The 144,179-nt window shown below is 36.8% G+C and overlaps 3 protein-coding genes across 8 annotated transcripts; 2 read left to right on the top strand and 1 right to left on the bottom strand.

The window, feature by feature from the left end:
* Positions 1–24,826: 24,826 nt before the first annotated feature.
* Positions 24,827–47,637, top strand: GNPDA2 (glucosamine-6-phosphate deaminase 2). 5 transcript variants are annotated; one of them, XM_037151665.2, is made up of 8 exons: positions 24,827–24,960; positions 27,547–27,688; positions 31,511–31,612; positions 32,660–32,842; positions 38,253–38,437; positions 39,794–39,968; positions 46,741–46,842; positions 47,002–47,637. In XM_037151665.2, exons 2-7 carry the CDS (start codon positions 27,565–27,567, stop codon positions 46,815–46,817), a joined length of 846 nt encoding a protein of 281 aa, XP_037007560.1. In that variant the 5' UTR covers positions 24,827–24,960; positions 27,547–27,564; the 3' UTR covers positions 46,818–46,842; positions 47,002–47,637. The 5 variants fall into 5 exon arrangements, with proteins under 5 accessions (XP_037007560.1, XP_037007558.1, XP_037007559.1 ...); XM_037151663.2 differs by having other exon boundaries at positions 27,550–27,688; XM_053672432.1 differs by lacking the exon at positions 24,827–24,960 and adding an exon at positions 25,351–25,448.
* Positions 47,638–49,558: 1,921 nt separating this feature from the next.
* Positions 49,559–70,064, bottom strand: GUF1 (GTP binding elongation factor GUF1). 2 transcript variants are annotated; one of them, XM_037151667.2, is made up of 17 exons: positions 69,848–70,064; positions 67,942–68,053; positions 67,426–67,574; positions 66,587–66,667; positions 65,355–65,432; positions 63,834–63,917; positions 60,418–60,482; positions 59,727–59,930; positions 58,299–58,438; positions 57,106–57,229; positions 56,637–56,769; positions 55,726–55,869; positions 54,654–54,787; positions 53,538–53,639; positions 52,561–52,680; positions 50,727–50,763; positions 49,559–49,737 (listed from the first exon to the last, which is right to left on the bottom strand). In XM_037151667.2, exons 1-17 carry the CDS (start codon positions 69,893–69,895, stop codon positions 49,600–49,602), a joined length of 1,893 nt encoding a protein of 630 aa, XP_037007562.2. In that variant the 5' UTR covers positions 69,896–70,064; the 3' UTR covers positions 49,559–49,599. The 2 variants fall into 2 exon arrangements, with proteins under 2 accessions (XP_037007562.2, XP_037007561.2); XM_037151666.2 differs by having other exon boundaries at positions 69,731–70,064.
* An 8,370-nt stretch (positions 70,065–78,434) lies between these two features.
* YIPF7 (Yip1 domain family member 7) lies at positions 78,435–103,608 on the top strand. Its single transcript, XM_037151669.2, has 6 exons — positions 78,435–78,494; positions 80,479–80,595; positions 88,493–88,651; positions 94,440–94,587; positions 99,662–99,843; positions 103,142–103,608. The coding sequence occupies exons 2-6, from the start codon at positions 80,480–80,482 to the stop codon at positions 103,302–103,304; spliced, it is 768 nt and encodes a 255-aa protein (XP_037007564.2). The 5' UTR covers positions 78,435–78,494; position 80,479; the 3' UTR covers positions 103,305–103,608.
* Positions 103,609–144,179: the final 40,571 nt, after the last annotated feature.

Raw genomic sequence — 144,179 nt, forward strand, 5'->3', positions numbered from 1 at the left:
AAAATCACACTGTTTACGTGGGCAATAAGTATTATATAAAATCTCAATTAGGGTACCTGAGGTACCAAAATACTCTGGAATGGAAATCTTGGTAATATAAACATAAACTAATTTAGACAAAAGCAAAAGGCAAGCAAGCTACAGCATCAACTGAACCTGAATATTCACAATTTTACTGTGATGTGGTTAAGATACAGGAAAACTAATTCTGACTTGGACAGTAATTTGTTTGCTCCGCTTAGTTCGTAAGGACTGTCAGCCGCCCAAATCATTTTGCTGCATGTGCAGTACACAGGTCATTTGCAGGGAAGGACCTACTTACCAATTCATAACAGTCCATTTTGTAAAACCTGACAATCTGCTACTGGGGTTTCTTTGTAGTTTTTGGACTCCTATTTCCAATTATTCATTGAACTAATAATCATTAAGGTGACTTAGTTTCCCTAAGTCTTTTGTTTTAGTATAACAAAAGAATGAATAAGATACATTAACAGTTGATTTAACTCTAAAGAATATGTTCAGAATAAATTATCCCACTTTGGCTGCTCTAATTTCCCTTATAAGACCAATACCCAATAAACAAGTCCTTGAGTTTCATAAGTAGCAAATAGAACCAGAATATACAAATATATTACCCTTTCATTTAATCGGAGGTCATATACTATTATAATCTATTAGTATGCCACTACATATTATTGAAGTATATATATTAAATGCCTGTTAGGGTGACATTGTATTGACTATAACTTTTATTTAGGATCCATTTATAAGATTTGTAATAACTAGAATCCATATTAATGAACTGGAGCCCATGAAACATTAATATGCAATGTAGAATAATTTTCATGTTTATATAGTTTTGGTTAAGTAGGTAAAAAAAGTATGGATAACATGAATAACAGTGATGGTAACAGTACCAACAGTAGCTTACATTTATTGAGCATGATGTGCTAGCCATTGGTCTAATGTCTATATTAATCATCCTGGCTAATATAATCCTATGAGATAAATAAGAGGAAAATATACTTAACAAGGTTATGTGACCGAGGTCACATAGGTGCTAACTGGTAGAGATTGTAAATTGAAGGTCACAAATATGTTATGTGGTAGAGGTCATGAGTCTAAGCCACATAGATGGTAAGCAGTGGAAGTTATGTGTCCAAAGTCAGGTAGGTAATAAATGATAAGGGTTAGTTACTCAAGGTCAGATGAGTGGTAAGTAGTAGAAATTATGTGTTCAGGGTTACATCAACGGTCAGTGGTAAAGGTGAGGTATTCAGGGTCCAATAGGTGGTACGTGTGGTAGAAGCTGTATGTCCAAGATCACAAGGGTGATAAGTGATTGTGTTTCTCTAACTTCCATTCTCTCATTAGTAACCTCAGGGCTCTGCCTGGGTGACTGTGGAGGACCCTGCTCATTGCCCAAAATCAATTTCTCCTTTTTACGGCACAGTAAGAGAGTTATTACTGACACGACAAGCTAACAAAGGATTTCATCTCCCAGAGCCCCTTGAGGGCAGCTCTGGCTCAGGGGCTGACTTCTCACCAAAGGAATGGCATCAGAAGTGACACTCCGCACTTCCAGTCCCGGGCCATGAAACTTCACTAAGCTCCTGTATTTGTGCTTTTTTCACAAACCGGATAAGGAAGTGCCTGGACCTAACTTCCCTCAAGCTGGTGAAGACGATGCCCTAGGGGCTCGTCCAGAATCAAGGTGGGAGGAAGCTGCTCCTGCAAAGGGTTGCACAGAGGAGAGCTGTGTGCTTACCCCCAATGCTCATCTCAGACTGTAACATAAGAAAAAAGTCAACTTCATTTTCTTTAAACAATTAAAGAACTTTAAGTTCTCTTCGTTATAGCAGTCAATCCTTACCTTAACTATAATAAAACAGTAAACTTTCAGTTGCCTTAAATACTGAAATTCTAAATTTTAATTGAAAAGATGGTAATTTTACGCCCAGAAATTTAAAAGCAAAGAGAAATTATGGTTTGGTCAAATTAGAATTCCTAGAACTGGACTTCTTTCACAAAGGTGGATTACAGTGGACATCAGTTCCGATGTTTACCTCCCCGAATTCTAACAACTTTGTCTTTCTTTGTATCATGGCACGACTAAGTATAAACTTAACATCCCCTATTATATTTCCATAGACTTTTAATACATACCATGTTAAGTAAAAACTGTAATAAAGAGATAATGCTATTTTGTTATGGATAAGAAATTGTGCCAGATCAATTTTCTAGCACTTGAAAAACTTTATGCTTAAAAGCCATGACTGAACTGCAAGAGATTTTCTTTCTCTAATGCCAATCACCTGGATTTTAATGAATATAAAAAGGGCAATGCATTGTGAGAATAAATTGATTCATTCTTCATCCAAATAACAGCTTCCAGTTAGTAGTATAAGAAATCATTTATGTTATAAAAAATTGATATTTTCCTGTTGAAATAGTTTCTTGTGGAAATTACTTAGTTTTGGCGAAATGGGAGCAAATCTCCCAGCATGCTCCACATTATATAATAGTAGCAGATTAAACCATTAAATTTACAAAAGTAGCATCATTAAATTACAAAGCTTGTCAAGTGTTCCTGTGGGTCAGGGTGTCACAAAAGGTGTAAGACACAAAGAAAAGGGCTGCAGGACTCACCCTTCCTGTTTACAAAACTTAACACAAACCAAAACAGTATGGCATTTGGTACGAGGAGGGCTCAGGCTCTCATCCAATGCTCAACCCCTGCTGTGGACCAGGGGGTGGGGCTGAGACAGGAGGGGGAGCTCCGGTGTGCTTGGCTCAGATCAAACTTTAAAGGCCAGGGACTGTGCCTGTCCTTGGCCCCGGGGTTGGGAACCCCTGACTATAGCAGATATGATCATAAGCATTTCATTCCTCCTTCAAGCATTAAAGACATTGAGTTTATAAGAAAAGAAATATTAACAAAAATATATAATAAGCATGAAGTCAAAACACGGTATGTGTGACTTAAAATTCACTGTACTGTCAAAATCCCGATTTTTAAATTGTTCTCATTGTCATTCAGAGGTCACCTATTCTGGCAGAACCAGGCAGTCTCTCCATGTTTTTTAAAATGTCCTGCTCTGAACTTCTACTTCTTCCTAGGGTTTTAGTTATGATACAGGGTGCAGCGGGGGGGGGGGCAAAAAAGATTTGGAATGGTGTCCAGAATTCAAAGTGTATAGGAATGTTGGAGAGACATATAAGATGTCCTCACCACCCCCCCAGGGGGAAGAGACAAATAGAATTAGGGCCATTAAGAGCTGTTTTGCATAGCAATAGTTTTGCAACTAACCTCTGGAATGGTTATTTAACATACCTATAATCTTTAACTGGTTTCATAGATATGTTAAGTAGCTGTGGCCAAGTTTGGAGCCAGGGAGAAGGGAGTAGCTGAGGAACCCAGGATGTAATGAGGGGCTGCACTCCTGAGTGAGTGGCGTGTGTGAGAGCTTGGAAAAGACTGGCTCCGGGACATGAGTGGATAACTGCCCAGGTGAAAGGAAAAAAACCCACGCAGCTTTGCCAGAATGGAGATCCCTGCAGCCAGGTGAAGAAGAAAGCCACATGGTTTTGGTGGAGTGCGAACTCCTGCAGCTTTGGTAGAAGAGGCCCACACGGCTTTGGGATGCTCTCTTTGGCTGAGTGGCCTGGAAAGTAAGAGAGACTTTGACTGGAACTGGGTACAAAGAACTCTTGCCAGTGGACCACGAGAGGGTACCACAGTACTTTGGATCAACTTGAGATCCTGCACAGTGACACAGCTGACGGTGCCAGCGGCCTGAAACACAGACGTGTGCTCTTTTCCTGATTTACGGTACCTGGAGTTGGGACAGTGGGAGAAGGGAGGTGTGTGGGTGTAGGTATATACCCTAAAGGACTTTGATATTTTAGTAGAGGCATTAGGCCTGAATAGCATTAAATAAACATTTTGTTTCCTTTTCACAAATCTCTGGCATTGAGAGATGTCTTTCCAATTGTCGGCAGACAGAAGAGCCCAGTAGATATTAGTATTTTGTTTTTGGGAGGGGCCCCTGTTGTATAGCAAGCAGTTTTCGGCATCCCTAGGTGGGCCGAATACTGTATTACCCCTCCCTTGGACCTCTTGTTTGGTAACAGTTATGCGATCACCTTCCAAGATTTTCAAGATCCACACTGGCCCGTAGTGTGACCCACAGGTGCCTGTCCCCACACTCTGGCCCTTATTCAGCCCCATCCCAACAAACTCCCTGCCTGCACTTATCCGCCATCACTTTAAAAGAGCCTGCGGCTTTAGCATTTGGGATACAGAAAAGTAGGGCCTCCTACTTTTCTTCTCAATGATTTCCTCTGCGTCTTTAGAATGTCATGATCAACATTTACGATGCGATGTACAGTACGGTCAGGATAGTTAACAATACTGTATTGTCTATTGGAAAGTTGTTAAGAGAGCAGATTTTAAAGCTTCTCACCACACGCAAAAAAAGTAACTACATGAGGTGTTGCATATATTAACCAGCTTTCTTGTGGTGACCATTTTGCAATATATACATATACCAAATTATTATATTCTATACCTTAAACTTGCACAATGTTATATATCAATTTACCTCAATAAAGCTGGGGAGATTTTTTAAGTAGAAAATAAAAGTTTTAGTTTTATTCCCCATTCACCGGTATGCTTCCCAAGGACACACGAATTCCTAGTTTTTCAAAATTGAGTTGCCAAGGACAGGAAGTGAGAAGGGAGGTTAGAGCTCACCTTCTGCTTCATGCAACGGGCTTTCGACTTCCACAAAATGTATCATGTGAAGGAAAAGTACTGTGAATTTTAACAGGTTGAAAGCTACTGTTTACTTATTTTTGCATCCCCTCCTGTTCCAACCATATTCCTTTTTCCTGTTGGTAGGTAGCAACGTGTATAAGCTGAAATTAGTGTAAACACGTGTAAAATTGCCTTCTACCTGCCAGAAGGTAATAATAAAGGGTTAGTGAGAATGAAGAAACATATTCAGTCATCGGCATATATTATTGATAATAGCAAAATCATTGGATAAAAATAATAGAAGTGGCAAGCCAGCAAAAAAGTATTGTTATTAGAGGTATTTGGCAGTGATGGGTTCAACATGGATAAAATAGCCATAAAAAACATGCTCAGAACTTTCTAAAAGAATCAGAATGCCCTAAAATAAGTAGCAAACAGAGATGAGATCAAATGTTGCATCGTAGTGCATAGCCACCCTGCACTGGGGACCTGAACAAATACCCATGCCTATTCCATCGTAGGCCTCTACGCTGGCTTTACCACTACAGTAGGTAAAGTCTCCTCAAAATGTCCCTAAGCAAATCCCTGGGACCTTTGAAATGTCACATTACATGACAAGAGCTACAGTTAAGGGTGCCAATGAGCTGCAGTTAGCACAAGGAAATTACCCTGGATTATTTAGGTGGGCCAAAGTAAACATAAGGGCCCCTCGCATACAGAAGAGGGAAGCAGCAGAGTCAGAACCAGGGAGAAGCACAGCGGGCCTTGAAGACTGAACGAAGCCGTGAGCCAAGGAAGCCAGAAAAGCCCTAGAACCTACACAAGGCGAGACAATGGCTTCCCCTGAAACCTCCAGGAAGGCCCGCAGCCCTGCCCACACCTGGATTTTCACCCCGGGCACCCTGTTTCAGACTTCTGACTCCAGCCGGAAAATAAGGAATCGGTGTTCTTTTGTTTGTGGAAACTTTTTACAGCAGCGGTAGGGTAACAGTCCATCCCCCAAACAGTTCCAATCCCCTCAGATGCTCAGAAACTGCTCCTTCCTTAACAGGTACAGTTCATATTTCAATCACCTGTCATTACTACCAAACTCTCTTTAATTGTTAGATGATAATTATAGTTTGATACAATAGTGATGTTTTCTATAAATTGCTTTGTCAAAACAATTACTGGGAAAGATATTGCCAAAGACTTAATAAATATTTAAGTCATCATTATACAGCTATTTTAATTAATGTCACTCAGACACCAATTTAGAAGCAAAATATATTTTAAACCTCAAATAGCACACAATTATTTTTGTGAGGTTTTTCAGAAGACAGACTTGTTGTTTGTGCCCTGAGTGATCTCTTCTTTGAAAACAGACTATTTAAGAAAATTAGGCATCGTTTGTTTGATCTTTCAAGGGTGAGGATGCTACACGAAACACAGAAGAATGTGGAGAGTAAAGGTGATATCTCACTTCTAACACGATTTTACCGAGATATTTAAAATGCGTTTAAATGTCTGCAAAGGTCAAACACAAATGGGACTTGGAGAAATCAAATTAATGTTCACGGGTAGTTTCTATTTCAAAAATGCTTTCATTTCAGTCCCTTATACAAAAATGTGAGACCGTTTTTATCTAAACAACAAAAGCAACCAAACAAAATAACTCATCACCAGATAAGATTTGCCAGTGTGTTGTGAATCCGTCTAAACCTCAGGGGGCTTTTTTGTTTGTTTTGGGAGGGGTTTTTTTATATGATTTTACTAGCCTACACCCCGCATGGGTTAGTTCTGAAGATATAATGAGATAAGGCATTTAAAGCAACTTTAAGCCGTGGTCAAACCACTTTGTCTCTCAGTTTCTATAGGTCAAACAGCAAGCTAGGCACACAGGAAAGAATAGAAAACAATTCACAACTAATGTACAATATCAGACAGAGAATTCCATGAGGATCCACAGCTGACTCTTGAGAGCCATCCTGCCTGGTTTCAGGGACTGCAGCCTCATTAACAGACAAAAGGGTCCCACAGTTAGGGCTGAGTGAAGAGGCCCTGGGGCCATGAGCCACTAAAAAGGCAGATCTATCCCCCTGGCAGGAAAAGCAGCCCCTGCCTCCCTCGCTTCAACCTACTTGGCCTGGAAAGATGACTGGTTAGTCAAAGACGGGTAAGATCCCTCAAAGGAGGGACCTTGAACCAGGAACAGCTGCAAAAAGAGCGACGGGGGAAGAACAGACCCTCACCCCCCAACTTTGTCATAGACTGAGTCCTCATTCAATCTGTGAGAAGTCTCCTAATCTCTTGGCTGCTTTGCTTCCCCTGCCTGACTCAGCCTGAAAGCAACTCCAGAGGCAGCTGCAACCTTGTACTGGAGCAGATCGGCTCCTGGGGGCCAATCAGGCCAGAGAAAAAATCTACATTGTTTCCTTTGAGGTTTGCTCTGCCCTTCTGGTATGAACCAGACATTTGAGTTCAAAACAAGGGAGTGAAACTCCCTACTTCATGATAATGTCTCAATAACTGTCAGCTTATCTCACAGACCCTGACCAGAGACAATCCCTGTTTTTCTTCAATTATTATCTGCAGATGATGTTACTTTTTCATAACTGGAGCTTTTTGGACATTGATTGATGAGCTTTTCCTGCATACTACGTATCTCTGTCAGCTGAACTCAACCACTACCCAGGGAAAGAGGTGCTGGAGGATCTTCTCCCCTGAGAGTAGCCAGCATTTTCTCCCCCAGAAGATCTTGGAAGTCTTGTTTCATCTGTGACCGCCAGGAAGACTCCACCTGAGAGAAACGCCCACAGCTGACACAAACTGGAAAATGGGTAGCAAGGTATCCCCTTCTGTAGGGAACCAGAATGCCTACTGTGTGCGGGCACTATGCATATCACGTCATTTAACCCTCACAATCATCTGAAGAAGATTGGAGGTACTGATGAAAAAGACAAGAAATCAGTTAATTAACTTCTCTAAGGCTTGTGAAAAATTAAGCCATAAAGCCAAAATGTATTCACTTTTCATTCATTTAACAAATAATTATTCAGCACCAACAATACATGAGTCATGGTTACAGATTCTGGGGCTATAGTAGCGAACACAATAGATTAAAATACCTAAATAAAAATGCCTACACGCTGAGAAACACAGAGTCTGCCCAGAAAGTAACCAGCCATGTACTATGAAAAATAGACATTTATTGAAGAAGATACAAGAAACATTGTACATAAGACAATACTGCCGCAGTTCCCTTCAAAGGAGACACCTTGGGACCTCACACAGTTCTCTCAGAATCTCTTCCACTGTTCAAAACACTCTGCAAAATCCTTTGTTGGAATTGCCATCAGCTTCTTCATCATATTTTCCTGATATCTAATTGATAGTCTGAAATGTCTTCCCTTTCAAAGTTGATTTTAGTTTGGAGAAAAGCCAGAAGTCACAGGGCAACAAATGTAGGCTACTGGGGGGCTGAATCACCTGGGTGATTTGATGTTTCACCAGAAACTCTGCACTAGATGAGAGTGATGTATGAGTAGGTGAGTTGTCCTGATGAAGCTGCCAATCACCAGCTGCCTGCAGCTGTGGCTGATTTTGGTTGAACTGTGTCTCTCAAACAATGAAGAACAGTGAGGTAGCATTCCTTATTAATTGTTTGGCCAGTACCCATGATGGACAACACCTTTCCAATCAAAAACCAATTAATATGTTTTTGATCCTGCTTTGACTTTGCCACATCTGCTTTGGTCACAGAGAACCAGTCGACTTGCATTGGGAAGACTGGAACTTTGTTTTCAGCTCACAGCCATTGACCAACGATGCATCTCCCATTGTGACCTTGAGGAAGCCTGGTTCATTGGTAGTGATTGGAATCATGTCATTAACAACTGCACTACAGAACTATGTTCTTTCTGCTCTGGTAGCAGAAGCTGTGGAATAAAATTTGCCATGAAACTTTCACGCCAAGATCCTGCATCTAAATCTCGGACACAGTAGTTTTTTGGAATCCCCAATCAGCTTCCAGTTCTCACACTGTCAGTCGCCAGTCTTTGTTGATTGCAGCCCGTACGCATTCAACGTTCTCAGGTGTTCTGCTTGGTGCAGGCCTTCCAGAGCGTGGGTCACTTTCGACAGATTCTCTACCATCTTTGAAGCATTTGTGCCACACTTTTATTTGTGCTACAGTCATTCCATTGTCCCCGAAAACCTTCTGAATCATCTGAATAGTTTCTGTGGTGGAATGTTCAAGCTTCACACAAAATTTGATGCAAATTCGTTGCTCTACTCACTCAGTCATTTTGAATGTGATGGCCACACAGTAAACATGCTCACACAACAGCATCTACCACCCCAACTGACTAGTACAGTGAAGTCATCCTTGTTCACACATTCACATTCCAGTCCACTCTCCTTGGCTGTTAGGTGACATCGATGCTGCACAAACCATTCTTATAATATTAACAATGGCCGGAGTTATTCTGGACAGACCTCTGTATGTAATGGTAGATAGTGATAAATGCCCACAAAACTAAATAAAACATGGAAGGCAAATACAAAGGGGATGAAGACTGAATTTTTAAATATGATGGTCAGGTGGAATATGTTAAGCTTGACATGTTTGTTAGACATTCAAGTATGTTTATCAAGTAGGCAGTGGCTATGAGAGAAGGTGACATATGAGATATTGCTTAATGGTGAGGGAGCTGGATGTGCAGGCATTAATGAAGAAAGCATTTAAGGGCAAATCAACAGTGAATGGGAAGTTCCAGAGATGGGGGGTGTGGAATCGCTGAAGCGAAGTGAAAGAAAAGTACAGCCGACGATGAAATCTGTATAGTGATGGTTAAGAGGGAAGTTCTTATGGGACCTTATAAATCATAATTGGGTCTTAGGTATTTGCTTCTGAAAACAATGGGGTTTTGGCCTGAGGGGAACGTATTTCAACAGCATCACTTTGGCTGCCATGCTGAAAACCACCTGAGGAGGCAGCAGGGAGCATGGTTAGAGTACATCTTCGATAAGCTAGACAGACAGCATCACCTGGTACCCATCAGGTAACAGCAGAGGGGAGGCCAGGGGTCAGATTCTCAGTACATTTACACCTAGAGCCACAGGATTTGCAGATGCAGTGAATGCGTGGAACCAGAAAGACAGTAATCAAAAATGGCAGCGAGTTTGGAAGCCTGAGCAACCAGAAAGGTAAAATGACCATTCATCTTTGGGCAGAAGAGATTTAGACATGATAAGTTAGATATCCTCATTAGACATGCAAGTGTACTTGTCATTTAGAAAGGTGGAGATATTAGGCTGGCATTTCAGAGAAAGTGTCCGGACTAGAGAAGCGGATTGAGCTAGCATTACCATACAAATTCATTTCCAGATCTGTTTGATTTCCGAAGCCAGCTTCTGACTGTTAGGAGCAATTCTCCATTGGATTTGTACATGTCTTATATTAACTTTTCAGATGTGCAAACATCCTGGGAAACCACAATGAGTGTTTCCATCCAGGTGGAAGGACAGATTTGTTTCCTGATCAAGATAATAAAGGTAATGACTCCCTTGGCTTGCAGCTTGCAAACGCCTCTTTATTAAGATTGTTTTTTTTTTTCTGTTCAGTGTCCTGAGCTGTGATGCAAACTCCGGTGTGTGCACGTTTGCCAGGACTCCTCCTGCAGTACCCCCCTGGGAAGAGGGGGAGCAAGGGGAGCCAGTGCAATCAGGAAGCTGATGCTGCCAGATGCCCCGCGAGCAATAAACGATCTAAATCCATTTAAGCTCCTGGTTACATTCCTGACAGAATTTATGGAAATGAGGGAATCCATCTAGCAGCTGAAGTAGCGGCTGCTGCTTAGAGACTGTTTATCTACTTAACCATAACAACTATTTTAGAGAAGCCACTAAAGATATTGTAACACTGGCAGACGCATGACCTAACTTGAAGTTTGAAATTAAAATTCCTCTATTACCAGACGGAGAGTTGGACTGAAGAAGAAATGGGAGTAGAAGCAGGTAAACCAGTTAGGCTGTTGTTGAAGCAAAAAAATTGATGAAGGCCCAAAGGTAGCAACAAAAGGAACTGCAAGAAAGAGGCATATTCAAGAGATACTTCGCGAAAATCATTTGCCTTCAAGTATCTTTAGCAGTTTATGTCAGAATAAATTCAACTGTAAGTAAGATAATCGTTTGAGGCCATGTTGTCATGTAGAAGAGCGGATATGGGCACAGCTGCCCCACCCCTGGCAGACTCTCCGTTGACTCCGCCAGGCAGTCGTTCTCTTTTTCTTGGTCTCCAGCAGCAGCCCTCAGCATCGCATCTGCAAACAGCAACGCCTGAACTGGAAGGGAAGGAAGAAGCCCACTGCACAGGAATCTCTTTGTTTTTAATAAGAAAGATATTTCTCAGAAGCCCTTAAGTAGTTCCACTCAGGTCCCATCAACAAAAACTGGACCAAACGTCCATGCCTCAAGTGCAAGGAAAGCTGAGAAATGAAATGTGGACCCTTCAGCCTCTATAATGGGAAATAGGTTCCAAAAGTAGCAAAGAAGTGCTGGAATTGGGCTGTTGGGAGAGACTATTAAGTGCTGATTACATGCAGATGCTGAAAAATAAGGCAATGTCAAAATAAGTGCTTAGACACCTGACTTGGACCATTGTCCACACAGCACTGCTGTTCACTGAGCTGAAGGAGAGGAACAAATTTGGGTGCAAAAAGATTGAATCTTTTTAAGCCCTGGCTGGTGTGGCTCAATGGATTGAGTGCTGGCCTGTGAACCAAAGGATCACCTGTTTGATTCCTAGTCAGGGCACATGCCTGGGTTGCAGGCCAGGTCCCCATTAGGGGGCGCTCAAGAAGCAACCACACATTGATGTTTCTCTCCCATTCTTTCCCTTTCCCGTCCTCTCTCTGTAAAAATAAACAAATACAATATTCTTTAAAAGATTAAATCTTTTAAAACACATTTGAATCTCTTAGTTGGAAAGCCCAGAGCTCAGTTTGATAAGTTTGAAAGCTAAACTAGAGTTTTAAGTTTAGGACAATACAACTGAAGCTAAACAGGAAAAGGGTTTGTCCAGAGACAATGTGTAAAGTTATTACAAAAAAAAAAGCCAAAGAAGAAATCTTGGAAAAAGAAGCCCATCTGAGGAAATATAAAGGAAAGTTCATGAACGTAATAAAGCAGATTAGAGCAACCTTTTAAGGTGGAGGAGAGGTCAGTGGTACTAAGTGCTTCCCAGAGCCCAATTAACAAGTAGATTAAGAAGAGAAATGCCTATTGTTTTTAGCAACACTCTGTGTCCTGGTGACCACTGCTGAAGGAGAAACACACCGGGGTGGGCAAAAGTGGGTTTATAGTCACTATGGGACAATAATTGAATACATGAGAATACAACAAATAAACTTCGTGTTTCATGTACTCACAACTGTACCCTTCCTCTTCCATAATTCTGTATATAAGGAAGTAGTTAAAAAAATGATTTTTTGTTTATTTGTTATGCTATTTACTTTTTTTAGAGAGCAAGGTGAGCCCCTGGGGAGAGAGTTGGAAGACAGCGGAATGAGAGTGATCGGCGGGAGCTGCACAACTGTAGCTGCTGTAATATACAATTACTGTAAATATAATCGTCAGGAAATGTCTGCGTCTTGGGCCTTCGGAGAATCTGCGCAGCCACCTACCCGGAGTCTGGGGTGGTCGACAGAGCTGCCTGCCTCGCCTCGAGTGTAACATATGGGGTCACTTCTCCGATCCCATTCGTTCCTTTCATTGCTACTTTGTAGTCTGAAGGATGCATTTTCTTTATCAAGGATAAAGGATTTTCTCACGCTAAGTCTGCTACAAGTTCCTCACCCACCAAATGAAGGAAAATGAAATTTAAGGAAATGCTACCCAAGTAAAAGCACTGTTCCCCCGGCAGCGACCTGAGACAGAGCCCCACTCTCTATGGAAGATTTTCTATTAAAAAATAAAATTCTAAAATTTTATATTACTCTTTTCATGTTTTACTTTCTCAGTTTTCTGGTAAATCTTTTAAGTGGTATAAATGAAAGTACATACTAAGGTTTATGTGGAGGCATAGTTCAGTTTAACGTTTTTATAGTTTTTACTGTGTATTACTGCTCTACTCTCGAGAGTCAGCCAGAATAACCTGCCATGCAATAGAGCGCAAGGGCGAAGAAACAAAACCCAGTTTAGGAGAAAAAGCAGTACTGTCGACACAGCCTGTCCTAATTCAGGTTCAACCACGCCCTCTTGTGTGCAAGTGTGGTATAGCAGCTTCCATTTTCACGCAGAAACAAATTGAACACTAAATGAGTGCCCAGAATGTGCCAGGTTCTATGGGAGGTGCTGAGGATACAGCTGTGGAGAACACCTTAAAAGTCCCCACATTTATGGAGATTATTTAGAACTTGCTTTAATTACTATTTATAGAAATTTAAAATCCATTTTAAAACCTCTCAGGCTAAGAATACCTAAATTTATGGAATGCAGCAAAAACTTTCTCCAAGAAGGGAGTTTATAGTGATAAATACCGACATTAGCACAGAAAAATGGTCTTCCAGTCAAAATGCTGGCGCGGGTGGATGTGGCACTCAGAAACTCCCACAAGCACATCAGGACTACAACCAAACCACAGAACCATGGCATCAAGACCATAGGAGGGGTGGAGAGGCAGAACAGGCTGGCCCCGCACCCGTGTGTGGTGGCAAATATCTGGAGGGATATTTAGGTTTGGGGGTTCCCTCTAAGGAGCCAGAGGTCTCAGCCCCACATTGGCCTCCCAGCCCAGGCTTTCAGTGGCATGAAGAGAAGGCCTCATAACTTCTGGCTGTAAAACCAGTGCTGATTGTGGCCATCTAAGATGAGGACTCCTGGAGTCCCAGTGGTGCCTCTTAAAGGGCCAGCACATGAACTTGCTCAGCCTCGGGTGCCCTGAGCTGCAGTGTTGAGGCAGCAGCCCTAAAGGCACCAGGGACATAAGGGGAGGAACTGAACTGTGTGAAATCAGGCAAGAGCTTGAGCGGCAGCTCTCTCCCACACAAAATGCCGGTAAGGCCATTGTTCCTTTTCTGTGACAGCCGGCCAGTGCCATATCTGAGTCTCTAACAACATAGCTGACACAGTTAGCCCTCCCCCAAACCAATTTTTGGGCCCGCACAACTTTTGGGCCCACCCAATCTCTTTCTGATGGCTTTTCCATACAAATGCTCTGTCATGGTTCATGCTGCCAACCTTCCTCAAATCTCTTAAAGAAGTAGCATCTGCTCTCAACATTCACCCTGCTTCTTGCTAAGTGACTCCAGGTCTTGTCTTGGTTCTCAGCTTAGCCTCTCCTGTACACTTCTGAGCTCAGCACAAGTAGTAACCATTGGCAGATCACTTTGTAGCTCATGCCATCTGGCCCCGGACAGGGCATAGGTAGCGGTTGACCTTGGCCTACACCTCCCAAGAGGCCACTGAACCAGCACATCTGGTGGACAGCTTCAGACCACCCTGAAGCACCAACCAACCACAACCAAATCAACACCCAACCACCTCCATAAGCAACAAAATCAAAGGGTGGATTTAACAGGTCCCTGAGCCAGACTGAAGTGAGCTCTGCTCCTTGTATGTAGTCAGTCCCTGCACAGCAGATCCTCCATGGTGGTTGTGACAAATCCTTACAGGGGATCAACCTGGGACTAAATTTCTCCCATTGACATGCCATCAGCAATCCAGCTTCAACTACAGCAGGACACCTAAGGACACCTACTACATTAAAGCCACTCTACCAAGATCAGGGAACATAGCAGCTCTACCTAAAACACAGAAGCAAAAAAGGAAGGTGGCTAAAATGGGGAAACAAAGGAACATGCCCCAAAGGAAAGAGAAGAATAAAACTCCAAAAAATGAACTAAACAAAATAAGAAACAAGCAAGCTACCAGTTGCAGAGTTCAAAGTAGTGATTGTAAGGATATTCTTAGGGGAAGAGTGTGAACTTAAGGGAAGAGTAGAGGAACTTAGTGAGAACTTCAACAAACAAACAGGAAACATAAAAATGGAGATAGAAAATGTAGAGAAGAACCTGTCAGAAATAAAGAATGCACTAACTAAAATGAAGAATAATTTATAGGGAATCAACAACATTGGAGTAGATGAAGCAGAGAATCAAATAAGCAATTTGGAAAATAAGGAAGCAAAACACACAATCAGAACAGCAAAAAGAAAAAAATAATCCCAAAACATGAGGATAGGGTAAGGAGCCTCTGGGACAATTTTAAGTTTGCCAACTTTCGCATCATGGGGGTGCTCCAAAGAGAAGAGAGAGAGCAAGGAACTGAAAATTTGTGTAAAAAATAATGGCAGAACAGAACATCCCTAACTTGGTGAAGGACACATACACTTCCTGGACACATATGAGTCCAGGAACTGCAGAGTACCAAACAAGTTGGACTCAAAGAGGACCACACAGACACATCATCATTAAAATGCCAAAGGTTAAAGACAAAGAGAGAATCTGAAAAGCAGCAAAACAAAAGAAGTTAGCCACTTATAAGGAAGCTCCCATACACCTCCAGCTGATATCACAGCAGAAATTTTGAGGAACAGAAGATATTGACATCAAATATTAATAGTAATGAAAAGCAAGGACCTACAACCAAGATTACTCTACCCAGCAAAGCTATCAAGATGAATAATAAAATGGAAATAAATAAATATCTTTCAGCAATTTCTTCAAATGCAAATGGGTTAAATACTCCAATCAAAAGATATGTAGTAGCAGAATGGATAACAAAGCAAGATCCTTATTATTCTGTCAACAGGAGACTCACATCAGGTCAAAAGACACACACAGATTGAAGGTACAGTGATGGAAAAGATATTTCATGAAAACAAAACCAAACAAAGAAACAAACAAAAGATATTGTAGTAAAACTTACACGGGACAAAATAAACTTTAAAAAATTTTATAATAAGAGACAAAGAATGACCCAGAAATTACATTTCTGGGTATTTATCTGAATAAATCTAAATCACTAAATCCAAAAGACATAAGCATCCATATGTTTATTGCAGCTTTTTTTTTTACAATAACCAAGACTTGGAAGCAATCTTATTGTCCATTAATAGATGAATGTATAAAAAAGAAGTGGTTTACATATATAATAGAATATGATTCAGCCATAAAAAAGAATGAAATCTTGCTGTCTGAAACAACATGATTGGACCCAGAGTATGCTGAGTGAAATAAGTCAGACAGAGAAAGACAAATGCCAGATGATTTATGTTATATGTGGAATCTAAAAAATAAATAAGTAAATAAATAAGTAAAAGTGAAAGAGGAACAGAGTCATACGCAGAACATTTTGACAGCTACCAGATGGGCGAGGTTGGGAAAATGGGTTTAAGAAGCACAAACTGATAACTGCAGAATAAACATGGAGATACAAAATACAACACGGGGAATGGAGTCAATAATATGGTAATAACTATACATGGTAACAGACACTTAGTAGTTTTATTGAGGTGATTGCTTTCTAAGTTATACAAATGCCTAATCATGGGGTTGTACACTTGAAACTAATATAATATTGTACAACAACTATAATTTAAAAAGTTAAAACAATTTTTTAAAAGAGATCAAATAGTACTCAAGGAACTAGCACAAGAAGACTACACCAATTCCCAGTTTAGCAGATGGAAGGAATTAATAAACATTAGAGCATAAGTTAAAAAACAAAGAACAAAAAACTATTCAGAAACCCTCAACAAAATACTATTCAGAAACCCTCAACAAAATACAAATAGCGAACCAAATTCAACACTCCATTAAAAAAATCATACACCTCGACCAACTGGGATCTATCCTTGAGATACAAGCATAGTGCCAATGAATTAATACAATAGATCACACTCGTAGAACAAAGGATAAAAATCACATGATTATCTCAATAGATATAGAAATAGCATTTGACAAAATTTAAGCATATTTCATGATAAGAACTCTCAATAAACCAGGTAGAGAATGAATTTACCTCAACATAATAAGCACAATATGTGATAGACTCAAAGCAAACATCATATTTCATGGTGAAAAACTGAAAGCTTCTAAGGTAAAAAATAAGACAAGGGTGCCTATGCTCACCACTTCTATTGACAACATAATACTGGAAGTCTTAGCGAGATCAATTAGGTAGAAAGAGAAATAAAAGGCATTCAAATTGTAAGGAAAGAAGGAAATTATCTCTGTTTGCAGAAAACCTTAAAGACTCCACAAACTGTTAGAACTAATGAATAAATTTAGTAAAGTTTCAAGATATACAATCAACTTCAAAAAATTAGTTTCACTTCTCTACACTAGTACAAATATACATACAAATACAGAAATAAAGGAAACAATCTTAGTCACAATGGTATCAAAATAATAAATTACTTCAGAATAAATTTAACCAAGCAAGTAAATTACTTATACATTGGAAACTATAAAACACCGATAAAAGAAACTAAAGCAAACACAAATAAATACAAAGACATTATGTTAATGGATTGGAAGACCTACTATTGTTCAAAAGTCCATACTAACCAAAGTAATCTACAGATTCAATGCTAACATCATCAAAATCTCAATGGCATTTTTTAGAAAAAATAGGAAAAAAAACTATCCTAAAATTCATATAAAACCACCAAAGACCCTACAAAGACAAAACAATCTTGAGAAAGAACACAAAACTGGAAGCATCACACTTCTTAATTGTGAAATACAATACAAGACTACAGTGTAACTGGCTGGAAGAAAGACATAAGGGTAATGGAAGAGAATTGAGAGACTAGAAATGTGTCCATACCTACACTGTCAACTGATCTTTTACATGATAGCCAAGAATACACAGTGGTAAAAGGCCAGTTTTTCAAAAAATTTTGTTGGGAAAGTTGGATAACCACATGCAAAATAATAAAACTGCACATAAAAATAAACTCAACATATACTGAAGACTTAAATAAAAAACCTGAAATTCTAAAACTCCTAGAAGAAAAAAATAGAAGATCCTTGACAATGGTTTGGCAATGATCTCTTGGATATGACCCCAAAAGAAGAGTCAGCTAAGAAAAATAAACAAGCAGGACTACAGCAAACCAAAAATCTCCTGTGCACCAAAGGGAATGACCCACAGAATGAAAAAGGCAATGTACAGAATGGGAGAAAATATTTGCACACTATATATCTGAATAGATGCTAGTATCCCAAATATATGAGGAACTCCTACAACTCAATAGGAAATTAACAAATAGCTCATTTAAATAACAGTTCAATGACTCGAATAGACACTTCTTCAAAGAACACGTAGAAATGGCCACCATGACAAGGTGCTCGATATCACAAATCATGAGGGAAGTGCAAATCGAAACTGCAGTGAGATACCGCCTTACACCAGTTGGTGTGGCTACTATCTTAAAAAGAAGATAACCAATATTAATGAGGATGTGAGGAAATGGGAACCCTTGGACACTGTTGGTATGACTTCCAAATGGTGTAACCACTATGGAAAAACAGTATAAAGACTTCTCTAAAAATTAAAACATAACATAAGATCCAGCAACCTCACTTTTGGGCATCTGCAAAAGAACTATCCAAATCAAGATCTCAAAGACATAAACACACTCCTATATTCATAATACCCCAAACAGGAAAACAGTCTAAATGTCCATCAACAGATGAGTGGGTAAAAAATGCTATATATACACACAATGGAATATCATTGATCCATAAAATAAAGGGCATTCTGCTGCATGTGATAACATGGATGGACCTGGAGCACGTTATGCTAAGTAAGATAAGCCAGTCACAGGAGGACAACCTGCACGATTCCACTGCTATGAGGTATCTAAAACGACCAAATTCATAGAAGTAGAAGATAGATTACTGGCTGCTGGAAGCTGGGAGCAAGGGAAAAAAGTATTCATTGTTCAATGTTTACAAAGTTTCAGTTATACAAAGAGAATAGGATCTCAAGATCTGTGGTATAACTTCGCACCTATTACGTCTACAATACTGCATGGTGCATTAAACATTTTGTGGAGAGGGTAGTTCCGTTAACTGTGCTGATGACACACAAGAGGGGGTGGGAGCATAAGAAAACTTTGCAGGCAATGGGAATGTTTGTTTCCGCGACTGTGATGGGGGCTTCATGAGTGTAATCAAGGGTCCATACTCATCAAATTGTAAACATTAAATATGTGCAGGTTTATGCATCAATCATATCTCAGTAAATGTTTTTAAAAAATAACTTTAAGCATAAATATATAAATAGGCTAAAACAAAAGACTAAAAATATATTTTATTTGAACACTAATTAAAATAAAGTTGGAGTTATGATAATAATATAAGATAAAGAAGATCTCAGAGAAAAATATTACTGTGGATAAACAAGAGCCCTTCATAATGATAAAGTGATTAGTTCCTCAAGAGCATATAACAAACCTAAATATTTATGTACCTAATAACAGAGCATCAGAACACACAAACCAAACACTGACAAAATTCAACCAAAGGCAGACAAATTCACAGTTACTGTAATTTCAGTACTACTCTCTCATAAACTGATAAACTAAATGGACATAAAATCAGTACAGATACAGAAGTTTGAACACTGTCAGCCACTTTACTTAATTAATATTTATAAAACAACCTACCCCAAAACAGCAGAATTCACATTTGTTTTCAGGTGCACAGGAGAATATACCATATTCTGGGCCACAAACAAGACTTGATTTATTTTAGAAGAATTATGTCATTACAGAGAATGAAGTAAAATAGAAATCAAAAACAGAAAGATAGCTGAAAAATAGCCAAATACCTGGTAATTAAGAACACATATCTAGCCCTGGCTGGTGTAGCTCAGTGGACTGAGCACAGGCCTGCGAACCAGACACTCGCAGTTCAATTCCCAGTCAGGGCATATGCCTGGGTTGCAGGCCAGTTCCCGGAAGGGGACGCATGAGAGGCAACCATACATTGATATTTCTCTCCCTCTCTCCTTCTCTTCCCCTCTAAAAATAAATAAATAAAATCCTTTTTAAAAAAGAACACATATCTAAATAACCTACGGGTCAAGAAGGAATCAAAAAAGAAATTAAATTTTCTGCTAAATGAAAATGAAAAGGTGAGTTATCAAAGCTTATGAGATATCAATAGAAATCAATGAAATAGAAAACAAAAGACAATGCGAAACTGGATTAATCCAAAATTAGTTCCTTGAGAAGATTAAATTAATAAACATCCGCACACAGTGATTAGGAAGAAAAAAATGAAGGTACAATTGATCAACATGAGAAATGAGTGTGGGGAAATTCACTATGGGTTGCACAGCTAAGAAAGAAATATGATCAAACAGTGTTATGCCAATAATTTTGGCAAGAGAAATTTCAAAGTTCCTTGAAAAACACACCATCACGTATCACTCAAAAAAGAATCAATTGAGGAGACCAGCTAAAATGTAAGGGTAAGGATACCCCAAAATTTGCTTCTCCATAAAAGCAAAGAAAAAACTGGTGAACTATCAAAATCAACATCTTAAGAATTCTAGAGATTGACTGAAGACTTTCAGCAACCTAGAGGAAGAGGGGTTATTCATGAAAGTTGTCTGAATATCATTAACAATGGTTAAAAGTGTGTGTTTTACCTAGCTAGTCTGTTGTCTATTCCCAGATCAGTGCTAGCCTTGTTGGGGGTAGGGGGAACAAAACCTGTCTGGAGCACACTCAAATGCTCCTTTCCAAATAATAGCCGTTACTTAATCCTTCTATTTAAGGTAAAAGAAAGAGCCTCCCAAGAAGCTGCTGAAAGGCTTGTCATTACTGTGTCCAACTCAGAACTCTGGTGTAGTGCTAAAGCCACACCCAGGGAGAAAGTGGCATTTGTTCACAACTTCACAGGCAAATGTTTCGTTGCTTCTGGCTGAAAGACCATGACCATGGCCCCACCCCCCAAAATCATAGCCAAATCAAGTTTATCTCAGCAATGCAAGTGTTGATGGAAAAAACTCCCAAAACTGTAAGAATTTTTATGAGCTTATTTGAGCCAAACTCATGACAGATCTCAATGGATTGAGAAAATGCTCTGGAAGATGGCAGTTTTATCCTTTTTATATACATCAGGATCAAAGGAGAAGTAAGAGGGTTACATGAAATCCTCCGGTGATAGATTAGGGAGACAGGAGAAAGCAAAGGGGGGAAATCTCTGGGACTGGATAAAAAGTAAAACACACAGTACTTTTAGAGTGGTAGGTATAAGGAGAGTTAACAATCAGCGTTCACAGCACACAGAGATGCTTTGCGCTGAACAAAATAACAATGCCCAGTTCTGTGGTCCCCTGTTCTGGTGCAGTAGGTGTGCCCTACGCGGTCTGGAAAAGGAGATGACTCTGGCACTTCACAGGTATGTAATCTTAGATACAAAAAGACAACAGACAGGCTCAGTTGAGGTAAAGACTGACCTTTGTCAAGGAAGATATTGGCCTACGCCATGACTACTGTCTGACACCTGCTTTTAGTCAGAACGTTTTAATTTCAGATCACCCTTTAAGGTTACATTCTGTCTTCGAGTTTGTAAGGCAACCGTGAAGGCCTCCCCTGAGCTTGTCAGGTTTAGTATGCAGACCCCTTTTTGGTCCTCACAAGATATATTTTGTATTTGAAAATCAATCGCTGTATTCGCCAACAGACTAAAATGGAAAACCATACCATCATTTCCATAGATGCAGAGTGTTTGATAAATAGAACCCATTTTTTATTTTAAAAATAACAAAACTATCAGTCATTAGTGAATGCTTAATGCTAGGGCTGGGCTGGGAAAAATGCAAAACGAGGCTGCCCCACTCCCCTCCTACTCTCAAACACAATCTGCTGGTCTTTCGTGGCATTCGTAAAGCTTAAGTGTCTACCCATCATCCACAATATAAAGTTTAACTTCTACACAGAGTCTGTAAGAATACAAAGTGTAACTCCTACATGTAGTCTACAAGATATTTCAGTTCTTGACCTTTCTTTCCAGATTCAATTCCTGCTTGAATCTGCTTGAAACATACCCAGCTCTTAGCTACATGAGAGTAATTCAAAATTCCACATGCGCGCATTTTACTTTCTTGCCTGCATCCCTTTGGCAAGCTGTTTCCTGGACTTCAAGGGCTCCCCTCTGTATTTTCTTAGTGGCAAAATCCAGCTTACCCTGATCTATTCTGATCTCACTTCAGTCTGTTCTTTGCAGGCATACAGGGTGATACTTGTTTTGCGTACACATCTGGTCATGGTATACCCTGCTAAAATATTTTGTAACATACAAAAATTTCATATGCCATACATTCCCATAAGCCATTTCTTATTTTAATATATCTATATAACAGTTTAATATATCTATCTAATTAATATTAATATAACTTTTATTTAAATCTTTTTCTCAAGACTCACATGAGCAAGAAACTTAAACCAGCTGTTTTCAGGTTCACTTAATTGTTTAATGCTTTCTTAGTCATTTTAAGTTCTGTCATTCGTCGATATTGAAACTGGAAAAGCCAGCATCTGTGCTACCTGTCACCTACCTAACCCAATAATCAGAGACAGGGATTAGATCTCTATGGACGCTTTATTCAAATGCCTGGCAAGATTAAAATATGGTGGGTTTGTACACTAACAGACCATCTTAAATTTCATTTTAAATTGACCCTTTTTACAAGGAGAAGAAAAGTATAGGTAAGGGGTTTGGAATTCAGGGGAAAAGTTAATCAGATATAAAACTGCAGCATTCTTTAATTTTTGTCTTGAGTGGTGGTCTTTAATCTGTGCCCTGGGCAGTGGTCATCTCACCCTGGATTACAATGGCTCTGATACCATCTTGATGGCTTGCAGTCCTCCTGAGGACAAAGGTGGAACTGCTTATAGTCTCTTGAAGTCAAAGTGGGTCATACCTTCAGTTCCTGAAACAATTTCTTTCCTATACATTGATTACTAAGCTCATTAGTTCTTACCTGAAACTAAAAAGTTTCCAGCATTTGAGTCCCCCATCTGTATCACTCTTCCCAACCTTCAAGTCAGGATGGCATCTAGTGTGAGGAGGCTACTGGTGTCTACATCAATACATTTCTTCTGGGATCATTTTCTCTTCTCTGCAATGGATAAGTATCTCTCCCTGTGGTTTGTGGTTTTAAGCATATATCCCAACTGGTATCTGCTGAAACTTCCTTCATCCATTGGCTTCCTTTGTATAATCCACATTGACTGAAACACCATTTCAGGTTCTGTGTCAGTTAACTGAAGCTCTATATCAGCTACTCTGGATCACAGCATGTGACTGCTGTCTGATGTTCCTCTCTGTGACCTGTAGTAGACCAGGGTTTTTATCAGGCATATGATCCTGTCACCTATGTAGCCACCTCTACTCTACTGCTTCTATGCCACTCAAAGTCTGTCCTTGAGTGAAAGTTTATTAAAACCCTTCATCTAAAACCTTTGTTAAGGACCTTTCTATTAGTCTTGCCATTCATTTCTTGGGGTTTTATCTGGAGGACATTCGGGTAACCCCAAACATAAAGGCATATCCCAATTAGAATCTCATGATTGAGACCACTTTGCCTTATTAGGATTAACTGGGTGATGTCTGTACCCCACAAAACTATTAGTTCACTGAAAGCAAGGGCTGTGTGTCTGTCTTACTCATACTGATGTCTGGTACATAATAGGGTCTTGAATGGACAAATGAATGACTCAGCTTACATATCCTGGCCTTTCTCAACCATAATTTTTCTATTTAGCATTAAATATTTTGTTCTTGATAGAAGTAACTACTTGCTTTAATCTTGGTACAAAGATCATGGCATTTGGGTTCCAAGAGGTAAGCAACACCAACTTAGAGAAAAGGCAGACAGAACATGATATAGTGTAATCACAGCAGAGTTAACAATAGTCAGTACTTATAGCAGGAAGGAGCAGAACTTGCTTTTCTAGTGTCAGGAACCCATGAAGAAGCAAATCTCCTGGGAAAGAATGCATTCTTAAACATCCCATTATGCTCCAATAATATTCCATGTAAAGCTCTTCTTATTACTTGCACGTCTTTTGACCACAGTAAATACACAATAGATTTTTGTTAAATGGTACATTGTAGTCCTGGAAAGGTGTTAAAAACTGTTTTTTGTTTGTTTGTTTTTGTTAATCTAATTAAATGCTATAGTGCTAAGAAACTTTTCTAATACCAGTTTATAAGAAAATTTGCTCTTCGAAGTTATATCATTGAGAATGGAGCATCCTATTCTTGGCTAAAGAGTGCAAGCAAGGGGTGTCATTTGACCCAGTGAAGCTGGATTTACAACCCAGGTACAGAACGTCAGATGAAGAATTTGGAGACGCTACATTACACATTCTCCTTCACTTTCTAGTGTCCAAGGAAACAGGACCTCGAGATCGTCTGTCACTCTATGCTAATGACAGACTGTATGGTTCCTAACGGGGCATAGGGAAGCCACACAACCCTCTTTCGGAGTGATTGCTGCTTCCGCCGCTTCCCTAGCCCTGCTTCCTTTTTCCCCCCTCCTGAATAAAGATCTGATTCTATTTCCTCTACTACATTTTCAGACTCATTCAGCATAAGGCCTTAAAAATCTCATTAAAATCTCTTTCTGGGTTTACTTTTACTGAGCCACTCCAAGGTTTCCCATTGTAAATATGTTTGCCTTCAGCAGCACTTAATAAACTTAGCTTTAATGAGCTTGTTAATGAAAAGCTCTTAGCCATAGTTGTGCTTGCAAAGTAGAGGACACCCAATTGCTTCGGTCTAAGACAGACGAATCCCTATTGAGCAATAACCAAAGAATGGTTTTGAATGAGCACTGTCAGTAAGCTCGACGTTCTAAATCTCACAAACCCAAACAATCTATCGCAATTCAACCTCTGAGAGAGAAAAAGAAAGGAGGGGCAGGGGAATAGAGGCCAGGGGGAGACTCCCACGCTGAAAGTGATTGCCCCCTGCGCAGAACCCTAAAGGTCTCTACACCATCCATCCCAAGCGAGCGGGAGCTTGCGCATGCGCACCGCGCGCAGGCCTCGGCACCTTCCCTTCCTCTCGTTTTGCATCCGGGTCTTAGGGTTCGCGCTCCAGTTGCGGTCCCGGGCCGATCGGGGGCTGCTAAGTGCTGGCCATTCTGGTTGTTCGAGCGTCAGAAGAGCGGGTGGGACAGAAGAGCGGGTGAGTCCAGGGATATTGGCCAAGAAGGAGAGTCGGGCGGTAAGACCCGGCTGGTCCCTGTCCCCACGGCTGCGCTTGGTACCGAGAGAGGGAGGCGGACCCCGGGGTCGTTGGGGAGTCCGGGGACCCGCGAGGCGCGCGGGGACGGGGCGGAGGAGGAAGGACGACCAGCATCAAACTTGGCTGGTCCTCCAGGTCACACTTTGGGCTCAGGGAAGGGGCTTCCGTCTGGCGCCTACTCTTTGGCGGCTTTCCTCTGACACTTGTCAAAAATTCTTAAATCATCTTCACTTGGTTGTCTCTGGAGTTTCTGGAGTGTCTGGGCCCGGCAACCGCGCAGTGTAAGTGGGTCTGCAGCCCCAGACTCTTCTCTTTTTTTCTTTTTGGCAGAAACCACACCCTTCTCTGCTGCCCAGGGCACCTCCTTGGGAGCGGGCACCCCGCCCCGCTGGTGCTCTGCTTGGTCCGGGCTTCTGGGACCTTTTCAGGTTAGCTATTGTGTGATGTAGGGAAGAAGCCCGCAGCAGCGACCCTGGAAGTCTAGATTCTAGCATAGATCCTACGCTGCCCGTGAAACCCAAGTCGTGTAGAAGTTCCCACCCAGCTCTAAAGTTCTGAGATTTGTGTTCAGCAGCCCTTTCTTCAAAAATGAATCAGCACCTGGGGAAGATGAAGGAAGGTGTGGTGCTGTGTCACTTTTTCAGAGCTCTCTGGTTGTGATGCCAGAAAATGGCCCAGGGCTATAGAAGTTTGGATCTCTGAGGACTGGCAGAAACACATTTCCTAATTTGCATGCACAACTCTGGCAAAACCTTTCTGCTTTTCTCTGGGTGAATTGATTCATTTTGGACTCCAGACAGTTTAAAAAATAGACAAAACTTGCCTGTACCTGATCTGACTTACTTGAACCTCTTTCCAATGCAGCCATCTAGTGCGGTGTGGGGTTCTTTTCCAAATTTAACCCGTTAGAAAGAATCAGATATGCTATTTGTAAAAATGGGGATTCCTGGAACCCCATTTCAGAAATGGGGTTCAGTGAGAGTGACCTGGGAATCTATGTTTTAAATAAGCAAACGCTATTTACCTCTTGTTACTGTGCCAGAGTTCCAGATGTTAGTGATCATAATTTTTGTTGTTATGCCAGAAGCCTAAATTGTTATGTTCCCAAGGACCTTGTTTAGGTTCTGTATATTCATTGTAATGTGACCTGCCCCTGTGGATTTAAAGAAGTTGACTTCTTATTCCATGTAAAGCGTGTGGGTACAGAATTCAGGACTTCTGCTGCTAAAGCAGTTTCTGAAAGGATTGGTTGGGTGACAAATCCATGTAAATATAAAACCAAATTAAATCTGGGATTATAGAAATAGAAAACTTGAGAATTAAAATGTGGAAATTATGGTTACAGTGTAAATGTTACAAATCTTGGCAATACAAAAATGATACATCTTACAGAAATCAGGATGTAAGAAAGTGTAACAATGCAATTTTTCCTTTCATTATACTAGGTCAATCCACATTGTCTAAAATGGAAGCATATAGTTTTTAAATGACTCTGCTCTTTTAATATTTGTATAATTTCTGTTAACTGTACAGTACTCTTTTAGGAACTGAAATTGCTTTTTGTGAAGAAATTTTTCCCAAAGATCAGCAGTTTCTTAGTTCACTTTGTTTTTCTTTTATTGAATGCAGGGAAAATTTAGTGCTATGATATCTATTAAAAATAGTATGTCAAAAATCAATATAATTTTATTAAGCAATGTCATCTCAATAAATCTAATTAAAAAATTTTTAATCATCTCAAATAAAAGTATTTTTAAACACTCAAAAATAGCATGTATAGTATGATCCCATTATTAAAAATTATTTCTATACATTCTGTTTACTTGTGTGCATCAGATATCTGCAAGATGTAAGCCTAATAATAATAGAATTACTTATGAGTCATAGGATTTGGGTTGATTTTTTGAACTTTTTTCTACCTTTCTACATTGATTGAAAAAGTTTTAAAGTCCAAATATCATTTTTATAAAAACATTATTTAATAAAGGGAAGTTTGATTTTTATATTATTTATAGGGAGAATTCTGGATGTTAGTAAATAACCAAAAAGTTGCTGAGTAATCATTACACCATTAACTTGCAATCAAGAAATGAGTACTGCCTTGTTTGCCTTTAGGTTTGTTTTATGTTGATTCATACAGTATCCTTGTAGAGACAATGTAGTGTCTTTATTTATCTAAATTTTCCTTGATAAGAATTCTGGCTTCATCACTTAGTAACTGTGTAAATTGTGTGAGTCTCTGTCCTCATCCAAAACTGGGCATTATATTTACTTTTGCAGATTGTTGTTAGGATTATTATATGTACTAAAATGACCCAGAAACCAAGGTCTGTTTAAAAGAGAACAGCTATTACTACTGTTATCAAAGCACATGAATACAAATACATGTATTTGTATTCGTGTGTGTCTTTCTTAAGTAATGTCTGTTTTTAATTCATCAGGCTGTTACACTTCTATTTAAGTGTCTGTAAGTTATTTCAAGGGTTCTGCAGTGGAATTTTCTCAGGTTTGAACTTCTTGTTCTAGAAGCTGTGCATCACCGTAATGAGGCTTGTAATTCTCGATAACTATGACTTGGCTAGTGAATGGGCAGCCAAATACATCTGTAATCGCATCATCCAGTTCAAACCTGGACAGGACAGATACTTCACCCTGGGTTTACCAACAGGTAATGCACCTTTCCCCCCATTTTAGATATTTGAAGTTATGGGATTGAAGGATTTCCATTAATAAAATGTTTCTCATTTATTTCTTATCATATCACTGATTGAATGTATTAGTATATAAAGCCAGAAATCTATCTACCTACCTATCTATTTATCTATCATCTGTCTATCTAGCATCTATATTTTGTAACTATATTTTGTTTAAATTCTGTCTCACCTCCCACTCCAAAATACAGAAGGAAATCCCCTAACTTAAGTGATGGTCATAGTATTTTTGTACCTTTTGCTTGTAGTTTTTGTTTGTTTTAGGGATGTCACTTTCACTGTTCATAAAATTTCTATTAGATTATCCTTCCTATTAACCACAAAGAGGTACCTAGAGTATGTGCCGTTGCCTGTTACTTTCACCTTAGCTGCTTCATATTGTCGTATTAGCCCTTTGCTGTTTCTGTTTATTTTCTTTATTTTATAGAAGTAGTCTAAGTGAAAATTACAGATTGGTATGTTTTCATGACAATAAATATAAGCATTCATTACATATTTCATTGAATTTAGTTCTCTGTCAAGTTTTTTCTTAGAAAAATAACCAAGTAGCGTCATTGACACTGTGGCACTTTATTTGATATTGTAGACTCCCACAGGAACAGTAGTGGACCTGGAATCAGAGCTGCTACTTGCTTTCTGCAAGGCATTTGTTCTACATTCCTGGTCCTCAATTTCTTTACCTCCTGGAAAGATAAGGACAACAACAGCTTACAGTCTGTTCTGAGCATAGATAAGAGTGCATGTGCAAGTCCCTTGTATACTACAAATACTATATAAATTTAAAGTTCCCATAAATGTGTTTTATTTAAACAGTACTTTCTCCTCCTGTTCTCCCCATTCCCAACACATGCCAACCACGTAAAATGTACAATCATAATATTTTTTGCACTTGCATAATTTTTATGAAAGCTAATCTTTAGTTTATGAAGTTGACTTTTTTTGTCTGTTTGTTGTTTTACTTTTGTTTTTTGGTCCAGTGCAGTAGATCTTGATGAGAATGGCAAATGGCAGAGGGGCACTTTATACAACCGTACACCCCATTGCTGGGCCTTCCCAGCAACCACAGTTCTGATATGTGAGCTCCGGTGGTTGAACCATGGCTTTCTTATCAGTTTGCATACTGTAGACCTGTGCTACATTCAGGCCACCTAACTTAGTCACTCTGGCTTAAGTATGATGTAGAAATAAACCGTAATTTGAGTGTGAGGGCAGACAGGCTTCAGAGTCATAACTGCCAACAGTGCTAAACATTTTTTGTGTATTTAGATATACAACTTTTGCTTTGTTTTGGCTAGTATTGCTGCCTAGTAATGTGCCTGACAAAAATGTATCTCTGGAAAACCATCGGTGGTGTTTTCCTGCTTTTCTCCTTCATGGACCATTGGCCATTGACAGTGTTAATCATACCTCCTATTCTCCGTGCTTTCGAAATGTGAGCACACGTTTCTGTAATTGCAAGTATCACGCTCTATTGTAATTACCCTCCAACCAAGCACGATTTCCGAGATATATCTGCTCAGTGTATTTATTGAAGTGATTTTAACAAGCTTGACATTAAAGGGCCTGAGTGCTATAGGCCTGGCCTACTTCCCTGACTTATTCCCACTGTTCCCCTGAACTGAATCATGACAGGAAAATTAGCCTGCTTTTAGTTTAAAGAATAGGCCTGAATTTGCTGGCTTTACTTTAACTCATGTTGCTAGTGTGTTATATAATGAAAACTATATGAGCTCTGGAACCAAACAAACTATTGGATCTCTGGCTTCACCGCCATGTGATATTTAGCAGATTCTTGAATCTTTTTTGACCCAATTCTTTTATCTTCATAATGGGAAAGATAATGCCAACTTCCCAAGGTTTTGGGGTGTACATGAGCTAATAATGTATGAAAACATTAGTATTGTATCTAGCACATGGAAGGCATACAAAGGCTGTCTTTGAACCTCCTCCCCCATTTCTTTCTGTTCTCCACTGCACCTTACCTTCTCTTGGACTATTGGAACTCCGCTCCTTCAAGACTTAGTTGAAATGTCATCTTCTTTGATCCTTCCACCAACAAGCAAGACCAAGTTTTCTTGGATTCGTTACAAGTTCTCTGGACTTCTTATAGGTTATTTTTAATAGTTTTCCTGTGTTAAAGTTACTCTGTGCTTGCCGCCCCATCTTTTGAGTTCTCCTAGGATAGAAACAGTCTTAATCTTTATTTTATCAGAATTATAGTAAGCTCTTGCTAAATATTAATTTTTACTGAGTATTGCAAAGTAAATATTTAAATGAATTTTTAAAATTGGTACACCCTGTGCCATATCTTCTGGTTTTTTTTCTTTAGCCACTTTGATTTAAAAGTGGGAAAATGCATGTTTTTTTTTTTGTTTTCACTACTGTGAAAATTTCTCACTTTTTAATTTATATATCCTTAAATTAAGAGGGATTTCCATAGACATAGTTATAGAAAGATAGACCCAGCATACTTACGCTTTTAGAGGAAAGAGGGAAAAGCATATTTATCCATTTTTTAGCCATTTTTCATGTTAGTGGGCTGAGGTTCTTTGAGAAGGAATCATAAAATTTGACAACATAAATTTTAAATTATTAATTGCATTTTAAAGCAATGTGTATGCCTAACTTTAAGAAAATCTATTAGTCTTTTGTTCTCTGAATCTGTCCATATGATATTTATTATTTACAGCCACATCTATTATTCTCAAATGAGAGGCTGTCCTTTTACTATAGAATTTGTTTCTATGTGTATATATGTACATATATACATATACACACATGTGTGTATATATATATATATATTTATATGTATAAACATATACACTTTATTTTTTGCCAGAGACTGTTTAGTTCTGCCTACCACTTAAGTAGACATTTTGTGCACAGGTACTTTGTTTTGCAATGATGGGTGGACGAGGAATCGACACTCTAACCCAGAATTGAAAGACCAGGGCACTTGCTGTTAGAATGCAGCCAATCCCACCTTCCAGTTTGTAACTAGATGAAAAAGTATAGTGTATTCAGAAAATAAAGGGAGGCCATTCTCAAGTGGCTAAATTGACTTAAGTTTATTGTACCATATCATGAAGGATTTAAACAAATTCTTTTAATTTTATAGACCATATAAAGAATTATATTTATAAAACAATAAAATTAGGGACTCAGATGAAGTACCCAAAGTCAAGATCCCGTTTCCTGGAAGTCATTTTACATATGCATTCTGCTGATACATGCTGAAGATAACACATAACAAATGAGGAACGGGAAGTCCAGTTAAAAACTTGAAGGCTGTTTCCTTACTCAATCCTTGCCAGTTTCAGAGTCAATTTTGAAAGTAGGTAGGGACAGTATTTAATTTTGGCTTTGATTATCCTTTTGATTTGGATACATAGTCAACACTTGATCCATTCATATATCCTTTAGACTACAAATCCTCTAAATTTTTTTCTCAAGAGGTAGATTTTTTTTAAATGCAAATGTTTTAAAAGTCTCTAATCTTGGAATATATATACTAATTCCAAATACCTGACAACTCAAGAATAATTTTCTGAACTATAATTTCTATTGACAGATTTCCAACTTTATCAGCACATTCTAGTTTAATAAAATATCTGAAGAGATACCTTCAAAAGAGACTAATTAATTATATATGTGTTAATTGAGTACATATTTAGATACTAAGAATTGTTTGCCTATTATAGTAGAGATATAGGATTAAAATGTAAACTTTTAAGTTAAATTTATGTTATGTTAGAAAATATAACTTTTATCTGTTTTAGGTAGTACACCATTAGGATGTTATAAAAAACTAATAGAATATCACAAAAATGGAGACCTTTCTTTTAAATATGTGAAGACCTTTAACATGGATGAGTATGTAGGTAAGCTATGTTTTTAAATATATTATTTGGATATATTATATATATTATTTTTAAGTAAAGTGAATATATTTTGAGAATATTTCATGTAATTTGCAGTTATGTTTTCAATATAATATGAATATACTTCTAGAGTATAATATATAGTTTATGATGAGGTTGGGGATTTACTATAAAAAGTCTGTATTTTTGCAATAATAGCACAACATAATAGAATGATATAGGACTAAGAATCAGAAGGTCTGTATCCATCTTGATCTCTGAAATTTACTAATCTCATAACTTTTACCTAATCTGTTCACATTTCTTATTCTTTTAAAATATTTTCCTGAAGGCAAAGTTAAGAACAGTCTTCTTGTGAGGAATAAAGTAATATATCAATATAAAAGTAATTAGCAAAATAAAGATTTTTGTAAGTTTAAGGCTATTATATTTGTAGCTTTAAATTTTTTATAATTTATTGATTGTTAACTTGCTTAACTTGAAAGATCTGTGATGCACATAAACAGTGCTAACATTTACATATAATAAAACATGTTTATTGGTAGCCTAAGTGATAGCCAAGAACTCTTGTGATTCAATATATTTTGTAGGCACATAGGAAGAATATAGGAGGAACATGGACCATCATTTTAGTTGTGTGGTTAATTTACATTAAGTTTAACACATCAGTTCCATTGGTTAAAATTTTGCATGTTTGACAAATGGAATCTAGTGACTAAATGCACATGAATTAGACTTTGGTGTTTGAGTTCCAGCCCCTCTATGAGTTATGTAACTGTAAGAAAGCTGTTTACCTTTTCTGTGCTTCTATTGTAAACCTGTAAAATAGGAATGACGATATTTTTATAGACGTACAAGTTGAGTTAGCATACATGTACAGTGCTTAAAATTATGCCTGGCATATATTCCACATAAAAATGCTTTTATGTTGAATGTGGTGTAGAAAGATTATATATTTTAAATAGCATTGAAAGCTTAATCAGAAAAGTACATTTTAGATTTATTTCTGAAAATAATTACACTTATATTTACTAACTTTATATTTAGGACTTCCCAGAAATCATCCGGAAAGCTACCATTCTTATATGTGGAATAACTTTTTTAAGCATGTTGATATAGATCCTAATAATGCTCATATCCTTGATGGAAATGCTGCAGACTTACAAGCAGAATGTGATGCATTTGAGAAGAAAATAAAAGAAGCTGGGGGAATTGATCTCTTTGTTGGAGGTATGTATGACATTTTGTCGTTAGTCTTATTAATACTTGCTTAAGGTGCTGTGAATAAAAAAAAATCTCACCATTGCTTAGTGTGAAGAACACCTGTGTCTTCTATAACACACATTTGCTCAGCTTCTGATTTCTATTTTACCTTATTTTCATCAAAAAATAATCTTATGTTTGAGAAACAGATCCCGATTCCTGAGTTTCTCTTCCTAAACGATAGTCTTATTCTGTTCTTTTTTAACACCAACCCAGCCTCTTGTCCTGTAAGGGGGTTAAATTTCTAAAAGTCACATGTGGAACAAGTGGATTTTAGCATTTCTCTACTAGTCACTTAATTTGCTCTATCTCACTAAGAAATTAGGTAAGAAAGATGTAAGATTTTATTATCAGCAGCCTTTGGTTAATATTAAGCAGTGTGATTATCTTCATAATCTACCAAAGTTATCAAATGCTGAACTGCCTAATTCCACTAGAAACTTATGTGTGGAGATGTCTGAGTGTGTATAACTACCACCGAAAATAGGTGAAGAGTTTCTTCCTTCGTGATAACAACCTAGTTTTCTGTCATCAGTTTGAAGCATTTGAGACAGCTGATTTGTTACCAACAAAATAGTGTCTTAACATCAGAATAACATCAACTACACGGAAACTAAAATAGTTTTTTGGCAGATTCTTTAGTATTCAACTAAACATACTGAAGCTCAAAATTAACATTAAGTTCTTTGGATGTATCTTATAATTAACTTATTAGAAGACTGCTGAAAATTACATGAATTAGCTCTTCACTGGAACTGTATGAGGTTAATTTATGGTTGAGGTGGCCAACTATGGTTGAGTCAGTTGGTTGCCCTTGGGAAAAATTGGGTTTTCCAGTCAAACATAAATTTTCATCCTGTTTTGGCCACTTGTTATTTGTATAACTTTGGGAAGTTAATTGAGGTTCAGTGTAATGAAGTCATTTGTAAAGCAGGATTAATGTTAACCATTCCAAAATGTGTGAGCACTAACTGTGTTAAAATGTATAAAATGCCTTGCGCAGTGGTTGGTATGTAGTGGGTATTCTATTCAGTGTTCCTTCAGTCTTTTCTCTCTGAACTGTAGATGCTGAAATAATTGTTCCTTAATTCACTACGTTTCTTGCTTTTAAACTGAATAACCCACCTATAAAGGTATCTGGCAAGATTAAAGTTCTCTCTTTAAGGGAAGTTTTATCTCTGCCCAGCAGAACCACTATCAGTTACTTTCTCGTGTAGATAGAATGATTTTTATTTGAGCAAGAGTCCAACTTACACTATTTTGCTTTTCAAAATAGAAAAGTTATTTGCATTTTAAATAAAATTTGCTCATATTACCTCAGGATTCCTGGAAAACATTTGCACTTCACTTTTGTCCATCTGGCTCAATTCTGAGATAATTACTATTTGCACTTGCAAATATCAAGGCTAAGGAAGTAGATACTTGAAAATGTTTAAGGAGTGCACTTCCCCTGTGTTCTTTAGATTTTTTAAATTCTGTACCAAAATCTAGTAAAATTACTGCTATACAGTATACCTAAACTGTTTACTTTAGTTATATCATGAAGTATTTTCTCTTAACTGTTATACAAAAAAAGATTGTAGTTATTTTTTCATTATAAAAAATGGCTACATGAAAAAATTTTTTTACTTCATTGAACACTTTTTTCCTATTATTTTATTGACTTTACAGAAGGATCCATATGTCAAATCCTTTAGGGACTCCATGTCAGGAAGCAGAACTTACTGGGGAAAAAACTGATAACTCTAACTCTACTTTATCCTTTCGCCTGCTTGCCAGAAAGCATCCATAGATTAACATAATATTTAAGGCTGAATCTAATCTCCCTTGTCAGAGATTTCCAGTAGAGCTTTCTTCTCTCCTCAGAGCTTTAAGTCACTTCTCATTTCCTTTTCGCTAACCTTTTCTGGTTCATTTTCTCACTATAAGTCACCTTACTTCTCCCGTGAGTAAGTAGTGTATAGATTATAATTATCATTCACTTTTACTACAAAAAAGAACTATACCTTCTTTTTTTAACCAATTTTTATCTTAAGCGTTCTGTAGTTTTTGTCCCCCCCTCCCCCGCCAAAAAAAGAAAAAAAACCCTTAACAACAGGATTTCCTTGCCTCTGCTATTAGCATCTTCACTGCAGTCATGTGATGGTCTAGGGTCCCACAGTTTGCATTTACCATTCGAAGGACACAGTTGCTCTGTGTATACAGAACGAATGGTTAGTTTATTTCATTTTCTTTAAACTTTGACCTGTTTGGTACCCTATTATTGGATGTGTACTCATGAAAGAATCTCATTTGATTCTTTGCCTTTGTTGATCTAGGTTTCTCATCATTGGAATTTTAAGATGAGGCTTGGTATCTGGGTCTTACCACTTACCCTTCTTTTGTTCCAGGATTTGGTTAATAAAAACACTAAGAACTGAGCCAAATGGGATCAAAATCTCAGCTTTATTAAAGGTAAAGTTGGATTAGAGATTGCAGGTTGTGCTCCAGGCCAAAGTGGGGAGTTTAAGATGTTTAAGCCACAGTGCTCACTGTGGGAGAACACAGCAGCAGCCCCCTTCCTTCAGGAGGAAGGGGAAGGGGAAGGGCACTCCCAAAGGGTCTCACTCTTCCTCTGATGAGGGAGGTGCTGAGATGGAAGTGTATCACGCTCTCCCTGACCCCGTGCGGCAATAAAGTACATAGACATGGAATTTTATAAGTAGCACTCTAAAGGCATTGTTAACTTTATTATAAGACAATTTGTTTTTAAAAAGAGAAAATAAAAGAAGACAGTAAGGAAAACTTTAACACATTCCTTTGGATACATGATTAGAATGTATTACTTCCCTTGGTTTGCAAGTAGCCTTAAAGGACTAATGGGGTCAAAGTTGAGTTAATCGGAATGATTGTTGGGTGAGAAGAGTTGAATGAAACCAAGTCTTTGGGAGAACAAGAACCGGGGAGCCTCAGATCTCTGAAGCAGGGACGACTCATCCTCCCTTTCCCGCATTGCTGTCATCAGCTGCCTCAGCTCCGGATGCCTGTCTTCCTTCAGTAACCCTCACTAAGTTTCAGAATCCCCAGAAAGAAATTCTGATTATTTCAGGTGGGGACAACTACTTACCCTAGACCACAGTCATTCTGCCTGAGAGACACGCAGGTATTAGGACTGCTCTAGCCCCTGTTCTGAGGGGAGCAGAGCAGGGCAGAAGCAGCAGGGAGAAACTATGAGCATATTCAAGGACAGCAGCCATCCATTCATTTATTCAGCCATTATTTAGGGAGGACCTCCTGTGTGTCATGTGTTGAGCTAAATGGTAAGGATACAGTGATGAAGAAGATCAAGTTTTACTCTTGTGAAGTTCACAGTGTACCCCACAAACTATAAGGGACACAAGAAAAACATACAGGGTATGGCAAAAGTAGGTTTACAGTTGTGGGAATGTGAAACAGATTGCTCTTGTATTATTATTTATTGTTGTATTATTTGCCATGCAAACATCTGCAAATCTACTTTTGTCCCACCCTGCATAATCCAGACCTGAGGTTTTAGAGGTGTTTCATAAAGGTTCTGATATCCTAGTTTTGACGTAGACCGAATAAGAATTAGTCTTGCTTTTAGATTTCATGATTATTTTTTTTAAAGTTTTATAAAGCCTTGTAAACCACTATGAACATTTGAAAACTGTCATTTTATACCAGAAAGCTCAACTTTTGATCGTTATTAAAGGAATACATGGACCCTTCTCCACTAAGAACTAGTGCTGTTCACTCGGATGTGACCCAAATCACCAGGGAGACCGCTAGTGTTGGTCTGGACGACTTCCTGTTTCCCCCAGAATTTCCAGTTTCCTGGCTCCATCCTTTCCTCTTTATACACGCATGGAGAAATATAAATATTTGGGCAGAAGTATATTTAAGAGGTGAAACAAGATAGTTTTACAAATCTAGAAAGATACATATTTATTATTTAAAACATGTTTTCACAAGCAGATATATACTTAATAATGGAAACAGCCCATATGTATTAGCCACTCGTAGGTCTGGCTTTATCTCTCCACATTAAAAACTCCTAGGTTGTTGTGCTTTGGTAGTAGTATATCTGCTTCCTAAGGTTTTCATTTCTTCTTTCTTCCTTTAAAACCAGGTTACTCTTTGTCATGTTTTACCTTGTCACCTGGGAATAATTTGTCAGAACTGTGTATTAAAGAGTCAGTAAAATACAGTATCATTAAAGTAAATATGCAAATTATAAATGTAACTGAATTTTTGACTCAGAGATCTGGCGGGTGTATTTTTTATTGAGATCGCCAGAAATCCAACTAGTTAATAGGGTACATGTAAATGGAACTTGATTTATTGTGTTGTAGACAGAGTGTTGATTTTATAAAAAGGTATACCTGCATTATCCTTCAGATAAAGAATGTCTCCTAGAACATTAGAGCTGACAGATCTCCTTGAAGCAGTATTTTCAAACTGTATGTCACCCACTATTAAGTCATGAAATCAATATAGTCAGTCACATGCAGTATTTCCTTCTTGTATGTTTTGAATGTAAGCCAAGCTACATTCAAATGAATGTAATCCAGAGTAGCTTGTATGGCTCCTAGCAAGGCTGTTGTTCCATGTAGTTCTTGTTTTAATGATATTTATGTGTGTATGGGTGTGTACATGTACTCGATTGAAGCCTCAGATGTGTTTCTTATAAGAGCTTACAGTAACCAAAAGTTTGAAGAAAACTGCTGCCCTAGGAAATATCTTGTCCAGTCTAGACACTTTTATAAGTGAGGAAACTGTACTACAGGGAGGAGGAGGAGGAGGAGGAGGAGGAGTTAATTGTCCTGTCTAGACTAGAACCAAGCAAGTTAAAGTGTGAGAAAAAAAAAAGAGACCACTGGGTCGGCATCAGAAAATTTAGATTTCAGTTGTTTCAGTAGTTACTGCATTGCTAACTTTATCCTTGTCATACATTATCTCTATCCAAGTCATACATTATCCTTGAGCAGCAGTCTTTCCTTTTGAGTTTAAAAAGGTTGGGGGCAGTAAGAGAAATAGATAAGCCTAACCTGTCTCACAAGATTGTTAAATATATCTGCTGTTGAGGTGATACATGTGAAGATGCTTTATAAATGTAAAGTATTCTAACATAAGGACATACTTAATTTTACTGCTAATGGAATCATGCCAGCTCAATGCTAAGCATATAAAAAACATTGAAGTACTTGTTGAAGCAAATACATATAGGAACAGATATGTTAATACAGCATTGGAAATTCAGCTATCGAATAAACAAGGTAAGCATGATTATAACTGTTCCTTTGTTTTTAAAGACATGTTGAACTTCAAAAGCCTTATTTACTTATCTACATGTGTATGTGTGTATTTCTTTTGCAAGGAATTGGTCCAGATGGTCATATTGCTTTCAATGAACCAGGATCCAGTTTAGTATCAAGAACAAGATTAAAGACTCTAGCGATGGACACCATTTTGGCAAATGCTAAATATTTTGATGGAGATTTATCGAAGGTGCCAACTATGGCTCTAACAGTTGGTGTGGGGACAGTGATGGATGCTAGAGAAGTAAGAATTAACATTTTTTCCTTTGATATTAATAGCTGTTGGAGGAATTGTGGTGCCTAATAAGTTATATTTTGGTTGCATCCTCTTCACATTTTAAATTGTCTAGCTTTCAGTAACTTCTTTTTTTTATTGCCATGTTTAGAATTCAGCTAAGTTAAGTCTTTTGAGCTATAAACTAAGAGTTAGGCACTACCTCTTTTGGGGTACTCCTCCCCTTGCCTACTCCTGCTTTACAATTTGAGGCCCTAAAATCACCCTGATTATATTTATCTGTTTTTAAGTGAATATTCTTGTAAAGAACTGTGCGTTGCAGTGATGCAGTGGTAGATGATACTCAGCTACTTTTGGAGGCTCAGGATAAGTTAGTGTTGTGCGCTCCTGACTGTATGGGGACATTGGTTTCCAGCAGGAAAAGAACTCCTCTAGGACTGGATCTGTTCTAAATTTAGTACATTTTTAAAAAGGCAAGATCTCTGAACAGTATACCCTAATTTTTAAATTTTTAAGTGGGCTATCATTTTCTTCCCTGAAAATAGCAGGACAGTCAACTCATGGGTATAAGTGGTTAAATTATAGGGAAACCCTAAACTCCTTTGTTTCTGGCAGCCAGATGGGCAGTTTCAGAGGACAATTACAGACAAGAGAATGATTAACATGTAACTCATCATGACGCAAATATGTCTAGATTTGAACTTACCAATGGAACTGTCACTCACAATGTAGTTTTTCATGTAAAGTTCATTAATATATGAAAAACCTTTAAAGACCGAAATTTATTTTGTAAATGAGTTGAAAAACAGATTTAGAACAATCTAATTTCTCAAATATGAAACTGAAAGTTTTACAAATATTTCTTTAAATTTAACAATATTTAAATTATAATGTAGCTCTTATGCTGATTCTTAAAATGAACAGAGAATAACTCAAATGTTGTTTTTTTTTTCATGGGTTAGTTTTTTCCAACAAAATTACATGAGGCCATTTATGTCACAGTGTTCACTCCCAGCATGATTATAAAGAAAACCATTTTGGCAGAGCTGTTCACGGGCTTTGTCATTTTCCCAAGGGCTCAGTGCATTGATATTTTTGTAGCATTCTTTTGAAACAAGTAGGTCATCATATTTAAGGATTTTCTTATCTTCAATTGTAGGGCTTAATGTGCACAGGTTTTTATTTGCCTATTACCTTAAAGAACAGAAGTAAATAAATACCTTGCACTTTGAAGAAATATGGAGCTATTTATTGTTATTTTACCCTTACAAGAATATTGGTGCTAAAGTCGTTTTAAAGCAGACAGAGGATCTCCATCATTTAGAATGTTTTAAGAATTAACAAGTGACGTTGATGATTTTTCAGGTAATGATCCTCATAACAGGCGCACACAAGGCGTTTGCCCTCTACAAAGCAATAGAAGAAGGAGTCAGCCACATGTGGACTGTGTCAGCTTTCCAGCAGCATCCACGAACTATTTTTGTGTGTGATGAGGATGCTACCTTAGAATTAAGAGTTAAAACTGTGAAATACTTTAAAGGTGAGCATTGAAATTTCAAAAGCAGAATGTGAGAATGTTCCCTTATAGATGACAGTTAAAACTGAACACGCTTCTGGAGTTATATCCTACACTGTGGCCTATTAAAAACTGGCAGTGTGCTGACATACTGGCCAGTTATTTCAAGGATAGAAATGGTATTCAAGGAATACCTGACGTCATATAAGAGCTTTCAGATAATTTCCTGTTTGCTTGCATTAAGAGAACCTCTTGATCTGTATTTTCAGTAGATAAAATTTGTCCTGAAATCCAAAATTTAGTAAGATTTTATATCTGTCCCACCTCTCTTCTGGGCTATATTTAGAGTGTAATCAGTGGATAAGATGGGTTGCCCTGTATCTCATTTAGTCTTCACAATTTCCAACAAATTAGTCCCACATATTAAAGTTACAACCGTTAAGTGTCAGACTGTGTGGTGTCATCTCGACAAGCAAGCGGGAGTTTGCATAGACTTCCGTGCGCGTATTTTCTTCTTGCTTCTTCCTGCAGTCAGTCAGTCTGTTTCGGTAATTCTTAAACCTCACCATACCGGGCTATATATACAAAAGCACCTACGCGTGATATAATGGGTAATTTAGGATATTTTTAAGGAGGATTTTGAGTATGACACTCAAGTTAGAAACCATTTCCTGCTTGAGTCAATTCCTTATATACACACACCTAAACAAGCTGTATAAATAGGTACTCTCTATAAAGCACCTGTATTTATATAGCTGATATAAAAATATTATGTAATTGCCATATATGTAGGTAAGTAATCCATAAAGTATGTTGCATGTGAATATAAATTTTTAATTTTTACTCCAGTAACTAGGTATTTACTTAATGTGTATTAATAAAATTATACTGAACCAGTCAAACCTGTATTTCTTGGATATCAGGGTTAAAGAAGTTACCATATTTCATTCTCTTAGACATATTTTCTTGCACTTTTTCACAGTTTTTGTTGTCAAATACAGTTGTCTCCATTTTCCCCCACCATCATTTTCTTTTACTTTTATCTTGTTTAAAGTTGGGATGTTTTTAAAATTGGTGGCCTATCCTAGTTTATCTGGTAGCACTTTTTTCTTAGTGGTACATAAAATAAAATAATGGCATGTCTAAAACTTTCAGTACTTCATGAAATATAGTACAAACCTTAAAATTATAAGTCAATTTAAAGGATACCAGTAACTCGTAGTTCATCCGAATGTGTGAGTAGGGCGCAACTCCAAACGCGGACACAGATGCAAGTTTGGCGAACGGTTAAAGTAGTCTAGTTTGTAAAACAGAATTGTGATCATCTGTACGTAGTTTTGTATTTGCACTTATGTGTTGTGTTTTCCTGTGTTACACAATATTCGTCAAAAGTATTTTTTACGAAACGAGTGTGCATTAAATTGTGTACCCAAAGCCACACAGCTTATGTGTGGGTGAGCCGAGCGAGATCAGTCTTGCCTCAAGTCTGGGATTTGTCCGCTGTTACAGCGCCTTGTAGACGAGTGAACTCTGGATACGGCACGATCCAAATTATACTGCTTCCAGAAAGGCATAGGCATATGTTAAAGAAAATGTGAAACAGAAGGGCGGTAGATGATTATATGTATTTAGTTCTTCCAGTTCACCTGCCCAGATTCTAGCTTCTCTGAAACATTTTGAAGCGTACAGCCAGCTGGTCGTGAGGGGAGTGCCGCATTGCTTTTTTGGCGGCGCTGGATTCTCCCTTGGAGCCGCATGTGTTTTTGAAGAGGTGCAGGGCATCAGGTTCTGTCGGGACGCCTCTCTTAACATGGGGAAAAACGGAACTGAGATATTGTTTGGGGGCTCATATAGATCTCATCTTACAATAAAGTATTTTCATATAGGTAGAATAACTTGCTATAAAGTGCATTTATAATATTATAAATCTATATAAAAATCTGTTATTAATATAGTTTTTATATTTGCCGTACCTTATTTGGGTTAATATATCACCTCACTATGTACACCTCCTAGAGTTACCATCTATAATCCAAATTCCATTCCCATCACTACCATTTCTTCTGCCATCACTAAAAAGTACAACAGGAATTTAAAGGGTTTTGCTTATTTTGTAGGTTAAACTCCATTTAAAACAAAATCATCAGTAAATGGAAGTTTATTTTAACATACACCTTTTGAAAGATAAAGGTATCACAGGAAAACAGTTTAATACTTGTTTTTGCTTTTTTAAATAAAACTTATATTTTATGTGCTTTATATATTTTTAAGATGAACACTTTTTGTTGTTGTTATTGCTGTTGCACCCTTTTTAGGCCCTGCTCCAACTTCCTGACAATGGTTAAATGTGTTTACAATAAGCCCAAACCATAAAATTGACATTTAAAGTCTATGATATTTAACTTTTCTTCTTCTGGCAACATGTCAGGAAGTCTGTACATTTTTTAATACTCGTTAGGAGAATTTTACTTATTTACTACTTAAGTAGCAGTTATTTATTTAATCAAATTCTTGTGTAGAAAGTTACCAATTTTTACCTTAAGTCATAGTAAATTCTTGACTTATTATCCAAATATCAAGTAATAACATTTTTTAAATTTCTAGTTGGGAAGCAGCCTTATCTTATGTATAAAAGATATCCGCAGTGTATAGTTTTAAAAAAAAGAAAATTTCATAAAGGAGTTGAATTTTTAATGTTTATACTGATGTTTTAAGTTGTGTTTTAAGGCATTAATATATTCTTTTCCATGATCAAAGCTGTAAGAAATGGTAGATGAATTGTATCAAGAATGATCCTTAAAAGATGATCCGCTAGGAAAAAAGACATTTTCTGCACCACATGGTTGAAATTACCACTGTCTTTGTTGTGCCCTCTGTTCTTGGTTCTCTCCAGTCTCCTTTCTCCTGCTCTTTATATACTGGTTGTGGAAATGGATTAAACATCTCAATTAAATACTGTTTTATCTGGAGATATCATCTGGTAAATCTTTCTCACTAGCAGGTATTTCCTTTGCACTATAAAACATTACCTTTTGATGTGTATTTTTGGAAAATGTAAATAATGTTTTCCAGTTAGTTACATCAGCCAAGAAACATGGGTGAAAGTATTTTCAAGTACATTGTCTAACACAGGGTTAATCAAATGTATAAGAATTATCCTTGCCTGAAAGTGGTTGATATTCTTCTTAAAAAGTTGACTCATTCATTAAGTGATTTGAGAAAATACAATGTAGTATATTGCATTAAGATGAAAGTTTCGCAAAGGTAAGGACTTTGTTTACTACATTGTTTCAGCATCTGGAAGTGTACCTGGTACACTGGAGGTGCTTGATTGATGTGTGGGTGGTGGGATTAGACCACAGCACTAGGAGACCCTACCAGTGTAAGTGCTTTATTATGTAAGTCACACAATGAAGTCCAAAGGATACTGAATGAAGGAGGGAATTACCGCCAGGCATGGAAGAAAACTCTAGTTGACCTGCTGGTATTGAGAGCCCTGGAAGAAGGGTATGTGATGTAAGGATATGAGCTAATATAGTAGCAGAAAAAGTGACTGTTAATAGAACAGAGAACATTAATTTGTGTTAATAAAATGGACTAGATTAAAAGGGAATGTATAGATTAAGAGCAACAAGACAAACCGGGGTTGACTTGTTAGTGATTCTTCACCTTTCTTAGGACATGGACCACTTTGAAAATCTGGTGAAGAGACTGTCCTCAGAAAAAGCACATATAGGAGTGCTCACGCATGCACATACATCATGCAGATAAGTTTATAGATGAATGTGGGAGAACTGAGGACTGCTTGAACCTTTTCTAGGATTCCAGGTTGACTGATGCTGTGCTTGATTTTCGTCAGATGGATGGCTTTTGTCACCAGAGGTGGTTCAGTACTGGCTACTTTTTCCTGCATTCTAAGTTTAACTTGTTATTTTTAAATATGGAGTGTTTAACGTTTTTTTTAACAATGATGATACCATAGGTTTTGTCTTTTTTTAACCTTGAAAATTCCAATATTAGAATGTAGGCCATGGGAAAAATGGCTCGTTTAGTTTAAAACTAGCCTCCATGAAGAACACAAAGAACGTTCACTTAGAGTGCTTGTGGATTCGTTCTGTTCTGGCTTCCCTCAGAACTCTTACCTTTGAACATCCAAGAGCTGATTTCATCCCTATAAGGGTATAAAATTAACTGTAGCAGCCTTTATAGCACCAAAAGGATATGGGAAGGAGGTTTTATCAACCCTGAGAAAAAGTTTTACATACTGAGAAGTCAGTGATTTTAAATCCAGCCTCAGGGATACCTTTGCATAAAACAGTCTAATGAATGAAACAGTCATAGGTTTGTCTACATATTCATGGATTCTTATCACAGGCTTTTTGTCTTCAAAGCACTAGTAAGCATTTGGGGTCAGAGTTGTATTACATTATAGGAACTGTCACTATGGAAACATTCAAGTATTAGATACTATGCTATTTAAGACATGTATAAACCAAACATGTTTTGAATTTTTGAGCTGAGATTGGTCATTTTATAAATAAGTCCAGATAGGTAAATGGCTGCCATGTATCTGAGGCAGAGGCTGAACCAATGAAATGCCTTTTATGCTTAGTTTAGAATTTGTACAAAATCCTTTTATTTCCTGGGTTAGTTGTTGCTCCAGGTTTTGCAGTTTTTAAACTTTTCCCATTACTCACTTTAACCTTTTGACCCTTCTTCGTTCCTTCCAGCTTCATGGAAGGCTTAACATGTGCCCCTCCAAAGCTCTGCGTCCAAGACTGTACATTTACCTTGATGCTTAGCCATCCTTTCCTTAAGGTCTAGCCATTCTGTCAGCAGTGCCCTTGACCTTTCCTGTCCTGCCTCTAGGACCATGAACTACAGAATCTCTATCTCCTGTCTGTTTCTACTGCTGTCTTTTTAGCACTGTATGTTTTAGATTGATTTTAAATTTAAAAAAGCTACCAGATACTACCATCTCACTAAATCTTCACAGATTTTTTAAAATAAATGTTCATTGAGCTACTGTGTGCAGTGACCTTTATAAACCCTGGACTTAGAGCAGTGAATATAAGGCCCTGGACCTTCGTTTCTAGTTGGAATGTGGTAGAAAATATTATCTAAGAATGAAAGTTGCTTTTAAGAGCATAAAGTGGCACTAATATTTTCAGGTGACGTGTGGGCTAAGACCTAATATATAAAGAGGAGAGAGTTGTGCTTTGCTTAGGGAGAAGAGCATCCCATGCTGAGTCAAACAGCAACTGTAAAGATCCTGCACTGGAGCCAAGCTTAGCTTTCCTGGGGTAACAGCAGCAAACCTGGGGTGCAGTTCAGCCTAAAGGTGGGTAAGTGAGAGGACATGAGATTATTTTTTAAACCTAAATGATTTCCTAAGTAACCAGAACAATTGGAGAATTTTAATCAGGGAAATGGTGCAACCCAGTGTCTGTTTTAGTAGGACTAGGTGCCTGCGGTGGTGGGGAGGGGTGGGGGTTACATCTGTAGTGCCCAGCGGGTCTCGCTGCTGAATTATAAAAGAGAAGAGAGAAAATAAACAGTGGATTGTAGTTGGCTGACTGACTCATTGAAGGGTAACAGGATTTTCAAAGATAGGTTTGGAAGGGAACAGATGGGTCTGGACCTTGTTGAATTTAAGGTGCTGATTAGTTAAGACAGTGGAGTAGGCTGTTGAGCGATTAGCACTCTCACTTTCAGATCTAATGAGTTTTCTTTTCTCTCCTTTTAAGACTCTTAGCTTCTGGTTTTTCTCCTACTACATGAACACTTAAGTGTTCTTTGCATGTTCCTGTCTTTGCTTATTTCTCATAGGTGCTCCTCACAGTTTAGATTTTAGGGTACTTCTACAGCTTTCCTGACAAGGACTACTTCTAATACAACACTTATTAACTAAGTGTGCTGTCTTCCCAATCCAGTCATCCCATTTCCTGAGAAAATTACTTGAGTCCATTTCCCCAGCCTCTGTTCTGGACATTCTGACACATTTAACTCATTTCTTTGACTCTCAAAATAGAAAATCTTTAGTTCATTAATTGGGACAGTCTTTTTGTTTCCTTCAAAGAAATACAGTATATATGTATTAAGACATTAGTAACTGGAAGATATTTCCCCAGAAGCTTTAATAAGAACAATTTAAAGCATACCAGTTATAAGAAATTCAAATCTACATGGAAATCAGCAGTTAGTGTAGGTTCTCTTCTGTTTTGTTTAGTAGACCTCCCTCCATGTGGTTTGTAATCAATCTCTATTGTATATACAGGCCCAAACAGTGGGAAAGCACTTGCCAGATGGATGGGTGCAATGACTTTTGGAGAACTAAAGCTATCCCAATGTTAGTGGGCATTTGATCCTGCCCAAGAAGTCCATGGAGACGTTTGCTGTACACCAAAAGGCCCTTAATTTTTGGTTCTGAGACATCCATGAAGACACTTGGACCATGCCAAAAAACGGTCCTTCAGAGTATTTTTTATGTATCAGTTCTGTAAACCAAAAGTGTAAACCTTTGGGCTACTTAAACCCAGGGATGTTTTCTAAGCATGGACATTTTTGATAGGGCCAAATTTCAAGGAGCATTTGGTGTGGCCCAAGTGTCTCCGTGGATGTGTTCGATGAGACTAAATGTGCTGCAAGCCCATCCTAGTGGAAGGAGAGTTCTAAGTGTTTCATTGGAGTCTGTCTGGTAGAGGAAGTGACTGGGGATCCAACTCAACCCTTACACATGTAATTAAAGTGTATTAACCGAGTCCATGTTAAACTGTGTTATTTTGTCTTACCAAAGCCCTGAAGACAAGAACTGCTCCTACTCCTACTTATTCCCAAAGGACCTGTACACACTCTGGAACTACAGATTCATAAATAATTGAAAATTGGTATTTACTAGGTATTTAAAACTAAACATTCTGAAATATTTCTATTTACATTAAAAAAACAATTTTGCATCATGTGGGAACCTACATTCTTACACATCTTTTGTTTTCTAAAGTATATGAGATACAGTTCAAAATCTCCAATACAACAGAACTGTGCTTTTCTCTTCAAGGTCTAATGCATGTGCACAATAAACTTGTGGATCCACTGCACAGTATGAAAGGAGGAGACTGAAAGCAACTGGAGCCAAATTCCACTTGAATGAACAGAACACTTTTATAATAGATGGATTTGCAGCTATGCAATATGATAAAACATGGGGAATTTTTGAAGACTCATTTTTGAAGCCCAATATATATATATTAAACATTCCATATTTAGAATGTGTCCATTTTATAGTATGATTTAGGAGTAGCTGGCTCTCATAATTAATCAGCTGTTAATCTTAAGGTACAGACACCACATACTCACTGTAAACAGCAAAGAAATGAAATGTCTACCTGTTTAAAAATCTCAAAAGTCTTTTTAAAGGTGAAGAGCCTGTTACATTCATACTTCTCCAGTGGTATTGTTAGATTAGTTCTTTTAATCACATGAAGATACACTGTCATTGCAAACCTTTACCAGTACTTTTGAAACGCTCTGTATTTTCCTGTGCATCACACAAGCTTTCTGCACGTGGTTGCCTTAAGTCATTTTCCGGCAGTAGTATCTGGACATCAAAAGTCCTGCTACGTGTTGTAGGTACAGTTTGAGGAGATGACAGTGCCTAAAAATACGTATGTGACCTGACAAGTATGAATGAGGGCATGGTTTTTGTGCGCCTGTTTTTACACCTGTGCTCTTGTTTTTATTTAATGACTTGGGTTCTTGCTTTTAATATAAGTATTTTGGCCACTATGAGCTTTATACCTAGCAACACACTTAAAGAAATTCTTTTGAAGAAAATTTTCTGATTATTGTTAAACTTCATAAATGATTACCTTTATTCCTTACATACATCTCTAAAAGGATAATATAATGAAGTATATATAAAAGTAATTATTGTAAACTATTTCACTTTGTCATAAGAACTTGAATCATTAAAAATAAAGGATATTGTTTTCTATCTTTAATTCCAATAAAGCTTATAATAAACAAATATATCTAAACTTTATTTCCAGACATGAAACTGAATATATGCATCTGAGGTATTCTGACAATTAGTAGTGGCTGTTGAGCCTGCATTTAATAACTTTAATTGTTGCCATCATGCAAACAGGAGATTTAAATTTAGACAATGATTCTGCCTAAAATTCCTTAGTCTTGCTCCTTGAGAGTAAAAACAACACTCCCCTTTTCTCTGAATGTTTTGCATGTTATAAAGCCTATTTAGTAGGAAGCAGCATTACTTATGTACCTCCTTAATTAACTGCATTTGTGACTGAAATGTATTTATAGTTAAGTTCCTTAAAATACTTAAATAGCAAATAAATTAAAAGTTAAATAAAAATAAGTAAAACTATTAGGGTAAAACAATATATACCAGTTTAATTCCAGATAATGAAGGTGTAACAGCCTTAAGTGTTATAAATGGTTTTTAAATGACTAGTCAGTCAGAATCATCCTCAAGTCACACTTGGCAATAAAGTACTGGTTACTGAAAACTACCCTAACTATCTTAGAAGGTTAAGCAACAACAGTGAAAAAGCTGAAGACACCGGTTTGGGTGCATGGCTCACCAGTTACTACTGTGCTTTAAATGTGTTCGCTGAGACACAGTCTTCCTGCTTCACGGCCCCTGATGGGAGGAGAGCAGTTTCGGTCCCTGTACTCCTTACTCCAGCTCCTCAGTAAATGGCTTTCTGGCCACTCTCACTCCCCAAGTTAGGAGCTAAGCTGCTGTGAAGGAAAGACTGAGAAACCATTGGAGGCGTTTTCGCAAGAGGCAGTAAAATAGGGTAGCTAGGAACCGGAGTTTGGAGAAGGAAGCCAGTTTGAACCCCAGCTCCGTGAGAAACTGGTGTCGGACAGTACAAAGTCCCAGTTTCTTCCCCACGAAGTGGGTCTGTGACGGCACCCGCACCTTGACCGTGGCGTAGTTTAAGGGAGGGAGGGCGCTCAGAGCTCAACACAGTTGCTATCACCATAAACGGGGGCCACTCTAACATTCACATCCTAGTTTATAGTTTTAATGTTTGCAAGTTTCTTAGAAACATAAAGTCCTCTGGGGAATGCACTTAGAAGGCATACAACCTTAAATCATGAAAATCATCTGAGAGCATGGCCAAGGAAGAGAACTTAAGCTTATGCTAAAAAATTGAAAAATACTTTTTGTATCATTATTACTACCTTTCATAGAGGTTAAAGAGCATGTGTCCAAATTGAAAGCAATGCATGCATACAAAATATTTAAGGTTCACTGAGCATTTACTATATGTCATGCACTCATCTGAGTATTTTACCCATATTATCTCATTCAACAACCTATGGAGGTAAGTCAATAGGAAAATCTGACTTTACTAAGGGATAAACAGCCTGAGAGATAATTTACCCTGCTAATAAGTGGTGGAACAGAAATCTGAAGCCCAGCAATAGGGCTTCAGAGTACAAACTCTTACCCACTCACTACTGCCTTTCAAAGAAAAGCCAATAGGTTATTTAAATCTGAAAATGCTGAAAGTAACAAGCACATTTTATAATGTTCATTCCGTGTCAACATAGACTTATAAGAAAAACTAAAAGATAAGTAATTTTTAATTCATAAAAAATCCTTTTATTTTCACACCCACTATTTATCAGAGTGTGCCTTCAGAACTTTTATAAAAGCATCTTTTGGAACTTCAACATTGCCAACTTTCCTCAGTTTTTTCTTCCCTTCTGCTTGTCTCTTCAAAAGCTTCATTTTTCGGGTAATATCACCACCATACTGAAAAATATTTTAAAAATTGGAAGTGCAAATCAATCCATAGAAAAATCTTACAATTACATAATGACATCATTATAACCATGTTACAATTGCTACCCATGAATCATGAGGAAGACATCTGCAAATATACCTCTCTGTCCCTCTTCCTGGCAGATGCTATTTTTACTGCCTTCAAGAATAATAAAGGCTTTAGTTTTGGATGGAGACGAAGATCGACAAGGAAACACAGTACTACATTATGCATGTCAAGGAAGAACTGTCAACCTCCTTACTGACTCAAGACTCCAAACTGTGGATTACACAGCTGTAGTCTCATACATAAACTTGTACAGGTGTAATTGTGTCATTCCCTACGCAAAGGATTTAGAAATAGCATCATTTGATTCTCATAAAAACTGAGCTAGGGACATTTTTTAAACAGATGAGACAACAAATTTGGCAAACCAACACAAGAGAGGTGAGTTCCAATCCCATGTTCTTTGTTTAGCCATTGTCTTCAAAATCTTTCCTTATAAATTAGATCAACAAATGTGCTACCTATTCATAACTGTTATAAACTACAAGGTCTGGCACAAATAACGCCTTTTTATTACAAAATCACAAAATCATAAGCATGTAATTCTGTAGCATAATGATATCACACTCAAACGCACATGATGACATTTTATGTGAAATGTTCATATTAAAACTATAAATTATTACACCCGTATTGTTACCCTACCAACCACATCCAAGCAGGCCTTACTTCTGCCAGACCCTGTGCTTAGTATTCCATATAAGAACATTTTTAGAATAAGATGAAAAATATTTAAGATCATTATCAAAATGAATATGCTATTATAGTCAAGCTGAAATTTACTGATTTAAAAAGAAAACTTGGAGATGAAATAAAGAATATTATAAAAATGAACAACGAAAACCAATATATTTATACATCTTTAATTCTAAACTCATAAAATAGATTTATTATTTATCAGGTAAATACGTACACATTTTGCCAAAACATTTTTCCTATAGGCTTTCACACTGTAAAAGAGAAAAATGTGTTATCAGTGCACAACTTCATTATACTGTTTCAAATTTTATTTTCAAAGTCTCACCTTTGTTAAAGATTTAAATGATAGTGTCAGACCTATGTAAAACTGCCATAAGCAAATCATTAGGTAGCTCGAATACTCTTATATTTTATGTATTTGGAATAAAATAGGAAAAGATTCAGCATGAGTAACAACATAGATTTTACTAAGAATAAAAAAGGTCAAGCTTGTGGGTAGAGCTGAGGCCAAATTCGAGCACGGTATGACCTCGATTACAAGAACTGTATCGGGTCAATGCTGGCTCCACCTGAAAGTATAACCACTTCTACTTCCAAAACTCCACTGAACATGGGGCAAGAGTGATAAGGGATATAAAATATATTAGTTTCATAAACCCACTTTAGAGTAAATTTTCATATGTCCATCCAAGTACTTATAAACTAATCTAGTTTTACTCCTATAATGTTTCTGAGAATTTTGGAGGATTAGAAATTTGAAAATAGCTCCATTTTTATGTATTCCAAAAGAGACAAAAATCTACTTTTTCTTTACTGTCTACCCCAGCACACTTCATGTTCGCCGACTATTCTAAATTGCACTTTCCAGGAGGCTCCCAGTTTATCAGCTTCCCTCGGCCTCATGTCCGGGTGCTCGGGAACATAAAACCACTGCCTCTCCGGCAAAATGGTGTTAGAAAATTAAATTCATTGCAAATGTTGGCATAAAATTTATACCAAGATTATATAAAAATGATAGACCATCCAGGAAAAAAGAGGAACTGCTCCAGGACACCTCCTGCACTTTCCGTGACCAGCAGAGCAGCTCCCCCAGTGCCCTGAGCTGCACATCCTGTGCACCACGTGAGAGGCAGCTTCTGACACACGTTCCCCTGCCCCCCACTTCTCCTGTGTCACATGTGCAAAAGCTTAACACGAAATTAGCATTTCTCTCTTACCTTTCTGATTTACAACCTGACTAGCACTGAGGAATGTTTCAAGTAAAAATCATATTTTAGTTTTTGTCTCTTGGAAGAATGTCTCCAAAACCTTTTCAGTTTCGGTTCCTATTAGCTTATCATTTACTTGAAGGGATAAAACCATAAAAACTTTACAGAAATTTACCTAGGAAATTCAACAGTCATTCAATAAAATGAGTAGAAATAAAGCAATTTCTCAAACTCATATACATTCTATTAATAAATGTAAGTAATGTTACACAAAAGTGTTATATAAAGCCGTGTTTTTCAGGCCATAAAACACACCTGGGTTTTAAAGGAAAATAGGAAAAAAGAATTCGAAGGAAAAAACGTGGTAAAATATTTAATAACATAAATAACACAGTATTTCACAATGTAAACGTAAACAGAACTCAACAGCAGCATTAACAACCATTATTCCTCCCAAATTGATACTGGGGTGGGGGAGAGGAGGAGTGCATCCTATAGTCCAAAAAATACATAATTAAAAGTAACAGTCATCACGTAAATTTGTGTAATTAAGACACGGATTAATGTTTCTACAAGTATTAATAAAGCTTACACTAGCAATTTTCAATCTTTTTCATCTCATGGAACACATACATTAATTACTAAAATTCTGCAGCACACCCAAAAATACATTTTTTGCTGATCTGACCAGAAAAATAGGTATAATTTTGATTCATTCACACCAGATGGCACACTGAATGAAAAATCACTGGCTTTAGCCAATGTTAAATTTTTCAGTATTTCATTTTTTAGGTATATCACTTCTAAGATCAACCAGAAAAAGAAGAAATTTCAACTCACGTTTCTCTTGCAATGACTTTACTTCCAATAGCAGCTTGAATTGCTATCTCAAACAGCTGCCTAGGAAGAGAATCCTTCAGACGTTCACATATGGTTTTGCCAACAGTATGGGCTTTGTCTCTGAATTGGAGAAAATTCAAGTATTTACTGATACTAAATAAGAATGTTAAGTAACTTTCTAGTCCATATGCATAATCAATGGAAAGGTGGTTCCTTAAGGATGTTCAAACAGATCTCATTTATCATAAACATCACTTGCTGAATAAAGAACTTTTCTGGCTGCAAAAATAACATGATCTAGTACAAAAAAACAGGGAAAAATATACATAAGAGAATACACAGCATTCTTGATGCCTTTCCCTCACCCATACAAAACCACTGATAAACATTTTAGAATGGTCATGTTAAACATATCATTCTAGTTATTTTTCTACATACAGATGCTTTTTTGTACAGTTTAGACTAGTTTATTGTGCCATTTTATTTAATAAACACTTTTATGTCACTAAATAATAATCCACAATATAGTTTTAATGGCTTAAAACAAATTATATGAGTGCCCCATAAGTTATTTTAACCACTCTACTATCTGTTATTTCTTGAACATCTAGGGTATATTTCACTTTTCATTATTACAAATTATTATGAAGATAAAAAACTTTTTATTCTCAATTCTAAACTGATCATTAAGTTAAAAATTTTTTTCTTTTATTTCATCATACCTGGTAAGGGAAATATTTCTTCCTGTGCCACTAATTGTTTCAACTATCATAAGTATTCTTCTTTTATGTTTTAATAATTTTTAAAAAGAATCATGGATAAAAAATGGAAGAAAAAACTAGTGCTAGTAAAATTTAATTACCTTTAAGTTTTCAAAATATAGCTGGCAAAATAGAGCAACTAATAACTGAATAAAAATAACTGAATTGTCAAAAGTGGTTACTTTCACAATTCATGATTAGTTTCTATTCACTTACTTGTGTACAATAGTTATTAGCTCCTCTACAATATTTCCATTCAGCAGAATATCCATTTTCACAAGTTCTGCAGTTTGGTAGCCTGCATCTTCATAATCAAAACTAACAAGGAAAAATGTCCAACAAATAGATAAACATTATACTTCCCAAAACATTATACATTTTTTTCTTTTCAAAATACTTTCTTTTTTTGTACACTGCCATCCTCCCCCAGAAGATTTAACTTTCCTTGAAAATGTTACGTATACATTTCAGATGAATGGATCTAAATGACTGAATTAAGAAATAAACCTCACCATCTTTACATTTATGAGACAAGGGGCAAAGGCAGGGGAACAGGCTCTAAAGGGGAAGGAAAGATATTGGAAAGCCAGTCTAGGAAAATGGATAACTGAAGGCAAATGTCACTTTCTTCCTAATGTTCTTTCCCCATAGCTGGCTGGCTATAAATATTATTATATACTAATAGGTCATTCTCAAATTCATAAAGCTGGGTTCTGTCTAGTTTCTATTTTCAGTTAAATAAATGCTATGGCATTGACCAACAGCCATTAATGAATGAGACTTAGGGATTTCAGATATGGTTCCTCAGCCTGACCCTTTACAGGACTTTCTGAGGATGAACTAAGTTAATGCATGTAAAGCACTTAGACAGGACCCCGTGCATAGCAGTGTTTAGGACAGAGCCTAACCTAGTGAATACAAGTTTTTAGTGTCATCCATTAATAAAATCGTTAAAGCTTACAACACTAATCAAAATACAGGTTTAACTTATAAAACAAAGTCTAATAAAATTACAATTATGCATACATGTCTTTCCAATTAGAAATAAGAACATATGTATTCTTACTGTCATAATTTTAAAAGAGGCTGGTACCCAGAGCTACAAATATGTTTTATTTCTAAACCATGAAAGTTGAAAGGTGACAGTAATACTCTCTAAAACCAGATTACTGCCTAAAATGTTGCTAAAAATTCTATCTCTCTTTAATGAACATCATTAATATAACATATTAAGTACTACACAAAATACAAAGAAGAGAACAGATACTCTTGCTGGTCAATATTTCAAAAAAAAAACTGTTCAAGTATCTGAACTGCTCATTAAATATTTACCTAGCATATCCAGAAGACAGAGACTTCAAAGAATCATAAAAATCCACCACAATTTCATTCAAAGGTAAGAGATATTTAAGCATAACTCTATTTTGATCAATAAACATCATATTTTTCTGAACTGCTCTTCGAGCCTAAAAGTGGCAGAATAAAATGTGTTTAATAATTACCTATTCAAATAATGACTTCAAATTAATATAGTCAGATGCCAATTACCAACTTAAGTATTATCTTACAAATGTTAATAAAGAGTGGACAAAATAAGGAAATATTTCCTTAATTGTATAGTAAAAACTTGCAAGCAATATTTCTATCACAGGGAGAATGATTTTTGTATTTCAGTTACAGTATACACCAATGTTTTAATCCTTCATATTTAACAATTTTATTGTTTTAAATTATGAAGTATTTCATTTAATAATGAGTCAAATGTAAATATAGATAAAGTAAAAGTTCTTAGTTTCATGTTTTACAAATAAACAAACAGGTTCAGCAAAATTAAGTGACTAAATAAAGTTATAATCTGGTTTATGATAACAGAATTAAAACCCAAGTCCATTAGTCATCATTTAAGAGTTCTTCCTAATATATGTCAGAGTATTTCAAATAGGTATTTCTGAGGACTATCATTATATCTAGTATTTGGAATAAATGATGTATTACAATATGGTGAGAACTAAAGCAAAATGGAAAACACCTTTTAATTAAGGGTATATCAAGTATTACTATTATATTTCAAACTATATTCTATATCACATACTGAAAAAGTTTAAAAGAAATTGCAATTTTATCTACTCAGGATAAATAAGTATAAAATTTCTTTCCTTTGGGGTAAAATATTCAGTGAATTTACAAAGGTGATCAAAACTCTGGCTCTATTTTTTCTTATATGAAATCAAAATAATTTTAGAGTATGTGTATCTATATTTATATATAGATAGATATTTCCATATATGTATATACGTATGAAGATACAGACCTTTAAGAAAATTTGTTACAAATTTAAGAAATCTTTCAAAACTGCTTGAGAAGATGAAAATTTAACTCTTACATAAACTTACATTACATTTACCTGGCAAAGCATCATTATTTTTCCAGTATACTCATCTGGTGTTATAATGGTGCCCAAAACAACCGGCTCCAAATATTCTGATACTTTTGATTTATCAGGGAACTGTGCAGGATTGATGATTGTAACTTCCTTTTCTCTGTATTCCTAAGAATAAGAAATATCACCAACAGTTAAAAAGAAGTCTTAATAAATAATTACCTTGTTTAAAGTATATGTTAAAATTTATTTTGTTATTGAAGCTGTTAGAATAAAAACAGAATCCCTAAAAGTAAGATTATCTTGACATGCTTTAGATTTAAAAACCCTCCAACTGTATTGTTTAATAAGCAATATATTCTGGTGATACATGTTCACTAAACATATTTCATGTATCATATAGAAAAATACGATGTTAATACCATATTTTAATCTCTCCTTTACAAGGCCTTATAATCAATTTCCTAAGTTAATTTGTTGGAATACTTACAGAGGCCAAAGTTATTATTTCTTTAAAATAAATGTATTGCTACTGAGCTGTAATACAGTGTTGTCCCTATCATAAGTTAAAATCTAAGGTTTCCTGCAGCCAAGGAGGAATGAATGCTTCATTCTTTTAATAAGATAAATTACTTATGACCGAAATGTATAACCATTATTTTTGCACTGGATTTAGAACAGTATTTTTATTATTAATTCAGTAACGGACTAGTATTTATAAAATGGATATTTTATCAAGTAAAATGCTGTGTAAATTATTTTTCACAGTTTCTCCATCACTAATCATAAGGTAATTCGATTTTTATTGCTATGCATCAGGACATGTGTAGTTTTAATAGGCAGTCAGCTAATGATGTATGTAGCAAGTGGCTCTGGCATTCTGCACACACAGGCACACATTTGGTTCTTCCCTGTATGCTGACTCACAACAGTACCTTTATCAATTTGGCTGATGAAAGAACAGCTTTATATGGAACAGTAGGGGTTGTCAAAATGACCGAGGCATTATATTCCTGCTCTAGTCGCTGGTTGAAAACTTCCATATGCAAAAGTCCAAGAAATCCCAATCTAGGGAGAAAAAGCCAAATTCCAAAATGTTTACCCATGGGCTCTGTATCATTACTCTGTGGGGAAGGGGTGGAATCAAAAGTCATTCAAGCAATTCATATCATAATTAAATGCTTAGCATAATTTCATTAAGATTCCAATGTTGCATTGGATTCTATTTAAAATTGCTATAAAACTTGCCTAGAGAATATGAATCCACAGTGTGAAATAGGAAGATACTTATTTTATTTCATTTTACAACAATAGGAAATTTATCTTCAGAAATGTTCAGGAGTAATACACCATTTAAACCCCTCTTCAATAAACAAAGAGCTGTACAACGTAACTGAATCTTACCTCCAGCCGGCACCCAGAGCCAGGCTGCTATCCCGATGGACTGTCACACTGGAATCGTTCAGAGTCAATTTTTCTATAGCGCTCTTCAGGTTATTATATTCAGACTGATCCACAGGGTACATTCCTAAGGATATAATAATTTCTAATTTTCTCATGTGAAAAGTTTTTTTTATATTTCATTCATTAAAATACTAGGTTGTCAAAAACTATGAATATTAATTTACAATGACTTTAAAGTATCTTGCAAGTCTCATAGCCTTAATGAATTTACAACTGGATTCATACTGCAAGTGGTCTTTTTATGGTTTTGCAAAAATATAAAGAAAACTAAAAAAACCCATGGGAATTAGAGCTAGGAAAATACATTGTGTTTATTTCAAGAAAGAAAATGGGACCATTCCGCAACCAAAAAATGTGACTCCACTGACAGTTAACAAAAGGAGTAAAAATGGGAAGTACACTTAATTCTTAATTCTCTATATTATCTATAAAAATCAAAGATAAATTTTGCCTTTTTAAACTCACTGACAAAAACTACGGAGAACTGATTCATCGGATTCTCTTTCATCTGATACCTCAAGCCCTCACCTCCCAAACCCTCAAAATCCAAATGCTGACTTTGCCTAACTGTGGGGATAGACAAAGCTCACAATTCCAAATGAGAGACACTAGGGGAGAAAAACAAAGTCTGAATGGACGCCCAGCACCGAGTAACTTGATGCCCTTCAATCGGGTCTTCCTTTCCCAAATGTCTGTAATTCCACACAGTAGTAAAAGCTTGTGAAGTCACACATATGTGAGGTGACACTATTCTCTGCTATGTCTACACTAGTACAGGAGCAAAGAAAGTCCAGCTCAGGGGAGGGTATGCAGTAATAAATCAGAGAAGTATTTTAAATATACCAACCTACTCTCTAAGGAAATAAGTAGGAAATCCATAGTACTATGCTTTCCCATGTACCAGAGAGCTCATTTCCTAAAAGAAACTAGGAAGTTATTCCCCATATTAAGTTTTACTCTACATATGAAATTAGCTAATATGTAAATAGTACACACACACACACACACACACACACACACACAAAGAGAGCATCCTGAAATTAACTGTTATTTAAGATGAGTATTTCTGGTAATTTTTATTTCAAATGACGAAAAAAATTGACCCTCATCCTTTGAATACATGAGCTCCTCACCTGCAAATACCATTGGTTTCGCTGATTTAAACCCAGGCAAGGGCTCCACTGGTTGTTTATGTAAATATAATGTATCTCCTATTTGTGCTTCAGTGACATCTTTCATCCCAGCAATCAGATAGCCCACCTGTCCTGCATAACTAAATAAAATTATTATATGGAAATATTTACTGCTTTAATGTTTCAGGTGCAGACTCACAATAAGCTCTATCTTTCCTGGAAATGATCACCTTCCAAATAAAAACTTCATGAAACTCAAACTAAGTTCTGCTTATCAATTCTCAACTCTAAGGATAACCAGCAAAAGCACATACTGTGCCTTAAAATCCATCACCGACAATAAGCCTAAGGCCTTCTTCAGGACTCTGCCCGCCTTTGCATGTTAAATATCAAGTAAATACAATGTAAATACAGTGAGAGTAGTAAATGTAGAAACATAAAACACTTTTTGTAGTGTAAAGCTCTATTTATAAATTGTGTTACAAATATTCTTTTAAAAAACAAGCAGAAATGAATTCTCAACAAATTGGACACCTATTTGATGTTCCTTTTGTAGAAAAAGAGCAAACCATAAGATTCCAGAGTTTTAGCTCAGTTTTTATTTTTTAAGCAAAGTTCCCACATAATAAAACACTAAAGTAATGGTCAGTATGTTATATATGGCAGAATATGGACAGACTTTAGAAATGTTTGAGTATAATTAAGGTAAAACTACTTTACAACTCTCAAATAAAAGGTGTAATGAGCAAAATGTGCTAGGTTAAGACATACACATTAAACTGTCAAGCGTGACCCATATGGTTACTTTGTTCAGTATCTTAATTCTTACACATAAAAAGACAATGACCACAGAAAGCTCCAACTATGCATCCAGGGTAGTTTACCTCACCAGTATCCAGGGTACTGGTGGAGTGGCATTCAAATATTTAGAACTGAGCTCCGAATTCAGTTTTTCCAGTGCATACTACCTTGCTAACCCCGCATGAAGAAATTCTAGTTAACCAAAGTTCTCCCATGAACTCCACACCAATGGAAGGAATTATGACATTTTCTTTACTACTTGTATATTGTAGTAAAAAATCTAATTATAAAAAATTAAATGTCAAAATAATACTCAATATGAATATGGATATGGACAAGGGAACTATTTTTCCCTGTCTCATCAAATACATCAATATAGAATCCTATCCGCACTGGATCACAAAACTAGTTATGACTAGACAAAAGGCATAAAAATGTATCAAATATCTACTATCCTTCACACATTACACTCCTTTCAAAAGATTATTCACTAGGGAGTTGCATTAAAAAATCAAGTTTTTGTTTTTTTACTTCTGAGTCTCCGTATTAGGATCATTCTAAGTATACCAAGCTGAGAAAGGACAGGAACATACAAGTGTATCTTCATCACTCCTGTAGAATACTTACAGTTTATGAGTTGGCTGCTCATTAGGATTCAGAACTCCTACTTCATTAACTTCATATGCCTTTTGAGTATGTGCAGATACAATTTTATCTCCTTTGGAAACCACTCCATCAAATAAGGCTACACTGGCTACCACACCCCTGTACTGGTCAAAGGTGGAGTCGAATACCAGGGCTCTCAGGGGATCTTTGCGACATGCGTTAGGACTATCAAAAACAAGTAAATACACACACATTAAATTATAACCTTAATAATAAAATGCCTATTTTAACTCAAATACTATGCTTAATTTATTCTAGTCCTTCAGAAAGGTTAAAAACTGACAGCTAAAATAAAAAGATCTTTCCATAAGATAAGGTATAATGTCTATTTTCATACGTTTTAATTCAATCTCTAGCTTTAAGTAAACGACTGTATTAAAGTCACTTATAAAACTGATAAAATATATTTGTTCAGCATTAAAGCAAATAACTGTCACTGTATTCAAGTCTCCTCCTGCATTGTTACAAATTTCCTATCATTTTTCTTTTATTTTTCTGTATTGTATTTGCTTTCTATAGTACTATAAATTTAAAAAATGTATTTTCTTTGATCATGAGAATATTTTCCATATTTACTAAACTAAACAATAGGTCATATTGAGGGTCTTTGTACTCTTAAAGATAAACAGTAGAAAAACAGCACAAAACTTACGGGGGTATTCTTTCAATGACCGCCTGAAGAACGCTTTCAACATTTGTTCCAATTTTAGCAGAAATCTAAAAATATATATGTAAAAAGACAAACATTTAAACTTAAAATTCTGCCTTTCTTCTATCCTGGTAATGGAGCTTTGTGAGACGAATAAATAAAGAATTCTAACAGTTACCAATTTGTTTAAAGAACATCGTAAAGGTAATAAGCACACAGCATATTGACAAACGTTGCCCCAGTACAGCTAGGGGACTCCACGGTTCTTGTGTGAAGTAACAAGAGCGTTCTGATCACGGAGCTGTAAGAGCAGTGGACTAAGAGCTCAGAAACCCAAGGCAGTAATCATGACTCTGCATGGAATGTAGGATTTTGACCCATATGTGTTTCTTGGAGCTTCAAGTTCTCCATCTGATAGAGTATTCAAATTTTGCCTAGATCTCAAGGTGGCTGTGTGAACAGAATAAACAGCATGTGTGGATGGCATACAGGTGATACAGAAACCCTATTATCACTGGTGTTCTTACACTGAAAAAGTCAAGACTCCAAACACATGTGCATGCTGACCTTTGCCATCACCAGTGACTGCACTGTCTCTGAAACTTTGATTTCAAAACCCAATCCCAGAACCCCACCTCTCACCTTTCAAACTCCCTCTTGATCAGTTTTCCAACTCAGAAGCAAAGGCATTTTGGGTTGAATAATTCTGTTTGGGGGCATATTCTGTGTAGGACATTTAACAGCATCTGTAGAATCTCACCTATCCACAGACTGCCAGTCACACCCACCCCTCACTATGACAACAAAAAAATGTCTCCAGACATTGCCACAGGTTTGCTGGCGCGCAAAACTAATCCCTAATGAAAACCACTGCTCTAGTTTCTAGTACCTTGTTTGAACAATCCTTTAAGATCACAACCTCTAATCCGAATGGATGGCTTTTTAAAATTACCCGTTAGTCGTCCACTCCCTCTTTTCCAGCTGAGAGTCCAAAGTCCAATATTTATAATCACTGTCCAACCACTTTCTATTCTCTATGATAAGCAGACAGTAAACCCTCAACCGTGACTGTGTCCAACTACATGCCTGTTCTATGCTTATAGCAAGAATGGCTTAACACAACTGGAGAAAAATCAAGTAACTGGTCTGGCTAGTTTCTGTGAATTCATGACCACAGATCTCACCAAGAAGTTAACACTTCCTGGCAGTCCAAGGATGCGTCCCCTAGTAAATTCACATTAGCACACCCAGTTAAGTAATGCACCCCATCTTCCTTTATTCTACACACTTTTTCCTCTCTCTTTTGAAAACTTTTTCTTTCATTTAAAAAAACATCAAAAACTTATTCAAATACACAAATCTATTTGCATCCGCTGCCTCTTCTCTTGTTAACAATCTAAGAAGTATTCCCACTTTCTTGAAAACTCAATCCTTCCACACTTCTATTCTGAATCATACTTTCTCTAATCCTTCTCAAGTTCTTACAACACTGTAAAAATTGACAATAATGTAGTTGGACTCCTAGGGCTTCTTTTCTAAAATGCATCCACTTCCACGGCCTCAACAGCACATGCGTGCTAATGACTCCTAAACAGCTACCTCTGACCAGACCTCTCTGAGTGCCTGAATTGTAGATTTATACAATTATCTCTACTTGGATGTGTAACAGACATTTCGAACCTATGTCCAATAGACAGCTTTTTATTTTCCTCTATATCTATTTCTCCATAGGTCTTCTCCATTTTAATATGAATATTAGATTAAGTGCTCAAACCCAAAGCCCCCTGATTTGTCCTCTTATTTCACTGCCTTACATATAACCCACAAGCAAGTCTATTATATCTACAAAGTACTACAAAATATACATCAAATTTGCCCACTTCTCTAACGTCACCATCAATCACATACTTAGCCACCACCATTTTATACTTGGGCTATTACTGCAAGCTGATTGCCGTTATCTCTCCTCACTCTTCCAATCCATTCTCTGTAAGGCAACCTGAATGATCAGTTTATTTCCTCTCTTGCTTTAAAATCCTTTCACTATCTCAGAACGATTTTAAAACGCTGTAGTGCAGCCAGAGTCCCAGCATGATTTGATTCCCATCTACTGCTATGAAGCCATCTCATCTAAACTGCCTCCTTGTTGTTCCATAAATATGTCAACCCTTGCCAAACATGTCAAGCCTTTCCACTTACTCTTTCCTCCTCTGACAATGCAACTGCCACAAGTCTTAACTTCTCCAGGTCTTAGTTTACCAGAGAGGACTTCCCTAAGTTACTCTGTAATTTCTTTGTTCTGTTGTTAACTATGGTGTTCCACTTGAAACAATATAAGCTGTTGAATGAATTTCCTTGACAACATCTATCTCATTCAATAATTAGTATCTTTACTACTTTCTTTACTTATTTAATGACTACCTTGCAAGTAGAATATAAACACATTGAGATGGGATCTTGTCTGTCCTATTTAGTGCTGTGCCCCTGGCTGGCACATACCAAGTTCATATCTGAATGAATTTTGTAAAGATGTATTAAAATTAGAATAGTTCATTAAACTTTAACAATCCAAGTTATGAAGCCAAAAATTTCAGAACTGCTTTATAATAGGTTGACTTCATATTAAAAAAAACATTGAATTCTGCAGGTATGTGTGTATATTCGAGAAAAAAAAAGACTGCTTTTTCAGTCATTACCAAGTGGTATGTAATCATCCACTGTGTTAAGCAAACAAAAAAAATGCATCACCTGAAATTTGCTTTTGGAAAATTTAAACAAGATCGAAAGTGAGAACTAAACATTCTAATGTTGCACTAAGCATTGACATACTTACTACATACCCATGTAGCAAAGCACAATTTGACTGTGGCTACTTAACACCCAAACCAGTGCTAGAAAGGTCAATTTAACAATTCAAATTCAAAATAGTATTAACTTTGACATAAATAAAATCTATTGTTTTCTAAGATTTTTACTCTAGCAAGCTCTTTTATTAAATTTTTTTAAAGTTGTTCGTCAATTCCAAGAATACACACAAATGCTTGTAGCTAGTTTGAACCAGCTCTTCAAAGAAAGTATTTCCACAGAGTCAAAATGGCATACAGCAAATAACATTGCAGTGCGTTGCACAAGACCTACATTTTAGTCCGGGCACACTAGCACACTAGATCTGTAATCTTAAAAAATGATAAAATCTTTGAGCTCGTTCTTTCAACTGTATAACAAGAATAATTTCTATCTGTCCTAACCACATAATAAGAATTCTTGGTGAGGATCAAATGAAATACTAATAAAAACAATTTTGTAAAATTGTGAAAACACTATGTAATGATGAGTTATCAAATAGAATACTGTGGAATTTCACTCAGGCCAATTACTTGAGATTTTCAAGAAGTTTTTTGGGAAAAAAGGTATTTTACCTTAATACATTCATCGCTTGGAATATCAAACACCTTTTCAATTTGTTTTTCAACCCTTTCAGGATCAGCATTCTTCAGATCTATCTTTAAAAGAAAAAGGAATTCGTTGTCTTAATTTAATAAAAATAAAGTGTATTACTCATTAAATCATAGTACTTGGAGGCAGTTGAAAGCATAACCAGCCCCTCTAAAATTTTTCTTTCAAAAGTATTAAAATAATGTAGGAATAAGGAATAAAATTTTAATATACATGGCACCTGACAAACAGAGGGCAGACTGCAGAGTATGCAAACAATTCAGGCAGTCAGCTTCTCAGAACAGAGCAGAGTTCCAAGGCAGGGTGAGGCAGAGTACCAACTGTCTCACGTACAGGTCAACCTTGCTTCTTTTAAAGTTAACTCCAATCTCAAAATATATACTAAATGCAGTACAGATTTTTAAATTAAGTTTCTTATTTATTATTTAAAAAATAAAAGTTAAGCCCTTTCACAGTGCTTAGCCTTGCACTTTAACTGTTATATGATATTTGTCCAGAATAAGTCCAGCCATTATTAATATAACGAGAATGGTTTGGGCAACATCGATGTAACCTGGCAGCCAAGGAAAGTGGAATGAATGCACACAGGCGAACAATGACAACTTCAGTGTACTAGTCAGTGGGAGTGGTAAACACAATGAACAGCATGTGAACTGTGTGGCTACCACATTCAAAATGACTGAGCGAGTACAGCAATGGATCTGCATCACATTTTGTGTTAAGCTTGAACATCCTCCACAGAAAATATTCAGATGGCTCAGAAGGCCACAGCTATGGGCAACTGTGATTGGCAGCTTCATCACAGCAATATGCCTGCTCATGCATCATGTCTTGTGCAGAGTTTTTTGGCGAAACATCAAGTTACCCAGGTGACTCAGCCCCACTGCAGCCCAGGTGTGGTGCCCTGCACCTTGTGCCTTTTCCCAAAATTCAAATCACCTCTGAAGAACAAGAGATTTCAGATCATCAATGAGATTCAAGAAAACACAACAGGGCAGCTGATGGTGACTGGGAGGACTGTGTGAGGTTCCAAGGTGCCTACTTTGAAGGGGACTGAGGTGTCACTGTCCTATGTACACTGTTTCTTGTATCTTGCATCTTCAATAAGTTGCTTTATTTTTCATATTATATGACTGGATGCCTTCTGGACAGACTCCATATTTCATGTATAACATGTAGATCACAAGCTGCTTTCCTGTTCCCACACACACAGGTTAGTGTAACAGATATATTTTAGCTGTCCTGTATGCATCCTTGCCTATAGAACAGCCCTCCATCACTCCATGTAATTTAGGGTAACTATTTTCTCAACTACATGCAAGCTTGTAGGAGTATGAGTTACAATTCCATCACTTACAATTCAAAGAAATAATGTATTTAATAAATATATTAGTCCCTCATGTAAAGAAATAGCACTCTTGACATTCAAACACTAATTTTAGAAAGTTCAATAATAAATAACATTGTTGTCTCACTATAATTACCTTGTTTATAACTGGAATTACTGAGAGTTGTGCTTCAAAAGCAAGAAAGAAGTTGGCCACAGTTTGGGCTTGAATACCCTGGAAAATCAAGACATGGGATATTGACATGCTCATTCTACCATCTAGCACAAAATTTATAATTCAAGACCATTCCACACATCAACAAAAGCAGAGGAGTAAGGCAAACCACGGTAGCTACGCTTCCACCCACCAACCATTCTCCGTGAAATTCCTTTCACGTCAGGGAGCATTCACTGGAGGGAACCGTGTTAGGCACTGGAGGCACAAAGGTGACACGGACCCTCAAGGTCATCAATGCCCCCCACAGGGCACAGCCATGTCATGCAGTTTATAAAGCCCAGTTCTGTGTATATAAAGTGGAGGCTGACTTTCCCGACAGAATCGGGGAAGGTTTAACACATCAACAACCAAAAAAACTCTGGATTTTGAATGAAGAATTTGTGAGAAACTGAATATATCAAAAGCTTATTTTAAATAGTACGCCATAGCTCTTATATGGTTATCTCCTGAATAGGTTTCTATGCATTGTTTGTAACACTAAAGAAGACAGCAATATTACTGGCCTGTTTCTTTAAATCTAACACTTCCCTATTATTACCTTAAAATTATCCAAAATGGCCTCAAAAATAGTTATTTTCCAGCTTTGCTAAAAATTGATATGGAAAACTCAGATTAAAAACTGTTAAAAATTGAGAGTATTTTTGGTAGGATATACGTGTGACATGCTTCAACAAAAAATTCAATTGAACAGCCCTAGCCGGATGGCTCAGTTGGGTAAAGCATCGTCCCATACACCAAAATGCTGTGGGTTCAACTCCCAGTTGGGGCACATAACTAGGTTGTGGGTTCAATTCCCAGTCAGGGTACATATGGGAGGCAACCAATAAATGCTTCTCTCTCTCTCTCTCCGTTCCTCTCTCTCTAAAATCAATAAACATATCCTTGGGTAAGGATTAAAAAAATACATATAATTAAACAATTCCTCTGATCAGCTTAAAAATTTTAAAAGACGAATTACTCTGCTTCACAAAAAGTTTTTTAGTGTACTAAAACTTTATATTAATAGGACCAAAACTTATGGTTTTGGTTAAGTAATGCAATAAATCTTATTTTTTAAACTAAAAAAATTCTATCTCTAAAACATATTTTAAGGAAAACATCTTGAAACAACCAAACAGTATGTCACATGATGTCAAATTAAAAGTACCTACCTCATTTGCATCAACCACAAGCAAAACACCCTGGCAAGCAGAGAGAGACCTGGATACTTCATAACTAAAATCCACGTGGCCCTATGAAACAAGAAACATTGACACCTCTAAGTGTGAGCTCTAATTTTTTTTAGGAGGGAGCAGCACTATGGCAAATCTACTGATTCCACTTGGTGGAAGACAAACACCATATGACACAGGTGGCGAACCCAAGGCCCAGCACCTTGTTTCTACCCCGTGGCAGGACTGGCTCTCACTTAACTGTTAAGGAGCAGTTCCGTTAATACTGTCCTCAAATTACATTCGGCCCTTTGAAGGCAACTACCAGGCTGATGTGGCCCCTGGTGAGAATGAGTTTGACATTCCTCCCATATGATCTCACCTACAGTGGAACCTAATCAACAAAACAAACAAGCAAGCAAAATATAACCAGAGACATTAAAATAAAGAACAAACTGACAGTAACCAGGGGGCAGGGGAGAAGTAGATAACGGGAAAGAAGGGAAGGGTCGTCAAGGAACATGTGTAAAGGACCCATGGACAAAGCCAAAGATGGGGGACAGCATCAAAGGTGGGAGGTGGGTGTGGGTGGGGTGGGGGAGAGTGGTGGCAGGGACTGTACATGAACGACCATAAGAATAACCATAATTTTTAAAAACGTTAATAGGTTTCTTCTGTTTAGCCCATGCTTGTAAAATAATTTACATTAACCAAAGAACAATCAGAAAACAAAATGCAAAGTCAGGTGTTTAACGTTCATTTCAAAAACTAGGATCTGTTTACATTATTAGTACAAGGTTGTCTTCTAACAATGGAGACAAAATTAATATTAAACTTACCGGTGTATCAATGAGATTTAAAAGGTACTGCTTTCCTTCATGATTATAAAAGAGAGATGCTGTCTGTGCTTTAACAGTGATTCCTCTTTCTCGTTCCACTTGTAATTTGTCAAGAACTTGCTTATTATTCTTTGTTTTATCAATTGCCCCTATAAACAGAAACACATTTTTACATGGGCTTTTAAAAAGAAATGCCCTGGCTGTCGTGTCTCAGAGGATTGAGTGCCAGCCTGCAAACCACAGGGTCTCCAGTTCAATTCCCAGTCAGGGCACATGTCTGGGTTGTGGGCCAGGTTCCCCAGGAGGGGACACATGTGAGGCAACCACACATTGATGGGTTTTCCCCCCTCTTTCTTCCTCCCTCCCCCTCTGTCTAAAAAGAAAATTTTTTAAATCTAAAAAAGAAAAAATAAAAAGAAACAGTACTGTATATAAAATTAAAACCAAATTTAAAAAGCACAGTAAAAGTAATTATGCACTGCCATCAATCAAGTGTATAACATAAAATGAAGATACCTGTTAATTCCAGAAGCCTGTCAGCTAATGTACTTTTTCCATGATCCACATGTGCAATGATACTGAAATTTCTAATATTTTCAACAGGGAATCTAGACATGTCAATTTTTTCCTAGAAAGCAGAAATATTATACTTATGATTATAAATTTCACACAATATGAAATAAGTATACTAATTCAAAGACTGCTGTTTTAGCCTTCTTTGAAAAACTTCATTTATAGCATCTATATCACTTATATTATTACTCTGACAATAAAGTCACATATGGCTAAACTCATAAGCAATGAATTATAATATGCCTTACTGAATGTTAGTTGCACTGTCAATGGTCACTACACAGTTAAACAAAAGTTTTTTTATAAAATTTCTACCACTAAAAGGGTCAATGAGGAACAGAATTTTCTTGAAAGGAGAACACAATACCTAGAACTCCTGAACTGTCTTAGAATACAGAGTCTAACAAAGCCCCTACAGCCAGAAAAAGTTACAGAAAAGCTGGGAAAAAATGGAAATCCTGTGCCGGTATCACAAATTTAGTCACCAGTTAAGTCTATTCAAAACTCTGTGCTCCTAACTGAGTCTTCAAAGTTTAATTTAGATATTACTTTTTTACTCAGCGACTTCTCTGAAGAGGGAAAACAATCACATTTGCAAAAACAAAAAGCTCTTATTTAATAACAAAATTCAAAAATATTTTAAAATATAACTGAATTTTTAGTTGCATACATCTTTAACTTTTACTGGGATTCACTATAAACTGTAGGAAATTGGTATTCAAGTAAAATATGTCAGGTTTTGTTGGTACTCTACACATTGTATTTTTCCAATAAAATCGTTATTTTATGATCAGCAAAAAAATCTCATAAAATTATAATGAAAAACATTCTCATAAGCTTGAAGTTTCTTGTTTAATAAATGCAGACAATAACGGTGCAACTACATCTGAAGGAAATTCTACAACTAAAACTAATTTGTTTGCCCTGTAAGTTTCCTTTTTTCCCCACCATACAACTCAAAAGCTATAAAGGATTGGACCGCATTTAAGATGTTTCAATTGTGATAGTTTCAAATTCCACATTTTAGAAATGGTCAAAACTAATTTTATGTAGTCTTATTTTTTTCAAGTAACTCAGAACTTGCAATCAATTACGTCACTTTTCTTCCAAATTATTCTCTCTTCATCGTATCTGATTGAGTCGCTGAACCCCCACCTTCTCCAAAAGGGAAGAGTCAGAATTACACCGGTTTGTTTTGGAAACACGTGGATATCCAGCACTCTGTGAATTACTAACAAATTCTATGCCTTCCATCGTGCAATCCTCAAAAAACGGCTTTCGATGTTTTATTAGTGTATCATTTAACAAGTTTAGAAACAGTTACATAAAGGTCAAGTAGCTTGCCCAGGTCACATGGCTAATAAATTTCAAGAAAATGACGGGTATACTAGCAGCTTCCTCAGTAGGATTTTAGGAGTATTAATACATGCAATCCGTTCAGCCTAGTAGTACCTCGCATAAACAATGAAATTAGTTACTGACATCACCCACGAAACCACACAGAAGAGTGACTAGTCCAAGGTCACACTTATGAGCGGTGGAGAATTCAGAAACTCTAACGGCGCGCGTGCTCTCGGCTTCGCCTCCTTCACAGAATCGCTACCTGCGTTCACTGGTAGTCTTAGGGAGCCCTTCAAATCTCCAAATTCGTGAATAGACCATTTTTTCCAATTCTCAATACGGGGCTTCCAATTTTTAAGACGTGGCTAATAAAAAATTAAGGGTCGGTCACCTTGCGCTCTGCAGAACTGTAGAGCCTGCTCAAACCCCAGGACTCGCCAGCAGCCCCCGGGGTTGGCGCGCGGGGAGGCCTCGGCAGCCCCAGACGGGCAACCCGAGTAACTCGTACCGCGAGCGCGTGTCCGCGCCACCAGCCCGGACCCGCTGGAGGCCACATCCCCCTGCGCGACAAGAGTCAGGAAGGGGTCCCGAGACGCGGAGGCGCCATCCCTCGCTTGGGCCGGTTTTCTCCAAGATACCGCGTCTAAGGCCCTGCGAACAGATTTCTACTAAATTTTCGGAAACCCGGAGAATACGGGGACTGTGCTCGGCCTGCCGACGTCTGCACGTAAAACGACGTCACTACGCCAGCGTGCTACGTGCACGGGTTTAGGAAAGTCTCGGGAGAGGCTGCTCTTCCGAACGGTTTTCGTTGTGCTCTTAGCTTGAGGTTGGGGTTTAGACTCCTATCACCTAGCAGAATAATATAGAATTATTTTAAAATACGGAAGCCTGAAGGTATTCTTCGTGTTGGCATGGTTATAGCTAATCTTTTAATGCATTTGAAAGGAAACTGGTGGTAAAATTATTACAATATATCCTAGAAAAGTTTTAGTCGAAAGTGAAGGTGGGAAAAATTTGCACTCTGAATGCCCTAATGTCCCCATCATCTTCAAGTTTATTTCCATACTAACAACATCTTTGAAAGTCTAGATTTCTTTGCTCTGCACCTTCTGCAATAGCAGGAGTCCTTTACTTTTCAAATTCATCATTATCACTTATAGGTTTGGCAAACATTATAACTTGAAATGTCTCTCTTCCACCAAGTTCTCTGCTATCCACTTGGACACAAGATACACACGTGTGTCCAAGAGGCACAAGGAGGGGGTCCGTCTTCAGGTTCAGTATTGCTTCTATTACCTCCGCCAGGCTTCTCTGGAGCTCCTGTTTCTCAATAAGACATACCACTTCAACACCAAGAACTGTGGTGTTAGAGTCATTCAAGAACAGGAATCTTTTTTTTTTTTTTAATGTCCACAATGCTTAGGAGCTTAACTTTAGTTCCAGGTTGTGTGTTCAGGTGTTTTTTTTTTTTTTTGACATAATTATATTTTGCTGTGCAACTTGTATGACCATCAGTTATTTGCAAACACAGCATTCTTGGAGCACCCTGAGATTCTCTGTTATCCTTTGACACAGCAACATGGTAAATTGAACTTGCAAAACACATGGACCCTCAAGCCTTTGCACCTTTCTTGGCCCTGTCACTCGCCGGGGAGGAATTTCTTGCTAATTGTTCTAAAGTCTGTATTGAGAGCAATCAGGATAATGTCATTTATACTGACTTTGTCAGGGGAACTTACTCAAGGTTCAGTGACTTTATCTGAAAAATACCAACCCACCTAGGACAATGTCATGCCAGGAACCTTGGCCAGTCTTCCCATGTCAATCTCCCTCAATTTTAATAACATTTTATGCATTTTATTTATTTTTATTTTCTATTGTTTTTCAAGTACGATTGTCTCCATTTGCACACCACCAGGACCATCCCTCTGCCCCACCCATCTCCACCTCCCACCTTCTAACCTACTCCCTTCGGCTTTGTTCACGTGTCCTTTACACATGTTACTTGATATCCCCATTATCCCCCTCCTCCCCTCTGATACCTTTTTTTGTATTTTAAACTTTAATACTGAATACATAAAGACTGTGCATTTGTAAGTTATAAAAATACAATAACAAAGCAGAAACACTAGAAACTCCAAGGCAGCTTAAGAAATAAAATATTATTACTAATACCTCTGTTAACCAAGAGTGAGCCTTCTTTCTCAATCCCATTTTCCCCCTCTCCTTCATAGGAAAAATTTTATAGTACCTAGTGTTCCTTTTTTTCTATGTACTACTACCACATTTACAAATATATCATGAAACAATGTACTGTTTTTTGTTGTATGCTTTTCAACTTTATGTAAATGAAATAATACTGTATGCATATCTCTGACTTTTCCTTCCTCCACGATATTTTCAATTGATTTATGTTGACACGTAGCCTTAATTCATTTCTTTCTATTATTGAACACTGTATAGTATTTCTCTGTATCAATAGACATATATAAATCTATATCTATCCTCCTGTGATGCTCTTCTGTAGTTTAAATTATTGCTATCCATTTTATTTTCCCAGAGTCATAAATCATTACTATTTTATTCATCCTATACCTAATTTAAGAGTACATGCAGGAAATTTCTGTATGTAACTATTTATTAAATAGAGCAAACTTTGTGTCGAAAATGTAAAATATCGGAAGACTTGTTGGGCACATGGCTGGTGCTCAGTAAATATATCCTAGCTGAATGAACTTATAGGGTTCAATATCCATATTGCAGAACCTGTGGAAAAATTGCTGGACTCCGAGGAGGTAAACTAAAGGATTCAGAAAAGACTCATCATGTACCAAATTACAAATACTCTCTCTATATGATATATGTATGCATAACATAAGTAATTGCTCGAGATAATTTTTTACTTGTATTTGAGATGTTCGTAAGAGTGTAGATGTAAACTACAAATACCTTATATTATTCATCTCGATAGTGTTTTTACTAACATACCCAGTGTCAACTGAGTACGATGGCAGAAATGGCATCATATTCAAGCTCAGAGGGAACGTAGTCTCTGGGAGCCACTTTTCCCCCTGATTCCATGCTCCATGAAATACGTGTTGAGTTACAGAAAATGGTGAGAAGGAGGAAGAGCGCCTGAAGCCTCGCCCTCACTTCAGTTGGGTCACCTGATCTTTGATCTGTTTTAACCACTGGGATTTTGCAGAAAACATCCTTCACTTTCATTTAGCTTATGTAACACCATAAACTATTATCAGAAACTTTCAGAGTTAAGAAATGGGCCTTAGAGATTCCCTATCCCACTTCATTTGTTTATAAATATATAAACATCCAGCTCCCCTCTAGCAGAAACAGCAATCAAGGTCCTCTGAGCAATAAACTAAATATACAAAAAGATAGAGCCCAGACCCTAAAATACTATATGACTTTCCTAATTTTTTAAGACTAGCTAATTGCTATGTTTGGCTAGAAAATTTCTAGCCTTATACTACAGGTACACTGGTGCCTTTTCTATAATTGGGCTACTAGAACAAGTTTCCTAATTCAAGGTTTTTGCCAAGAGGAGAGAGGCACAACTGATAGAAATTTCTTTGAAAACATACTTGTTGACACCAGTAACTAGGCAGATTACATCTTTACTTCATATGATTTGGAAGAATTCTTTACATGGGTGTCAAGTAGTACTCAGAGAAGCAAACGTGGGCTTACCCATGGTCCTTTTTCAGTGCTTCTACAATGCAGGGCATTGAATCATCTCAGCTTTAAATTCATCCAGAGAAAACAATATCCCCATCATTTGCTTCTAATTTAGCATTGATTTCTAATGGACTTAAAAGAATGGCCACATTTGGTTTTGAAACACTAGAAACTATTGAAAGGTACAGATATGGCTGAAAACATAATAAATATAATTTTTGGTGGTTTTATTTGTATTCAGATTTAATATAATATTTAATTTCAAAAGATTTTTGAAGCAAGGAGATAAATAATATGTTAAGATAAATGGTAAATTTGGTAATATTAAAAGCAGCTTGATGTTCACAATGGGAAAACCACAAAACCAAATAATAAACTTGCAATCACTAGGGGTTTTGTGAGAAATGCCAAGAGTATTGTTTTATTAAAAAACAGAAAAGGAAAATCCATCAGATTTATATTATGAATGGTTTGCCTAGAGGAACATCTAGATGCAAGAATATGTAGTCCTCTACCACCTGCTTATCCACAGTTTCACTTTCTGCACTTCCAGGTACCTGCAGTCAACTATGGTCTGAAAAATATTGAATAAACAGTTCCAGAGATAACAATTCATGCTTTAAATTGCATGCCATTTTAAGTAGGGTGGTGAAATCTCAAGTCTCTGACCCACCCAGACTGTGAGTGATCCCCTGGTCCGGTGTATCCATGCTTCGTATATGCTGCTTGCCTGTTAGTCACTTGGCCATGTTCACTGTCAGATCAATTGACAGTGGCATCACAGTGCTTGCGTTCAAGTGACTCTTTCTTTCTTTTCTTTACTTAATCATGGGCCCATAGCACAGGAGCCACGATGCTCATAATTCAGATAGGCTAAAAAGAAGCCATAAGAGCTTCCTATAAGTGAAAAGGTATGTGTGCATTAAAAAAAAACATAGTATACAGTATATATGCAGGGGTGGGCAAAAGTAGGTTTGCAGTCATAACAGAAGTAAATAATAATGATAATTAATAAATAATGCAAGAATAAACTCTGTTTTCTGCCCTCACAACTGTGAACCTACTTTCCCCCATTCCATGTAACTGTCTCTTCTAACTTGTGTTTTGAAGTTATTAATATCATGGGACATTTTTAACACTAGCAGACCATTAATAAATTTTTTAAAAAAACATCACGATAGCCATCGTGAGCACTTCCACAAATTTACAGTGTGTTTACATCAGGTTAGCTCCTGCGCTGCTGTTGAGGCCGCCAAGATGGCACCACCGTGTGTCTGGAGTGGAACATACAGCATGGGAACCACTTTTTCTGTCCAGTTTTTAAAATCTTCTTTCATCTTTTCATATATTTTCAAGTTGTGGAGATGAACTAGGGCTTTATAAACATTTTCATATCACAAAGTAGTAAGTGCTTGGGAAAAGAAAGAGAAAAGTGGCAGGAGTTACGTATAGAAAGAACAATTTCAGCCAAGTTCATGAAAGGCCTTGAATAGGGTCTTGCTTACTAGTATTTCACCATTATCTGTGCAGAAGCCACTGGGAGCAAGGAGAAAACACACAAGGATTTTGCTTTAGAAAGCTTGTTTTGACAATAGTGTGAACATGGACTGGAGAGGAAGGTGGATGAAGCAATGATAGAGTCTCTTATTCTAATAAAGTGGGTGAGACAGTCAGGGTCTGAATGAATCACTGACAGACAATAGGAGTGAAGGAGCGATTGATACACGTTTTAGAAATTGAAATACACAGAGTTAATTTGTTGTATGTGTATATATATATATATATATATATATAGAGAGAGAGAGAGAGAGAGAGAGAGAGAGAGAGAGAGAGAGAAGTCCAGGATAATCCAAATTTCTAGCTTTGATAGGTTGGAAAGTATAATTGGTATTTTCCAGAACGTGAAATTTAGAATTCAGTATCTAACAGGTAGTTAGTTGTAAATGATGCTTGGGGGAAAGTTCAGGGCAAGAGGTTTGGAAACTCTGTATAACAAAATTGTAAAAAATGGTATCAGGTGAGTTTTTGATGTCTGAGAATAGGAAATAAAATAGTCGAGAAAAGACTCCACACATCTGAGGGTACCCTTTTATAAAGTGAAAGAGGCCTTACAGTCCCGGAATAACATGTCTGAGGAGCATTTTCAGTTTTTCAGAAACCTTCCCAAGCATCCAAGAGCACAGTATGAAGCCACCGGGATTCAAAATGAAAACGGCGCGGCTGAGCTGCTGGAGGGATTCCCAGCAGGGGGAAGAAGCCAGCCCACAAAAGATGCTATCACATTACGCTGATATGTACAAAAGCAAGATCCTTACACTAAAGGGGCAGCTGCTCTTTCTTCTACCTGGTGTGAAACGTACCTCTCCAGGGGTCTTGACTCTTACTGCTTCTATTTTTAAAAGCGAGCTGTTCTTCTGTATGAAGGCAAGAATGGGACAGTCAGACATTATTTTCTCACCATAGGCTCATCAGTTTTACCATAAAAATTTTCCCAGATTCTGGTAGCAAGTAAATTCCAAGGATTATTTTTTTTAGATTGCAGAGTATTTATCCTTTTAGAAACTTCCATGAGTACTTTTCTAGGAATTGTCAGGCAACTTTCTAGTCTAGTGCCATTTTAGACTAGATACCTAACAATTGTTTTTAAGAGATAATGAAATTATATTCAAAATATTATTTTGTTACTCTGTATACTATTTCCCCTAGTTCATGTTTATAAATGAATATACGAATGCTACAAAGTGCACAGTCATCCTTAGAAGGGCTCCTCTGTATCAAGGCAATGTTTGAGTAAATGTCCCATGAAGTTAAAACTCTAAGCTTTAAGTAGTTAGTGAGATCCCAGTGGAATCTAATGAACAAACTGAACTAACAAGGAAAATGGGGGCAGACTCATAGATGGAGAGCAGGATGACAGCCAGTTGGGGCTGGGGTTAGGGGGTCGAGGGATTGAGCAAAAAGGAGAAAAGGACTCATGGACATGGACAAACAGTGTGGTGATTGCTGGGGGAGGGGTGTGTAAGGGGACTAAATGGTAATGGAGAAATACAATAAAAATGTTTTTAATATATTGAGGTACAAATGTCAAAGATTATTATTGTATTAATGAAGGGAAACACTGCAATTTTTTCTTGCCATAAAACACAGTAAGGTCTTTAAAATGAATGCATTAAGACAGAAATTTTATGCCCATTTTCATGCGACTCAAAGGGCTGCAGTTTTAGGCTCATAAAATAGAAGCAGCCTGGTCTTTAAAGGTCAGATGTCAGGAACAAATCTTAGGTGGTATTAACAAAAGAAGCACGCAGAGAATACTGATGGAAATGTATTGAAAATACACTAAGGTAACAGAATACACTGTATTTTCCATCTAATATGGGTAGTACTTTAAGGTACAGTGGAATCAATGCACATTAAATTACAGTACAGATTGCCAAAATAATTACTATCTAAACATCGATAACAAACCACCCGTTCCTCTGTCAGCAGAGGTACAAAATGATGATGTATTTTTCTCATGTTTTATTGGCAGGTTTGTTCAGTTGAAAAATATGTTTTGGAGTTTGTGAATAAATATTTTTTAATGTTTTCAAACAGGAACATTCTTAACGCCAGTATTCTGGACAGCCAAACAGTCTTTTGGCAGAAACAGTGTGAATAACGAAAGGAAACTGGGCTGAATGAGAGAATTGTTTTTCCAAACTGGGTTCTGTCACATACTGGGTATGTGACTTTGCACAAGTCACTTAGCCACCTTGAGCTCCCATTTTTATATCAAAGGATTGCAGTGAAGGATACCATAACTTATATGATTCTTATTGGTACATGCCAGTAGAAATATGGAATTCCAAGTATCAAACATCAGAAGTAGTGGTCATTCATCCATCCACCTAGCCTATTCATCCTCTAACTTAGCACACATATGTACACACAATGGTTACATTCAGGGCAAATTCAGACACACAGACAGAGCTGTTGAGCAGCTCACAATCTTCAACATTTGACCAGTCACCAGGGAGAATCTAAGATAGTACAGAAGGAGGTCATTTTCTTGTTCTCTCTGCTAATTGTAGTCAGCAACCACAGAGGACTTTCCCCCTGATTTTGGCAAGTCACTGTGCCATTAAAGTTACAGTGTTTGCAGTCCTTATTATGTAACTTTATTACTATCTAAAAATGGCAACTTATTAAATTTCTTTTTTTTTCTGTAAAACGTGACAATAATACTTCATAAAGTTGTTGCAAATCTTAAATGGCTTAAACCTTAAGCTCATAGAATGATGCCTGGCTAGTTAGTATTATTTGTTGTCTATATAGTAGAATCAATACTAAAATGTAACTTTTTAAAATGCAGGTCTGTTTAATTTGTCCACATCTGTAATTCTGGCATTTAGAATGCAGTCTGGTACTCAACAGTAGACTCTCATTAAGTGTATGAACTAGTGTTGCCTGATTAAGTGACCTGGTTAAGGACAACTCTTAAAGAAATTCAAATTCCAAATGTATTCCAATAATATGGAAAAAATTTCTTTCCCATTGTACCTTTGGCTCTTGTTGAAAATTCCTGACTGCCAAATAATTTACCCTTAAACAACAGATTTTAGTTATTGAGATCTGGGTACATACTAAGTCTCAAGCCCTAGATGCAGAATCACCATGAAGTGGATTATAGGGGAACTTGACCTTGAGCCATGAGCCTGATACTAGGGACAAAAACCAAATCCAGATAGGAATCCAAAGCCAGATTTTCTGAGTCAAAATATGGAGAAGGCATCTAGAAGTGACTCACAGATGTAGAAGAAAACAGCTCAGGTAGTTTCCTGGAGTAGAAATCAGCCTGACGTCTTCTACATGTCAGGACCAGCTCAAAAATGGAACATAACATGCCCACAAGTGAAAAGTACACTGGATTACATTAGTGTATCAATCTTGGGCTCTGCTGGATAAGTAAAAAGCTAGGGGGAAAAATCAGATGTAGATCATAGGTAGCCTTCCTAAATGTTGTTTATGTAAATTGAACAGTCAGATTTGGATAAAAATAACAACTCTTGGCTTTCAGACAGTCATTGATTTGGACTGCATATTACCATTGCAGTCTACATCGATTCTCATAGGCTATAAAGTACAGGGGTTTTCCTCTCACTTTCCATTGTTTGCCTCAAATAAATGATCCTAAGTCAGAGTTGAATGAGACATGCCCATGCAGAAACTGAACCTACAATTTCACTTTATCATATTTGATGTCTCTACGCCTTGCGCTGTGTTTGTAAACTTTAACAAGTGTTATAAGATACTGCGTCTGGCTCTGGCTTTTGGCAAACTTCTGGTCAGTGTCAGAGTCAAATTTAGAAACCTATATATAACCAGCAGGTCATCTTTCATGAACTGATTTGTTATAAATTTCTCAAGTGAAGCAACATTTGTTGGAGGATCTTTTGACACAAAGTAATATAAAGGTATGTGTCTGATCCTTCTAAAAGAACTTGGCATTTAAAAAAATACATAAGGCTGGGTTATATAAGGACTCCGATAGTCACATTACATAAAACTTTGCATATTATGAAAAACTTAGTATAGTTTCCAGTGAAATTGCTCTCTATGCTTTATAATAACTTTTTAATGGGATGACAAATTTATGCTATTAAATTTTAAATTCTTTAAATTATAAGTTGTTAAAAGATTTAACATTCTCCTAGTGGTTTTAGCTTACATAATTTATAGCTACTTTTGTACATATTACTAATGAAAAAATTTTGATTTATTAAATCAGATATGTGAACCACTGCATCTAACTTTAGAAAGGTTTTCTGTATTTTTACTGAACTAAGAATTTTTTTGTTTGACAATTGTTATTCAAATATTTCTGATTTCTAATTAATGAGGCTTTAGAGCTAATATTATGCAATGCATTTGAAATGTTATAAGTAGTATTCAATAGACTATTATAACTATATGGATTACTCCTAGTGATTTTAAAATTTGTTCTTTTGAAATAAAAATTTCTTCGAGGAAAAACAAAGATTAAAATGTTGAATTGAATAACCATATCTGTCCAGTTGAAAAGATTTTCTACTCCATTCCCTAATTTTTATCCAAAAAGCCACCATTCCATTCTATTACTTTTCTCCCCAACTTCTCCTCCTCTCTGATATTCTTCTTCCCTCTGATATTCCTATTCGTTAGGTCTAAATCAAGATCATGTATTCCCCTCATGTCCCAAAGTGAGTAGAAACTATGCAGAGTTCACAGGAAGACAGATTGTTCTGGTAGGACAACTGAACCTCCTCCCCCTGACACAGCCAGAAGGGAGCAGGGAGGCTTTTGGCACACTTGAAAGCTCTGGGGAAAATCAAAATGAAACAGTATTATTATTATCAGTCATCTGCTTTCTGACTTGCAACAAGACCCCATATGTATAAATGTAAAAAGTTCACATGTAAATTATTATGCATAATTCATTAAAGTGAGGAACTATCATTGTTTAAAATAAATCTTCTAGATGCCTTCTAGATGTACACCAAGACTTAAACTTTTTCTCATAAATTGCTGAGGATAAGGTATTTGGGGAAGAATGTTAGTTCTTTCAGGTCAGTTAAAGTTTGTTTAGTCAGAGTCACACTCCAGTGAGTGAAAACCTCAGAAAAGTTCATTGGAATTGAAGATGCACATTTTGTGAAAGGCTTTTGAGCATATAGTTCCATATTCTTTCCCCAACATGTAATCTACCCCATCCAAAGAATACTTTGTTCTCTGATAATAATCTATCCATCATCACATTGTCAATTGATCTTTGTAATATATCTAAAAAAGTTTTATTGATGCAACCACCTTTTGATTCATCAATCCCACTGCTGGGATTGATTATGCCCTAAGAATCCTGAAACACTAATTCAAAAGAACCTATGCATTCCAATGTTCATTGCAGTATTATTTACAATAGCCAAGTGCTAGAAGAGCCCATCAGTAAATGAGTAGATCAAAGAACTGGAATACTACACAATGGAATACTACACAGCAGAAAGAAAGAAGGAACTCCTGCCCTTCATGACAGCATGGGTGAAACTGGAGAGCATTACACTTAGTGAAGTTAGCCAGGGTGGTGAAAGACAAATACCATATGGTCTCACCTGTGAGTGGAACCTAATCAACAAAACAAACAAGTGAGCAAAATAGAACCAGAGACATGGAAATAAAGAACAAACTGACGGTGACCAGAAGAGAGGGAGGATGGGGATAATGGGGCAAAGAAGGGGAAGGGGCAAGTCAAGGAACATGAATAGAGGACTCATGGGCATGGACGATGTGGGGGGATTGACTGTGGGACCTGGGGGCGGGGTCAGGGCATGAGAGAGCAGAACAACTGTAACTGAGCAACGATAATAAAAATAAAGTTTTATTGACTCCTAAACTTCTCAGTGAAAAAACATTCATATTTTTCAGGATGTCAAACTTGGAACAATTTGACTCCAATTTTTACCAATCTAATTATACAATTGATGATCCAGAGGAGCATTATAATGATTCTAACGCCTATGGAAATCCTTATGGACCTAGAAAGTAAGTACTTTGTGTTGAGAATATAAGAAACAATAATAGCACGACAAGGGGTTGCAGGTAGGGAGGTTTCCTTGGGGGAAACAAAAGCATACCTTTGTGAAGTGCCTAAGAAGAAACATCAGGAAAGGGTAGAGAAATAAATTTGGTTCTCCATGAATCCCCTTGATCACCTCAAACCCATTCATACCTGAATGGCTTGACTCTCTTTTCAAAAAATCAATCACTTAACAGGGAGTCTGAACACAGGGGACTGCAGTTTTCTGAGACACTGCTTGAAAAACATGTTTTATTCAATTTAATACATATTTATTAAGTGCCTGCTGTATGTCAGGAATAAAAAAGGATAACTCTAAAACCAAACATAAAAATTTATAATCTTCTACCTCACAATATTTAAGAATTCAGGTTGTATAGAGGTGCACAATTAAATATGCCATAATAACCCAGTGTGAAAGAAAACTCCTAAGTGGAAGCAAGATAAATGTATTTCAGACTGTTAGTTATTTGAGTTGGCAGTTCAACTTGCATCAAAAATAAAAATAATTAAGAATTTAGTGTTCATTCTTTACCAGTGCCCCAAATAGGTCAGTTAGAGGGAGAAGAATTTAGTTCAAGTTCTGGTCCCTGCATCTGTTCTCTGTGACATCGGGAAAGATATAACTTACTTGACTGGTGTCTTGACTGAGAACTAAGGACATTAATAACACCCACTTCATGAACTTGTCATGAAGAACATTTGTGACAATGTGTAGGAAAGTGGGTGTTACAGTAGAGCAGCTATATAAAAGTTATTTATTTATGTAATTATAGTTTGCAAACTTACATTTTGTTGCCTAAAGTCACCTAAACTTACTGTATTGGGTTACAGAGTTGTTTCTTTGATGTCTTTTATGGGTCTACATGAGTGAACCACGAATAGGGTCAGACCTTTCAACTTTCATAATAACTGACATTCACTGAGCTCTTACCATGTGTTAGGAACAATTCTGAGCTTTACATATACTAACTCATTGACTCCTCAAATAACCCTGATGCAAGTACCATTATTATTATTAACTATCATTATTATTTAACATTTAAGCATCTCTTTAGTGTTTCTCTGAGCAACACCTCTTCTAAATGACACTGCTAGGGCAAAGTTGCCAAAATACACAGGTGCTAAAGAGTTAGGTTTCTCTCTGTTACAATGAAAAACAAATCTAATTTAATTAGTCTTAGTAAATACACACATGCTCTCAGACACAAGCAAAATTCACATTTCAAAACCTATCATTTACTATATTATTATTCTATTTATACATGATGACCAGGGATACAGAGAAATGAAGAAAATCTTCCAAAGTCACATAGCTAATAAGAAATGAGGTTAGGATTTCAAAGCACGGTTGTTTGATTAGGCCCATAACTGGAGTTGGCATATGATTTATTGTAAAAACAAGGCATTTTTGAAACTAAAGACAGTACTATTGACAATAATATTAGTAAAATATGAACATTAGTAAAATATCGGAACACCTTGGGCAAATTGGGATGTGAAATTACTGTGTTATTCCAGAAAGCTTAGGCCAAATAAACCACATAACAAACATTTCAAATTTCTTAATACTTGAAGTTTATTTTCCTTAACACAGATAAGTACTTGGAAAGCTTCAGATGTAGGAAGAAAAGACAGAGTAAATACAACAAACAATGGGGACTCTTTCGCTCCACATGTGCCCTTGGGCACGTTTTCGTTGGCTGAGCACTCCTACCAACGCAGTCAGAGAGGCGTGGCTCGCACGCAGGATGGGACACTCCTTCTGAACCAATGCTCTCCAGATAGGCAAATGTATTGGTAGATAATGTTTTAAAAACTGCAACAGTTAAATATCTGAATTTTATCTCGTGCATGCCCTTATTCTATATTCCCAACATCAGATTATTGTAAGAACTTCTTAAAATGGAAAACAACCTATGCATCCATTTATCTATCACCTGAATATTATCATAGGGCAAATTAAAATATTTTTAAAATGTTATTTAAAATGGAGGAAAAGGACAAGGTTATGTATAATTGACTAAATCACTGTATAATCGAACATCGGAAAAAGAGCATTTTATTTCACATCTTGAAAGGTCAAGGGAAAAAACAAACAAACAAAGGAACAAACAAACACTCCTGGAAGAGGGAGTAGTTTCAGCACTGAGGTATTACAGGGCAGTAACTCGAAATATATCAGCCACAGGAAAAGCCATCTAAAGGGATTTTCAGCCCCGTTCTCTTGTTTCATTGAAAGAAACCAGTCGCCTCGGACTTCTGTCTCTTTTCTCCCTTTGCTGCTCCACACAGGACGAACATGAAGGAGGCATCTGCAATCTGTTTTCAGGCTAAACTGAAATGTCTAATAAGAGGGAGACAGAGCTTTTTCCTTTGAGTATGGACTGGTGGGTCACAGTTTTCTCCCTGACTCCACCAAGCCCAGTTTCTTCTCCATTTGATTGTACATATCAGTGTTGCCCAGAAGTCAAGAAGACGGAGAGATGGCGGTCAGTATAACCAAAGGAGGAAAACTCCTGATTATATCGTATCAGGTTGACAGCCTCGCCTGCTTAGCAATGAAATCCAAGTCCTGATTTGGATGTGGTAACGTTTGAATTCTAACCCACACTGCAGGTCTCAGGAACTAGAAAAGGGCATATTAGCTGTGGTAGTTTTATGAGGCACATAAAACATGGAGTCAGAGCAGTGATTTACTAGTGTACATCAAACAAACTCCAGAGATTTGACCTTTTATTCATTCAGTGAATAGTTCAATTAAAGTACACCCCGAGTCAAATAATATGCTGATCATCCTGACAGAAGATATAGGGATCCAGAGTGTAGTTATAATCAATCTCTCTCCCTCAGTGGCTGTCCTCCCCCACATCCTGCCCCGCTGCTCTAATATATGGGAGCTCGTTTCAAAAAGCTTGTTCAGCTCCATGGTGCGCTAATCTAAAAACTGGGTTGACTGTGCTTACTAAGACAATGAGGATATTTCTATTTTAAAACAAGTTTACTTATTTTGCAATGAACAAGAAGGCGCTTTCTCATTTGAAAACTACTATCCAGTCATTTGGGTAGTCATCATTTCCATTCACTGGTAGTCAGTTACGTAAGTTATATTTCCCCACTGCATTTCTCCAGTTTTTGAAATGGGGTATCTATTCAAGTTATTAAGAGAAAGAAATAGATATTTCTGCAGGAAGGTGACAACTAGAAAATCCCCTTTGTAGTTGGAGAATACATTTGAGTAGGACCTTAACAGATGAATACTGAATCATCATTTTTTCCGAATCCCCAGACATGATCTATCTCTAGTGTTTAAACATAGCTAACGGCATGTCAATGACATGGTTACTGTTCACTCGCTAGACCAGCCAGGATTTGGAAATGCTATATATGCTAGCTCCCCCAGCCACAATTCTTAAGTGACTGAACTATCAAATGGATCCTAATGATATGTCCTAACTAAAGACACTTAGAAAGCCTGATTTTATTGGCTCAATGGGAGACTTACATAGATAAAAAGTTTCTGTGGGTTCAGACTAAATTTTTCTGGCTAACAGCATATTTTGTGTTACAAATCTGTCATATCATTTATGTCTTAGGCTGTTGACATTGATGGTGTGGCACATTCTAAAATCCTTCGCTGTCTCAGGTTCCTGGAGGAATACAGTGTCACCTGATTGTGTGAAATACACATGTACTCAAATGGGACTCCAAACGTGGAGATAGACTTACAGTGGATGGGCCTGACTTGATGGTACATTTTTAGCACTATCTGACTTATGCCCTGGCTCTCTGTAGGACACTGGGAGTGAGCTCACCCCCTGAAGTCTGCCAGGGGCCAACCGACAAAGGAAAGCAGCTCAGGTGACCATCATGATAGAAGCCCAAACTTATAGTTTTTTTAAAAAACAAACCTCTAATAAAATATGTAGCTAATGATTATGTGATGGGGTTCAAGAAACTGTGTGCATCAAACAAATCTGCAACCATAGAAATTAGAATTGAGTCTCCTATCAGTGACCTTCCACACTTGCATTGGAAGATGAATGTTAAGTCTTGTTGATTCAGAAACAATATCATGTAAAGGAAGACAAGCCTCTGGAGGCTAGTTGGAACAACATAAATCCAGGTCTGGGGAGTGAAAAGAGAAACAATAAAGGATTGGCGAGTATACAGAGGGTTTTGCATGGGTCAGGTGTGTGGCCATTGCTGTGTAGCTCCGAGATAGAAATCCTGACTTGAGTGTAGTGGAGGTTCTTCTTGTAGGAAAACCCGGACTGTCTGGGATGTTATCAGAGTCACTTTGAATATCTCAGGGAAACCAGAAGGGGAGAATGCTAAAGATGATCAGCACAGAAGGGATACAAGTTCTTGGCCTCCTATTAATATTGTTTTCTTTGAGAAAGTGACTGGCTGGAAGACAACTCTTATAAATATAGAAGATGCTCTTCCAGGGTGTGTGAAAGATGTTGAGAATGCGTTAGTGTAAGTCCCAGGAAGGAAAACGCATACACATACTTAGCTAAAGCTTATGGATCACTTTTTGTGTGCCCGACACTATTCTAAGTGCTTTAGTTATTTTAGTGAATTTAATTCACAACAACTTTATGAGTTCTTTTATTATCCTCATTTTACAGATGAAAGACTGAGGCACAGCATACGAGGTAATTTGCCTAACACTGTAAAATTGGAATTTGACTCCAGGCAGTCTGATTCCAGAAGCTGTGTTCGCTAACTACTCTACGTGGTTCAGGATAAACCTACCGCCGAGCTATCATTTCGGGCAGAAATAGAACTCCATGGAGTACAGAAGCCATAGAGGGGAAATATGACCAAGAGCATTGCCAGTATGAAAGGGGAATTTTGTAATCACCTCACAGTTGCTTGAAGTGATGGGTATATCAATCTGATTCATGCTATTGCCTTTAATAGGTTACTAAATTCATAGGCGTGACAGAGCAATTACTAAAGTGTCCAGTCCCATTCCTCCTGAATTTTATTTTTTTATGAAAGGAGAGTGTAGGCTTGAGAGACATCACTAAAAATATAAAATCTCCATTGGTCTAGTCACTTGGATTCGGAATCACCAAGTTAAAAGGGATAGCACTAGAAGCGTGGGACTAGGTGCCAATTCAAGATATATGGTAAAAAATGATGAATGTTCAGAGTCGTTTTTCAGAGAAGAACCTAAAACATGGGACTTGGGTATTTTCAGGGTTTTCAGGTGGGAATGTAGATAAATAATATGATTATTTTGGTATTGCTTATGCTCTTTTTTATTGAGATAGTGTTAATCATCATCGTCAACATGTACAAAGTCAAAGTTATAAAAAAGAGAAAATTTTAATTTAGACTCTTGTAAAAAATGACCCTGGTAATTACTATAGAAAAAGTATTTTGAGTTTTTCTTTATAGGAAAAATTTAAAAATTTTCTTTTTAAATGAGGGTGGAGAATTTTTATATTATGCAGCCACTGTAAAAAGGTCAACAGAGGCCAAAATCCTGACAAATGTGTTTCGTTGGATGAAATAGCAGAGAGAACAGGAGAAAGAGAAAGGGATAGGATTTACTCGGCCCTGGGGAATTTTTTTCTGTAAAAATGTATTTTGCTCTTGACAGGGGTGAGGGTGAGTCCCATACAAAATCCCCTCATTCACAGAGATTTGTCTGGAGTAATTGTGCAAGCTGTTTCCTCAAGCCTGGTTATTAGAACCTAGGCATGAGTTTTGGTGAGGCCAGATAATATGTCAAAGCAATAGTCTTGTTTAGACACTGGGCCATTGAATCATCTCCATTTGCCCCTTTTATTTTTCTAGAAATAGTTACATTAAAAAATACATATCTAGGGAAAGCTTTATCATTCAACAATCCATTTACTTTCTTAATTATGAGTTGTTTCTACCAGTACTTTTGACGGTGGGCCCACTTTGTTGAAAAAAAAAAGATTAGAAATATACCACATGATTAAATGAACAATACCATAATCACCATGTGCTGTGGGACAGTGATTTCCCATCTTTTTCATCTTATGGCACCCAGAAGCTAATTACTAAATTTCTGTGGCACACCCCAAATTATATTTTTGCCGATCTTACAAAATATTGTATTTTGCAGTGTATAATGCACACTTTTTTTCCCAAATTGTTGAGGGGGAAAAAAGGATGTGCATTATACACGGTTAGTACTAATTCCATATCTATATAAATGTTTTTAAATCTTTTATTTATGCTTATGTGTTAAAAGCATAACTCTGAAAGCAATAACAATATCCTTATGTTCAAAAATAAATGCTCGAATTTCTTTAAATACAAAAAACAAGTATCTAAATAAATTAATAAATAAAAAAGTTGAATTAAAGAATTAAAATCAAAGGTTTTTTTTCTTGAAAGTTTGGGCTGAAAATGTGGGTGTGCATTAGACACTACAAAATACGGTTAATAGGATAATTTTGATTCATTCCCATTGGACAGCTATGGTTGTGTGAGCTGTTGTCTTTTTTGTTTGTTTGACTACCTAAGGGAAAAGAGGCCAGTACCTCTGACTACATAGTCAGCTATTGCACATTTTAAAAATTCTTGCAGCACAGCAGTTGAAAAATCACTACTGTGGAGGATTCAAGAAGTATTGCACCGGGTTCCTGCCCTTAATGAACTTGTGGCTGAGTTAGTGAATGATTAAATGTTATATCTCCTTCTATCTCATAGCTGTATTTTTCAAAAGAGGTTATTTTCTCTGTCAGGCTTACTCATATAAGGGAGGGTGATATGTTATTCTTAGACTTCATATTAAGATTAATGCTGGAAAGAAAGTCTGAAAAGCCATTTTGTAACTATTGCAAGATAGAGAGACCATGGAGAGAGCTACAGAGTTCAGAATGCTGGACTGTGTTTTTGACTTACTTTAGTCTAAAAGCTTTGATGGGAGAAATTTAACATGCCTTAGTAAGGACAATTCCTTATATTTCTTCCCCTGCCCCCTTCAGGAAAAAACAAGTACAAAAGACCAAATAACCTCACACACTCTCATTGTCCTTTTTCCTTTCTCTTGCTTTTGCAACAAGTTATTTAATAAGATTGTTGTTTTCCAGCTCCCTCCCACTAATGATGAAATAAAAAATAAAAAACACACAAAAGCATGGTCAAGGAGGTATCACGTGGGGTAAGACACATGTGAGGACAAACTAAATTGCTTACTTCAAAAGAGGCCCACTAAAGCTTACCATCAAATACTTTTGGTTAGGTAGTCAAAGATTATTTGATCGTCCATCATTGTTTGGGAATCGCCAGAGCTAGAAAGTCTACTTCTTCACGGACAATAGTCATGTATTTATTTTTCCTATGACTTGATTATACTATTGAAATTGCGGTTTTCGCCTTCCTGCTTCCACGCATTTGTGGGGACTGTCCTATTCCGTGGTTGCCCCTGGAGATCAGTGGGAAAGCAGCAGGTGTAAGAAGTGGGGCGCTGCACAGACAGCTGCAGTTTGGGGTCCGACCCCTGCAGTACCGTGTGACCCGGGCCAGCCATTCCCTCTCCGTGTCCTCTATTTTATTCCGTAAAGCGGCACTAAAATCACAGCTTTTCCATTGCTGAGTTTAATTTTATGAGAGAATGTGAGGAAAAGGGTCCAGCATATTGTACACAATCAATAACTTTAGTGGGTATGGATCAGTCTTCCAGAAGTCTTTTCATGACCAGTTGCTTCATTTTTTTTAACTAAAGTGAAACTTTAGGCAAGTTATTTTTTCATGATTAAGTGTTCATAAAACAGGATAATTTATAAAAGAACAATTTTGGTTTCGTTCCTTGATTTGTCACGATATGCCTTTATTGGATGTATGAACAGCCGCTTTTCCTTCCTCTAGCCCACAAGCCAGCGGCCAGCCCCAGCCCGCCTTTGTTCCCCCGGAGACGCTCATGTCCCCGGGGTACACTGGACAGTTTTTTCAACCAGCATCCACCTCAGATTATTATTCACAATCTCCTTACATCGACAGTTTTGACGAAGAGCCTCCTTTGCTAGAAGATAAGTTAAGAAAGTGCTATTGGTGTGTGCACAGCTCGAGAATAATAGCAATAATCAGCACTGAATGTGTGTTGACAGCATGCTACATACTGTGTTTCCCATGTGAGCGTTCCACATGTAATCACACCTGCCAGTTCAAGACGCTTGCACAGGTGGAGGTCTGTCGCATGTCTGTGTGTGGGGAACTGGAAGTAGATACCTGCTATTGCTGTGCAATCCCTGCAGTTGTTACATGTTTACTCACTATTTCTACAATTTGAACAGTGAAGGTATCTTGTCTTTTCAAAAGTGTTTGCATCAAAGTAACCACCCTTGCAACCCCAATTAATGAAACTATTTTTTTAATGAAACTACTTTTATAACAGTCTATTTTATTTTCTGCTCTATTTTCCTGGAAGGAAAAAAATGTAGTTTCTGAACTTCCTAGTGTTTATTTGTTATCATGGAGACAGGCCTAGCTCATATGTGGCTGCCAATCTCAGCTAGGCATGGCTGGATGAGGATTATGATTCCTGTAAGTAGCACTACTGGTTACAAGGAAACCCAGAGACCCTTGCAGTTGGATATCCTCGGGGGATTTCAGGTGTTGGGAACCACTCTGCCTCGTTTCAGAAGCTGTAACCGGCCTCCATGGCTAAGGCTGAGTGAACAACCTTCAAACCAGAAGCCACTAAGGAGACAAAGCTTATTTCCTTGGTAGGAGCTCTGCTTCTGCTCCTTTTACTTCATCCATAACTGGCCCCCAATGCTTGGTTGGTTAGCCAATGACAGGTAAGGGGGGAATGACAATTCCCCCCAAGGGGGGAATGACCTGAGACAGGCAGGTCTCTCCCCTTCCCTGGGAGAGGCCCCCAGGGAAGGACTTGCGGGGCTATGGAGAAAGGGAGTGATGGACCCTCGCCTTTGGCTTTGACGTAGCCTGAGTCCTCATTCTGTCTGCAAGAAGTCTCCTAATCTCTTGGCTGCCTTACTTCCCTTGCCTGATTTAAGCCTGAAACAATGACAGAGGGTGGTGCAGCCCTGTGCTGGAAAGGGCAGGTTTCCCGGGTGATCAGACCTAAGAAAGAATATATAAACTTCTGTGAAACCTGCTTTGTTAAGAATGCTCTCAATTAAATGATAAAGGTCCAAACAGAAAATGAGTTTGTTTCCCAAAGTTTTGTAGCCCTTTAGCTAACAGACCCTGACTCAGAATAAGCCATCACAGTTTTTTGTATGTTATCTATTGTTTGATGCTTACTGCCTGATAATGATTAATGACCTTTTACCTGTATTCCTGTGCAAAATGAACCTAATAAAAGCCCATTGAGGAAAAAGGCTCTGGGCCCCTCCTCCTTTAACATACAGGCCACCTTTCCTCCCCAGGCAGATCATGTCTTGGTAGACTTATTCTCATCCATGGTGGCCGGTGTGGGGGGGCCTGTGGGGGGAACCCCACCCCACATTCAGGGGTGTTTCTCTCTCTCTCTCTTTCTCTCATATATACTCATTATGTTGATGCTTATATAGCTCATTAGTATCAACAGGATGCTTTAAGCCGAGGTGCTCAAAAACTAAGACATGAGAGCTAAGGAGAAATATTCAGGATTAACGGCTCCAAATTCTTTATTTGTTGTCAAATGAAAAGAGATAAGTTAAAATTTCCTATATTTTGCATCAAAAGATCTTTATTTGCTTTATAGTCAGCCAACTGGCATTAAAATTTTCTTCTTTCTTTGCCTTAAAAGTTTAAATAGTTGAAGGATTTAAACCATTCAGTAAAGCACAGAAAATTATAGTACATTTTTTTGCTCATTTAAAGCCAGTTAAGTTTTGAATTGTTTTTGCTTAACCAGTTCATTCTATTTTGCCTCTGTGATTAATAATCAACATATGAAATTTACATGCTATTCTCATTAAACATTTTCCTTATCTCAACCAACAGCTTTATTTTTAAAAACTGACAGCTGTTGAATTATAAAGTAATCAATGTTCATTACAGAGATTTGGAAAATAATGAAAATACACAAAGAAAAATAAAAAAATCACCTAAATTTTATCTGAGACATGACCTCCATGAACAATCTGATGTCTTTTTAAGACTTTATTCTGTTTTCCTATGTACGTGTATATATACATGACATTATGCATCTTTGCAGTTACATTATATCATGAGCATTTCTATACATGTAGTCTTTAAAATCATTACATATTATTTGAAAACATGATGTACAATACATTCCATGCATTATACTAAGTAAAACAAGTCAGAGAAAGACAAATATCATATGTATGACTATATGTGGAATCCTAAAAAATGAAATAAATGAAAAAGGAGAAAACATGATGTGGAATGGATTCATAATACTTTATCACACAGAGATGCCATAATTTAAATTTATCAGAAAGAGTGTTTTAAAAAATAGTATTGGTTGTTCAGTAACAGTTGTCCCCACTTTTTCCCCATTGATCTACCCAGCCCTGCCCCCCATCCACGTGCAATCCTCGTCTTGTTTTTTTTTTTTTTAAATAAAATGTGATACTTTGGCAAACTTCATAGTAAACAACTTTGACCTGTACCATTGAGCCTGCTGTTGGGATGGATTCAAAGGGTGGGATTACTGGTCAATGTGCATGTACACCGTACTCCGCCCCGCAAACCCAGGGAAATGGTTTCCTGTTACACTTCAGTAGTAGAGTGTCAGGTGTTCTTGTTAATTTGATCAGCAAAAAGGCACAAATTAATGCTTCGCATTTCTTGGTTACTAGAAAAGACAGACATTTTGCATGCTTACTGACATTTTACTTCTCTCTGCTTGTCATGTTCTTGGATGGAATCATTATTTTCTTTGTTTATGTTTAGAGATATTTACAAAGTAAAGATATGAACTATTTTCTGGAATATGTATTTCAAACATGTTTTCCTAGATTGTATTTGCCATCTAATTTGTAAATGGGACATTAGGGAATATAGACATTTTAATATTTACGTTTTCAACCCCACAATATTTTCCTTGATAACTTTTAGTTCCAATCGCTATTCTGGTTAGAATATATTCCTCGAACTCTAGATACTGCTTATATCTTCTCATGGATTTTTAAATTAACTTTTGGTTTTGCATTTAAAATTAGGAATCATTGAACATTGGGTTAGTACATGAAGCAGGGATTTAACTGTATTTTCTTTAAAAATTAACCATTTTGGGCTAACATTTATTGAAAATAATTCTTTTTTACTTAACTGAAATGGCTCTATTGTGGTCTACTAAACTGTAATACATCTGCCCCTAATGTCTCTTTAAGTTTGAACAAAAACTATGCCAGATTTTCCCTCTCTTTATACAGCTCAAAGAAAATTTCTCAATTATTCTTTTCCTTTGGGATTATCCCCACCAAATGTACAGTATATTAGAAGACAGAGAGCTTAACATAATTTTGCACTTCGAATCTATGAAATGTGTAAGCTTTGATCTAATATGTTCTTCAGGCTGGAGAACTTTGTGAGTCTCAAGCTTCATCCCTGTAAGAGATGTGAAAGAGGCACAGTCAGAATTTCTACAATAAGCTGATAAATGGCATTTTCTAGCTTTTATTTACTGTACACTAAAATCATGAATCTACAATAATTAATATACCCTGCACAAAAACATGCTCTTTGAAGCTGTGCTTGTTACTCCTTAAATACTTTGTCATCTAAAAGACTTGTTTGGGCCCAGGCTGGTGTGGCTCAGTGTGTTTTGTGCCTGCCTGCAAACGAAAGGGTTGCTGGTTCCATTCCCAGTTGGCGCACATGTCTGGGTTGTGGGCCAGGTCCCCAGTAGGGGGCACGTTAGGGGCAACCACCCATTGATGTTCCCCTCTCTTTCTTCCTGTCTTCCCCACTCTCTAAAAATAAATAAATAAAATCTTTAAAAAGGCTTGTTTGGTTTTATGTAAGAATAACTTTTGCTTTTGATAATGTACAATCAATATGTTAACAAATACACTTTGAAGACTAACAGTCGATTTAAATCTATCAAACTAGAAAAATTACTGTGATATTTGGTATTCGTATCTGTGGCATAGCCTGATGTTTATATTAGAAAGGCCAATGACAAAACTCGCATAGAAAACAGGTACACTGACTGATCGTATAGCATTTATGTCACATATTTTACTACCACTAGATGACAGTAAAACAATAATTTTGTATTCAAATTTCACAGCAATTTTATTTTCCTTTATTTTTCATAATAAGGTTTTATATTACATTATCTGTTAACAAATACTTCTAATCTCATTTGCATACCTTTTAATACATTTGAAAATAAAACACAGGGTCAGGCAAAAGTAGGTTTACAGTTGCTCATATGGAAAATAATGCAATAATTAATAAATAATAGTACAATGATTAACTGTGTTTCACAAACTCACATCTGTAAACCTAGTTTTCCCCACCCTGGATTATGCCAATGTATTTTGAGAGAAAACATATATCTTGAGAAAATATATGGTAAGTCTTACTATGTTCATTCACTGTTTCATGACTTAATGTTGAAACACGTGAAGTTCATTGTACCATCAAATCAATTTTTGAAATCAGTAATAATGTCTCATAAAGTATTTTTCATCTAAATTTCTTCAGTGATAATTATGCTTTTCTGAGAAAAAGATGCTTATAGAATGTCAGCTTTGCAAGTTATTTAGATGGTATGAGCCATCGTGAAATAAGTTGAACTGTACTCTGTATCTGACCGGAGTTACTGAATCCTAAGAAGGGAAGTTGAGAGCCACAGGCAGGAGAATGTAGGAGACTATGTTTCACATGGGAAAATTGGGCTCAATTGAAAAAATACAACCATTATCATATTAGATGCATATTGACCTGATTGAAAGCATGGGTTTTTTTGTTTGTTTTTTTGCAGGGGGTTAGGGTGGAGTGGTTGTACCCTTTTACCAACCACTTCCTATGTCCCCCACCCTTAGCCTCTGACAACAACTTTTCTACTCTGTTTCTGAGTTTGACTATATATTTTTAAACTTTTAGATTTGACATATTATTTGTGCCATGTGGTACTTGTCTTTCCTGGCTTATTTCACTTCACATAATGTCCTAGAGTTTCAACCACCTTATTGCAAATGGCAGAATATTTCATTCTACCTCCATCACTCATAAAAAGGGACATATTCTCACATTCAAAAATTTCATCTTTAAATACACACATTCAACCACATAGACTATTTAACTTACTAAAATATGCATGCACATCATGCATATTTGCTGCTTTTCTCCTCTGCAGCACTCCAGGCAACGAGCATAGGATTGCTCTTCTCAGGAAGCAGTGTGGAAATCAAATCCAAGACCTGGGATGGGTACTTTTATATTACATGCTTCTGCTGGGTGAAAATTTATGCTGTGTTTGATATGACAATATTTTGACAGTGTTATCAATAGAATTGCAGGCAATGGAAATGTCTAAATGGGCAATAGGATGGGACTTTGGGTCTGTTAGCTACCATTTTATTTTTTTACTGTAAATTATCCATTTACCAATTTTCAGCTAGATTTTAAACTTGCATTTGCTACATACATCATGGATATTTTTCCTATAGAATTTTTTTGTCTAAAATATATTTTGGCTCATTGGGAATACAAATCTACGTTTATTTACTTATTTGTGGTTTATATTTTTACATACAATTTTAGATTATGAAAGGACAGCAATTAGATTAAAAGCACTAAGTAAATTAACCAGATGTTAAATTAAAGAATATTACTGATTTTTATTTTTCTATACTTATATTGCCTCTTTTTTCCCTCTTTTTGCAGAACTTGGAATTAATTTTGATCACATCTGGCAAAAAACCTTGACAGTGTTAAACCCACTGAAGCCAGCAGATGGCAGCATTATGAATGAAACCGACTTAGCGGGGCCCATCTTGTTCTATGTTGCCCTGGGAGGCACCCTGCTCCTGGTAATGGACAGCGGCATCAGATTTTAATGTGTCCTTTCCAATGTCATTTTTGCAGAGATTCTTTAAATACAGAAGCAGTGTATCACTTTGTACCGTGAAAATTGTTTGTTTAATTTATAGCTACACCGCTGGGCGGGGATGGGAGGAGAGGCATATTGAACGGAACTAGAAGTAACAAAAGAGGAACTGCCAAGCAAAATTATCAGCAAAGCAGGAAATTATCTACATTTTTTTTGTTCTTAAGAAAAACTGTCAATCTGGAATCGTTGAAGGAGCACATGGATTTGGGAAATATAAGGCCTCGATGTTCTTTCTTGCTTCCTGTGAAACTTGGGTTATGGCACTAGAGAAATCCTTTTTCTTGTTCATCATTTTCTTTGCTGGGGTGTATATCCAGAGTGTTTCTAAGACCCTGTGATGTATGAGATGAGTCTCCTTGTTGCTTTCTGGTTAGGCTACTATGGGTAAATTAACTTGCATCCATAACCTATGATTTGTTTATTCAATCAATGTAGTTCCCTTGTTATTTTAGTTTTATGCTTTTTAAGAGGACCTTTTTTCTTCCTGACTTTACCATTTTCCTAGTGGAAAATATACCTTTTTCATCCTTTATATGTGAAGGTAATAATATTAAAAGACACCTCAAACATTAAAATGCAAATATTTCCTCCCAAATTAAATTTAGATAATATCCTAGCTCATAGTTTCAAAGAGTGTTTCATTTTTTTAAAAATGGAAGAAAAAGAAGAAATGAGAATAGGTCTATTATTTTACACCAAGAAGGGCATGCTAATATATTAAAAACAGAGGGTGAAAATATGGCTGAACTAGTCTGAAAAATATAGTTTTATTGAGGCACAAAATGATCCTTAATAAGGCAGAAGAAATAATATAAGAAATTAAAGATTTTAGGCCTTTTTTACTTGCTCCTCTTACAGCTACTTCCCATAATTGTTTTCCAATGTAGTTACAATTTTAAAAGTAGCTTTAACATGTTATTTACAATTAAATAAATTTTAAATTTTTATTTATTAAGTACTTAATACAAGTATCAAAACACTGACAGCAATCTAATTTCTGCTTGATAATGGGGTCAACAATCACAGTAAATTTTCTCGGTGCAATAGTATATGGTAGTAGTAGCATTTTGCTTCTTTCTTTGAACTGCAACAAATACGAATGCTCTGTAAATCAAACAGCATATCAACCAGAGTTTTAATTTAGTCTCTAACTTCCCTTCTGTCTTTGTCACAGTAATTTGATAATCTTAGATTAAGCTGCTAAGTAAAACCATGTCAATTAATCAAATAGTCAGAAACAATCAATTTAATATATTAACTCATTTTTCTTTTTCAGGTAATTTGCAATATAACAGCTGTTTGTTTTTCTGTAGAAATACTCCCATCACCATCCTTTAAAGGAGAGTATTAATACCATTAAGCTCTTTCTAGGGTATACAGTTTTAGCCAGGGCTATTTAAATATTCTCTGTTTTGACTTAAGCACAGAAGAATTTAGGCAAAGAGCTCAACTACCCCTAACTTTGCTTCAAGGTGTGATCTTGAATCTTTTGTTTGCTGTTTCTAGGGCTTCATTTCTTAATTTTGAAGACAAATATTGTTTATTAAAGGGCTACTTAAGCTGTCTTTCAGTTCTGACATTATGGGGACTATTTGAAAAGGAATATTTTTTGAAACTTTTTAGGAAAACATTATTACCATATTTTTGAACCATAAGATGCACCTAGGTTTTAGAGGAGAAAAATAGAAAAAAATTGAAACAAAAATATGGTAAAATATTTAATAACATAAATAACATAATATTTTACCAATGTAAATGTAAACAGAACTCAGCAGCATCATTAACAACCATTATGCCTCCCAAATTGGGGTGGGGGTGTGTCTTATAGTCTGAAAAATATAGTACTTCAATTTTTTACCGTAAATATATGGTTACTTCAGAATTTATTCTGATACATGTAAAGCAATCACATCCAAAACTAACGAATAAAGTGGATGTTAGTGAAGTAAAATTTAACTCACAATTCCTTTGAAGTTAAGTGAGCCCTGCCCTTTGTATCTCAGATTAAAACATAGAGCAAAACAGAGACAGACTCATAGATGGAGAACAGATGGCAGCTGGTGGGGGAAGCTGAGTGGGGGGGATTGAGCAAAAAGGAAAAAGGACTCATGGACATGGACAACAGTGTGAGGATTTCTAGGGATGGAGGATACAAGAGGACTAAATGGCAATGAAAAAAATATAATAAAGATTAAATTAAAAAACATAAAGGATGATTTTATGGGCTGGCATATACATGTACTAGAAATATCAACAGGGAATTCAGAAACAATATCCCAATCTGTTCATTGTCTCTGGAGGTAGATGGTTCGCGGTCATGTACTCGTCACTTTTCCGATTTTGAAGCAAAAAATGTGCTAAAATATTTACCGCAGCACCTTTCAGTTGGCTTTCTTCATGTTGAAGAAGGTCAACCTGAACAAACAGCTTCACACACTTAACACAAATTTAATTTTACCTGTTATTTCTCTCAAAATTACGTTCATCCCAAATGCAATAAGAAAACTGGTTTAAAGATCTGGTTTTATTTATGTATTTATTAATTTGTTTATTAATTTATTTATTATGTAAGTAAGAGTGTGATCTGAAAAAGGAATATACATGGCCAATATGGAAGCATAATCACATGAACAAGTATTTCATATAAAGATTTACTAATGAAGGTGGTACAGGGAGAATTCTGAAAGTATTAAGGTTAAGAAAATAAAACTTTTCACTTTTCTTCCTTTTTTTAAGACATATATGTTTCAGGAGTACACCATTTATAATTTGACATCTGTACACACTACAAAATGATTACCCCCAGAAGTCTACTTACTATCACCATGCGATTAACATCCTTCCTCCCTTTAGTCCACCCCCAACCCCCCTGCCTTTCTGGCAACTCAGATCTGTGATCTCTTCTCTGTCTGTAGGTATTTAGAAAGAAGTAACACTTTTCATTTTTCAAGTCCTTGTTACAATTTGAAACAAATTAAAAAATGGCAGTAGCCCTTGCCAAGTGGAATTGAAATTTAAATTGAATAAAGTAACAAGACAAAATTATGAAGAAAAACGACAATAACTGACCTGGAAAGAGACAAAAATATTTTTGCTACCAAATTAGCAACCTTTTTTTCTTTACTGCTTCACCACTTACTTACTCTACGCCCTTCACAAAACTTCTTGGGACCAGGAAGGGCCAGCTATGTGTCCTTTAGGTGTAGGGAACTTGCTTCTCACCATCACACCCATCACTCTCTTCGAATGATCAGAGCCAGTTCAAATAGTACATACAATATTTTTCTAATACGTAAAAGTGATGTGGTGTCACTATTTTCCAAGTGGAACAAAGTCACCCAATGGTGCAGTGAAAAACTGATGTTTTTTTTTCTTTTAGCATGTCCATTGATATTATTAGTGTTATTTCACAAAATACCCATAAAATACAAAATATGTTTGATAAGAACTTGTTATGAGTAATGCAGGAGAGAATTCTGCCAGCATAGCCTAGGAACGTTTTGTGAAAGAACTTGGTAGTGAGTGACTAACGTCTTTAACTGCAGAGGAAGAAGAAATGAACACAGCTGGACAATTCTGAACATTAAAGTGGCCATAGCATTCTCCATTACCCTCATTAATCACAAAATAAATACCCTTCTGTTCTCAGAGGCACAGGGATTTCATGGATAACAGCTATGGAGGGGGGAAATGACAGCTGAAGAGCTCTTTTTCTGAATCACTTTTCCAGATCCTTGGCTGTTTTTGCATAGCTGCTGTGAGAATTCCAGTGAGCTGATCCGGCCTTTATCTAGAATTTCTGATCAGATGAATGCAAATATAAGAATTCAATTCATTCTTTACTGGAGCTTTAGCATCCTCTAGTAGCCAACGGTAAAATAGCCTCTGTTGAATTAATAGTAGACTGACTTTCCCTAGATGAGTTTAATAGAGATATTTAGTGAATAATGGCTGTTTGTGTAAGTTCTCAGATCAGTGGTTGATCCTGAACACCACTGAATTCCCTTAACAGTAACTCTTCTATGATTCATTACTAGGTAGTTCATATAAATCGGCTTTTCATGAGGTGTGTCCAGTTAAACTGGCAATAGGCATTATGAAAACAAAATTGTCTGTGGCCAAATGAGTTTGGGATATGCTGGGTTATTAAAGGTTAAATGAGTTCCTTTATTTTAGGACATATTAAAGCTCCTATAGATGTTAAGGACCTAAATTTTAGAGCCACATTTCCTTGGTTCAAAGCCAAGCTCCACCAATTGACATTATTTAATTTTGGGAAAGTTATTTAAACTTTCTGCCTCTCAATTTTCTTCTGTGTAAATTGGTAAAATAGCGGTACCCATCTCATAGGATTGTTGTGTGGATTAAATGAGTTATAAGTGTTAAATGCTTATAATAGGCCCAAACATAGTAAATGCTATAGATGTTTGCTTACTTTTATTATTATTTTCTTTTTCACATTTTTAAAATTTTTGCTCAAGTACAGTTGTCTCCATTTTCCCCCTCCAGTCCCCCCACCCCAGCCCTCCCCACCTCCCACCCTTGATCCTACCCCCTTTCTTTTTGTCCATGTGTCCTTTATGCATGTTCCTGAAAACCCTTCCTCTAGATATTTGCTAATATTACTAACATGCCTTGTATATCTCCAGGATTAAATTGGGGTTTTTCCATTACTTGATTTATTTATTTAATTATTTGACAAATATGAAGAGAAAATATATTCCTACCTATGCCTTGTATCTCTAATAGGCAATCTGTGATAAAATACTTTCTGTAGCATGCTTGGGCCATCCCCGGTATAGTCGGGGGTGTGTGTTTTCAGGAACTGAATTCACATCGCGCAGCCAATATTTTTCCTGATAATTGTGAGTAGTACAGAGAAATAGAACAGCACTGAGCTGATTGATTCTAAAATGCTCTCTGATTCGCTGACATTCTGAGTTTTCCCTTGATGTTTTCCGTGTGTTCAGAGCGTTTTCTTCTCATCGTTTCAGGCAGGAAAAGTGCAGTTTGGGTACCTCTACGGCATGAGTGCCATCGGCTGCCTGGGGATGTACGCCTTACTGAACTTGATGAGCTCCTCCGGGGTGACCTACGGCTGCGTGGCCAGTGTGCTGGGCTACTGCCTGCTTCCCATGGTCATCCTGTCCAGCTGCGCTGTCTTTTTTTCACTGCAGTGAGTGTCTGCGTTCGCTAACTGTCCCCTCCGCCTCCTGACCCCCCTCCCCCCATTTGCAATCACCGCCTAGACTCGTCTCACCAGTCCAACAGTTAACCTCTTGGTGGTCATTTTGGGAGGGGACTTGGGGAGTCCAATGACTATTAACAGCTATAGGCAGATTCAGGAAAGAAGGTCGGTTTTGGCTAAGGTGCTGTTTCTCTTTTAATAATTTTTGTTTGTGTGTGTGTTTTGTTATATATTTTTTTAAATTTTATTTAGTTATTTTTCAAGTACAGTTTTTTGTCTATTTCTCCCACCCCAGCCTCCCCCGCCCCGTGCTCCCCAGCTCCCTCCCATTTCCACCCCCCTTAGTTCTCGTCCCTGTGTCCTTCCTATTTGTTCTTTTAATAATTTTAAAAATGGATTCAACCAAGTAATCTTTAAAACTGGCAGTTTGTAATTTGTCACATTCTTCACTGTGAACTATTGTCATGGGTAATATAAAAAGTAAAGAAAATTCCCTCGTTTGATTTGGGAAGAGTAAGTGCCTGATGAACACTGACTGATTGCCTCGGCTCCCAGGCCCTCCCTCTTCCAGGCTGGAAGCGACCGAGCTGAGGAGCTGGGCTCCGGCGGGGCAGAATTCCCAGGAACCCTGATGAGGATATGAACGCGAGAGAAGTTTATGGAATACATGCTCAGTCAAGGAGTTCCTTTTCTTTGTTGCTTCCTGAGCAGTTAGTAGTTCAAAACTGTTAGTTGGAATGCATTAGATAAGTTCCTGTCGGGCGCTGTCCAGGGGCATCTGGATTCACAATCACTTTGATTGGGGAAACCAAACAATTAAATCCTCCTTTGTCACTTTTCATGTTCTAAACCCAATTAGAAATAAGCATTTGCTATCCATGTTCATTATTCCACATCCGGATGAGACACCATTTGCACTGTTTTCTTGGATGATACACATTTTTAGTTATTAACCCTACACTGGATAAGGTATCATATAGAGAATTGACCAAAGCCAAGTTAGACATTTCAGAAAATGATTTAGTTGTAAAAGTTTTTAAAATATAGTCTTATTTTTACAGTAATATCCTTAACAATAACTTCTTATTAGTGAGTACCCTCAACGTTTAAAATAGAGGAACAAGAGAAAATGAATACTTTGAATTTATAAATACAAGTGAATTGTAAGTGTATTTAACGAGTCCCATCCATGGAAAAATCCCACCTTCTTGCGTATCAAATTCTTTGGCAAGCAGGCTGTCCCACGTACTATGTTGTTTGGTATAAACATTTGACAAGTGCGTTCCGTTCTAGAACTTCTATTATGTTAAGTGCCTTTGCCAAAGGCCACTATAATGATTTACCATTTTTAAATTCTAAGTTTGAAAACTTATTTCCAGCAAAATTGAGGTTTAGGACATTTTAAACGACTCCAGATTATTAGGGGAAGAACATAAAAACTTAGACCCTTGGATTTTGAGAAGTATCAACAGTATGGACATTTTTATTAGATTTTTGTTCTGAAATTATGAAGATGATTTAGAAATCCGTTACATCCCGTCCTCGCGAGCAAGAAGGGTCGGAGACTGCTGGGTAGTCAGAGGTGTTTTATTGGCCAAAATTTCAAAGTTTCACCTGCGCAGGGGCGAACTCTCGGGTGCCTCCGGAGACACACGAGTGCCGGAATGGCTGCAAATGAGAGTCGCGCCTAACACTTACAGGCTAGGATTCTTATAGAGGCGAGCAAGCAAGCAACTTCCAGAAGCAGAAGGTGGCAGTTAGCTATTGGCTCAGGGGCTATACTAAGATGCGTGATCTGACCAAGGACTGGTTACTAGAGCTCGTGGACAGCTCGTGATAGTATGGCTGATTGGCTCTTAAACCTCATGCTGTGGTTGTGGTCTTTTTACCCCCCACCCCCCCACCCCCGCTTGGCATTCCAGGAGCTGACTTAACACAATCAGCTCTGTACCTCCTTTAAGTGCACCCTGTCCTTATGGTCGAGCGAGCAGCTAAAATTGAGAACAATCACTTCCTCATTCCCCTGGCTCCTTCAAAATCCTTTAAATTCGGTTAAAGGGAAATGCACAATCTGACCTCCAAGACCATTACACCAAAAGTGCTTTTTCAGCCATATTATTATTATATCATTCAAATGAATCATATGTAATTTTACATTCTTGTTCACAAAAGCCTGCAAATTAAATCACTCTAGAAATTATCCCGAATACTATTAATTAAATCAATGAATAGAATACTTGTTAGAATATTTAAAATATTTTGATGTAATTATAAGCTACATACTACAGTTTTGCACTTGTTTGCCTTTGGTTCAGTTATTAAAGTAGACAGGCCTGTCATTCTCACAAGTAATAAACTCAGTTCTCAAGTTCAGATTCAACCAAGATCAGGTGAGGCAGTGCAGTCTGACGGTGAAAACCCCCGTGTGCCGGCAGTTAGGAGATTCTGATCTAATGCCCACTCCACTGTGCAGGTTTTGCTAAGGCACTTGGTTGCTTTTGAGCTGGGGACTAGCTAAAGCTCAATCTCTTCTAGGTCTTACGTCTTATTTTCCTAAATAATGCACTTGGCTTTGCACACAAGAAGATAAATTCACTAACTACCACCCACATCTCCTTTTTTATGTTCAAGGTAGACTTAGTTACCTTATTTTCCCATTTCTTCTTAAAGAAACAATTACCCCATGGTTATTCTTAAAGATACCAATTTCAACAAAAAATCCACACATACATATTAAATGGGTCCTCAGCAGTGAAGTGGAAAGCAACACACGTCTACGTGCAGTGCTGTTCCACGTGTTCTCCTCTTGAGCTGTGTCAGGCTTTGCCATCTCAGACCACAATCTGGGCGGTGGGCTTTGGAGCAGGGGTGACGATGCTCCCCCCTGAAGTACGAGTCCAGAGACCTTTCTGCTCATACTGTGGGTACATTTAGGAAGAAAAGGCCAGGGAAAGAAATCTGTAGCTGTAAAGGAAGTTTGTAAACACAGTTTACATAAAAGAATTTTAAGAGTTGTGATTTGAATATCAACATATGAGAATTCACACAAGTGAATTTTTCAGTTTCTGTTCATTTGAGTTTTACTGAAATAGCCTCTGATAGTGAATTTAACTTAAATATTTTCTAAGTGGCCAGGACCTTTGACTTTGTCTGGTTCCTTGGTCTTATTTTCCGAATGGAGAAAGTAGTTATAAATATTGCGCCAAGGACATTTGAGAGGCAGCTCTAATTCAATAATCTTTTTTTCTCTGATGTAAGGTAATCATCTCTTTTGTCTTTGCTATAGGGACACAACTGGAACTGTGTTGGCACTGGTCATCATCGGCTGGTGTAGTCTCTCAGCTTCCAAAATCTTCATTTCGGCCTTGGACATGGAAGGACAGCAGCTTCTCATTGCCTACCCGTGTGCCTTACTCTATGGGCTTTTTGCCCTCCTAACAGTTTTCTGAAGAGCATTTGAGATGGCATTATGAAATTTTGTCTATTGGCTGTTCAGATTATTCAGGAAATTTATCGGCATTCAAATTTGGAGATATGATTTCTGTTTTATTGCTATTGAGAGAATAATAAGCAGAAAAAGGTAACACTTAAGGTAGATGTTCTAGTAGCATGCTTGGTTTGAATGATGTTTTGCTTTTCAGTTTGCTGCATTCAAATATTTAAACATACTTTAAAATAAAAGGGATAAAGCTGTAATGATGGACCTTGCTTTTCTCAATAGATACATTTCTGAGAAATTTTAAGTAAATAAAATCACATGCCACCCGGACAATTAGCCTTTTGAGAAAACTTCATCATGGCTCAAGTTGTGTGTGAATGGTTCACGTCAGCCTGTCAAGTTCCTTAAGAGAATTGTGAAGAATGGGTTATGTGGGGTTTTATTTACCCAAGATTAAGTAACTCCTGGCTTTCCACTCCATTACTTTCGCAGTTGTGGTAATTTCTCCTTTGTATATATTCTAAGTAACTTTGTCATTTGCTCCCTAAATACATGAATGTAACTCGAGGAAACTGCACCTGTGTTACTTCAATTGTATTGCTATATCTTAAATAGGTCCTCAGTACTGTTAAAATTCTACCCCATTACCCTACTAAATTTACTTTCACTCTTTCTGGGATAAATATGTTACACCATTTCATTGCTCAAGTTGCTAATGTTTCTATCTTATTTTCTCAGTGTTAGTTGTTGAACTTTCTTCTTATTTTATTGAAAATTAGAAACATCCAGAAGAAACATGCTTTGTATTCCCACCAACAGATCTACCAGTCTACATGCATCTTTGTAACACACACACACACACACACACACACACACACACACACACATGCTTCATATTCTTCTCTGTCCCTGTCTCTCCTCCTCTCCACAGCCAGCCCTGGCACTTACATTGTCATTGTTTTCCACTTGACCTATTATTTGAATCAGCACACAAACATGTTTCCATATCGCCTATCTTAGAATGAGAATTGTTTCATTCAAAGTTATTCTCCAGTTATGGCTCATTTTTCTGTTGGAAATATTATAGAAAGAGTTGTCTATTGTCTCCACCTCCACTTCATCACCACCCATTGTTTTTTATTATATTTTATTGATGATGCTATTACAGTTATCTTAGGTTTTCCCCCTTGCCCCCCTCTGCCCAGCACCTCCCACTCCCTCAGGCCATCCCACCCCATTGTTCATGCCCATGGGTCATGCATATAAGTTCTTCAGCTACTCCATTTCCTGTACTGTACTTTACATTCCTATGGCTATTCTGTAACTACCTATTTGTACTTCTTTACACCCTGACCTCTTTGCCTATGATATTTGACTCAGATGGTCTTACTGACACCTTGTTTAAGGAAGGTGAAGCAAGGGTTTTGCTTATTGTAATGGTTTTCTACAATATTATCCTATTTCTTAGAGATATATTTACATTATGGACTTAAAACTTGTACCTTTTAGAAAGTGTTTTTACTAAAAGTAAGTTATAGGTAAAGATTTATATAAATTCAGAATGTAGGTTGAAGCTCTTCTATGCATAGAAGGTCATGCACCAAAAAAGGTTTGCTTTTTTACTATAAAAAGTATAATATCTGTAGAAATAGCTACTAAACAAAATACTAAATATTTCCTAATAATAATAAATAAGAATACATTCTATTTAAAATCCTAATGGCAGAATTATGAATTATCTAAGAATTAATGTACAAATCAGTATAGATGATCTCTATGAAACTAATTACAAAATTCTAGAGGCATTTTAAAGACAACAACATGTAAATAAATGTACTCTACCCAGGATGAGAAAATTAGACTTTGTAAAAGAGACTCCCAAGATAAATGTATATAGGTTTGACATAATTCCAATTAAAATTCTAGGAGTATTTTTCTTAGAAGTTAGCAAAATGATTTTAAGGTTAATCTGAAAATTAAAAAATATATAACTTAAAATTTGAAAACAGTATAAAATTAAGATCACTGAGTCAAAGTGCAGTTCCATATTTAATTTCTTGAGGGAACTCCGTCCTGTTTCCATTTGTGGCTGCACCGGTCTACATTCCTACCAACAGTGCACTGGGGTTACCTTTTCTCCATTTGCACCAACATTTGTTGTTTGTTGATTTATTAGTGGTAGCCATTCGGCACACTGAAATGACATCTCATCGTGGTTTTTATGTGCAATTCTCTGGTGATTAGTGAAATTGAGCATTTTTCATCTATTCAGGTCCTTTGCCCATTTTCAGTTGGATTGTTTGTCTTCCTGGTGTTGAGTTGTATAAGTTCTTTACATATTTTAGAATTTAAGCCCTTACCAGATGTATTTTTGGCAAATATGTTCTCCCATAGAGTGGGTTACTTTTCCATTTTGTTGATGGTTTCTTTTGCTGTGCAGAAGATTTTTAGCATGATGTGGTCTCATTTGTTTACTTTTTTCTTTGTTTCCCTTTTCCTTGGAGACATATCAACAAAAATATTACTATAAAAGATATCTGAGATTTTGCTGCCTATGTTTTCTTCTAAGATTTTTATGGTTTCGCAACTTACATCTAAATCTTTTATCTTAAGGGGTCTGAAGTGATAATTAAGTCATTCCTGCTTACCTTTCTGAACTCTAGTCAAAATAAGTTATGCATATTCAGATCTAGTTAACATTTGGGTAAAAAAATCACACAAAATATGGGTCACTTCCTTTATTTCAAGTAATGTTTACATTATTTAGATTCATATTTTTCTTTTTGAATAAATTGTGACATTTATTTATGGAAAGTAGGATGTGTTATAGAACAAATGCTGAAGTGAAAGAAAGCACAATTAGGATGTACAACTAGAAATGCATCTTTTTTTGTTTAATGGACCCTGGCAAACTTTTGCACTTTCCCTCCTGCTCAAATGCTTTCAACTTCTTTTTCTGTGAGAATGGAACATTTTTCTAGTTTTCTGTCTTTACTGGTTGGATGGAAATTACAGACTATGTGCTAAGGGTAAATGGCACATTTGGAGTCAAGAGGTGGCCTTCATTTCTACAGGAATGATTGGGGACATGTGCTGAAAATAAAAGTCCTGAATTACTCAGATTCAAGTGCCCCAGTTCACAACAGTTTAACTAGGGCAGTGGCCTTAGCAACATTCGATGACAGATGCTTTTCTACTCTGTTCTTGTTCCCAGTGACAAATGCCAACTGTAAAACCACATGGACAATTTCCTGTTTTTTTCTCTTTCTTAAAGAGCTCTGTAGATTCTATTCTGTTTCTCAGTGACACAATCAGAGATCCATAGCTTTCAAAATCAGTTTTCATTTTTGAGTAGAAGTCTGAAATGATTTTAAATGTATTTTCTGGGACCCAAATTTCTATGTGCAGATGGAAGGAAAAGCTTCCACAACACCAGCAGCTAATCATGGACACCAGAAGGGTACACGAGATTTAACTCAATTCAGAGCCAACATACCCAGCTATAGCACAGGATTCCACAGGTTAACAATCCTACAATACTGTTCATTCACCTTCAACAAGCCCACTTCAGAGGTCCATCCCAAGTTCACATTGCTGGCTATAATTTTGACCTTGACTAACTGGCTATGTATCAGAGATTCCCATAACCCCTTATTGGGTTCAATGAACTAGCTAGAGTAGCTCAAAGAACTCAGAGAAACATTTTATTTACTGGATTACTAGTTTATTTCAAAAGGATATGATAAAGGATACAGGTGAACACTCAGATGGAAGAGATGTGTAGGACGAAACATAGGAAAAGGGCACAGAGCTTTCATGTCTTCTATGAGCTTATCACTCTCCCCCAATCCCCACCTGTTCACCAAGCTGGAAGCTCTCTGAACCTCATCCTTTTGGATTTGTATGGAAGCTTTATTACACAGGCATAATTGATTAAACCACTGGCCATTTGGCAACTAGCTCAACTTCTAGCCCTTCTTATCCCTGGAGGAGTGAGGAGGAGTGGGACTGAAAGTCCCAACCTTCTACCACATGGTTGGTTCTCCAGACAACCAGCTGCCATCCTTAGGTGAGTTCCAAAGGTCACCCCATTAACATAATAAAATACACTTTTATTGCTCTCACCACTTAGGAAAGTCTAAGGATATTAGAAGTTTTGTGTCTGAAACGAGTCCTAAGAACAAATATATGGTTATCATTATAGATCGTAATATCACAGTGTGACCAAACATAGTTCCAGCTGTCTGCCACTACAAAAGCCAATCTCTTGAGACAGGTGCTAGTGAGAAGGAAAGAGGTTTATTCAAATATCAGCAAACTGAGAAAATGGGGGACTCTTGTCCCAAAGCCCATCTTAACATCTCAGTGCAGGCAGATAACTTTATAAGGAGGGACAGGGAAAGCAGAACAATGCAATCAAGAGGAGGGGGTTGAAAAGTTTTCTACATGCAGACCAGCATAACCTATTCAAATAATGGCCTTGAAACTGGTCAAGCAATGGTTTGGGGTCCATCATCCTTGTTTTTGTCATCTGGTTTTACGATTGAAGGTCAATCTCCAGAGCCAGGACAACTGAAGGTCAGAGTCTGTATCTTTTGTAGTTAGTTCCTAAGATTCTTATACAAATATGCTGTTTATCTACAAGCTACATACTGGCTAAAGTCGTCATTTATAGGAACAATGTCAAAACAATAGTGGGATAGGTTATAATTTCCCACTGTTACAATTGCTTTTTTTTTCTTTTAAAAGCCCATCAGTCTGTCTTACAGAGAATCCATGATGCTGGTGACTAAATACATATTTTGTTTAAAAAACAGATTTTTATGAAGGTAATGTTCATGGGCTTTTACTGCTGATTAACCACACAAGTGGCAATAATGCTATGAACAAGAACTTTGATGTAGAAGAAAGAAAAGAGGAAGGAAGGAAGGAAGGAAGGAAGGAAGGAAGGAAGGAAGGAAGGAAGGAAATTCTAGATTCTAGTCCTTGCTCCACACAGAAATAGCTTAATGACTTTGAGACCACTTTACACCTTTATGAATCTCATTTTCTTTATATAGGAAATGAAGTGAATGATACAAAGTTTGCAAGGTTCTTATGAGAACTAAATAAATGATGCATATAAATTACCTAGTCCAGCACTGGAATACAGTAATTTCTCAATAAATGAAGCTTAACAACAGTGGTAATACATCCTCTGGGATGAGATTAGAAGGCATAGTCTTTATTTTTCCATTATATCATTAATAAAATTTTGGGTAAATCATGATGAATTTAACTGATCTACATATTTAGTGAAAAATAATTATTTTGGTGAATGGGATCATGTCAGATCAGCTGAAGTTTTTTTAAGTAATACTAAAATTAACACAATTTTATTAATTTGAAAGAAGGGTCTCTGTTGAAGTTTTATTATTTGGCTACAAAGCATCTGAAACTCCTTCTTATATTGAAATTATTCTCCATCTCCCAAAGTAGAAACCAAAACAGTTAAACCCTCTTTCTATCTCCTCCCTGGCAGCTCGTAGCATGTGAACTAGAATCAGCTAATTAGAACCTCTTGTTCAGTACCTGGAAGGAAGATAAAATAATACAACCAAAGGGCATTTAGAAATCCTCGTGGAGACAGAAGATGAGACTCAAACAGTGGTAGTGGCTATGCACGTGCTGTTGAAGTTACACCTGCTGAAATAGACTTTTTCTCTAAAAAGACCTATGTTCTATGGTCTCTTGCATGATGCCTTTTTCCCAAGCTTAGTGCTCTTACTTTAAGGTTGATTCTATGATCTATCATGTATTCTTCTTATAAATATCATTTTCTTTTTATAGTAACCATGGTCAAATTCTGTTCTTTGCAATTAACAACTTTTAGGTTATTAGTAAACTAATGACTATTTTCTTAATTTGGTATCACCAAACCTTGGGAGTGCAAATTAAGTTATACTAAAATAGAGGGTTTAAGTAAGTATACTCTTTATATTGTTCGAGAAGACATAACTATCGTACTGTATGTGGCTCTCACACGTGGAACACCTAGCACCTAAACTCTCACTGCAGAAGCATTATCACATGCATACACACATACAAGGTACTTGTGACTGTAATTTTGGGAAGGCATTTGGTGACTAAGGTATGATTTCCAACTCTGGAGATCAATTGAGAACATGGGTTTTATCCATCCCACCAGCAAACCTGAGACTGTATTTGATGCTATGTATTGTGGCATAGAGGGACCATTTCTGCCAGAATAAAAGCAGCATGTGTGGGGGACCATGTGAACTGTTTCCTAGAGGTAAGAAACACTGAACTGAGCTGGGGCAAGATTGCTGAACACCGGCCAAAGGAAGAGCAGCATGAGTGAAAAGTGCACACGACCTGTCATGCCTAAAACCTAAATAGGCACTGCTGTCTGTAGTGCCTTTTAAAGTGCGGAAAATGGGGGATTCATTTGTGTTGAATAAAAAGGGTGGGACTTTGTAGATAAATGACCGTTCTGAACTTTCCTCCGCAAGGTCACTTACTGAACAGATGGGCGAGAAAAGCTGGTGAGAGTACAGCAAGGTTGTTCTGGTTCCAAGTGTATTAGAGGAGTTTTACAGAATACTTTCAATTTTCTTAAATTCTCTTGGAATTGTTTGTAGAGGCCCCAAAATGCTGTTTAGTTTTTCTATGTTTGATAGTCTTTATTTTTCAGACAGACTACTGGAGTGAGTCCAGACTACTTTGAGTGAGTCCTCAAATATATAGATTATTTGAGGATATTTTTATCCCTAACATTATCTTTGTAAACACTGCCTACAATACACACACACACACACACACACACACACACACACACACATACACGTGACCCTGGGCTTGTCTTTCTGCAAGGAATCTGGAGGCTGGTGTAACATTTTGCTTCCCTATAATCTAAACACTATTTATCTGCCTCGAGTCATGAGTTTTATTAAGAAATAATATTTAATTAAAACAATATATCAGAAATATAAACAACCCCTTGATGAATGATACGCATTCATGCTTACTTATTTTTATTAGAATTACCATTTCCAGGAAGATTTCCCAAGTTCCCTTTGGCATGAACTCTTTTCAATAAGCTTTTCATCATTTAGAAACCTTGATTAAATAAAATCTATCAATAGCCACTAATATTTGCTTAAACATTCCTTTTTCATTGATTACTATATAAAAATAATGAGAAATCCTATTTACTAATCTTTGTTCTCAATCATGTTTAAACTAATCTTGAGAAGATTCTTTTTAACTTGAGCACAATGAAGTGATCCAGCATGTTTCCCGATTATCATCAGAACCATCCTCGTTCACATGCACAGCTTCCCTGAACTTCAGAAGCAGCAGCCATCTGGTTGCGAATGGCTTTTCTTCAAAGTGACCTAAAGCCGCCGCTGCCAGACCTCTACCACTGCTCTGGTGTGCAGCCAGTGGAGTTCTTTGGAAACGTTTCCACTCTGGCTTTCTGCTTTTTCTTCCATGGGTAGAAGGAGAAAAACATGCCTAGGTATACAATAGGCATGAAGGGAGTAGCTAAAAAAAGCCTATTATATAGTAGGCATCAATTACACTTCAGTGTTTTATATAGAATGTCTCATGTTACCATCAGAAAAAGCGATGAGACGTGCTAAAGGAAAATACGAGCTAAGAGAGCACCACACCCTTTTTACATGTTCCCGTGGAATCCTGCCTGCCCTGTCACAGGAATTAGAAATTTCTATTTACTTGTCTGCACCTTCAGTGGAATTGTGACTTGAGGATACTGATTGCAGTAGGGCTGCCATCACAAAGTTCCACAAATGGGGAACTTAAAAACAGATTTATTTTCTCACAGTTCTGGAGGCTAGAAGTCCAATATCAAAAAGCAGCATATCTGATTGCGTCTGAGACCTCTCACTGGGTTGCAGGTCGGTGCCTTCTCCCTGTGTCCTCACATGTTATTTCCTTGGTCTGTGTCTTCTAGGTCCTAATTTCCTCTTTTTATAAGGATATCAGCCATGCTGCATTAATGTCCACCCAAATGACCCCGTCTCACCTTAATTACTTCTTTAAAGGCCCCACCTCCAAATATAATCATATTCTGAAGTACTGGGGTCAAGGACTTCAATATATAATCATTTGTGTATCTCACCACAAAGTCAGTGTTTGCTTTTATCATGCCACCTGTATATGTAAGTAATTTTCTAACCTCTTTCTCAATCTGCTAAGAACTATTATTCATACCCTTCTTACGGCCCTGCCACACCTCCCCCTCTCCTGCAGGATCTCTCGGGAGATATGGCGGCCGCCAGCACTTCCTTCCTGATCTACAGACCCTTCCTGAGTCTGGGCTTCACGAGACTGGTTTGGCCAATATACCATGGTCAGAAGTGGCACTGTGCCCATTCTGAGCCCAACCTTTAAGAGGATCGACTGCTTCTCCTCCTGGCTCTTGAAGTTCAAGTCCCTCTGCTGGAAGAGGGACCACAGGAAAGAGCACTGAGATGCTCGAAATGTCAGAGAGGAAGATGTCTTAGACAGGTAGGCTTTACCTTAAGAACATGTTAATGGGAGCTCTAGTAGTACTGTCTCTTTCCTGGTGCCCACCCACTGAGCAAAACTACCACTATGATTATTCATTCACCGAAGCCCCTGCCCACATCTTACTACCTGGGGACAGATAGATGCCATCACCTTAGAGAATTACTTTGCACTATCCCAGTACATAGAGTAGGCAGTGGGTGCCGTCTTGTATTCTGTCCTCAGCTGAAAGGCCTGCTATCTCTGTCCAAGGGGAATTAAGACTCTAAACAATTTAACACAATTAACGCATTTTTAGGACAAATGCTTGCACTTTTAACATAAAACCAATTTCACATAATTTGAAATCTGTTCACTGGAGCAACCATCCACTGAATGGTTCTCAAATATTCTTAAACCCGAAATGCCTGTTAAGGTACAATTGGCACAGTCAACATTCCCTGCACAATTTAATGAGAAAAAAAAGGAAAGCACACTTCTCCGTATGGCCAGTCATTAATCACTGTAATGATAGCAGGGAAGTAAATTAACTGATAATATAACCTCTTACCCTTCAGAAGCTAAGTAATCATAAATGTACCACAGGAAAATTGGTTACATCTGAACAAATTTTGTAAGGAGTGATGATAATTGAAAATGTTAACAATCAAAGAAGTTTTTGGAAAAATTTTTTTGATTTAAGAAAGAAATATTCTGAGAACCCAAACTTGGAGGCAGTACTGCCATTCTCATCTGTCCCCTCCCGACCCTCCCCGTGTGAAGCTCAGGCCGTGCCAACCCTCTCTCTCCTGCCACCCCTTCCTCCATGGGACCCCTTTGCACCCACTGAGGACTTAGGATCTTTATTGTGCCCTGTTCTTTTCTCAAAGGACCTGCATGTCCATGTGGATGGTGTGTCTGGCACTCCATCCTCCGAGACCCTGGATAACTGGAGCAGCCTTTACGTCTTCTCTATTCAACATCCTACTACCACAGCCACACTCTGGGCTTTGCTGCCCCATCTCAAAAGAAAAAATATCATTCACATTCTCCCTTTTTCAAGTTTTTCCTTTTCTTTCCGTAGTATTTTCCCATCTCAAGGAATTTCACTTTTGTTTCTATTCACGCCAGATAGCATTGGTGTCTCACATCCTCAACTCCTTAAGCCCTTTATTCTTCTGCTGACTTGCCTTGCTTAGCTGCATGCAATCATAGGTTACTACAAATTCCTAATTTCCTAGTTGATCTTAAGGGAGCTTTGGGAAAACTGGAGAATCAGACAACTATATTTATTACTTTGATTTCAAGTTTATAAACAATATCAAATGGGTTCTCATAGCAACTCAATTTTTACAAGAGTAAAACATGTTTATAATAGAACTCATGAAAGCAAAGAAAAAAACAACAAAGTGTGGGAGAAAAAGCACACTGTATATCATTATAGAGAAAAACTGCTATTAAGATTTTGGTGCTTTTGCTTTCAATTTCATTTCTATATATGTAACAGACAAAATGTGTATATTATTTTATAAAATGCCCTTAATATTATAAAATGAACTTACTTCATGTTATGGAATTTATTTCCAATGTTCCATTCTCATTGACTTCGTAATAGTCCCCCATTTATGTATGTGCAAACATCAAAAATGGAGTCACTGATGTCAAAAAGCCCTGCCTAACTTGGAGTTGGGAGGCCATTGGGGAAGTCAGACTTACTCATATCCACGCCTGGATAAGACTTGGGATTTGGACATTTTGGGTTGTTCTCCCTGCAAGGCTGCAATCTAGATCTTACCTCCCTGTTAGCATGCCAGCACCTGCCCGGACCTCTCCAACCCTCCCCTCACCAGAAGGCTGTGTTAGCCAGTAGAGAAATTTCATAGCAACCCATGGCTTTTCATATTATAAACTCTAGCTTTCTTTGTCTTCTCCAGAGTGCATTTCAGTTTACTACTGAATCTGTGACTCCCATAGCTGAAGCCTTAGAGACCCCAAATCAAATTTTGTTTTGCTTTGCAATCTTAGTTCTTTATTCTTTGACTTATGTTGCAATTGATTTTTAACTTTGCTTTACTGGTGATATTTAGGTTTTTACTAACCAGCAACTCAATTTTTTTATTTAAAATGAACCAGGAAGAAATATTACACTTCCTGCTCAAGGTTAATTCATTTTCTCTGTCATTTATTCACTCATGCATTTAAGCATATTTATTAAACATCTGGTACTATGTTGTTATCACTGATACTGTGTTAGTTCCTGAGAATATAAGGTGAAGATTTGGTCTATGCCCTGAAGGATTTCATTGTCTTCTCCTTGAGACACAAAGAGACAGATGATTACAATTTAGAAGTAATCACAGGGCATAAGGGCAGGACCTGAATCCCATAGAACTGGTGTCTTTATAAGAAAAGAAGACACCAGGCATCTCATTCTCTCTGTCTCTCTCTCTCTCTGTCTCTCTATGTCTCTCCCCTCCTCCCTCTCTCCCTCACTTTCTTAGACTTGTTTTTGCCCCTCATCCTCATACATGCACAGAGAAAAGATCATGTGAGGGCACAGCAAGAAGATACATCCTCACATCAAGGAGAGCTTTCTCACCAAAAACCAACTATGCTGGTACTTCAGTTTTGGACTTTCTAATTTCCAGAACTGTGAGTAAATCAATTTCTGTTGTGTTATGTTACGGCAGCTTGCGCAGACTAAAACAAACCTGAAGGAAGAAAGTTAGTGGCTATGTACAGAGTAGGGGGACCAGCACATCCAGGGAGGGGAAACAGTAGACACAAAGTCCAGGATGCTGAAAAGAGCTGAATATGCCTGGGTGACTGAGAAGAACAGTCCACCTGGAATCCTACAGACCCATTGTGCACATCTCTGGTATTTTCAAGAAATGAGTTCATGATGACATGATAACTAATCATGAAACTAGCAAATAGATTTTTGCCTCTGGTGGGTGTGAGTTCCAAGTCCAAGGAGTACAGTGTGATTGAGGCAGGAGAAGTGGCCAAATTCGTACATGCTGGCAGTGACTGTGGCACAGTCAATGACTAAGTTCAACTTTTACATGTCAAATGTGTCAAAATCAAAACACAGGGATATAAAGAATATTAACAGGGATTGAACAGATACATAACAAATTAGCATGTTTATTAATCTTAGTCTTCTATATCCCTTTCAAGTACATTGAAACAATGGCATATAAACAAAGCCAATTTACCATTCCCAAATTTATGTCTCATAATTGGATTGTTGCACCAAACCTGGACATTTAGAAAAATGGTCCCCATGGTATCTTTATAATTCTGAGGAAAACTGAAACTGCAACCTAAAAGTATTAACTGTTAACACTCTTACTGAGTGTATTTGCCTCTATATTTTCAGTAGTATTGACCAAGCACTATTTGAAGGTGCAGGGTTTGCATATGTTGTTTATTGAACTATGATGCTCAAAAATCTCACTTTTGTCATTGTAGAAATAATAATAGCAATGTATATTTATTGAGTATTTATGATGTGTCTAACAGGTGGCTAGATGTTTTATAAAACATATTTCGTTGTTGTGGTAGGGACTTTCAGTACCAACAGATAAAGAAAATAAGGGAATAGCTGGAGAAGGTGCTTGAGGTTATTCAGCTGAGAAAATAAAGAAGCTGAAAATGAAGTAATTTGCTGATAAAGGTTTAACAACCAGCTTTACGAAGGTAGAGGGAGGGAGGCATTGATCTGTAGCGTTTGAGTATTTCTGTAGTGTTGATATGCTCATTGTGATTTCAGTCTGTAAGGGCGATGCCACTGAGCTGGTAACAGATGTGCAGTAGCAAACCATTATGCAGTCGATCCTTGAACAACATGTGTTTAAACTGTGTGGGTCCACTCATACCTGTATTCGTTCGATAAATACATTTGGTCTCTCCCTAGATTTCAAACCAACCACAGATGGGATTTTTTTCACATTCCCAACCATAGTTTCCCAACCATGGATTCTCAGCGGCCTATCAAAATAGTATGTTTAAAAAAATTAAATGTATTAGGATGACATTGATAAGATTATATAGGTTTCGAGTGTTCAGTTCTATGATACATCATCTCTGTATTGCATCATGTGCCCACCATGCAATGTCGAATCATCTTCCCTCACCATTCACCCCCTTTATCCTTCTACCTTCCCTTTGGTAACTATCATACTATGGTCAGTGTCTATACATTTTTGTTTGATTCTTTTGTTTGTTCATTTACTGCTTTCAATTTTATATCTCACATATGAGTGAAATTATATGCTCTTAACTTTTTCTGACTTATTTCACTTAGCTGATATTCTCAAGGACCATCCATGTTGTTCAAATAGCAGTATTTTACCTTTTGTTATGGCTGAGTAATAAATAAATAAACAAATAAATAAATAAATAAATAAATGCTAATTTCAATCCACAGTGCATATTGAAATTCAACCAATGACGACTGGTTGAATCCCAGATGCCAAGGGCCTAGTGTAGTTTATGGGGAGTCAAGAGTAATAGCAGACTGTGGATTTTTGATTGATTGGGGTCGGCACCCTTAATCACCTCATTTTTCAAAGATCAACTGCATGACACTTTCATCCTAACCCTCCATTCTAGCAAGCCTCGTGAGCCATTTCCAGGTCCACTGTAAAGTAGAAATGTGAGTCTGGAGTTTGTACATCTAAAACTTATGCTTATATTTGTTCTCTTTGCTACTGGGCTTTCAAACTGGTGTAATGAGTATAACTTGCCAGGTATATGATTTATAAGCATTTCACCTTTTTTGATGTTTTATAACTTCAACTTCACAGCAAAGGATAAGTTTCTTTAAATTTGGTTGATATTGTCAAAGATTGCATCCATTGGGAACGACATTGACTTCCTATGTGAATTCCCATATCTTCAAGTAGATTGGGAAATGGGTTGTCAAATTCCTCTAACAATATTGTTAGAAACATATGAAATCTGGAACATTAATTTTTGGAGAGGATTTAGGTAAAACTGAGACTTGTTCATACAATGCAGAGCCTAAATTTTGTTCTGGCTTTTTGTCCCAAGGTCCCCATGTGCTGTGGTAAATCCATATGGTTCTAAGCCAACTATCAGGTTCCATAAACTTTGGCAACGATGCGTTTTAATTTGGGCATGTTACCCAAAAGTGGCCAGGGAGATCTGAAGCAATATCTGATGCCTGGAAAATGCTTCTGAGCTCTTAAACACAAAGACAAACAAAGGATAGTCACTTTTTCCACCCCTCTTCCACTAGCATAAGAATATTTGACAGCAGGAGCCATAGATGTATTATGAAAATGGGATAAGCTCATTAACTGATTGTGACAGAGTAGGAAGATGGCAGAAACTTGGGTTGTTGCTGATGACTTTGAGCTGTTAAATTAATAACTTTTAGAGTTTCTTTCCTTGGGGCTTCTTCTTTTGTAAACTAATAAAACCCCTTAGTTGTCATTTGAGTGGATTGTCTGTTTCTTGGACCCTCATATCTAGTCCTGTGCTATCTTTCCACCTTCATTTTTTTAGTCTCCCTTTCCCCATCATTTTTTTTGTTTTATCTTGTCCTATTTAAAATTTTAAGACTGGATACCCTGGCTGATATCTGACCACAGATTTGAAAAACTTTGAGTTACAGTTAAGAACAAAATAAAACTCACATTTTTCTGCCTCTCAAGAGCTGGGGGCATCAGTGATCTTTTAAAACAAATTAGTCTTAATAAAAATGGTAAATAATTGGTATAGGTATTTTATTTGTATAAATTTATAGGCAGTGCCCCCTTAGTATTCATGTGAAAAAATAAAGAAACACTACTCTAGAAGATTCTATCTGTGACCCATAGCTTTGACCCTTTTTGTAACTTCATATTATGTCCCCACTGCTGGAGTTTTTGTTCTTTAACTTACAAAGTCTTTTCATTGCTTCTAAAATCACTTGGGAAGGTTTATTCATTCTGCCTAGACTTTAGCTTGTCTTTGTTGTTAATAAAATATAAATTTCAGACAAAAAAGAAAAAAGTCAGCTCTTTTAAAGTGAAAGTTCTCTTTCTGTAATGCAAATTGTTGTTTTGGGCAAGTCAGTGCTCTGTTGTGGTAGGTATTTTTGTTGGGGAGGTACTCAGTGTGGAAATGCAAGGATTTTTTCCCTTTTTCCCCTCTTTTTCCCTGTGTGAGTATTGAGTGCACTGCATGTATAAAGTTTTGCATATTCTTATGGAGATATGTATCTGTGTGGGTGTGTGATAACGAGGTGCTCACAAAGAGATGAGAACTGAGATGCAGAGGATAGGAGGGACCTGGGACCTGTACTTCACCTCAGTTTGATCTGACAAGACATCTTGCCATGAGAACAATCATATTTTCTGATTTTTTTAGGCTCTCATGATGCTTTCAAAACACCACAGTCTGTTAAGGTGTTTCTATTTCATGCAGAATCTCTACTTATCCCCCTGAGTTTGCCAACTGACTATTGATGGAACCTTCTAAAGCCCGAATGAGAGCTGAAGTGCTGCATTGATCAGCGTGCCTTTTAGAGAGTACATTTCCTGTGTCTCGATGACCCTGTTGGCAAGGTCTTTCTGCCTTTGAATTATCCATAGTACTGATAAGAGAGGTCGCTCCCTTAATTTGGGAGCTGCGTTTCAGTCGGGCTATTAGAAATGTAGGATTAGGCTTGGTCATAAGTGATGTCCATTGAGAATGATGCAGAGTTTCCTTTGCCCCCCTCCCACACCATTCTGGGTTAGTATTAATAGTGCCCTTTTGCCGAAGGATTCTCATATTCTCTGCAGGCTATTGATAGCAGTTAGTGCCGATAAGAAATATACTTTCAATCATCCACATATTCATCAAAATGTTAGTTCCAAATGAAGCAGAAATGGTAGCAAGACCTAATTTCAGCATATATTTAGACCTTGTAAACTATGAACCCCAGAACGGTGTTTTCGCTTCAGGACTTTTAATCCTAGTTGTTTTAGGACAAATTATTGAGGCTCTTAAGTGTAAAAGGCCACACTGATATTAGGAAACAGGCCAGCTGATATTAAACTCTCCAATATGCCCCAAAGCTGTTATTTAAAGCACAGATTCTGCTCAAATTCCAGAACGGAGACCATATTCAGTTTGATTTCATTTTATAATCTAGCTTTATTTTGAATGTCTTTTTGTCCTCTGTTAGAAGATTGTTTGTGTGAATTAACAGTGGAACTTGACAAAATCATTTATTTTCAGAAAAAGATAGTCTGATTCAATCTCACCCTATAAACCTCAGAAATAAACCTGATCCATCAAGTGATTTTAACATAAACAAAACTACTCCAAGCTTAACCCAGAAGGCTTGAGAAACATATTTTTTCAAATTTAAATGAAAGAACATTCATTAGACACAGAAATGCTGATCTGCTTTTGTGTGAGGTGAGGACCCCCCGCTGGTGCAGGGGCCTCAGTTTCTTTGTTTTGTGAGGTGAACATTTTTTTCAAAAAACCACTTTCGAGTGTTTTCTGATTTAATTCACAAGTGTGAGCTTAATTGTTTAGAAGCAAACAAAGTATGTATGTATATATCTATCATGTTTTATCTTTCCAAGGTTAAACACTAAAGTTTTAACTGAAGTATCTAATTCATGATATAAAAGCCACACAATATAATATGAATGATCAATAGTAACTTGTACTTACAAAATATAAATATATATGTTTTAAACTTAATTAAGAATATATGTACATACTGGAATATTTTTGGAATGTTATTTATTAAATGAGTGCTACTGATGTAGTGAATAAAATCAAGTTGCTTTTGATTAGGTCATTAAAGAGCATTTAAAAAATAAGAGTATTGATTTGAAATAATGGTACCGTTAATTTAAGAGAAAAGATAAATATGGAAATTTTATATCCTATTTGCAGGTAGGACAAGGGAGAGGATATGGAGTGATCACGATAAATCCAGGCACATGCTCTATCAGCTATACAGAACTATGCATGTGTTGCGGTTTAGAAGAAAAATGACATAACTCTTCCCCATTAAAAGCTTATAATTCATATGGTGGAATTTTGTATATAAATACAAGGTAGGACAAAAGTTGGTTTACAGTTGTTTCTATGTAAAAACAATATAATAGTTAATAAATAATAATGTAAGAATAAACTCTAGGTTTCACGAACTCACAACTGTAAACCTAATTTTTACTCACCCTATGTAGACTGAATGTATTTAGCTGGCTGTATAAAATATAGTAGTGTGTCATGACCTTGCTGCTACTTATTCCTAGGGAAAAATGACAAATGCTGTTGTGACTTTCAAGGCCAAACGCATATTAGTTTATTCACCAAGATTGATGCATTAGGTAGAGTTCTGCAGATGTTTGAGTTAGGATCTTTTAGTTGAAGGAAACAGAGACTCCCTCAAGTTGTCTCAATAATGAAGGATTGATGGTAAGGAAACATTTAGGGCAATTAGAGAGACAGAGATGGAATAGGATTTCAGGACGGGAAACTGTAGTACAGCTGGCCGTCTCACAAATGGAACTTGATCCAAGGCAGCACTAATAATTTCAGCAGCAGAAGTTCATGAATTCTCAGGAGCTTGACAGCACTGCTCTGTTCTTTGTATTGACTTCTGTTTTCTTTCCGCTACTCTGCCTTCTAACTTTGCTGTCTCAAAACTTCGGCCTGCTCTGACCCTGTAAGACCCTAACATAAAATACTTCTTGGTCATTTGATCCACACAGCTTCTCCTTCTTCTCAAAAGTTATCATTCACATGGTTAATTGCTTAAATTTTTCTTGCTATTTAACAGATACAATTCTTGAGATCTAGAACCTTACAAGTTTTGTATTAGGATGCTTATTTTTATTGATATTTGAACAATTTAATATAACAGTATTAACTTTGGGTTATATTTACAAATAATTTCCCAATTTATTTTTGTTTTTTAAACTTTGATCAGTGTTTCCTGACATGCACTTTAGTTTAAATTTTTTATTTATCAAATCTATCTATCATGTCTTACTAGATTTTGCTTTATCTAATAGGCTCAGAATGGTCTCCTCCTCTACAGCATTGTGTAATCATCCCTCAGTCATCAGTGTTTTTAAATAGTGGTCTGCTAACCACCTGAGCCGAAGCACCTGGGTTTGCTTATGCAAAATGCAGAATCTTGGTACCCCGCCCTAGACTTATTTTATTAGGTTTGATTTTGAGATGAGACCAAGATAATCTGCCTGTTTTAAATCAAGAAAAAGGGTTGATCATTCTGCATATTACAATTTGCCATAGTTGACATATTTTTCTAGTACTCCATTTAAACTATACATTATTCTTTAAATAATTTTAAAAGGATATTGTTTTTTGAAACTGTCACGCAAAACAATGTTTGTGAGAGTTATATTCCAATTCATATGTAAAAATAAATGTGAGAGTTATGTTCCAATTCATTCTTTGGGGTTAAAATCTATTATTAATAAGTTTGCTTTGAATTTCTCAGGACATATTTTCTATAACAGTGAAATTTTGACTATGTCTTACAAGATGAGACTGTATCACCTTAAAGACCAAAAATTGGTTTAGGAACACATATGATAGTTTTTATTTTCACAGAGGAATAACAAAAAATTAAAATGAATTCTTTTGTACAGTCGATGGATTCTTCCATTAATACCAGATTATGAATCATGCTATGTTCTAAACCTTATATGGATATTTACATATACTTATATTATATAACATTTTGAATGCAGCTTGCTTTATATTATTTAAAAATTCCAAATAAAAATTAAAAATTATTCACTAATACATGAGCTGGACACAATAGTAAAACTGTTCACATTTTGTTCTCTGTCATATCTACCAAGTTCTTCAAAAATTGTAGAGTACTTTTAAAAGTTCTGGTCTTGTGCAGTTAGATAAAATTTTCAAAAGACATTGAATGTCCTCAGAAGTGGCAGTTTTACGTCAAGTGCCAAAATACATGTTAATCTTGGATGACAGTTTGTCTTTTATCATGGTTTGCCACATATTACTGAACTTGATTTTGAGGCAGGCTGTCTTACTCCATTATTTGACTAGGAAGGAATTTGTAATCATTAGGTACAGAAGTATGCAACTTTTTATATTCTTCCCTGAGGATATGACCATTTATTTCAGAGAGAGAGAGAGAGAAAGAGAGAGAGAGAGAGAGAGAATGAGAGAAACACTGATCAATCACCTATGGTATGGACCAGGACTTGGGACTGAATCTGCAATTGAGGCATGTGCCTTGACTGAAATAGAACCTGCAAACTAATTTTTGGTGTATGGGGTCCAACCAACTAAGTCATCTGGCTGGGGTGCAATTTAAAAAAAAAGTTGAATGTAGGCTTTTATTATATTTTAATTGTACTACTTTATTTAGATACCGTGATATTGATTGCCCATTAATGTATTACTAAGATACTTTCTTCTGAAAATTTATCTCAGGCTTAACCTCTCTATGTTAGAAAACATGGACTTTTTAGCCAATGGCCTTTCTGACTGTTTGCTGAGGCTGTGAAATTTGTATAAAAGAGAACTCATGGCTATTGTTCCACACCAAACGTTAATCTGTTTACAAATCTGGTTGTGTAACATCAAGCTCATTTTTTAGACTTTTTTCTTTTGTATCTAATACTTGTTCCCAAGGCAGTAACCTCATGCAGCAGGAAGCTTTAGATTCAGCTTTAAGTCAATGATTCCCGCATTTTCCAGGCAATTAGGGGCTGGATAATCAATGCTATATCCCCCTGGGTTGAGTGAAGGACCCCAAGAGAGCCTTCCCTGGAAGTATTGCTAAAGAGGCTGAGACTTTCCACGGGAGTTTCTAAATGAAAAGTAAACAAAAAGCATCTTGGGAATTTTTTTGCCATTTTGTGGGATGAACTAAGAATATAACCAACACAGGGAAATGCATTGGATAAAGATGAATTTTCAATTGATTCAGTTGAACACATAAGCCCAAGCAAGCTTACTCCTGATGTTTTCAGTAACCTTTCCATTTATACAATCCAAAATGTACCCTTAATTGCCCTCATTTTTAATAAGGTCTCAATTCTTTGCAAATAAATCAATGACACAGAAAATGCATAAATAATATCAGGTGGTAAAAAGCCACATAATTTTTAAATTTCTAATATTATTTCAGATGGTAAAGCATATGCAAAGAAAAACAAAAATGTAATTCTCTTTGAGAAATAGAATTATGTGTGTTGTGTTTTGGTGACTTGTTTCAATCCTCAAACTTTCTATAAGCATCTATTATGTTTATAGTTAGAAAAGCTGTAAGTATGACTTTACAAAAATGAGGTTTTCCATATTATGAATGCCGTTATTTCCACAGCATTATTACTAAATTTTTTTGCATTTAACTATGGTTTTGCTTGAGATTTTGATCTATATTTATTTTTATTTGATGCATGATTTCTAGTCCATTTAAAAATACCTAGCTAATAGCTTTAACCCAATTCATAATGATTGTTGTTTCCTGTTTTATTGTGTGCTTTTTTAACACATAGTTTCACCTCTAAAATTCTAAATGTTCTTTTCCTTTGATTGGCTATGGATTAGCTCTCTATTTCTTGTTTTGCTGTGTTCTAATGATTAGAATTCTCTGTGTCTTTGCTTTTCAGACTGTAATATCATTAATGTATTTTCTTCTAATGGTTGCTTTAAGTACATTGAAAGCAATATCTTTCAAATATCCTCATAAATAGCTGTGATGGAAGTGTACAGTAACTGCTATAGGAAATACTGCTGCCACTAGAGTCTCTGTAAAACCACTAGATTTTTAAGCCTTTTTGTTTTAAAACAAAAAGTTTGCAGAAAACCCATGCATGATGTGAGTTGGCTCCTACTTTAGTTGGCTCCTATTTTGTATAATTCATACAAAATTATCATATTAAAATATGATAACTAAATATTGAATAAAGTTTTTATCTAAACAGAAAGAAACTGTGTGATTTATTATAAATGAGTTTGTCCACTATGCAAAGTACTGGAAAATGCAGTATGTAAATAGCTAGTATATAAATATATACAGAACATTAATAAGTAAGAGGCATTTGAATGTTAAAATGCCATGTAAGAATATAATTTTTTAAGATTGGGAGAAGAGTTTTATTTAGCATAGAAGTTGTTTTCTAATATTTTAATGTTCTGTCAAATACCAGAGGGCTCTTCGGCAATAAGAAGAGAAACTATAAAGGAGTAGCTGCACCCCCTGATAGAATCCCCCACACAGCCCCTCAAGGAGAGAAACATTCTTTGGGAATTCTCAGACCAAGGCTGGGGAACATTTGGCAGAACAGCATATGGAAATTTGTCAGTGTACATATCTGTGTTCCGGTTATAGGAGTGCAGTTGAAAAAGTTTCTACATTAAACTTGGCTTGGGTCAATTATGGGAGAGACTGAAAATTCTCTGAAACTTGTATAGAGGCTCTTATAAATGGAAGTAATTAGCCTGACATGAACCAGTTCAGGAGCAGAACAAGGTTAGTGGGTAATTTGAAAAACAATGCTAAAAATAGCAGAAACAGATCCAGACCAGACATTCCCATGGGGACTTCAAATGAAGAGTTTCACTCTGTCTTGCAGTGGAAGGTCTGATCATTCACACTAAAGTCATATACTAGCCTTACTGCTTCGATATTCTTTGTTATTATTGTCATGATTAAGACTACATATTCCATGATAATGTTCAATTCTTCTCAACTTTTTTGTCCATGTTAATAGAGCTTTGGGGATTGTTAAACTGAACAGAAAAGACCTGGATTCCACTTAATGTAGGAGAACAACTATTTCTCAAAGGCCTGGTAAATGTCAGGCACATGACTCAGTGAGAAAGGTAATAAGACATCAATTGTCACCTGGAGGCACACGGACAGCATAATGCAGGATGCTAAGTAGCTAAAGATGAGATAATATAAGGTCACTTTAGCCCTGGGTGCTGCAGGGGACAAGGGGTGGGGGGCAGGTGAGTCTTGCTAAGGAGGTGATGCTAGAATGGACATTGAAGAGTAAGAGTGTGTTATGCAAATGGTGATTGATGTTAGACATGGTTGAGAAAGATGGGGGTGAAGGAATAATCTCAAATCAGAGAATGAGATTAGTAGAGGCATGTCAAAATCCTGTTGCAAAAGCAACATGGCTTCTGTGACTTTGTTTCTTGATGTTTCTTTTTATTGAATTTATTAGGGTGACACTGATTAACAAAACTGTACAGGTTTCATTCCCACAATTCTTCAGCACATGGTCTGTACACTGTGTTGTGTGTTCGTCACCCTAAGTCAAGTCTCTGTCCATCATATTTATCCCCACATATCCTCCTCCACCTCCCCACCCTCTCCTCCCACAGCCATCACCACACTGTTTCTTAATTTTTAAAAAATATTTTATTTATTTATTTTGAGATACAGGGGAAGGGAGGGAGAAAGAGAGGGAGAGAAACATCAGTGTGTGGCTGCCTCTCAAGCACCCCCTACTGGGGATCTGGTCCACAACCCAAGTTCGTGCCCTGACTGGGAATCAAACTAGTGACCCTTTGGTTCGTAGTCCAGCACTCAATCCGCTGAGTCACACCAGCCAGAACTATTTTTATTTTTTAAAGGGTATTTTATTGATTATGCTATTACAGTTGTCCCAATTTTTTCGCCCATTTATCCTCCTCCCCCCTGCACCTCCCCACCCTGAAGCATCCCCCCCTTCTTAGTGCATGTCCATGGGTTGTACAAATAAGTTCTTAGGCTTCTCCATTTCCTATACTATTCTTACTTTCCCCATCTATTTTGTGCCTACCTACCATGCTTCTTATTCCCTGTACTTCCCCCCCCCCCATTTTCTCTCCTGGTCCCCACTGATAACCCTCCATGTGATCTCCATTTCTGTGCTTTTGTTTCTATTCTACTTGTTTCCTTAGCTTTTGTTTTTGTGTTTTAGGTCCAGTTGTTGATAGGTGTGAGTTTCTTGTGCTTTTTTTTTTAAAACTAGAACCATTGGTTAGACTTAGAAAATGCATACATTTGTGAAAGAAAGATATTAGAAGCTTAACAAATACAGGTATCCCCAGCTTTTCAAAAGTTTATATTATGACATGCCACTTAAATGGAAGACCTTTATTAACATATATTTTCACTAACTGAAAGAAATCCAAAAAGGATTTTTGCTTTTATGTTTAAAAAGGCAAAAAGCAATTACACTGAGCATCTCAGCATCAAGCCACCATAGCTTTGAACTGAATCTGTGAGCATCTGCACCTTACCTTGATTTATTTTGTGCATCCATTAGCAAGATGTGCCCTAGTGTATTGGAAAAGCCTAAGAGCTCATTGGGTGTTAGGCTTAGTGAAAAACCAGATGTAATTGTTAAGGTCATGGTAGAAACAAAACGATATCCTGCATGTATTGAACTTTGGGTCTGGGAACACTAAAATACTTTTCATATAAATTAATGAGAACTGCTCTTTTACATCATTTCAGCTTACACAATTTTCGTAGGAATGTTCTACTTTTGGATAGTGTGGGTAACCTGTAAATCAATTGCTCAATGATTATAAATATTTACTTAATGATTCTGTACCTTTAAAAATGTGGAAATATATTCTTGGTTCCATATAATGTATATTTGCAAAAAGCAAGTAGAACTCATTCATTATTATAGACATAATAAGAGAGAGGGAGAAACACATGATGGGAAATGAAATCAAATTCTATAACCTGGGTACTTTTGTAATGCTAGTGAGCCAGGAATGTCAAAAAATATTACAAACATCTGAGTTGTTCAAAGAACAAATCTCCCCATCTCAGTTTGTTTTTTTCTAGGCTCTATTTTGCTCCTTTTCTTTGTTCTCCTCTTATAGCTGGTACATGGAGAATAGAACCTTAGATGTTTTAGAATTTCAAAGGTTTCTGTGGGTTTCTTTAGAGATAAACTAATTTTCCCCATGGCACTTAAAAATTAAAATCTATCAGAATGTTAGCTACTGCTTTTATTTCTAACCATTTTTTTCTACAAGCTTCAGCTTCTATTTCCTGAAATACTATAATTTAATTATGTTATGAAGATCTCCTTTGATTAGCATTGTTCTCTGATTCTTATAATTCTTTGGAAGTGCATTGAATTTAATTACGAATGCATAAATAAACTTTTTTTGTAGTATATGTCATTGGAACTTTCTGTCTTCAGTGGTGAAGATTTACACTAAATGATTCCAGGTAAAGTGCCTGGACTTATTTCCTCTCTTTGTTCTTTGTGTCTGCAAATTTGCAAACAAAAATTAGTCCGAATATTTTTATTATTTCTAATCTTTAAGATTAGATTTGCTCTCTTCCTAAGCCACTTACCATAATGTCCTTGCTTTGTTTATCTTTGCAGCTATAGCCAAAAGCTCTGAGTGTTTTATTTCCTTACTTTATATGGATTGGGAAGCTTTCAGTGACAATAGGTTAGCTTTATTGACTCTATTATCTAAATTATAACAATTTTCCAATTACCTCATCTGTGGACTAGGATGGTTGTGTGCAAAAGAAGAGCATAATTGTATTTACTTCAAAAGAATAAGAGTGTTTTAAATATTTTATTATAGCAGTGTTTCTTATTAGTTTTATATGGCTGCTTTACTCTTCTAAAATTATTTAACTTAGTGTTTTGCAAAAACTAAAAAATCTAACACAGAATTTTTTTAACCAAAGTATTACAACTAGATTACCTTGTATTAAATTCCCCTCCTCTTTTCTGAGATAATGCTCAGACTAGGACTAAATGAAAATATTATGTTGCTAGCGTTTAAAGGTTACTTATGATAAGAACTTCTTAATGGTCTTTATTTTAAAAGAAAGGAAGCTAAATACAGATTTGAATTGTAGGAGTCTAAGGAAGAAGAGGCCAGAGGCAAGGGACCAAGGATAGTAAGGAATGGAGATCTTGCAATAAGGTGCTAAGTTGGGAGATTCAGATGTTTCTTGAGCCAGAACAAGGGGGATGGTCCTATTGGCATGAATATGGCCTTAAAAGTTCTGGGATCTCTAGTTTCAGAAAACTAATGAGAGATAACCTTCTCCTGTCAGTTGTTCGAGTCCAGTACCCAGAAGCAGCATTGCTCAGAGGGCCAGATCTAGAACCAAGGGTTGGAGCAACCTGTTTGGACAGGCTGTTGATCACACTGATGAAGTATATTGTCCTGGCTATTCCTTAATACATCGCCCAGCCTTATTGTTTGACTTCATGAATGGCACCAGCAGCCTACTCTTCATATAAGTTCTCCAAAACCAATGCCTTATCTATATATCCCAGGCACTTCAGTTGCATATCTTATTTGTTGCTGAATCCTTATTGCCAAGTTTAGTGCTTTGGACAGAGCAGGTGTATAATGAATGAATGAATGAATGAATAAGGAACTCTTGGGATAACTTGAATGATAGGAGATGGCAAAAAATTTCCTATTTGTCTATTAGGACATGATGAAAAATTTTAGAAATTCCCAAGGAATTTCTAAGTATAGAGGTAAGTATAGAAGTATAGAAGTATAGAGGTAAAGGGCCATCCTATTTATAGTTTAATTAGGGCTGTTTCTTTTTTAAAGACACACACATACATCCTTTCCTGTCTCTTTCTCCCCAGTAATGGTGGCACAGCTTCCTTCTGCAACGCCATGCCTGGAGCTTCCCAGAATGACTCTCACCCACTCCTACATCACTCACTCCTGGCCTACAACACTCACTCCTGGCCTACATCACTCACTCCTACTGATTCTTTAATTAAAATTTTCAAAGTATCTTTGCTGAATGTCCTATACAACCATAAAATAAAATAAACTTAATATGCTGTTTTTCTAGGTATTGAAAGGATCAAATTCAAGCAAGAAAAATAAATTTCAAGACAACTTGGAGGGCTCTGAAAAAACACTTGAGCAAAAAGTTCATCCCAGAATACTTAAAATATATTAGTTTTTAAAAAATGTATAAGAATATAAATAATTGTTCAGTTTTCTGTTACTGTGTAAAGAATTGCCCCCAAACATAAAGGCTTAAAGTGTTATTTTTGTCTCTACAGTTCTGCGGGTTGCCCAGGACCAACTTAAGACCTCTCTCTTAGGGTCTCTCACAAGGTGGGACTGGAGTCATTCAAGCCTCAACTAAGTTACAGAGTCAAGATGGCTCACTCCCAAGGCTGGCGGGTGATGCTGTCTGTCAATCGGTTGCTCAAGACCAGACCTCCTGCGCAAAGGACTGATCTTGTAGTTACATCTTTTTGTAGCATAATGGCTGAGTTTCAAGAGGATAAGACCCAAGAATGAGAATTTCAAGAGACCCAGGAAGAAACTTAGCTTCAGAAGTTTCCAAATATCACTTTCATAGAATTTTATTAGTTGGGCAGTAGAATCTGGCCTGATTCAAGAAGAGGGGAATTAGACTCAGACGTTTGATGTGTCTGTGTAACATTTGAGTATGAGGAGGAAAGGAATAAATGGTGTCATATTTGGAGACAGCCTACCACAGGGTACATGAGTTATAAAAAAATCATCCCTGGCTTGTGTAGCTCAGTGGATAGAGCACAGGCCTGCAAACCAAAAGATCGAGATTTGATTCCCCATCAGGGCACATTCCTGGGTTGCAGGCCAGTTCCCATCAGGGGCCAGTTCCCAGCAGGGGATGCACGAGAAGCAACCATACATTGACATTTCTCGCCCTCTCTCCTTCCCTTTTCTTCTAAAGATAAATAAATAAAATAAAATAAATCAGTTTATCAATTGCAGTTATGGCCACTGAAGTTTGGCAGTAGCAAGGATTACCCGTTTGCTGATAAATAAAATTGATTAAAATCAAATCTTGCCATTAATATGTAAACTTATCCTTTTAACAAGTATTATTGCAGACATAAAGTGATAGAATATGAGGCTGTCCGGAAAAAATACAGCCATTGTTAAAATAATGAAAACCGTTTGCACAACATCGATGTAACCTGGCAGCCAAGGAGAGTGGACTGGAATGTGCATGTGTGGACAGTGATGACTTCACTGTACTTGTCAGTGGGGGTGGTAGAAGCCCTTGAATGAACAAGTATACTGTGTAGCTGTTGCATTCAAATTGCCTGAGTGAATAGAGCAATGAATCTGCATCAAATTTTACATTAAGTTTGAACATTCCTCCATGGAAACTACTTGGATGTTTCAAAAAACTGAAGCTATGGGCAACTGGAGATTGGCAGATTTATCATGGCAATATGCCCAATCATGGGTCAAGTCTAATGCAGAGTTTTTGGTGAAATATCAAATCATCCAGGTGATTCAAACCCCTACAGTCTAGATTTGGTACCCTGTGACTTCTGGCTTTTCCTAAAACTAATATCACCTTTGAAAGGGAAGAGATTTCATACCATCAATAAGATTCAGGAAAACAAGATGGGGCAATTGATGGTGACTGGGAGAATTGTGAGATCCCAAGATACCTACTTCAAAGGGGACTGAGGCTTTGTCTTATGTTTCACAGGGTTATTGTCCTATGTTTCTTGTATCTTGTATCTGCTTCAGTAAATGCTTCCAGTTTTCATAGAACATGGCTGTGTACTTTCTGGACAGACCTCCTATAGTTTTTTATAGTCTAAAACAGGAGGAAAAGCATAAAAGGCCAACCCCTATCTCTCAGAAATATTCACTTTTATCATTTGATATCTCTTTTGTTATTATATATATGTTCATGTTATTTATATATTCCTATAATTTCGCATCAATATACTGACATAAACATGCTACTTTATAACTTTTTCAAGGAAATGATTTATTATGGGACTTAATTCCATGTCAAGAAATCTATAGCAATGTTACACAATGGGTGCTGTTTGGACCTCTGGTGGTTTCATGGACAGGTTAGCACTTACAGTAGAAAATAAATCAACTTAATTTGTTTTCTAACATAGTACAAGTTTAAACTATAAGGCTGATTATGATTTTCACAGAAATTTTATGTTGTAAATAAAAATTAATGTTCTCTAGTTTTGTAAATATACATAAGGGTCACTTGTTTCAGCTTACATTAAATGAATTAGTCTAATTCTTGGTCAGATTACTTTCATAGGATTTGCATATCAATGTTCACACTTATTAAGTTGGCAAACTTTATGGTTTCCTGTTGTATTACAACGCATTAATGGGTCAAAAGTTTTTTCTTGAGGGTAAAAAAGTGATGGAAATATAATGGGAACTGCAAAACTATAATTTAGAATAACATAAAATTTTTAACTCCAGTAATCCAGTGTATTGTTGTTGTCGGTCTGAAACTTGGTCAATCCTCTTCACAGTTGCAGGGATTGTACTTGGGCAAAAGGGTGGGAAGACTCAAAAGAATTGTGCAGAGAGTGTAGTGTAAGGAACTGAGACTGTGGGGGGAGTTCTGCTTCTGTTGTTGCAAAGATTTGGTGAAATAAAGAGAATGGTCATTGAATGGAGGAAAATAGTGATTATCATTGAGAGTGGTGACGGAAATTTAAAATATAGAGGATCATTCTGGGGCAGAAGATTAAAATTCAATTGCTTTAAATAGTTCCTGCAGAACAATGTTAAATGATATTGAGCCTAAGGAAAAGAACTGTTTTATTCTTAAATATAATAGGCATACTCCTAGATATCACCCTTCAACATGGTACTACGAGTTTTTTTTGAATTTATCTTTTTTTATAATCTATTTTAGAAAATAGATTATTTCTACTTTTAAAATTCAGGGTTTTGGCACCCAGCTGTAAGTTCACATTTTTTTCTCTTGATGTTTTTATCTCCATTAATATTTAAAATATATTTCCTCAATAATTTCCTCTTCTTTCTATCTTTCCTTCACTAGTTACTTAATCCCAACAATCTTTTGATTCCCACCAGGACCTATAAACTATGGATGAAGTCACCTTTTTATGTCCCTCATCTTTCTTATGTCATCAATATCTTCTTTAAACTCAATGACATTATAATTCCAATCTTGGTGAATGGCAATATTTTAGGATTAAACTTACATAGGATGAAAAAGGGTGCCCTTTGGAGTTTGCACTTGGAAGAAATAAGGCACAAAGCATATTTGCTGGATGATTAATTCATTCCTGCATGTAGTACCTGCCAACAGGGCATAAACATCTTGCATTAATACCTCTTCTACAAAACTGTCCTTTTAGATGATACAAAAATCTATTTTATGAAAATAATCATGTAGATTTATAGTAAACTTCACTATAAGTAAATTTCTGATAAAATGTTCTAGTTTTCTAGCCTCTGACATAGAGGGATGATCTATTACAGGAGTTATAAAATTAGAACCTATACTTTATCTTATCTATTTGTATTTGTAACATAAAGTGTTCTTTTGAAAATTGTTCAAAACAGTCGATATTTTGCCACCATTGTAATCATTATTTAATATTCACTAAGCCTGTACAAGAATCTATTTTTAAAAACTCCATTTTCTGAGCACAATAAACAAAAAAAATAACCAGGAGAGCTTCACCAAATATTAACTGCTATTCTTTTTTCCTTGGAATTCTTATTGAAACTTTGGGAAAAGCATAATTTATCTTTAGCAATATAAATGTGCTCTTTTACTAAAACCTGCTTAAGTTACTTGTCTACGGAGTAGAAACTGTAAATTAGGTTTTGCCCTGGTAATTGATGAAACTTTTAAACTGGATAAATATAATATACAATAAATGTTCTGGACATGAAAGCTAGTAAAAGCTTTCTCACATGTCTTTTTAAAGGGAGGGGCCCAAATGGCGTGTCAGTAGGTGTGCTTTCTGTGGCAGGGGCAGTAATCAGTATACAGAGGCTTCACATGGATGTTTGTTCTTTACACAGAGCAAGCTGTCTGGAGGTGGGACATCAGTATTTGTGAAATGTCTTCGTTCGTTAATTTGGTAATGCCCTGGATCCCTTTATCATCCTGATGCGCCCTCCTTAGTGGGATAATTTTTTGCTTCATCTTGTGATCATGAAAAACCAGGTTTTCTCAGGAAGAAGGAGAAAGGGATATTTGGTCATCATTCACAGTTTTTCACAGGGACCCTTCTTCTCATATGAGATAGATCACTGGTGCCTGAGATTAGGTAACTGGTTTTATCCACCCCCGATAGAAATGGACAGGCAGAACTGTTTGTGCCCATGAGGTATCTTGGTGAGAACTTGAAAAAGGTGGCATGCTGAGGCAATGCAGCTGTGTGTTGGAGCACGTACCTTGGTGAATGGAGCAGGGCTTTGATTTCAGCCTCCACGTAACCGTTTGCCAAACTCCTGTGTTCAGTGAACAGCCTGAACAGCTGTATCTGGCAGCAGTAGGGACAGGTCGGAAGTAAGATAGAAGGAGGGGATTAGTGGCTGATTTTAGCTTCTTTGACATAGATCCTGTTGGTTCTAACTGCTCAGCCATCTTCCTTTGGAAGTGAAGTTAACCATGGTCAACACACGTTAGCAGAATCTGTGAAGCAGATGTATAAAATAGTGTGCATTCTTAATAAAATCCCTCTGATGGCTTGTAAACTTTTGACATAAACCTCCTAGGGGTATTTAAGAAAAAGATCAAGCCACTGAAGAATCAATGAGTAGGTTATTAAATAAATGTGAAGGAATATATTGTAGACATGTATGAAAAAGTATCTCAAGAAAATGACTTTCTCCTGTGCAACTAGATGGACATAGTCAACAGCTAACAAGTGGAATACTGAGACTCTGATCATCCATCCTTCACTGTCTTTCTGCTGGATTTAGAATACTTACCCCCCTCGGGGTAGAAGAATTTAACAACACCCAAAAGACGCTCAGGAAATCCTTTAGCTATGATTGTATTTACTCCATCTTTCCTGTTTCATCTTGATAAAGACACTGTTGCCATCATTCTAAATGTGATAGGTTTCCGGAACGTAAGATGTGATCCCTCTTTAAATAGAATGCTTGCCAATCATCCTTAACTGCTTTCTCTTCAGCTCTTTGTCTTTTAGGCAGGGTTATCAAGAGTAAGCTCAGCTCCTTCTTTGAAGGTGTCAGATCTTATATTACCTCATTACTCCTTGCCCTGTCCTCAATTCAGCTCTGCTTCTTTTGCTCTGTCTTCTATTTAAAAAGAAATGTAGCAATGAGAATACATTCTGATTAAGGAAATAGCCTTCAAAATAAATACCTTACTTAAATAATGTCAAGGCAATGCAGAAGAGACTTAAAGAAATCACCTACCTCAGCCCTTATTCCACTTTGTTCATTTTTCAAAGGTTTGTGATCTGATAACCACCTTTCTTGTTATGTTTTTTAAATAGTCTACAATTTTTCTTCATATTATTTGGTGTTAATCATCTTTGTGTAAAAATTTTCCATATGTTTATTCGCTCATTCATTTGCTATTAATTTCTAGTTTTATTGTATTATATTCAGAAAGTGCTGTTGTAGCAATTCTACTTCATAGATCTTACCAATGCTTTCTTTGTGATCTAATATAAAATTGATCTCTGTGAATGTTTCTTGAGACAAATATGTGCACTTTATTATTAGAGTATAACTTTCAATATACATTTATAAAATCTACTTTATGGATTATTAGTATTGTACATATCTTTCATTATTTTGGGTCCACTTGATCATATGAATGATATAGGCTTATTCCTACTCATTGATGTGACTGACATTTTTGAACTGAACCCTTCATATCATTTTATAACTTCCTATATATATTATGTTTTCTGAATTTCTTTATCTATTTGGAAGTTTTCTATGTTTTTTAACATTTCTTACCATCTTTTCTTATATGGCCAATTGCTAGCTGAGTTGTTAGTGTTTAGTGTCAATGTTCAGTGACTACCACCTATTGCTTATACAATAAGTCAATGCATTTATTCAATTTTCTTTTTCCCTCTTCACTTCTCCCCAATTTTTAGTTGAAATATTTCATTTTGAAAATATATAACATTTCTGTATTATTCTTTAATCTTATCTCTAACCTTTGTTTTTTATTTTAGATATGTAATTAAATATACACTTTCTTCACCACAATTTCTTTTGGCAAAGTTTCTTTAATTCTCTCTTGGTTGGATGAAGTTCAGTCTCTACTTTTACCCAAGAAGAGCTCATGGGTACAGAAATCTCCCAGTTACTGAATGTTTAATATCATTTTTCTATGGCTTTGATACTTGAAAAACAGCTTAGCTGGGAATAGTAATCATTGCTTCACACTTCTTATCCTTGAGTTTCTTGAGACTGCTGCTCCATTCTTGCCTTACTTGTAAGGTTGCTTTGGAAGTCTGACGCTAGGCTAACTTGTTGTCCTTTGTAAATTCTTTGGTAATATGGTCCACATGTAATGAGGATTTTTTTATCATTAAGATTTAATATTTTAATAATATACATCATTGACTTGATTGCTGTACGCAAATTTTCCCAGAAACTTGGTAGGCTTCTTCAATATGAAAATTGAGGTATTCTTTTATTTTTGAAAAGTATTCTTATATTATATTTTTAAATATTAGTTCTGTCCCATTGTTTTATTTTGTTTGTCCAGAGTCAATAATAATGTACATGTTGAATTTTTTTGATAGATTCCTGCCTTTTTCTTTCTGTTTTTTTCTTTTAAATGTTTTATGATTAAATCTTTATCCTTTTGATTGTTTTCTTCCTTTTAGTGACTATTGTGCATTTTCTTTGAATGTATTCTCCTTTGAATATCTTGTAACTTTTAAATCATTTTAATATTATGTTATCTTTCTTTTCCATTTCTCTTCTGAATTCAATCATTTATCATTAATTACCTTCTTGTTTTTTAATACATTTTGTTTTAATTTTTGGATTTATGCTTCACAGTCTTTTAATTTCATATATTCGGTTTAATTTTTATAGCTATTTAATTCAATGTGGAGTGTTGTTTTACAGTTTTCTTAGACTTTTGAGGGGGTACATGTTACTTATTAAAAGAAATATTTAATTCCCATTTTCTAGTTGATTATTTTTAGTAGTTTTGTATAATAAAAACTGCTTGCATTCCTAAATTTTCTGGACATCTGTGGTGTTTTAAGCTTGTTTTTGTGATTATAGTTTAAGAACATATTCTGTCAGATTAAAAGACTGCAGTGTCTTTAGTGGATGTATTTTTTTCTTTTTTTCCATAAATGAGAAGGTCATTTTTTTAAAAAATTGCTATATTTTTATCTTGAAAGATTCTAAAAATCCCCCTTTCTTTTTTTTTTTTTTCTTTCACCACCCAGCCTTCAGAATGTCTCTCTCTCCCTTCCTTTTTACCATTGCTGCCCCGGAAGTGGTACCTTTCCAGCACTGCCTCCTTGAACCCTGCATGCTTGCTTCATCCCTTTTCCATAGTCAGTGTTCTGGAGGACCAGAACTCTTTTTCAGTATTTGTGTTTGTGTGCACTTTCTCACACTAGAATTGGTGCTATCTCATTCTTCTGTTCTTTATTTAGCATGTTTTTTCTGGGCCTTCCTACCGCTCTGCAAAGGATTGCTCCAGGGACTTGAGAAATAGGCATGTTGGGAATTGGTATTTATTTAATTTTATTATTTTTATTTACAGATAATTTTTAATTTGTTATGCTGAAAAAGTAGGGGTTGTATTGTTTGTTTTTTTCTTTGTATGGTTTGGGGAATGGCTAGAGGGTGAGCGAGACTTGGATTGAGACAACTGTGCAGCTCCTTGGAGGTCTTCCTTTTTTCTCTTTTACAGATCAGAAAACCAACCCTTAGTGAATATATATATATAAACTGTATATATAGTTTACATTTCAGTGCATACAAGTCACATGTCTTATTTACAGCAATTACTCCAGGAAGCAAGATCGATACACTGGCAGAATAGGATATCAAAGTGTCCGAACTGTTTAGGCGACAGCTTTAAAATGATTTGGGCCAAGCTTTAGGGGAGAATAAGTGAATAAGGTCAGAACAGACAAGACTGTCCTGAGCCTAGGTTCATGAAACAGTCTTTTCTATAAGTCAGCTGGGCAACTGCTCAGCCAGCTGCCTGCTGAACAGCCTGGCACCAAGGAATAGACAGGAGTTACACACAGTAACTATGCTGTTCACCCAGCTTTTATTGAATGCAGATTCACTCAAAGTAGAACATCAACATACATTGATATCCTACTCACACTCTAACAATCTAAGAAAAACATAACACACATGCAGCAATGAACAGGGGTTAACAAACCCAAGTTCCGGAATCTCAGTCTGCAGGTCTGGGAGACAGCAGGGTGGGCAAGGGAACTGTCAGCATGTTGCAAGGAAGATTCTCCAGAACGAGGGGCTGTGGGTGCAGAGGAAGTCCTCAGTCCTGCAGGGTAGAGCCTCGGGCAGCTGATGCCAAGAGAGATCAGCGTGTTTTGGAGCAGCACTCTGGTATGTAGAAGTCGGCTGTCTCAGCAGTGGGCGGAGCCTGCCTCAGTTATACCTTAAGAGTGGTGTACTCCCCTCTTCTGGGTCTTTTGATAAGTGTCTTGGCACCCCTGGTGCCAATTAGGGAATTTGCCCAGGAGCCTATCTATGGGTGGTCCCACTCTGCAGACATGGCTGTTCTGATCATATGTGCAGATATCTTAGTTGTGTCTCCTCGCCAGATGTATCTGCTCTTAATTAGGTAGTTTTCCTCTTGAACTGAAGTCTCAAGGCAGATTGGCAGCCATCTTGGATGACAAGAGTGACTCCACTTTGTTTTATATTCTTTATGCTATTGTGATCGGACAAACTGTGAAAACAGGCAAAATGAAACAGATCGAATCAGGATAACTACCCAGCGAGAGAAAGCAATTTCAACAATAGTAAAGAAATAAAAACGGTGGTGGGGTTAGAGGGATGCCATTTGTTTCCAGGGAGAGAAATCAGCATAATAGTTGGCTTAAGTCCAAGGTAAGTACAATTAGGGAGATAAATTTGCACTTTACCAGAAGCATAAAAGCCAAAGAAAATTAATGGGCTGTAATTAATCTTTTTGATAACCCACACCATTATTTACATCTAGAAAATTAAGATTTGTATTTGCTTGGGTACATGTCATCTTATTGTGAAATGGCTGGGTGTATTTTCAAGGAGTAGTCACTTTCAAATATTTGAAGACTCAAAAAATGAAGCTGCTTAGAGGGCAGTTAATTATTACTTCAAGGCTAGAGGAAGTGGATCTATGAACATGCAGAAAGATAAGTGCCTTTGGAAGAACTAAATATTCCCAGTGATACATTACATTTCTATGCTTCAGATGGATTCTGAGAAATGAGTGGTAAATCCAACTTCTGGTTCTAGGGGATGATTAATATGAAATAAGTATAAGTTCAATATGTTTCTCAAGAAATCTTAAGCTTCCAAGATATTAAGAGACTACCATGCCAGTCTAAAACCATATCTGCCTAATGTCCATGCTGTATGTTTCTGGAAGACAGACTTAAAGTTTTTATTGATTGATTGATTGACTATTTTCATATTCTTCTCAGGGGGAATGTGGCCTGGGGGGGGTAGACACCAGGTGGGCTAGCTCTGGTGGGCTAGCTGGTAATTCTGTAACTCAGTTTATTTTATGTTTTGGTGCTTTATTTCATATTAAGAAAATATTTCTTCTCTGCCTCTTTCGAAAAATCAGTGAGCGCCTAACTCATAAAGAACAGAGATGTAATATGTAAGTGAATAAATCTAATTCTTGGGAACACCAGCAACATTTAACATTGTATTCTCACTCAAATGAAGGCAAGAGATTTTACTGGAAGGTATACAAAAATGTATTGAAATTAAGGAAAAATGTTCTTTTTTGTCATTTATAGTGAAATAAATCACTTACATCATATATCACCTATTTCATTTGACTTCATTGTTAATTGATCTCTCCATCTCAAAATTTTCCTTGTTTTCACACTCTGACCATATTTCTCTGTCTTTTTTTCCTCTGGGAGAAAATGCATATTGACCTTAATTTTAATTTTAATTTTTAAGTCAATAAAGCACACATAGCATAGTGAGCATAGTGTTTATCATCTAAACCATTTTTAGGAGTGCAGTTCAATGCTATTGTGTATTTATAAAAAATATATATCCATATCCATATATATATATATAGTTGTGCAAAGATCACTGCCATCCATCTTCAGAATTCTTTTCATTTCATAAAACTGAATCAAATTTGCATTCCCACCTCCTCACACCCCTTGATAAACTACCATTTACTTTCTATCTCTAAAGTTTTGACCACTCTAGCCATCTTGTATAAGCAGATCATACAATATTTGTCTTTTTGTGACTGGGTTATTTCATAGCAAATATCCTCAAGATTCATTCACGTTACCTGCAGGCCATCTCCCAGCAGGGGACACACAAAAGGCAACCATACATTGATGTTTCTCTCCCTCTCTCCTTCCCTTCCCCTCTAAAGATAAATAAATAAAATTTAAAAAAAAGATTTATTCACATTATAAAATATGTCAGAATTTTCTTCCATTTTAAGGTTGAATAATATGTATATGTATGTATTATCCACACACACATATATGAAGTCTTTTTATATAAAAATGTAGCCATTATTAATATAACGAGAATGGTTGTGTGACATTAATGTGACCCTGGCAGCCAAGGAGAGTGGACTGGAATGCACATGTGTGAACAATGACGACTTCACTGTATGAGTCAATGGGGGGCAGGAGATGCTGTTGCCTGAGCATGTGTACTGTGTGATCATCGTATTCAAAATGACTGAGAGAGTAGAGCAACCAATCTTCATCAAATTTTTCACTAAGCTTGAACATTCCTCCATGGAAACTATTGGGGTGATACAGAAGTCTGTAGTTTGTGTGCAACAAGTGATTGGCAGCTTCATCACAATGACACACCCACTCAGTCATCACTTCTTGTGCAGTCTATTTTGGTGAATCATCAAATCACCCAGATGATTCAGCTTCCCTACAGTCCAGATTTGGTGCGCTCTGACTTCTGGTGACAGATGTCTCTCCAGGACTCTGTTTTCAATTCTTTTGGATGTACACCAGAAGTGGAATTACTGGATCATATAGGAATTTTACTTTTAAGTTCTTGAAAAACTGCCAATATTGTTTTCCATGCTACTTTACATTCCCATCATCATTCATTGTACGAGGGCCCAATTTCCCAACATCCTTGTCAATACCTGTTACTTTCTTTTATTTTTTGATAGTAGCCATCCTAATGGGTGTAACGTGGTTTCTCAGAATGGTTTTTATTTGCATTCCTCTAACAATTAGTGGCGTGTTGAGTATCTTTTCATGTGTTTATTAGCTCACTCATCTTCTTTGGATAAATGCCTATTTGAGTCCTTTACCCATTTTTGAATGAAGTGTTTTGTTTTTGTTATTGTTGAGTTTCAGAATTTCTGTATATATTTTGTATATTCCTATTTTTTCTGAGCATGTTTTTCTACCCCCAATGAATATACCTTTAAGTGTAGTCAGAAAAGTATGTAATCAGAATCACCTGGGATACGTGGTTAGACTATGGTGTCTCTGAATCCACCACTCTACCTAGTCAATCAGTGACTAGCTTGGGGACCCTGGATAATGCATTTAGCAAACTTTCTGAGTGAACCTTCACAAATATTCGAATTTGAGAACTATTTTCTTAAATGTTAGACCTTTCAGGGGTTTCTTTCCTAACTCACTGTTCTCAATTTCATGGTTTAAGTACCAGCTACAGAGGCACTGAGGGCTTTCAAAGGTATTATATCAGTTCGGACCATTTATTTTCAGACAACCAGCAGACCCAGACACCCCAAAGTCAATGCTTACAAAAGTTAACTTACTGTCTCTCCCTACAAACCGGCTTTCTTATCTGTAGTTTCCATGGGTAGCACCGTCATCTACTTAGTCAGCAACATTAAAAATTTGAAAGTTAGAAAAGTAGAAATGACCCTTAATTTTCCCCTCTGCTGCTCTCTCCAACCAATTAGTCAGTACATTTGACAGATTTTATCTCCAAGTATTTCTTAAACACTCCTGCTTCTCTGATTCAGCCATTATTGGTACAGGTTAGTCCTGCACCGTGCCTCAGCGGGAACCCCTTTTCTCTGCTTTTGAAACCATTTCCTTTACAGCCCTCTGTTTGGCTCTTTCTTCCTTTCTTTCTTCCTTTCTTCCTTTCTTCCTTTCTTCCTTCCTTCCTTCCTTCCTTCCTTCCTTCCTTCCTTTCTTCCTTCCTTCCTTCCTTTCTTTCTTTCTTTCTTCCTTCCTTCCTTCCTTTCTTGCAGCATGAGTTTTATTTTCTTTTTTAAAATCATTTTATTGTTCAATTACAGTTGTCTGCATTCACCCCCTACCACTCCAGCCTTCCCCACCTCCCTCCCTTGCTTCCACCCCCCCTTGGTTTTGTCCATGTGTGATTTATAGTTGTTCCTGAAAACCCTTCCCCCCATTATCCTCTCTCACCTCCCTTCTGATTATTGTCAGATTCCTCTTAATTTCAATGTCTCTTGTTATATTTTGCTTGCTTTTTTGTTTTTGTTAATTAGGTTATACTTAAAGGTGAAATCGTATGGTATTTGTCCCTCACCACCTGGCTTATTCTAAAGGCGAAATATATCAGCTCAGGTCCCAACAGAAAACAATGGGCATTTTTAGAATGAGATCATACGAGAAAGTTTTTTTCACAAAGAAACAATTTTCACAGGTTTGCATATTGAGCAACCAACTACAACAGATGGTATAATTATGTAGTCAAGTTGTTATCACCTTTAAACTTTATAGGATGAGGTGAGGGAGTGGTTACTGGAATATGGACATATTAAGTGGGTAGTGTTGGCTGATTTAAAATAAGTATAGAGATCTTTGATTAGTGAAGAGACATCCCAAACCAAACTGTGCCCAGGTGTCACACACCAGATCAATACTCTGTTCTTGCTTCCACTCTCTCTCTGATCCCCTAACTAGGGTGCCTATTAGCCAAAGCAACTGAAAATTGGAAAGCATGAGAACCCTGTGATGCAGGCTGTACTGGTTAGCCTCCTGGGCAGAGCAGAGAACTGAGAAAGATGGAGACTGGATCTTGAAAGGCGGTGGAAGGATGCAGCCTACAGATCTTACAGTGCAGCTTCATTGCTTATAAGTATTCGGATTTCCCCATCTCCTAGGTGGCAGCATTTCTGTTCTTTAACATGGAACACAAACTTTTCTTTATTGCCTCATTGCTTCTTTGGCAGCCTCTGCCTGGCTTACCATGTCACAGAATGCAAATTGCGTGTGCTTCCATATTAAGATCCTAGTGTTCTCACCTCCATGTTTGGGTTCAAATCTTCTCTTCTGGAGGAAATGCTCACTCCCTCTAACTTCTTCCCAGAAACAGCTCAGCCACATTCCTAATAACCTTTTTCTTTTTAATAAAATCCTGGTTTGGCTGGTTACTGGTTTTCAGTATTGTCTGAATCATCATTGGGTTTACCACATTGTTTCATCACTGTGTACTCATGAGTTTCTGTTCTGAAACACACTCTGAATTCCTTGAATTCAGTTTATAGTCTGAGGGCTAAGTCCAGTGACTACTGGTTGAAAGAAAAAATGAATTAGTAGTTTCTCCTTGTTTCCTCTCTCTTGCTATTCATGTGTTAATAGTCAGAGGAATCATTTTCAGATTTCTAACAAATGGTGTGCATCTAAGTACCTCATACCAGGGCTGCAGCCAGCATTAATATTGAAATGGTAAGTAATGGCCAATTTTGTTCCCTTCGTAATGGAAATTGATGGAAGGAAGATTCACTGTGGATAATTAGATTGATTTTAGTTTTACCACTTTAATATCCAGACGGTTCTTGAAAGTGATTGTTGTAATTACAAAAAGACAAGCTGATACAGAGAGCCACTTTTTATTTTTCTCTCTCTAGATTCACTGTGCTGGTAAAAAGAATTTCTTAATTCTTCTAATATTCGCTTTTGGCATGCCTTCTTTAAACCTACACATGTCTCAGATAGGCTTCAGAGTATAAGGGGATACTTACCAGCCCAGCTGTGATATTTAGAGTGGGTAGAGCCTCTTATTTACTGTAATGTTTTCAGTCAAATAAAGTGCCAAACAAACAAATGCTGGCATCCACACTATAGTCAATTATTTTTTTAATGATGACAGTGTTCTAGGTGCTATTTAAAATTTTAGTTAGAAACATAGAAAGAATTACTGGGAGCAGGAAGAAATTTTCTCCCCCTGCCCTGTTCCAAACAATAACAGCCATTACATCTTGTTGCAATTACTTGATAAATTTCCCATTAGATGGTGAATGCTGTTAATGGAAGACATCAGTTTGATTGCTTGACTGCTATATCATTAACACTAAGTACAGTGAGTGACTTATGCTAGGTGTTCAACACATATTCGGAAATGACTACATGAAGAAATAAATACATCCACTAGCTCCACCCTCTTGGTCACTGTAATTGTGCTTTGTATTGTATACAACAGAAAGTTATAAATCATGCCATTAAATGCTCAAATAATATCATTGTGTTATGCATCTAATTGTGCAAGAAACTACTGTAAGCATTTTACAAGCACTAACCCATTCAGCTCTCATAACTCTTCTGGAGGTAGGTATTCATTATCATTATCACTGCTTTAGCTGTGTGAACTGAGACAAAAAGTATTTATTTTCCAAGGTCACATGTTAGTAATTACAGAGCTAATTAAGCTGATTCAATGCTCACCAAAAACTTGATTGTAATTTGGGTCCTGTATCTTACAGATAAAGAATGAGTGAGTCATTAGCAAGATTTCTGTTTATTTCCATTCACATCATTTGAGGTGATAAAATTTTTGACCCTCTGTTTGTAATTATTTAGAAATATATAATATTCTGAAAACTGAAGTTATAAAGCATATTTTGTTTTTCTCTGGGGAGAAAGGTGGGAATTATAGCGTAAAGAGAGCATAGGTGGAGGGGGTAAGCAGCTCTGGGGGTACATTCTGACCTGGACACTTACTGTGTGACCTTGGTTAGGCTGATTAACCTCTGAGCTTCAATTTCCTCATTTGTTATAAAGGGGAAAAATTCTGATCATGTTGCATAAAAAGTTATAAAGATTAAATGAGATTAAGATGATCAAAAGTCCACTTTTATACTGACTGTCACATAGTAGATACTTGATCACAGTGGATTAGTGGCTACTAAGAGTATATTATTCAAGAATGCACATTGCATGCTGCTAATTGACACATCCTAGGGAGGTGAGGGCTAATTCACACTGCTCCACTTCACCTCCCCTATTTTCTGTAATTCTTTCTCCCATACTTGAGCTATTGAGGGTGCCTGGTCTTTCTCTCTATATGAACAAAAGGTCCCTTTCCAAATCCAAAATATAAAAGATCATAAATATTATCCTACCATGAATTACCCAAAAATATTTTTCTTTCATTT

The sequence above is a fragment of the Artibeus jamaicensis genome, unplaced genomic scaffold, assembly GCF_021234435.1.
Source record: "Artibeus jamaicensis isolate MK-2021 breed Jamaican fruit bat unplaced genomic scaffold, CSHL_Jam_final contig_76, whole genome shotgun sequence".
NCBI classification, from domain to species: domain Eukaryota; kingdom Metazoa; phylum Chordata; class Mammalia; order Chiroptera; family Phyllostomidae; genus Artibeus; species Artibeus jamaicensis.

Bases quoted from the DNA above. Each gene is read 5' to 3' on its own strand.
- YIPF7 (XM_037151669.2), top strand. From the start codon at position 80,480: ATGTCAAACTTGGAACAATTTGACTCCAATTTTTACCAATCTAATTAT. The intron at 80,596-88,492 runs GTAAGTACTTTG...TCCTTCCTCTAG, and splicing joins AATCCTTATGGACCTAGAAA to CCCACAAGCCAGCGGCCAGC. The intron at 94,588-99,661 runs GTAATGGACAGC...TCATCGTTTCAG, and splicing joins TGGGAGGCACCCTGCTCCTG to GCAGGAAAAGTGCAGTTTGG.
- GUF1 (XM_037151666.2), bottom strand. From the start codon at position 69,895: ATGTGGCCTCCAGCGGGTCCGGGCTGGTGGCGCGGACACGCGCTCGCG. The intron at 68,054-69,730 runs GTGACCGACCCT...TCTGCTTTCTAG, and splicing joins ACAGTTCTGCAGAGCGCAAG to GAAAAAATTGACATGTCTAG. The intron at 57,230-58,298 runs GTGAGGAGCTCA...TTATATCCTTAG, and splicing joins GAAACCAATGGTATTTGCAG to GAATGTACCCTGTGGATCAG.
- GNPDA2 (XM_037151665.2), top strand. From the start codon at position 27,565: ATGAGGCTTGTAATTCTCGATAACTATGACTTGGCTAGTGAATGGGCA. The intron at 31,613-32,659 runs GTAAGCTATGTT...CTTTATATTTAG, and splicing joins TAACATGGATGAGTATGTAG to GACTTCCCAGAAATCATCCG. The intron at 38,438-39,793 runs GTAAGAATTAAC...ATGATTTTTCAG, and splicing joins CAGTGATGGATGCTAGAGAA to GTAATGATCCTCATAACAGG.